The sequence below is a fragment of the Stegodyphus dumicola genome, chromosome 1, assembly GCF_044657685.1.
Source record: "Stegodyphus dumicola isolate Sdum_Otavi_A_Nest chromosome 1, ASM4465768v1".
Classification (NCBI taxonomy): Eukaryota; Metazoa; Arthropoda; class Arachnida; order Araneae; family Eresidae; genus Stegodyphus; species Stegodyphus dumicola.
The window spans coordinates 218,901,368-219,045,546 of NC_140768.1; the positions used below are offsets into that span (position 1 = coordinate 218,901,368).

At 33.1% G+C, this 144,179-nt stretch overlaps 3 protein-coding genes across 4 annotated transcripts; 2 read left to right on the forward strand and 1 right to left on the reverse strand.

The window, feature by feature from the left end:
* Positions 1-2,612: 2,612 nt before the first annotated feature.
* Positions 2,613-5,458, forward strand: LOC146999469 (platelet-activating factor acetylhydrolase IB subunit alpha2-like). The gene is made up of 3 exons (XM_085811671.1): positions 2,613-3,466; positions 5,179-5,241; positions 5,362-5,458. The coding sequence occupies exons 1-3, from the start codon at positions 2,787-2,789 to the stop codon at positions 5,441-5,443; spliced, it is 825 nt and encodes a 274-aa protein (XP_085667797.1). The 5' UTR covers positions 2,613-2,786; the 3' UTR covers positions 5,444-5,458.
* An 18,329-nt stretch (positions 5,459-23,787) lies between these two features.
* On the forward strand, positions 23,788-62,693 carry Prosbeta7 (proteasome subunit beta type-4). Its single transcript, XM_035348683.2, has 8 exons — positions 23,788-24,050; positions 29,336-29,542; positions 32,627-32,710; positions 44,581-44,643; positions 48,888-48,969; positions 54,572-54,688; positions 58,768-58,856; positions 62,595-62,693. Exons 1-8 carry the CDS (start codon positions 23,923-23,925, stop codon positions 62,602-62,604), a joined length of 780 nt encoding a protein of 259 aa, XP_035204574.1. The 5' UTR covers positions 23,788-23,922; the 3' UTR covers positions 62,605-62,693.
* A 5,997-nt stretch (positions 62,694-68,690) lies between these two features.
* Srp19 (signal recognition particle 19) lies at positions 68,691-102,875 on the reverse strand. 2 transcript variants are annotated; one of them, XM_085825752.1, is made up of 6 exons: positions 102,720-102,875; positions 102,452-102,527; positions 97,904-97,975; positions 79,232-79,343; positions 69,714-69,781; positions 68,691-68,894 (listed from the first exon to the last, which is right to left on the reverse strand). In XM_085825752.1, exons 1-6 carry the CDS (start codon positions 102,764-102,766, stop codon positions 68,850-68,852), a joined length of 420 nt encoding a protein of 139 aa, XP_085681878.1. In that variant the 5' UTR covers positions 102,767-102,875; the 3' UTR covers positions 68,691-68,849. The 2 variants fall into 2 exon arrangements, with proteins under 2 accessions (XP_085681878.1, XP_085681873.1); XM_085825747.1 differs by lacking the exon at positions 69,714-69,781 and having other exon boundaries at positions 102,720-102,874.
* Positions 102,876-144,179: the final 41,304 nt, after the last annotated feature.

Consider the following 144,179-nt stretch of genomic DNA (forward strand, 5'->3'; position numbering starts at 1 on the left):
GAAATGAAATAAGTTAAAAGCGATTATATCAACTATTAAATGAATTATTATGTATGCCTGCTTATTTTTTTATGGAAATACTTAGCATTTTCAGGAGACAAAAAAAGAACTTTGAAATAATAGTACAAACACATTAATCAATTAAATTGAAATAAATAATGTGATGTAATTTAAAAGACAGAAATAATTTAATGTAAGAGATTTAGATTTAAACATTTGTACACACAAATGATTTATTATATTTTGTAAGGTTTTATTTCATAAATAACTTTTGAAATATGGCATTTGAACATATAAACCTGTGTGGATACTGAAAAAGTGATGAATATATAAGAATATTATCATCAATAAGTTTTCTTATTGAATAATAAATTCGGACAGTCCTGTGCTATAAGAATAGGGTCTAAGTTTGCATAAAAATTCCTCTGTTAAATATAATTTAAGTAATTTCTGTAGCCTTTTTGTCAATAAACTAAAGATTTTTTTAACTATTTACTCGTCCTCGCTTGCAATTAGACCCATCAATTAAATCCCTATTTTATTTAACCATTTCTTGAACATTATCATGTATATAGATTGACCTCGTCTTTGTAACTGATAATTATTACTTACAAATTATTCTTTTGCTGGTGAACTATTAACAACATTCGCTCTCACTACCGCCTGCCTTACGGAAATCGGCGTAAAATGCTGGTACCTGGGCTGATTGTGCGCATGCGCGAACGTAGGTGTTGTGAATAGCCTGTTAGCTATTCGCACCGTCGGTGCGATTAGCCACTGCGCATTACCAACATATCATTGGTAACTTCAGAAGCATAGAAGGTTAAGGTACGCAAAATCTGTTTTAAATAAATAAATGCATATATATATATATATATAACTGTATTATAAATATATTATCAGATGCAGTGAAAGAAACTGCAGTACATAATTCTTATTTATACCCTTTTTAAATCGATCCTACAAGCGGCCGAGCGGTAAAATCCCTGAACATTGGAAGTTCGGTGCAAGGTTGGAATCCCGCGAACGGGCTGGCTACATGGGCGTTTTCGTGGTTTTCACCATGTGTTACGTGTATACGAGCTAGTTTCCCTTAGAAAGTCCTCCACGAAGGCAACCCTCACTTTAGGCAGATAGCCCTCGAGGCTTTGCCGTAATTACATAAAACGAAAACCATGCACTTTAAGATCTGAATAAAAATACAAAACTGATGTAATATCTAAAAGCAGACCATATTAAAAAATCTGATAATTATAAATCTTGCATTATAATATTTACAAGAATTTAACCGAAAATTATACATGAATTTAACTTGTTTTATACAGGAGATTTTGGAAACTGACATTCATATCAGTACAGTTAAAACTACTTAAATAATTTTTTTAACCCAAAGCAATTTAATGTAAATGTTGAATTTAGGATGTGAATAATTTGAATTATGTACTGCATATTCTTTAATGCACGTGTTAATGTATTAAATTTTTATACCCTACAAATTAAAATAAAATTAGAGGGAAGTACATTATAATTTAAAACATAAAATTTCAAAATTACTCATCCAAACATGAAATTAAGTACATTGATATCTACATTAGTTGAAAAATTAAAATTTAAAATTAAAAGTATGCACTCCTTCTTTAAATTTAAATTTTTTCCTTGAAATAGGAAAACACCAAATATATTATTTTCATTAAAATTTTATTAAAGAATTGCTACTGTAGAATACATAAATAATCTAGAATCGTCAACATCAAATGCGTTATTTCTATAGCGAAATATTCGAGTTTTTCACAAATCTTAAGAAATTAAAATATCCATTAAGTACTCTTCCAGAAACTATCCGCCGTCCTCACTTTAGCTCTAAAGTCTAAAACGACAGTCAGAAAATTAACCGGCAGCTATCCAGCTGACGGAAAAATTTCCGACGCGTCGATCTCTGTAATGGTCGAGACGATGACACCAGACCAGTACCTCCTATAAAGGTACTGACCAGACTCGCTCTCTGTCGAGTAGATCGCAAAAAACGACCCGTTCTTCCATCTCGACGGTGTCCAGACTAGAGCCCTTTGTTCGTAAAATAAGTAATAAGAAGGGGGCAGACGAAACAGCGGTGTAAATAATAAAAATGAGCAGATACATACGAGTAATAAAAGGAATTAAATATAACCAGGCCAGCGACAAACATTGTATGAAAACTGTGAATTGCGACTGTGGGCCGGGGGGGGCATTTAGTTATTATGTGAACTTTTGGGTTAATAGATAATACTCTAACTCTTTTTATTCACTTAAGGAAAATATCATTTCAGAAATTACTTTCTATTCCTAAATTACACATTATTTCATATATTTTTATTTATTTATTATGAAACTATATCCAAAGTGATTAATAAATACGATATGTAATTATTGTTATTTATAAACAAAATCAATAAATAATTTTCTGTTTTTTTATTTGTTGCGTAAATGATTTAATGAGAGATGCTTTTATTTAAAGTTACATGAGAAGTTTCAGGATGACAGAGCAGTTTAGAAAGAATTTTACAGATAACTGAGTCCCTGATACCGGAAGTTTGCCGAAAAATGTGTACTTTTTCCCATGATGCCTTTCGAAATCGCTGATGCAATGTAAGGTTACCAGAATAAATTTTAGAGCCAAGTGCATTGTTCAAAAGTAGCCAAGCTTTTGTTCAATCTGTCGTTGTTCGTAGTAGTATTGTTAATATTAGGTCGTTCGGCGTGTTGTAACGGGCTTGTAATTTTGAAGTTTTTATAACTTGTAATCGACTATGAAGGTTCTGATAACCGGTGATTCCATGATTAAATATATGTACCAATATTTACCGTCTCAGCTGTATGATAATAAACTGCATGCTCTCGCGTTTCCGGGCATAACAATAGAAAGGTTGACCAAAAAAATTTCATCCTTTAATGAATACGATTGTATCCTTTTTCATGTAGGGACCAATAATATGGATTCTACTGTGGATGACAGTGTCTTAAAATATAAAAGTTTAATTCGGGAAGTGAGTAGAGTGAATCCGTATGCGCGGGTAGTCATATCAGGAATTTTGCCCAGAGTGGATTCGAAGTATTTAACTTATAATGAGAGAGACGAATTGCGACCTCGACTGCGCTCTGTCAACAACAAGAGTTCTCAGTTTGATGAAAAAATGATTGATCTCTGTGAAGAGCTGGATAATGTAACCTTCTGCATGTCATCTCGTGACTGGAGTGGATGCATGGCTCTGGATGGGCTGCATTTGAATGCAGCAGGAACACGGCAGTTAGCTACACTGTTTGTTCAAGTTTTGACGCAACTTTTAACTGAGAGTTCCAAAAGTACCAGTAAAATAGAGCTTCGAAGTTCATTGGATTTTCCTCCTCTCTGTGATGGCGGCAGCGATATTTTAACATCTTCAGCCTCTCCTCTGTATTCTGAAGTTGTTGCTGAATCAGCTCTGTCGAGGTATGTATATATATATATATATATATAATTTCTTTCCTTCTTCGAAATTCAAACACAAAGAAATATTTTTACAGCAAGGCATTAAATATTTAAGCAATCTGTTTGTCAGCCAAGCTATGAATTTCTGAATCATACTAAGCAACTGTTGAACTATCAAAATCTTTATTCATTTTTCTTTTTAAAGTAATGAAATTTGACAAGTAAAATTCAGTGCCTAAGAATACAAATTGTATATTGTTTTCTTGAAAAAACTTAATGCTTCCTTGATAAAGCAGCTATTGCATTTAGTTGTGACAGCTGGAGAAGGTAATCGCCCAGGCAATAACATTCAAATTTCTAATGTTCTCAAAGGCTTATGTAGTGGCTTCTTTAATGAGGAATTTTTATCTGTCATGGATCATTTCAGTGCAGAGGCAGATTACAGAACAAGAGGCCCAAGACTGAGTTCCTTATTTTATTATATATGTGCTTATTATTCTTCCCAACACTGTAAAATTCAAATTTTCTTTGTTGATGACACAACTATTCTCATGCAAGTTCAAACACTAGAAAAGAAATCCATATTCAACTGCAAAATTATTTCTGTTTGTAGAAATATGGTTAGAGATACTCAGTGCAAAGTTCTGTTTCATGCAAAAAAAGTTTAACTTGCTATCCATTCCCATGTTATTTCAAGGCTACAATGCAAGAAATCACATTTGCATGTAATCTACTTGATAATAAACACACTTTTAAATTTCACTTTTCCAAACTCTGAAATAAATTCTTTATATCTGTGGCAAGCTTGAGATATTTTCTTGGAAAATAAGTAATTTTTCCATTCACAATAAAAAATTAGGCAAGTAAATTTTATTTGTCTTATATGTTCTGTTGGGATTACACAAGTGATAAACATCAATTTGTTTCAAACTGTAGCTGTTTAAAAGACATTAACCTTGTGACTACAGATCACTTTCATGCACAAAGAATTACAATCAGATAAATATTTGTGTGTGTTTATAATAAATCTTTTTAAAGTGCATCACTTTGAAATCAGTCCTTGTCCTATGATTCTAACATGCTGCAAATGACGCATCTATTAAGATAACGGCAAATTTGAAAGTGAATGATGAAGTACAGAGAATTTTTATATGTACATGTAGGATATTTTGGTACAAAAGAATCAGTCCTTTGCCAGACTTAATTTAATAAATGGCATTTTTGCTAGTGATTAGTATGTATTTCTTCTGGTTTCTGAAAATCTGAACGTCATAAATGGCTGAGTTTATTAACTATATGCATTATTGTTAGTGTTTATGTATATATGTTATAACTTACCAGCTGCTCATTTAATATTTGTTAAGAAAATAATACAGCCTACTAGGCAGTTAATCTTCTGATTGCTGAAAATATTGCCTAAAGTCACTGCAGAGGAGAGCATCTTCTAATGAATCATCACTGCTGAGGGGAGAAAACGCATCCCCCCATGGCCTTAATTTTTGCATAGCTGTCAAACTTACCTCAGAAACTGTGTGGCTGTTCTATTTAATAAATTGCTTATGGAAAAATAGTATTTAAACAGTAACATATATAAGCTACAGAATAAAGGCAAAAAACAGCATACAAGATAGTTTACAGTGCATTTTACAGCTTGACTTTAGCTTTGATGCTCTAAAATTGTTTTTTTACAAAATAATGCAGAAAAGTGTAATCATAATTATTTTATTCCACAGGAAACTGCCATCACAGTTGAATGTGAAAGCTCCTTCAGAAACTGAACAGCAACTTCAAACAAGGTAGCTTTTTTATGCAAATGCATGAAGTACTACAGAATCTATAAATTTTTGTTCATGAACTCTTTGCTCTAAATTGATATTTATTATACTTCATTGCATATAAATTAATTTTTTAAACAGAGAATTTCAACAGTGTTCATCTGCTGCTGTTACTCAAAAGAACCTAAAGGAAAATTCTGAATTGTCTTCTTTCTTGAGGTAAATGATAATTCATTAGTGGTGAATCGTAATCATTTGTACCCTATGCGGCATCTGTTTTTCATAACAGTTATTCCTTTTTAGTAATTTTGAGATTTCATGAATTATTAAAGAATTGGTAAATTTCTTTTTGTGCAACGGTAAACAAGATGTTTACTCCACCTTTCAGGAAATCTGCTTATCCAGATCCTAATGGTTGGATTCATGGCCGAAAACGTTTCACTCAAAATATAGAACAGTGTTGTCAGTTGAGGTGAGATATTGTTTCTAACTTTCCAAGGACAATAAATTAGAGCTTTTATCAAGATTAATTTCTTAGGATGTGGATATGAAATTACTCATAAACATAATGCTTCTATCTCCCATAGGAAGCCTTGCCTGGTTTCACCAAAGAATGTAGCATCTTTGAACTGTAAAACGTATCCAAGGTAAATCATAAATTCTTGTATGCTTAATCAAACATTATTATTTATATTTTTGCAAGTTGTGTACATTTCATTAAATTATTATTCTTCATTTCATATAAATTAATTTTTTGAACAGAGAATTTCAACAGTGTTCATTTGCTGCTGTTACTCAAAAGAACCTAAAGGAAAATTCTGAATTGTCTTCTTTCTTGAGGTAAATGATAATTCATTAGTGGTGAATCGTAATCATTTGTACCCTATGCGGCATCCATTTTTCATAACAGTTATTCCTTTTTAGTAATTTTGAGATTTCATGAATTATTAAAGAATTGGTAAATTTCTTTTTGTGCAACGGTAAACAAGATGTTTACTCCACCTTTCAGGAAATCTGCTTATCCAGATCCTAATGGTTGGATTCATGGCCGAAAACGTTTCACTCAAAATATAGAACAGTGTTGTCAGTTGAGGTGAGATATTGTTTCTAACTTTCCAAGGACAATAAATTAGAGCTTTTATCAAGATTAATTTCTTAGGATGTGGATATGAAATTACTCATAAACATAATGCTTCTATCTCCCATAGGAAGCCTTGCCTGGTTTCACCAAAGAATGTAGCATCTTTGAACTGTAAAACGTATCCAAGGTAAATCATAAATTCTTGTATGCTTAATCAAACATTATTATTTATATTTTTGCAAGTTGTGTACATTTCATTAAATTATTATTCTTCATTTCATATAAATTAATTTTTTGAACAGAGAATTTCAACAGTGTTCATTTGCTGCTGTTACTCAAAAGAACCTAAAGGAAAATTCTGAATTGTCTTCTTTCTTGAGGTAAATGATAATTCATTAGTGGTGAATCGTAATCATTTGTACCCTATGCGGCATCCATTTTTCATAACAGTTATTCCTTTTTAGTAATTTTGAGATTTCATGAATTATTAAAGAATTGGTAAATTTCTTTTTGTGCAACGGTAAACAAGATATGTTTCCTCCACCTTTCAGGAAATCTGCTCATCCAGATCCTAATGGTTGGATTCATGGCCGAAAACGTTTCACACAAAATATAGAACAGTGCTGTCAGTTGAGGTGAGATATTGTTTCTAACTTTCCAAGGACAATAAATTAGAGCTTTTATCAAGATTAATTTCTTAGGATGTGGATATGAAATTACTCATAAGCATAATGCTTCTATCTCCCATAGGAAGCCTTGCCTGGTTTCACCAAAGCATGTAGCATCTTTGAACTATGAAACGGATCCAAGGTAAATCCTAAATTCTTGTATGCTTAATCAAACATTATTATTTATATTTTTGCAAGTCGTGTACATTTCATTAAATTATTATTCTTCATTTCATATATATTAATTTTTTGAACAGAGAATTTCACCAATGTTCATCTGTAGCTGTTACTCAAAAGAACCTAAAGGAAAATTCTGAATTGTCTTCTTTCTTGAGGTAAATGATAATTCATTAGTGGTGAATCGTAATCATTTGTACCCTATGCTGCATCCATTTTTCATAACAGTTATTTCTTTTTAGTAATTTTGAGATTTCATGAATTATTAAAGAATTGGTAAATTTCTTTTTGTGCAATGGTAAACAAGATATGTTTCCTCCACCTTTCAGGAAATCTGCTCCTCCAGATCCTAATGGTTGGATTCACGTAGGGCGAAAACGTTTCACTCAAAATATAGAACAGTGTTGTCAGTTTAGGTGAGATATTGTTTCTAATTTTCCAAGGACAATAAATTAGAGCTTTTATCAAGTAACCAAACACATTTTCAGAAAAAGGGACTGAAAAATGTTGTCCATTTTAATGGATTGATCCCAGCTGAATATTGGGCAGCTCAGTTCAATATTCAGTTTTCTGCTGATGACCCACTTAGGTCAAAGTAAGAAATATATATATCTTAATCTTCTTATAATATCTTAATGTAATGCAATCATTATACAGGGTGTGAATCAAAAGTTTAAAGACTTACCTTGAAATAGAAATTTATTGGACATTTAAATACAGTGGACTAAAATTCTTCAAAATATAATACTTCAGCATCAACACAGCGTGCCTTCCACTGTTCGTAGCCCTTCTGGAAGGCCTCGAGTGTCATGCTGTCAAGGGCTCTCGTCGAAGCCTGTTGGATGGGGTCCAATCGCTTTCCTTTTAGGACTGTCTTGATTCGGGAAAAGAGGAAAAATTCACTTGGAGCCAAGTCGGGACTGTAGGGTGGCTGCGTCAGTGTTATCACATTGAACTTGACTCAAACGTCGGCGGGTGCATTGTCGTGGTTCAGAATCCAGACGCCGGGCGGACTCGATCCCTCAAGCGGCGGAGCACTCCAACATAAAAGTCACCTGTGACAGTCTGTCCACAAGCAACAAACCCTTGTGAATCACTCCTTGACAATTAAAAAAGCAATCAGCATGCACTTCACACGCGACTTGCTCATGCGAGCTTTCTTGGGCTTCGGAGAGGAAGCAGTGTGTTATTTTGAGCTTTGATACTTCGACTCAGGATCGTACTCGTAGACCCAGGTCTCATCACCAGTCACCTTTTTCTCCAGAAGGTTCAGATCAACATTCAACCGTTGGAGCATTTCCTGGCAAACAGTCATGCATAATTTTGCATAACATCTGTATATACGCACAGAATAAATGACTTCTTTTCCAAAAGGAATTTTTCAATGATGTCTGTACATACATATGTATTTATCTCACATAACTAAAAAAGATTAGCCATAGAATGTTTGTTGTATATGGGACTGCTATAGTTGTGCATCTCTCTTTTTATTGTAATTGCCAGAACCAAATATACACACACACACACACCTTTACCTAGCCTTAATTTTCACAATCATTGGCCCTAGTCTATACTCCCAATTATCATTGAAATGCTTTAAATGATGAAAATAGTTGTGTTTTGGCGATGTAAAACTTTTTTTAAAAAATTATTTTTGACAAATAACGAAATCTATTTTAATGCGATCTCCAGCTTCCTTATGTCTGCAAAAATATCTGGGACATTTTTATACTCATTATAAAAAATAAAATTATGAGAAGTTTGACTCCCATGTGACAAAGACTGAGCAGTGTTTTAAATTTCAAAATCTGCAGTTTTTGTATAATTTAATAAGTAATGTGATGTGCACATCAGATTTTGCATATGTATTTTAAAATTTTATACTCTTTAATTTACTTCTAGTAATAATGTATTAGATTGAATTAAATTGTATAATATATGTTTCTGATGTTATTTTTATTTTAATGTTTGAATTTGTGTTGAGTCAGAATACATACATGCGAGCATCTCAGTCAATGGATGAAAATATGACTTTTTAAGTAAATTCAAAATAGTTTCATTCAAATAATTTTGAAACTGATAAAAAGCTTTCAGAGATTTGTAAAATAATAATAATTTGTAATTGTCTCCCGAATCCTTCTCTTGTAAACATTGTATGGTAAAAAATCTGAAAATATTAGTATATATGATGTTTGAATGCATTCAAATCAAATAGATATTTATTGAAATTGTTTTGTTCTAAAGAGTTTATGTTCATAATGTATATTTTAGCATCTATAATCAGAATTACCTAAATCAAGCTTATGTTTGTTTGTCCCTTCATAATAACTGATGGGCAACAAAAATAAGCTTGTTTTAGTACCTGACAGATTGAAGGAAAACCAGCACCTGATATCTAAGTGGGTACTTTGCTGGGCCTTGCTAAGTACTTGCTAAGTATTGCTGGGCCTTGCTAAGTACTAAGCTTCCACCAAAATGGAATTTTGAAGAAGAATGCTCTGAATGTGGTCAGAAAGTCTCCTACCACCAACCTCTCAAGGATTTTGCCTCACCTTCTGCTTTTAGTGCTCCTTGCTAAACAACCATTACACACTTACATTACAACATCCATGCCTTCTTTGGGATTTGAACTCGAACCTTTTGGTATGATAGGCAGCGTCATTAACTACTATCCTGTCTGGGTGCTACAGCATAGTGTTGCCATAATGGAAGATGTCTTGGTTCTGTGAAGACATGAAAACAATCACAAAAGAAATGATGCCTTTCTGCATGTGAAGGAATTCTTTGTGTAGTATGCTCTTTTGTCAATCGAAACAAAATTCAGAAATCACTTGGATGCACAAGCAGATATGCGAATTGCTATTAACAATAAAGTGCCACAATTTGGAAAAAAATATCCAATACAGAGGAACAGAAATAGTTATTAATTATTGTTTTGAAAAATTTATGCAAATATTAAATTTTGTAATATTTTTTTAGTTCCTTTTTTTTTTTTTTTTTTTTTTTTAATTATAAAAATTTGATTACATAACTGTTTTCTTTTTCCTCACCCTCCCTAGAAACTTTGTTAGGGGCTGCAAGAATATAATTTTTTAGAACTGCTAGACATGGAAAAGTTTGGGAACCTCTGTCTTAGAAGATGATATTGTGAAGTTCAGTTTTGAACTAATAAAGAATACTGTATATGTACATATAAAAAAATCTAATATCTATGTGAATATGTTTCAAACCTGTTTCTGAATATATATATATTTATTTATATTTACATAATACACTTAAAAAAGGGAAGATAACTAAAGTTTTCATTTAATAAACTAAATATACATGCAGGAGTAGTGTTTGACCTACTCCACTCTCATGTAGACATTACTCCTGCATGTATATGCAGGAGTAGTGTTTGAGCCCAATACTGGCATATGTATCTATAGGAGTGAAATCATTAAGCAACTAGGAAACAAAATAATTTTGCCCTTTACAACATTAAATTTTTTCCATACATCTAAAGCATTCTTAGTTATATTGCTGTCATAAAATCTGGTCTAAATTTTTGTGAAATGTAAGTTAGTACATTGCTTATACCACTTGTCCATCAGAGTTCTTATGCAATCATTGGTTGTATGCATATATTGGAGTTTAAAAAATGATTTAAAAAAACATGTAACTTCAAGTTGCATAAGTCAGGTTTAACTCTACTTGATATGGGATTAAGACCAGGAAATTAGCTAGATGCTTTTAAACATGGACTGTTTATTGTATGACATTCTAACTCGATGAAAAGGAGATTATCATTTGCTTATATTATACATATCAATAAGTGTGGTGTTAACTTATTCTGAGTCTTTACATGCGGAAAGATCTTGAATAATCATAATAGTGCAACTTTATACCTGTTACTTGTGGTGTTTATGTTGCAGCAGTATAGGTAATTATTTCTTAGATTCGATACATAAAACCCGAAAAGACAGATTCCTGTGGTTTACACCTTTTGTTTCCTTTCTAGCATCCACATCAGAGCACTTTTGGACTGACAGATTTCAAGTGTCCTTAATGTGCTTAAGCATAACAGTAAAAAATAGCTTATTTGAAATTCGAATCTTGGCACAAGTGAGTCGGTTCTGAACCATATTGATCAAGTTGCTGCATAGCAATGAATTATCTAGGATTTATATTTCAGAAAACACAAACAGTTCATTGCTTCTGGCAAAAAAAGGGGATGCAATATCACAAAATAAGCGAAATGTAATCACAGAAAAATGCAATGAAGTTCATTCACTATGACATAAATCAACAGTGCTATGTATTAAATCGATGAAGAATTAGCAATTTAAAAAAGACTGGAAGAAAAATAATAGATCGAATAAGAAGCAGACTATATTACTTAAAATGAATGACTCATAAAATTTCTGGGCTAGCGTAAACATTCAGAAAATGTAGTGTTAGAAGAATTAATGTGCAATTTGAGAATACGGTCAATGCGTGGGAAGGTGCAGAAAGAACATCTATGCATACAGCGTCGAATATATAATTATTGTTTGATCAGTTGACTTATATGAAAACCGGTTCTTTGGAGAAATCAAACGAGAAACAGTGCTTCAAACGAAACATTTTCATTTAAGTATAAAATTATCTCGCTAGCTAGGCGAGACGCAGTTTTCAACGAAACATGTTTCGGTTAGGAACACTTCAGTAGTACACTGTTGGCCATTAAAATAGCAACACTGTGAAGAAAAGCAAATACAAAAAAGATATTTATTGCACGTAAACTGTATGGTATACGACGTGCAGTCTCCTCGCTGCCTCCAGACACATATACGGCCATCAGAATATCGCACGCTGAACAGGGTCATGTCTGAAAAGACAACATTGTGACATTCTTTTATCCAGCTTTGTCGTTTGGTGCACCAGAATCACCGTCTCTCTCTATGCTGCATTTTCAAGGGAAGCCAAAGTAGCGGTCATCGTGTTGATAGTTCACTCCGCTGCAGGGCTTAAATTTTAAAATTATAAGTGCCGGAGCCTTATGGAAGACCGCCAGCAAAGAGCAATAAAAGTAAATAAATTAATTAAATGACTATTAAACTCATTAATAATTTTTAAATTAAACAGTTAATTATAATCAAATTAATTAATAGCTATTTAATTAAAGTTTATAGATTTTATTCAATTAACAATTATTATATAATTGATTATAATTTAATTGATAATTATTATATAATTAATTATTATTTATTGAAATAATTAAAACTAAAATAAATGTAAAGCAACAAATTAAAATGTCATAAGCGATTTTTAATATAATTTTATTGCTAAAAATAAAATTTTTGAGTTAAAATTTCTGCAGAAATTGTTATTCAGTTATATAAAAGAATTGCCGCAGCCTTCTTATTTAGGGCTCCGGTGCACTCCGGCTAGAATTGTAATTTAGCTTAAAAATTGAGAGGTACCAGAGCTGGGCTCCGGTGCAATTTAAGCACTGCTCTGCTGCAAACGTTGAAGCACCGTATGAGCGGATACTCGGCGTACTACAAACATACACATTTCCTAACTAATGGTTCGTTATGTGTTTGTGCGGTTTTTTTCAAGGCTAACCTCACAATATGTCTGTCCTCTCGAGCGTTAGTCAGGAGACGGCGTTGAGATCCTGCATGCCGTTCAGTATGACCCTCAGCAACCCATTGATTATATATTCGCATGACAGTGATTGGATGTCGACCAGTGCGACGGGCGATATCGCGGAACGATAATCCACACTCTCTATGGGAAACAATCCTGCCTCTACCGAATTCCGACTCTTGCTGGTAAGAATTTCGTCTTAATATTTGAGGCATAACACTATATTCTGAGAAAACTCTGGCCGTACAAAGCGCGTTTCGAATGAGAAATCCACTATACAACATTTTTTATGCAATGCGCCAGATGTCTTTTCTCCCTCCTGCATGCGCTTAAATTCTAATCCATTTGCATACCAAATCTCTTCTTCCTTTCACGTGCTTTTATCATTCGTCACATCATTCCTTCCTGGTGTTGCAATTTTAATGGCCAGCATGTAGGTGAAGACAAGCTCATTTCCCGAAAAAAGCAGTGTGCTTATATAAGCCTTCTCTTGTCTTACTTAAAACTGCCTGAGCAAGGTTTATTCAGTTAAGCATATCGACTAACGTGTCAACGTTCTATAACTTTGACTACTTATTTCACAGTTTTGTTTGCATTAGCTAATGAGAATGTATCCGAATACTCAATATAATCCAAATGAATAAATTCGACAGCGACTGCATTACCACATTCATGGGAACGGACTGATCTTACTGATGCATCGTCTGACCTGAGAACCAGAATTCTGACAAGAGTGTAATACAGTTAGAACTATATTGTTACTAAGTATTACAATAAGGCATTCAGAATCACCAAAAGGACAGACGCAGAGCTAGAATGGCAGTTTCTGGGAAGGATTGTGGGATAGCAAGAGTTACTGCAAATTAGTTGAAAGCTTCTACCATTCAGCATCACTTACCTACAAACTCTAGACGTGTAGTTTTAAAAAACAGTGTTGTAAGGAAAGGTGGTTTGAATTTTCGGCGTCTGTTGCAATATCCATAACTCCTAGGCATGGAGAGCAGAATAGAACACTGGAGACGAACTCCTGCCCTGGATTAACTTTCAGAAAAAATCCTCAGATCTGCAGGAGACCATTCAGGCGGACGTAACTCCCGCGGGTTCCTACGGGCTTTATATATATTACATTGCACGAACGATAACGCTCAGTCAATAAAAGTTCCGATTGGGTACCAGTCCGGTAGCAATGATTATATTTGATGTGTTGTTCCATCTACTAAGTGCACCAGAGGACCGAAGAGCCAATGACCCAATGAAAACGCCTCATATCTAACCATGTTGCTACCTACAGTGAATAGGCAGACAAGACAGTGCCATATGGTCCCTGCAGGTGCTGAATGGGGCCATATGGTCCTGAACCATCCTCTGAATGAACGTATGTTCTAGTCCTGTAAAGACTGATTATACGTGGCAGAAACTGCCTATGTATAGATCTTAGACAGTAGCTTCCCGATTTTCCGACGTAGATCCCCGGAGAGGGGGCATTGAGAGCAACGTTTATTCTGGTGTTGCGGCTGATAATTTTCGAATGTATCGGGTTAGAACTGGATCATGTTCTGCGATGAATTATGATTTTCGTTAGCTTGGGATTCATACGTGAAAGAAGATTGGCTTACCTTAATTCAGCATAGAAGTCCGAGTGAGCTGTGTACCCTTTGTCAACGTAAAACAACCATAGCTCTGTATATACTGGCATTATTATCTAGGCAGCCAAATTCTTACTTAATAACCAAATTTTTACTGATCTTTCGCAGCACTTTAAGAGCCCAATGATTTATGGACAAGATCCTGCCAACTTCTGTATTGCCAAAACTATGGCATTCGTCAGCGATCATCCTTGAGCAAGATAATAGCCAGCTGCATGCGGCCAACGCCTCCGAGGAATGTCTGTTTAATATTACAACCTCCCTTTTGCTTGCCAGATCTTCAGTTTTTTTCCCAAAAGTGATATGTATGCATGAGGCGTGTTAGGACGACAGTTACAACCATTTGACAACGCGCATAAACCTGATCAACAATTAAAAACTCTTGTCAGCAAGTTTCGAAATTATGTTTCAATTTTGTTTCTGAAAGTGCTTATGGGATTGAAACCAAAGAATTGAGTTGGCACGGTAACTATTTATGTTCCGAAATATGCTCTTCAGCCAATATGAGATCAATTATGCACGGTGACTATCGTTCTCTTGATCTGGTGGAATAGCATCAATGAAGGAGTGTACGCAGGGCCAATGGTAGGTTCTTTGCCGCACGGTGCAGTCTTTACTGTCTTAACTTCTGCCACCCAGTGCCGCCCTAAATTCTAAAAAATTTGTCTTCCCTAAGTGCTACCGCCCGGTACGGCTGCACAGGCTCCGATCCTGGTCCTGATTGAATGTGATCGGCAGCGATATTGTGGTAAGCTGTAGTGCTAATAGCTGTTTTCAGACTTATCTCTTTGCAGTACAATGAAAACACTGTACTGCAAAGAGATATTTCCGAGAGCATAATTTCATTGCCGTCAGTGAATAGTTGTCTCTTTTACAGTTGTCTATTTTTCAATCGTCAGGAGTTCACTTTTAGGGCTCTTGGGCCATGTTTATCAGTCCCTCTCCGTGGGTCCTTCGTCGACGTAGGGAAGAGGCGGAAATGCATGAGTTGGCTGCTCTACTTATGCGGGTTAATTGGACCCACGCTGCTCACTTATTCTGCGCATACGTTGGGAGTGGAATATGGACAAAATTAGCGGCCTTCACAGGACTAGAAGCACCGTTCTGTTCAGTGCGCGCTCAGGCGCGGTAGGGATTCGTAATGATACTACCAAGGTCTGACTCGGGCTGAGTGATCGCTAAATAGTTTTTAGACACCCTTTGGTGTCACAGCATTCAATACTGTATGGCTTATTGCCGGGTCGGAACTATTTTAATCTTTATGGCATGGTAGGCCGCCAGATTCGGGCAGAACAAATCGCAGATCTGGAGCGACAACTGATGAATGCTTGGCAGAATGTGTCGAAGGATGACATTAGGAACCTCTACCATTCCTTGCCTCGACGAATTCAAACATGCATTGCCGCCAGAGAAGGTTCGACCAACTACTAACTTGAACACTCAATGGGTGATTGTAAGCCATGAACAGGTACTATAACCTTGACCTTTTAATCAGTTTATTACCTGTGTATCAGTTATACATATATTCAATTTCATCAAAAACAACCACTTCCTTCATGGTACTTGGATTTTTTGCAAAAGAGTGTTCCGAAGTATGCTCTTCAATCAATTTGAAACCAATCATGCATGGTGACTAAGAGTAGACTCATAGGCTTCCATCGTATTTTCATTCCTCTTGCATGTTTCATGATGATCATATAATTATTCTAAATGCACATAGCTGATGGTTAAAGTACTCTGCTTTTGGGCGTTAAAATTGCTACACTTCCATATATGGATACGTCCATCATGATGGCTGACGCAGAACCGAGTTTCATCATGATGTTGAAGCAGAACCTCTACAAAGAGGATGTGGTGGTACTCTTGTGTCCAATATCGTCGTTCGTCAATCTACTGGTATGTACGCCTGTCTCTGCTGCGTCACCAATTGAAACCCGCAATAACGGTCGCAGTCCTAACAGTTCGTGGCGCTGCAGACGTCATAGCGCGGTCTGTGCAGACACTTGTAGTCCTGAACATGAGGAGCCAAATTCCTGACTCAGGGCACGTGAAGTGATTGTACAATCCCGCAAAAGCCGAGACGAAAAGATATGGCTGTCCTCTAGGCGCTAGTGAACCGATAAACCCTCCAATCCTGGAGCAGTCGATTTCTGACAGGTGCTGTTAGGAGTTTTTCGTTTATAATATGTAGGCGTAATACTCAAACGACCGATGTTCAGTTCAGTTGCGATTTCTAAATGAAAATCGCGGTGACTTTACAATTATACACAATGCAGATGTTATTCATACCTGCTTTGTGTGCATGCGCTAGAATACTGATCATTAACTATTTGCACATCCCACCATGTAGTACTTTAGGCAAATTTGACATTTGTTGCATGCCACAGTCATGGTATAGTAAGTTGAGCAGCTAGCAGTGTAATACCAGTTTCAAGGAAGAAAGCAAAGTATGGCAGTAGGGACTCAAATAGGTGGGAAATATAGTCCTCAAATATGTACTTTGTAGGTTATGTAATCATCAGATCCTGACTAAGGCAAGGGCATACGGGGCAGTTGCCCCAGGCCTCCACAGCACAGAAGGGCTCTTAATCGGCTAGAAAGTTTATTACTATAAAAATTTAAATATATCTAAAAAGTTCGTGTGTCTATTACTGAAGCAGTAAAGCGTAGGAGGGTCCCAAAAAGTTTTTGGTAAAGTCCCCATTTAGGCTAAGTCGGGCACTGGCAATCATGCTTCTTATATCATTGCTTCTCATTTCAGTTTGACAACAGCTTGGATTTTTTTCTGAAATCATATACGGCACATTACATAAGTATTAGGACCAAGCAAAGGAAACAGTGTGATTTAATTAATGCCAAGGTGATCAAGAGTTACATAGCACTAATAATTTACTATTGAAATTTAGAGGTACCAAAAGGTATAGCATTGATCAAGAAACCAAGCTGCAGTGTTCTCATATGCTAGCATCCTTACACCAAGAATTGTGTTCTTTCCTAATAAATAATGCTGTATGATACATGATATCTCTAAATATTTATTACAAATATTACTGTTATGTGTAAAAAATTTGAATATTTACGAAACACTGCCTTCGAAAAACTTAAATTACATACCAAGGTAATTTAAGTTTTTCGAAGTGTTTCATTTAACTTAAAGTGTGTAAGGGACATCTGCTAATGGAAGGGATGCTTTTGTGGAGGATTTTTGAGATACTGGCTTGTATTCATGTTACAATATTTTAGTTGGTTGTCAGGACGAAAAGGGGAAGTTCACTTTTTACCGAAGACTTCTACATATTTGTTAACATTCCAGGTTTCAATCGATTAGAATCTCCTGAGAAGTTAGAACAACTTCTATGAATTTAGGATAAATAGGAAAAAGTAGGGGGAAAAATAAACTTACTCAAAATTCTGAATTTTGAGTAAATTGAAAATTTCTTTGAAATTTTCATTACAGCAGCCAAGGCAATTTGACTTATTAAGAAAAGTTAGTATCCATTTTTGATAAAAATGTTAAGGTATTTCTCAGACTTTCTTGGCATGCCTTCATGATGTAATGGTCTACACACTGGGCGCGTATTCCAGACGTCCGTGGTTGGATTCCCGGCGAGAGCATTGCTCATTTTTCATCTTTTCTGCTTCCAAAAAATACATAATGTCTCTAAAGTGGCGCTCAAACTAAAAGAGTGGTGGATGATGATTCTCCACACCCAGGATTTGGCGAGTGGGTCCCATAAAACCTCAGTCACCTTTTAAAAGGGGAAGTGTATAAGGTAATTCTCCCAGCTTCCTAGCATGCTTTCGTAGTGTAGTGGTCAGCACGCTGGGCACGTACTCCAGAGGTCCCTGTGAAGGCGTCGCTAATTTTTTACTTCTCCTGCATTTAAAAAAAAAAAAAATATCTCTACAGTGCCGCCTGAACTAAAAATGATGGTTGATGACGATTCTCCACCATCAGAATTTGGCGATTGAATCCCTTAATCCCCAGTGCCCTTTAAAAGGTGGAGTATACAACGTATTTCTCCAAGCTTCTTAGTGTGCCTTCGTGGTGTAGTGGTCTGCATGCTTGGCGGATATTCGAGAGGTCCGTGGTTCGATTCCCGGTGAGGGCATTGCTCATTTTTCATGTCTCCTGTTTTAAAATAACTTAATGCCTCTACAAACTCATCAGGGAAAGAGGAATTTAAATTATCACAAATTTTGAATTATCAAAGTTATGTTTGATTTATGAAGAAAAGTTAGTATATCTAAATTTAAATTATCACAAATTTTGAATTAACAAAGTTCTATTGTCTTTTCAAACTATTAGATATTAGAAATAGTATTAGTAAGTCTGAATACTATTATCAGAAGCTCTATGCTAACAGGAATAATTTCATAACTTCATATCAGTGAAATCTCCCATCTGTTAGGTACAATTTTATCTTTATTTCCAACATTAGCAATGAGATTCATTACATTAAAAACAAGAATTTTTATTTAAAAAAAAGTTAAAAATTTCCATAATTTTTAAATATTATATCTGAGAACTTGCATTGAGATCATGCATTGACAAATTATGTATGAATAAAAAATTCAGGATGTTTATTTCATTAACACATCATGATGCTAAGTTTTTTCCCCCCTTGAGAAAGTAAATAAAAATTCCATATTAAACATTTCTGAAATGTGAAAAAAATTAATAATATATACTATTGGATTAAAATTATAAATTTTTATTAAACATATTTCTGAAAATCTTTTAAGCATCATGCATATAGTTTATGTGAGAGAGCAGAAGCAAATAATGAGTAATGAAATAGCAATAACTAAATATCTACACAGTGAAATCTCTGCAAGAAGGGCATCCATGGCTTTTATCTTTCATGGAATCCATCATCTTATAGAGATATTTAAAGTTTAATATTTAAAAATAAATTCTGTGAAGTTTGATTTATGATAATAGAAACATTACTCATTTTCAGGAAGTGGTTGCCCCAATGATTTCACTGTAACTGTTAAAAATGATCAATAATTATAAATAAGTAAGCAGTAAAATCAAAACTTCTAACCATTTCACAAACCACTGCATTTAATAATTGTTATTGACAACTTATGTTAGCACACAGTGATGAAATAGCACATATACATATATAAATAGTAAACTATTACATAAGTTATATTAAATGTAATGAAATCTCCCTAAGATAACGATATAATGATTCCTGATGATTTTTTAATTTCTGTTTCTTTTAATAGCTTTTAGATTGCTCAAACAAGAAAATAACTACATATTATTAATGCTCAATAATAAAGCTTTTTTATGTTCTCAGAATTACTGTTAACTTTCAGAAGTTTCCAAAATTGTTTTACCAAAGATTTTGTACAATAATAAAATTTCATATGTGTTATATGTTATACTTATTATAAGTAATGTACAGATCATAATTAAATAGCCAGATTAATTTTTCAAACTGCAGATTGGTATTTTTGCTTTCATTGAAAACATCAAAATGGATGTACGTCCAATAGTATGTGGATTTGTGCCTTTATGCAAACAAAAGCAAGCTCTTATGATATAAGTTGCATTTAAGAAATATATAACTTACAATCGTTACACAAAATACAATAAATATCAAACATCTTTAACATGACTCATCCTCGCCATTTTAGGTCAATACCATTTCTTACTGCTGGATAGAAATTTCTATTAAAATTTTATATGCTGGATATGAAGGTTTATATATTCAGGAAAAACATGACTATTGATTTGACCATTTGTCATATTTTATGGAAATTTTTTTCTATGTAATTTCATTCCATAGTCTGTTTTGTTTTTAAAACAGTATTTTATTCCTTTATTATAAATAAAATGACAAAATAATCATATTTATCACAATATGGCTTATTTTAAATCCTTTTCTTTATTATTACTTATTTTTATTTTTCGCCTTTTGGGGGTTTCATTCTTTCCATCAGAATATATAAGTGAATAGTAAAAACTGATGTTGAGAGGATGAAGGATAATTGAATTTCTGTTAAATTATATTTAACAGTACATATCTAAAAAAATATAAATTTAATACAGATCTCCACTTTGCAAAAGGACAGCACTGCTGTAAAATCTTTAATAAGAAAAAATGGTAAAAAGTAATGAAGCAGCTAAGGTGAATTTATATAGAAAAACTAACCTTTATTAAAGGATATTATATAGAATCCTTTTTTTTTAAAAAAAAAAGGACAGCTATTAAATCATCATTGGCATTTATTTCTGTATGGTTAGCTTCTGTGCTTGTGTTTCAGATGCTAATGTCTGAAATGTTGACTCATACCTGATACTCTGAAGAAACTTATGGAAATGATTCACCACAAAAATTTTATCACAAATGAAATATGCTTAGGAATACACAGAGCTAAAATGTCTTACAACTAGTCCGAAGACAGTATGAGAATTATAATAATCTGCCTGGGGAAAATCTTAAAGCTGATAATGTAACCAAAGTCATAGGTAAGGTTTTCAGTGCCCAGCTGAAGTTTTCGCACCCCTTTTTGTTTGCTAAGAACGGAAAATATTTAATTTTAAAATTTAGTAACATCAGTTTGGCTCCCCTTGGGGGGGGGAGCCAAGGGACATATGTCTACCCTCACTCCCCTCTAGCTATGCCCCAGGAGGTAACAATGAAAAGAATGTTACATGCGAACCACCATGCAAGGAGACCAATTGTCCTCCTTTGGTAGACTCTGTCCTTCTTCAAGAAGTGTCCTCCCAACTGTCTTCCTTTTCAATATTTTACAACTAATCTGTTTATCTCTGTATTAGTTAAAGATGCTGCTTCGAAATGTTACATGTCAATGGTCAGGTGATAGTGCAGTTCGAAAAAACATGATTATAAAATGCACAGACAGCACATTCTGGGCATATCAAAACATCACGCAGCCACACTTGTCATGCACCCTCACACTTTTGCGCACTTTACTTTGTTTATTTTAATGTGTCTATAATATTATAGTTCACATTTACATCTGATGCAAATACAAATTTCCTTTCACTGTATAATTATTATACTCTGAGTATAATAATTGTGACAATATACTTGCAGAAGACTTGAAAAATGCAGTATTTATAACAGTTTTATCTGAGGCATCGAATCATAATGAAACAAAATTGTATCCAATACTAGTAAGATATTATAATGTTAACAAGAGCACTCACATAAAAATTTTTAATTTAAAGTCTATTGAGGGCGAAGAAATTTTGGTGAACCATCTATACAGAGTAATAAATGAAAACAATTTGAAATATAAAGTTGTTGCACTAACAGCAGATAATACAAATACAAATTTTGGTGGGAAAAGATGCAAAAGGAGTAAATAATGTCTATGAAAAATTACCAGATTTACTCTAAAAGAAAACACTAGGCATTGGTTGTAATACACATATTTTGTCAAATGCATTAAACATGGCATCATCTGCCATGCCAATTGATGTAGAAGTAATAATAACAACAATTTATTTGTATTTTAGTCGTTTTACAGTTCGTGTGACTGCTTTAAAAAAGTTTTGTGAAGACGCAAATGTCCTGCTTTGTTCGCTTTTTGTCCTCTTTTTCATTGTAAAAAGAAAAGGGTCACCTTCATTAAATCATTTTCTTATAATATAAATGTTGTCCTTTTTTAAAATCATATCAATTTCTTAAGAAATAAAACATAAATAAAAGAAACAATCATATGATGACTACATAGATTATGTAGATAGAAGTACATATATATTCGGTGTAAAAAAATGAGTCCATTGGAAACTGTAAAGGAGATGGCAGTGAAAATGTAAAGTGAGTTGTGAAATATCTGGTTGTGCAAGATATAGGAGACAGGTTGAAGACCACTTATTAATATCTAATTATTTGAATCTATAAAATCACTATGTCTATAATTTAGGTGCCCAAATGGGTCAAAAAGTTAAAAATTTGTTACACCTTGACTAATGTTTAGGATAATATACCTAGCTGTTAAAATTGATATCTGCAGATACTTCCTTAAAATTGTTGGTTTCCTTGTTTTTCCTGTTACATCATAATTGGTCCTACTTTTCTGGAGGCATTATATGAAATAAATGTTGCACCATAATTCTGCTTTCCAACTTTCTTCATAAAAGTGAAAAGATGTAAAAAAGAACAACTTTTTAAACAGAAACAGTAAATTTTACATAAGCTGCAATAATAAGTGTAGTTAAATATAGTAATAAGCAATAAAATCTGTATCTAAAATTATCTAACATTCTCGCATTCAAAATTCCTTAGTTTTTAGTCATCTAAATTTTCTCAGTAATCTGCTGATTACGCCCTAATTTGTAAATAAAGATAAAACAATTGATATCTAAGACACTACTTAACAGTCTTACTTTTATTTTCAAAGAAAATATATCTATACTTTTTGCAAATATGCAGTTTTACGATTGTAAGGACAAATATTGTAGAAATCAACACGGAATCTCTGCATTGATGAACTCTTGACATAATTGTTCATTATATATAAAAACAAATTCTGTTAACATGAAAATATATATGTGGACAAGTTTTTTTACATACACAATTCTTTTGACCTAAATATTTATTTTTGATTGATTTCAAAGGTTGCAATCATAAAAATTCCACATTCATTACATAATATATAAAAACAAGTATTTGAGAAAATGAATAATAATTGTCTTCCTTAAATCTTTTAGGGAAATATGTTTTTAATACAATGCAGGTTTCTTTTCATAATACAGTGGACATATTCAACAAAGAGTTAACAGAGCGTAATGTTCGGAAAAAACTTGCTTAGCAAAACAATCCATTACACAGTTTTTATAATATTTCAAAGATTACTCCACTTGACAATAAAACCGTAATATAATAAAACGTATCTCTCCATTAATTCAGTAATAAATAAGTAATAAGTATCTCTCCATTAAATAGATAATAAAATATAACACAGATTTCAATCTGATTTCATAAATTTCATGCATTTTAAAAACTACTGCACACTCCAAATATTATATACATATATGCCAGAAATATATATTTCTATTTGTGTATGTACGAAGAAATAATGCATGAGTAAAATCATATATCTAATGCATTTTTTGAGTAGACTGATTAGTTTTAATGCAAGCGTATGTATAATGATAATCTTAAGTTCTTGCTACTATACTATAACACTAAAGAGAAGAGTCGAAAATATTTTGTAAAAACTTCCCCAAACTCATTCACATAGCAATTACAACATACGTAAAAGTATGATAACAAAAAATAACCAGTACGGCGATAAATAGCCAATTACAATAACCCTTCATTCGTCAATATCACTCGTGTGTCGAGAGTATTTGCCTTGAGGCCGGTAAATATCCGGGTAAGCCTCCTTCGTCGGGTCTCAGATATCAGACAGATTCGTTTAGAAAAGCTGAGCAATAAGCAGTACGCTACAACTCTTTTCCTTTACAGGCAACCTATTCAGAAGAAAAGACGAAATACTGATCGAGAAGGCAGAAAACATCAACATGGCTTTTTTTGCAACCGGCAGTGCATCATCTTCACTCTTTGTGAAAGATATTGATAATATGATGCCTTTTTCTACGACATCCCCATGGAATTTCGCATCTACTAATGATACCTTTAAAAGAACAACGTATGTAATTTATTTATGTTTTAGAACACGAATCGATATCTTTCTGCTTATATGATAGAATTCAAATTTTTCTATGCATATTTGAATTAAAATTTTCTGTTATATTAAAGTAGGTGAAATGATTTAGGAATCGATTATGAACATTTTTTATAAATATGAATTAAATAATTAAAATTGTGAGGAAAAGATATATGGCAAGTTTTTTTTATTATTATGCTAATATTTTATTGAAACGTGATTTTTAATTTTACACACAAATTTTCTTAAATCATAGAACATTTAATAGAAACTTATTTCATGTGTCTTTATATTTGTGTGATATAAATTTCACCTAGAATAATTAAAAAAAGAGGACTATTTTGTATATTTGATATAATTTTGCTAGAAGATTGGCAGAGTTGTCTGATGGCAGGAGAGGTATAAAAGTTTTGCTTACATTTCAAAAATTTATAAATTTTCTATACGTGAAACCTTGTTACATGGCTATATTAGGATGATAAATAAGTTCATGTGTTATATGGCCCACCAGTGGGCGAGTGGTAAAGTTGCTGAGCACTGGTAGTGATTCCAGGAAAGGGCTGACTACATGAGCATTTTTGTGGCTTTTCCGTTGTGTAATGTAGATAGTCCTTCATAAAAGGATATTTTCCCTTAGGCTGATAGCCCTAGCATGCTTTTTGATAATCAGATAAACCAATCTTGTGTTATACATTTTATGTAATGCACTAGTTATCATTAGTGCACTAAATTAAAAGATGAGAAAAAATATGCTCATTAAATTAACGTTACAACCAATACCCAATTCTGTAATTATTTATGTTAATTCAATACATTTGAACACAGAATTGCACTTTTGCACATATGTTAGTGCTGGAAGTATGCTAATTCAGTGATTGACAGTGTGGTGCTCAATGGTTAGAATTCCGGTCTGGAGTGTTGTTTAAAGTGAATCTGGTTTTTGATAGTGATCAGTATTAATTAGTTATGGATCAAAGGCATCATTTAAGTTAAGATCAAAAGTGGCAGATAATGGTGGAATTGAGGGATGTCAAGTGCAAGGGGAAGTCGCCGAAAAATTTGAATATTCCTCGAAGTGTCATATCTAGAGTTTGGAGACACCTTTTAAGCACTTTATCAGTTGATAAAATGCCTGGTAAAGGGCATTCAAGAGCAACAACTGCATCAGAAGATCATTTTCTCTCATTGTGAGCTCAAAGAAACCTCAAAGTGACTGCAAGAGATTTGGTTTTAGATCTTCAGGTTGTCACAGGAACTTGAATTAGCCATTCTGCTTCTGCATGTAGGCTTAATGAGGTTGGACTATATGTGAGAAAACCAATGGTTTGAGTCTCACTTATTCCAATTTCCAGAAAAGCCTATTTAAACTGGAGCCATCATCATGTTCAATGGAGTCAGGGCAACTAGGCCCAAGTATTGTGTACTGACGATTTCTGATATAGTCTGAACAGTGATTCTAGATGTGTATTGATCTGGAGAGAGGAAGAAACATACAACTTGCCTTCAGTTGTCCATAAAATGTCCCGCTTCCGTGATTATCATTTAATACTTTGGGGAGGAAACATGACAAGTGGCCATACCGAGCTGTATATCTTTCAAAGCGGTTCTGTAACCGTTTGGAGGTATGTGTATGAGGTAGTGGAACCTCAAGTTAGACTGTTTAGGGGTTCTGTTGGCACAGAGTTTTTTCTGATTAATGACAATGCTTGGTCTGATTGAGCATATGTGTTGTCACAATATTTGCAGAAGATATCGCTCAAATGGATTTGGCCACCCCAAGCTTCGTTCAGATGGGGTGTAAAGGGCATAAGTGGTTAAAGCCAAGTTCCGTTTCCAAGGAAACCAGTCTGTGCTACTTCACAAAATCTGGTTTAGGGCTCGTGTCATAGGATTCAAAGTTTTAAATTTTACGGCGAGTTTGGGATAAGCAGATTCCCGTATTTTATGCCCTTTACGCCGCAGTCTGAACACAGCCTTACTCACCTGACTTGAACCTGATTGAGCATTTGTGGGATGCCTTAGGGACAGAGCCTGGCTAAAGCAGGGGCATATGGGGTGTTTGCCCCAAATCGAATAGAAAGTTTATTTTACCTTTCCTTCTTCAATGAACTTTTTTTTAAACAAAATATCAGTACAGTGTAAGATCCGTCAGTTTTATGTTAGCTTCTTCATTAATCTATTGCATGAATACAAAAAAAAAAAATCTATATTTCGTAAAATGACTTTCTAGGGTAGAATTCAGCTAAATTTTCGCAATTACGATGGACAAACTTGGCCAAACTGGATTTGTAATACTATGAAAAACAAGAGGCAGAACCAGATGCGCTTATGTTATGAAGACGATGCGGCATGCATCAAAAGAAGCTTTTTAACCTATTCGTTAAGTTCTTAGGACTTGTCTATGGTATTTTTTGTTAATTAATTCAAATTCCTAAAAAAAAAAAAAAAAAAAAAAGACTTTACATTTTCTAATTATAAATTTAAATAGCATTTTTGTCAAGTTTTGGCTCTTCAGATATGCTATATCCTTTTAATGATGAACATAGAGTTGTCAGAAAATGAATAAAATGGACTGAATGATATTTCGTCTGACGATTAAAGGGAGGGGGACTTTATAGCTATTTTAAGTTCTAGTTAATTTTCTTGTTTTATATATATATAATGAGGTGAAATGTCCCGGTCCCCAATTAGGCTAGGGCACTGAATTTCAATGTGCAAAATTCCTCCATGGACCCTTCAGGAGCTGAAAAGTGCACTTTTACAAGAATGGCATGCAGTTTCAAAAGACTTGATCAATATTTTAGTAAAGTCTATGAAATCAAAGTGTGAGGAATGCATATCTGGCCGAGGCGAAGAAAAATTTCTTTCACAAGAGGCGACTTAATTTTTCCGTCACTTTCCTGTTTCTATAAATTTGGTTTTACTTTCAATATTTTATGAGTAATCAATTCAGACATTGTAATTTAGGTTAGAGTAGACTTTAATATACCCCTTGTATTATGGCGAAGTTGTTGTTTTGATAAATCTTTGGATTATGGTAACTTGGCGACCAACCCTGCTACAGCAACCTGCTAGTTTGTTTTTGGATGCCATTTTGTTTTCACGAAGAAAAGGCATCTTTTTTTTTTTAAATCAACATTTTTTTCCAGCAATCTGCTAGCTGAATTACGCTTATGCTAGAACTTTTATGGAACAAAAGTGCTTAATCATGACGAAGATTAGGTGCGAAATTGGGAGAAAGTGCAGAATCGCCCACTGCTTGCCGCGTTTTTAAGAATTGCACATACACGGTATCATCCATGTACATGTCGACCTATTTTCACTTAAAAAAAATCCTAGAATTGCACAAAAATGACATTGCGCACACTCTTGACTTTATGCATCACTGCTAAAGTCCTAGCTAGTAACCTTTATCGCCTTACCAAAATGTCGCCAAACTACCTGCTACCATATTCCAAAGATTAGACATTGTTTCATTTATGATAGCCTGAGTAGTTGAATGTTATGGAAATCCTATTGTGACGTAATCAAGTGCATGATTCTGGAAAATTTTGAATCGTGGGATGTTTTGTAAGTGCTTTTGTGGTGTGTGTTGGTTTAATTCTTTAGACAGTAGAATGGCTGAATGTAGTAAGATTAATTTGAAGTATCTGTATGATTTGGAACGAAATGGAAAAAGAGCGTTAATTGACTGGTGTGTAAATGAAGGTTTAACTTAGTAGGCATCATAAGTCTCTCGTGTCCTGTATATAGGAAGGATATGCGTCTAGTTGAACTTAAAAACCGTTTAGATGGATTTGAATGGGTTATAGGAAAAAAGATTCAGATGTGGTGATGCTGATATACAGATTCTAGTTCAGATAATTTTAGGAAGTTTTTGGATGTTGTTGAGGAATTTTGTGTGCCACAGACTAAAGATGAAGAAACTTCTAAATAGGGTAAGTGGATATTTGCTTTTTGTAATGCTTAAATGTATTAACATGTTTTTCCTTTTTATGTTATTTTATTGTTTGGTTTAAAATGTAGTTTATTGAGATTATGTATTTTTTGTTTGCCTGTATTGTAGAATTGGGTGCTCCGTTGACTTTATAAGTGAAAATATATCAATGTGTACATGGACAAAGTGAAGGGAGTGTACAATGCAAGTTTGTGCAATTGTTGGATTTTTTTTAAGTGGAAATAGGCCGACGTGTACATGGATACCGAGTTTGTGCAATTCTTTGTCTTGTTATTTTGGTTTTGTGTAGCGGTGATTTTTGTGGCAAAAATCGCCATTATGCAAGCCAAAATATAAGTCAAAGAATTGCACAAACTCAGTATCCATGTGCTGCCAAAAATCGGCAAGTTTCGCCAAGGGGTACCCTAAAATTTACTTTTATCGTAATTTATGGTAACTAATGCTTTTGTACAAATATCTGTTAATAATGTTTTTTATTAAGTATTAGTTACATTTTATTTCTATCATTATGCCTTAATTTTGAAGACCAGTGTAGTTTGTTACTTTCTTAATGAGTTTTGGTCACTGAGGCTTTTTGAATATTTTGCTTCTTGAGGTAAGATTAGAGAGGTAAGACCAGAACTGGATAGATTTTGCAATCTGTATCGGAACTATTATAGATTTTTCAGCTATTAAGAACTGTTACAGATTTCACATTCTATAACAGTTCTTGAAGTAAAATTAGATACATCCATGATATGCCTTTATTAAAAAAGTCGCATGATTACTGTCAGTTATCTTGGCACTACTAAATTACACTTTGATATTTTTGTATTAGCTATTAAACATTGCCTGAAATTATATCCTTTGACTTTTTACCCCCAGTGTGGCTAAAGTCTTATCAGAGTAATAACAGTATAATCAAACAGCCATCAGTATGGGCTTGCTTCAAAGTGTATAGCAAGATTTTTAATTATTATTGGTTGTATGTTATGTGGTAGGTGGTCACTTACTGACAATTTTTTAATCTTAGTGACATGAGAAAAAATTTGATAGCTCTGCTTATACATAGAATTTAACACTTAATTGCTACTCTGACAAACTATATTTTTATCAACTGTGTAATGTTATTTCATTCTTTTTCAATTATTCTTACCCTGTAGTAACTAATTTTACTTAATTACTCATGTTTAAATTATGGTATTATTTTTTAAGCATTTTGATACTTTATATTTAAGTGGTATATTTTCTTTTTTCAGAAACTAAATCCTATTACTTTTTTCTGTTGTATTTAAAAATTTTAATATGGACTATTATTTTTCCTCCCCAGGAGACCACTTGTAACTGGGACTTCTGTGTTAGGCATTGCATTTGATGGTGGTGTAATGATTTGTGCTGATACTTTAGGCTCTTATGGATCGTTAGCACGTTTCACTAATTGCCAGAGGGTTTTAAAAGTTAATGATCAAATAATCCTTGGAGCTGGTGGTGACTTTGCCGATTTCCAGTTTGTAGCTTCAACGATCGAACGACAAGTGTAAGTAAATGTAAAATTGTTAAATAGTATTAGTGATTTACAACATGTTAGTAGATATGAAATAAACTTGGGATAATTCTGTGGAATAAATGATAAGCATTGTATCAGATTTCAATTTATCATTGTTTTCCCTCCTATTCTGCAAGTAATTTCGGTTGATCTTTACTGTACCCCTTGGTTTCTGTGTGAAAAAATTGCCAAGTGGTATTAGCTATTCGTGAAATCTGGAAACCCGCTGCGTGAAATAGGTTTTCCGGTAACCCTAACGTTGATAATGTTGGTGAAACTAGCATTGGGGAAAATTGTATTTTTTTTGTTTTTGTCATTAAAAAGGGGTTATTTCTGTGAATATCTCCAAATGTGTCAGAATAAATTTAGAATTTGGCTGTTTTTTGTAATAGTAATCCTTTCATTTGGACATGGGTTTTGTTTTCAGTTGGTGTGTTTGCTTGGACGTGCGTGTTATGGTCTCGGATTTGAACTTGCTGTTATTTTGCAATGGGTGCCATCATTTGTGTATGTCTGAGGTGGGTAAGAGGATGAATGTTGATTAATAGCGGATGAGCCAAAGCGACCAAAATTTAATTGAATTACTTACGTGGAGGATAGAGGAGATGGTGGTCGGAAGCATGAACGTATGCACGTGAAAAAAAGGTGTGTTAAAAAATTGACGTTTCATTTATGTATTCGTCTCTGTGCGTTAAATTTTGTTAAAAGATTTGTTGTTTAATGATTTCATGGTAGGAAATGTGTATATTTGGTTATTTATTACTCACTGTTTGTGACATTTTTGGTTATTTGTTCGTCTCTGTGTGTTAAGACAGCTGAAAATTTTTTCTGCTTAACGTGATAATTTTAACTTTGTTTTAGTTTCCTGATTTTGTCTAAGTGAAAATAGATCAATGTGTACATGGACAAAGTTAAGGCAGTATGCAATGCCTAGTTTGTGCAATTATCTGGTTATTTTTTAGTTAAATTAGGTAGATGTGTTTATGAACACTGAGTGTGTGTAAGTCTTTGATTTTGGTTTTGTGTAGCGGGTAGAAGGATTGGCATCATCTTGAGATTTGTGCCGATCCTTCCTGGTGCCAATCTTGGTATCAAAAGAGAGACGATTCGCCAAGGGGTACCGTAGAGTAAATTTTAACCATAATTTCTTTTAATATAAATATTCCCATTTTATTAAAATGTAGGTGGGTTTTATCTATTAGTAAAAGTAATTATATTTTTGATATGTGTTGTAGAGAAATCATAAAATAAATGTTGCTTGCATAATATATTGATTGAACTTTGCTAGTTTCAGCATCCAACAAATAATACTAACAGTTTAAAAAATAACGCATCAAACTTTTTTTCATCCAGCCATTAAATTTTAAGTAGTAAGAGCAACTGATTTAGCTTCTCTATTACTTTTTATACTACTTTTCATTGATCTACTTCAATTGTATTTTTAATTTGGCAGGATTAATGATAAATAGTTAATGACCATGGAACTTACTGTTCAGACCCATTCCTCATGCTCGGGTCTTAATGACTAATGAATTCATTTAAGTGTAGTTCCTATATCAAGTGCTTGCTGTAGTTATCATTAAATTGCTTGTGAATTGATTTAAACTCTTATAAATATGGCCCTGATTCCTGCATTCAGTAGTTTTTTCTTGGTGCTTTCTAATTATTTGTATCCCAGGTCTCAATATTTAGTTGAATTGCCATGTTTTGGGTGTATTTTTTTTAAGTATGCATATGCCATAGCCAACACAGGCGCATATCACATGTTTTTGAGTACACATGAATTTGTTGTAGATTCTGCCGATGAATGATAGTTGCTGGTTCTAAAATTGTAAATATGAGGCCTGCAATTCTCATGTAACATCAAAATCTATATAGCTCATAATTTTTGCTGTTCCCTCATTGAATTGAATTTATCATACTTTGAATAGAAATTTCTTCTGCATCAACCTAATATTAGAATATTTTATGAGTTAGAGTAGAGAGAAGGGTATTATCACGAAGTTATTATTTCATTTATGGTAGCCTGAGTAGTTGAAAGTTTTGGAAACCATATTATGACGTAATAGGTTGCATGATTGTGGTAAATTCATAAGGGCTTGTGGTGTGTCTTGGTTAGGAAGTATATTGCTTTTTTTGTGGTTTAGGTGGTAAAATGGTTGAATGTAGTAAGATTAATTTGAAGTTTCTGTACGATTTGAAAGGAAGGAGAAAAGAGCATTATTTAACTGGTGTGTAAATGAAGGTTTTTACTTAGTAGCTATTATTAGGTGTCCTGTTTGTAGGAAGGAAATGTGTACGGTCGAATGATCGGAAATGCGTACAGTTGAACGGCACTACAGAAGATATTTTTTACTCTTATTTTATGAATTTATGTGGCGACGGCAGTATGCAGATCGTTAATAAGGTAAGTGGATATTTCCTTACCTTATTTATATTTGTGTAGTGCAAAGATGAATTTCCTTTATGTTATTTCATTGTTTGATTTAAAATGTAGTTTGTTGAGATTATGTGTTTTTTTGTTGGCTGCTCCTTTGACTTTTTAAGTGAATATAGTTCAATGTGTGCATGGACAAAGTCAAGGGAGTGCTCAATGCCTAGTTTTTGCAATTCTCTGATAATTTTTGAAATGAAGATAGGTCGATGTGTATATGGATAAAGTCAAGGGAGTGTGCAATGCCAAGTTTGTGCAATTCTCTAATTCTTTTTAAGTGAAAATAGGTTTATATGTACATGGATACCAATTTTGTGCAATTTTTTTACTTCTTATTTTGGCTTTGTATAGCGGCTGCTACGCACACCAAAATAAGAATTCAAAGAATTGCATAAACTCGGTGTCAATCTACTGCAAAAATTGCCATAAATATATTTTTACCATTTTTTTTTCTGTTTTATCGTTTATAAGGCATTGCACAGTGTATTATTTCTGAAATTTCACATTTATTTTATGTATTTCAGCCCCCCTTTTTTTGTTTGTAGGTGCTATTTTTGCTTATTTACCCTGTTTATGTTGTCAAGTTATTTATGATGCTAATAGAATAAATATTCAAATAATAATTTTCTGTACACTTACAGAATAGAAGAAGAATGTTTGAATGATGGTTTCAACCTAAAGCCTAAGTCATTGCATTGCTGGTTAACACGAACTTTATATAATAGGTAACATTTTTATGAATGAAATTTTATTTAAATATGTAATTTATTTAGAGTATTGATACTTGTTACCCAAAACCTAGAGCTACGTAAGTTACTAATATTAATTGTTTTAGCTGCTGCTTTTTGATTATGGTAATAGATTGGGTGACTTATTTCTTTACTTTTGGTTGATGCTGCTTAGGTATTACTTGCAGTGTTACTTCAAAGTAGGAAAAGAGAATTTGTTGAAAAAAATAACATTCATCTGATTTAAAATTTTTTATTTGGGGACTAGTAGGATTTTATCGTATATTTGTCGTTACACTTAAAATTGGAGAGATAGTGGTTTCTTTTCTTTTTCTTTTCTTTTTTTTTTTTTTTTTTTGGAGGGGGTATTGGGACCAGAATTGTTGCCAAATGTTTTGCTAAACTCGCCAAGAGATTGATTCATATGAAGTCAAAAAAATTTAGTTTTAAAAAGTAAACTTTTTTTTTTTTTTTTTTTTTTAATGTATGCCTTTTTAAATTTGGCAATGAGAGTACAAGTTCTAAAGATGTAATGGTCACTTCTGTTTTTATTACTGTTCTATTTACCACAGATATAAAAATTTGGGACTTATGTAATGATCAAATATCTGCCATAAAATTTCTTCAGGAACAAGGAATAATTCACTCTGAAAGAAAGCGCATGAAAAACCATATAATGAAGCTATGCTTCAGTTCAAAGGGAGCATCAAAATGGAGATGTGAAGGTATGATGTGTCAAGAAAAAAAAAAAAGATTATGTTCTCAAAATTGGTTACAAGTGTCTATAATCAGTTTTTTAAAGGCAGTTCATTTTATTTATGCATGGTGCTTAGAATTAAATTCCCTTGAATGTTGTTGGTATCAGCGTGATATGAATCAATGCATTGTTGTTTATTGAAACAGTTATGTGAGGAAAGTCTGCGGTTATACATTTACGTCTAGACTGTCAGTTAAAATAGGCAGCTCTAACAATATTGCTTAAATTGATGAAAGCCTGTTTTCGTGTCGAAAATTCAATACTGGTCGTATCCTTCTGCCCTAGTGGGTGTGCGGCGGGATTTGCCAAGAAACAAAAGGATGTTTTTTAGTTGCTATGCCTAATTACTTGGAACTTTGTTAAAAGTTATTGAAGATGTGCCCGAACTTTGCTTAAAAATATTGAAGAAGGTATTATTGATGGTACTACAATATACTCAGATTGTTGGATAGGATGTAACACTGAACAACTGAAGGAGGTCAGATTTGAAAATTTCTGCATTAACCATAGATATAATTTTATCGATCCTAATACTGGTTGTTACACATAAACTATTAGAAGGTTATGGGGCAGTGCAAAATGGCGGAACAAGCATCAACACGGCACTGACCACAACAATTAGGTTCTTATTTAATTGAATTTATGTGGTGGCAAAAGTGTCCTAAAATGCAAATGTTTTCAGGCCTTTTAAGTTATATCTCCAGTTTCATGCCTCCATATTAATCTAAATTTCCTTTTTTTTTTTTTTTTTTTGGCCAAGTTGTTTAATTTACATTAAAAAAATTTGTAATTTGATCTCTTGGATTTTTCTTGAATTTAACAGTATCATAAATATTTTGGTGATTATTTTTATGCTTCTAATTGTTCGCCGAATTGCTAGCTTTTGTCAGTATCTGAATCCAGTCCGATAACTGAACAATACTCTTTTTTTTCCATCTGTTGCACACTGGTTGCAATAGAGAGGCAGAGATTTGTCGGCAGGTCATTGTCATTTTTAGTACAGTCAAAAGTCTTTAATCCAGACTCGTCGGGACTTCGGCGATTCCAGATTATCGGTTTTTCTGGCTTTTAGATCATCAGTTTAAATCTGGTAAAATGGCATGCAGAAATTATAAAATTAAAAATATGAAACTGTAATTTATGAAATAAAGAGCAATTATGAGCTAAAGGGTATCAAAATTTACAAAAAATAAAGCTTAATATTTATTTGTTTATCTTATTAAATATTTCTTTCAATGCGTAAAGCACATGCATAGTCAAAATTAGAAAATTGCAACCAGAAAACTATTTGATGTGTATTTGTGATATTTATAATGACGAGGAATTTGATTTAAATCATATCAAAGACGGAGTACATCGAGATGAAATACTACGTTTAGTAAGGAATTATAAGCCGAATAAAATAAAGGCATCTGCCCTGAAGGTAAGGATAGTGCTAACAGATTAACTTCCAGTTCATTGCGCGCCGCGACGTCCCCCCCCCTGCACAGCAGCGTGAAATTGATAAACAGATTTCGGAATGGTTAGAGAAACAAAGGATATGCCTTTATCCATTTTTTGCAGCAATTCCACTTTTTGTTTGATGGACATCGAAACATGCTTTTGCTTTGTAGATCCTGTGGCAGCTCCAGAATCGGAAATTCTTTTTGACATAATCGAAAGCTTACTTTTATAAAATTGCTCTAACGGTCTGCAAAAAATAATAAGCCAGGTCCAATTAGAAGATGAAGGAACAAAGCAATCTGCAACATTAACTGAAATAGATAATTACAGTCAAAAGTCGTTAATTCGGACACCCATAATCCGGACCTCAAAGCTACAAACTTTCTGCGCATGCGCCATGCGCATAGGCGTTTACGTGTGCGCATAAGACCTTTACGGCTACGAATATGCGTGTGCGCATGCACATAATACATTTACGCATGCACATTTAATGTATAACGGACGGTATAAGCTAAGCTAAAATTATCTATTTCAGTTAATGTTGCAGATTGCGTTGTTCCTTAATCTTTGAATTGGATCTGGCTTATTATTTTTTGCAGACTGTTAGAGCAATTTTATAAAAGTAAGCTTGAACTTTCGATTATGTCAAATAGAATTTCCGATATATATTTACTAATATGTATAGGATCTACAAAGCGAAAGTATGTTTCGAAGTCCATTAAACAAAAAGTGAAATTGCTGCAAAAAATGATAAAGGCTTATCCTTTGTTTCTTAACCATTCCGAAATCTGTTTATCAATTTCACGCTGCTCTGCGGTGGTGGGGGGGGACGCCGCGGCACACAGTGAATTGGAAGTTGATCTGTCAGGACTATCCTTATCTTCAGGGCAGATGTTTTTATTTTATTTGGCTTATAATTCCTTACTAAATGTAGTATTTCGTCTGGATGTACTCTGTTTTTGATATGATTTAAATCAAGTTCCTTGTCATTATAATTCGCTTCAGATAATGAAGAAAGTGACAAAGAGGTTATTGAAAACAAAAAAATTTCGATTGACAAATTAGTTGGTATTCTCGACACAGCAATTATAGGACTTGAACTGCGGAACTTTGTAACTAAACAAGAAATTATGTCTGTTTAATAGAATTAAAGAGAAAGTAGTGTCACATGAAACGAAGCAACTTAAACAACTTTTTGTTTTTTTAACACAACTTTTGGTTTTTGTTTAACTTTTTGAAAGAAATGTTTAATAAAGTAAACAAATAAATATTAAGTTTTTTCTTTTTGTAAGTTTTGATACCATTTAGATCATAATTGTTCTTTATTTCATAAATTACGGTTTCATATTTTTAATTTTGTAATTTCTGCATGCCATCTTAACAGATTTAAACTGATGGTCTATAATCCGGAAAAATCGATAATCCGGAATCGCCAAAGTCCCGACTAGTCCGAATTAACGACTTTTGATTGTAGATAATTTTAGCTTAGCTTATACCATCCGTTATACATTTAACGCGCATGCGTAGACACATTTGATGCAGAAGCAAAGTTTAAAGTTGTAAAAAAAAACATTTAGCAGAAGTAGCAATAGAAGCTCCATAAGGTTATATATTGTGCAGACATTAAAGACAAAGGTTTTAAACTTAACTAATTTATTAACAATATATAAAAATAAAAACACAATGAATAAATTTAATCAATATCAGAAACTTAAGGAGTATAACATAATCATTATAAAAAAAATACACTTAATTGATCATCCATTAAACCCAATGGTTTTTCCTTTAAAGAATGTTACACCATTAAAGACAGTAAATATTTTACCTGATCTGGCATTCAATACTCGAAAAACATATCACTAAACAGAAACTATGCGGTTATAATGAAATTCGTTTCACTATCAATAAGTCCATGCTTTGTGGTCAAAAAGGCACCTGAAAAATTAAATTAAATCCTTGAGAGCTCTTAAACCGGCAAAAAGCTGCTCACTGTAGTTACACACGAGAAATCACAGCTTGGAAAAACACTTGTGTTGAAGATGCCGCCTTCAACAAAACAGGATGCCGTCCACGGTAGTTGCTCACATTGTTGCCGCTTTTCAGGATCCAGAAAAAGTCATCTTTTGGAACAGAATCATGGCACTAGTCGCTGGCTGGCATGCATCGCAATATCGTCTTCCAATGGGGGCTGGAACGGCACACCATGGAGCAGAGAAACAGGAACCAAAAGGAATAAGCCAGAGCGACGCAAGATACTTATACCTGAAGTAGACATGACGTCATCTCACGGCAATCAATCAGCTATCGGCACGACTCAGCTTTCTAGATGATGTAACATCAAGCTTCGCTTTTGCATCTTAATTAGGCTGAAACAGTCTGTTCTTAATACAAACAGTGGCAGTGAAAAATGAAGTAGAAATAACTACTATATCCCCTTAAAATAAGAACTAAGCCTTATGTAAAAGTTAGAATTATTTCAAGGAGGAGAGATGATGCAGAAAAAGGGTTACAATAGGTCATATTTTCCAACAACATTATGCGATTACGCATGCGCAGAAAGTTTGTAGCTTTGTGGTCTGGATTATAGATCATTTCAGATTATGGACGTCCGGATTAAAGACTTTTGAGTGTACCTAATACATATTCTAGCTCCAGATAATCTTATCATTCAGTGAGGGAATTTTAATTAAGAACTAAAACTGTGCCAAAAAGACTCATCACTTCATGATTTTAAAAGTCAGAATATAGAAATACTGTAATATTCAGACTAAATATTTAGCTTACTTTATGTGAATTATTGAGTATTATTGTGTACTTAATTTTTACTATATCTACTAGTATTGTGTTTCAATCTATAAATCGAAGTTTTTGATTTTACTGTATAATTTGCGGAATTTTATATTGTTGGCTGTTTAAGGTGAATGCAAAATGCTTGCGACAAAATGGTAGGTAGTGAAGATGAGGTTTCATTTTCAGAGAAAGTTGGTTACATGTAATAAAACTTTCACTTAAGTTTATTTATTTCTTTATTTTTTTCTAAAGTGAAGCTATTATTTTGTTTGATTTTTAAAAAGATTTTTCATACCCACGTAATACCACTACGTACAGCTGAAATCATAAAAAAATAAAAAGTTGTATTTTTGAATGGATATTTGAGGTTTAAATTCAAACATTTTTTGGCTTTTAAAATTTAAGAAGTGTAAATGCATATTTATTTCAATTTAAGATGCTAAATTGAAACTGCTTTTTTTGCGGCTTTTTTAAGGTCAGGATTAAATTTTTTTGGGGGGGGGGTGTTTAGATTGACTTATAAGTGAGTACATGTTAACTAGAGAGCTAGCCATTGACTAAAGATGTGTTTTTAATAAATGACATTTATATTGTTTATTTAAATTGAATGATCATAGTTATAGACTCATCGTATTAGAATTCAGTATGATTTTTTTAAATTTTAAAATCATAGTATAATGCAGAAAACATACAAGATTCACTCCCCAGTGCCACCGTTTTTTACACAAGCCTGCGTATTTGCTGTCTAAAACCTGTTTACTTTCCAAAATAAAGAATAAAAGAAAAAATGAAAATACAAAATTTAATGTTTAGAGTAAAATATAATAAAAATTATGTTTGTATAATAAAAAAAGATCCCCCCAAAATGGAGTTTCAATCAATTTATTTTTAAACAAGTAAAGTGTAATATCAGGTTTCAATGTTATACCTTCTAAAATCAGTATACCTAAATGGAAAGTGTGGAGGTGGCATAGGCAAGTCTTTCATATCAAGTTGCACCCAACGTCGAGCATCTTTCGGGGAATAGTTGCAATCCTTTTCATCTGACGTAATATCATATTCTGAGGTGTCCGATCCTGAAGACGACGGAAAGTAATCATCTATTTCACTGTCATACATGTTCATAAAGAAAGGCACCTACTACAAACAGTAAACGTAAACGGAAGACACACAGTAAAAAAATACGTTTTACTCAAACAGAAACACAACCAATAACAGAAGCATCCCCCTCTCTAGGTCTGCCCCCTTCTCTGAAATAGTATCCCCCTTTGCATACACTGTCAAGGTCACTGTAGTATTACATTCATAAGCTTTGCAAATAATTTTACTGGTAGCAGCACAAAGCAAATGATAGCATTTCGAAAGGGCATATATATATGTCTGGGACAGTTAACGCATCGGCTGAGCAAGGTGTATATATACGCCTGCGGTAGTTAAGGGCTTAAAGAATCATTTCACCACACAAGTGGACTATAATACAGATTATTTTCGTTTTAGCACTAAAGAGGAGAAAACACATGCCACACCGACATAGCTCTTGTTCACACACTGACTCTAGACTCTAACTAGGTGGCACTGCTGTTATTCAATAACACATTCCACCCCACATTGTACTGGTTACACCATGCAATCACTATATAACTTTTAAATACACGATTAACACTTAATACTGAGAAAAAAATGTTTAAGGCTTCATTCGAAAGTTGATTGCACTGTACAATCACTGCATTCAATGAAATTAAAAAACAAACAAACAAAAAAAAAAAAAAATATTATTCAATAAATCAGTCAGAGTAAATACTTAAACACTAAAATGTAAATCAATTACTTGGCATTGGCAAGACCCAAACTTTAGAAATTGCTCTTAAGTTTGAAATTGAGTTTTCACATTAACAACTCGGATTTTGTTATCCTCACCATAATAAACATCTATAATTCTGCCCATTGTCCATTTGTAAGGCAGTAAATTTTCTTCTATTAAAAGCACCAAATCACCAATTTTTACATTACTTTCTTCAAACATCCATTTGTTATGTTGTTGAACCTGGTTTAAATAACTATTCTGTCAAAATTTCTACATTAGTTGAACAATTCTAGTAATTTTTTGCCATTTTGTAAGATTACTCTCTTAAGTTTGTTAAGTCAGGTTCAACAGTGGCATTCAAAGATCTATTAATCAAGGATTTTGGGGAAATAAATTTCCAGTTGATGCCCTTTGTCGCTAAATATCCAGCTAATTGGTTATCTGGGTTTTTTACCATATCATGAAGTTTTTAAATTTGTCTCTTGGCATTATCTAAAAAAAAAGTTTATCACTTTTACCTCTTCTAGTCATAAACCTATTTAACGTAGCTATAAATGCTTCAGATGTTAAATCGGACAAAATTTTTACATGCATAGCTTTAAATACAAAATATACAAACAAATACTATCTGTAAAGCTCCTTTGCATTATCCTTTGTTTTTTTAATGAAGAAAGGACTGCAAAAATCCACCTTGCATCATTTTTTAGACTGTGGATGAATCTGAAAAGATATTTCATGACATTTAAAATTTTAGTATACTTAATAGTTACATAATGTAACTGTTGAAAAAATGTTTTTAGAGTCACAGTTAATACAGATAAATCACATTATTCTGAGTGTCTGATGTAATCTTGTCCCTTATGACTGATGCAGGAATTTCACGATTGGGATAATCTTTCTCAGTCAGGAAAATAGGTCCTTAGAACCACAGTTTATTGTCCGGCAGTTTCTGAGGATTTACCTCTCTTGAAACCACATCAGTGGGATTGTTCTCAGAAGCTATGTGACGTCATTGATGAACCTTTGTCAAGTCGTGTATAGTTTTAAAGTAGCTCTTTCCGGATCCATGAAAGGACAATCATTGAGTTGCTTCATAAGAAGATGCCAGCTATCTTAAGTTCTAAGGTACTCTCCACTTATCATCCTCCACTTATCTAAGGTAATCTCCACTAGTGGTACTATATAGTTATCATTCTGGCTAAAAGAATGGCTGCACATAACTCCAACCTAGGTATTGTGGCACTCTTCAGTAGTGATACACGTGATTTCACTTCAAAGTACTAAGTTCCACAAACTAAGTTCATTTCAAAGGCTCCATTTTGCGAAATTGATTTGCAATAAATGACACATCCATAAGCTGCTTTGGAAGCATCTGCAAATCCGTGAAGCTCAATATGCACTGGATTTTTAATGAGTATGCATCTCTTTACGCTTATATTGTTTATCGCTGGCAAAGAATCAAAGAAGTTTTTCCACTGTTGTGCCTCTGTTTCAGGAAATGGATCATTCCAATCTACTTTTAAACACCACAGTTTTCCAGGAAGATTTTTGCTTTTGTTACTATAGGACACAAGATTCCAAGAGGGTCGAAAATGCGGGCGATAGTTGAAACCATTATTTTCTTAGTAGGGGTAACCATGATACATCTAAATTTGGAAAGCAAAATGGTCAGTCTTAGGTTTCTACATAACATCTAATGTTTTTGGTTCTTTTGTTTCTTCTTGAAAATTTAGACATAGTCGGAGTCTGCAACTTAGGATTCTTTCTGTGCCTCTTATGTAGCATCATACCTCCAATATCAAGAGCTTTTGATAATTCTGCTTGCAGTTGTTTAGCTCCTCTCAGCATATTCACACCACTCAAAGTATTATCCATATAGAAATGTTTTTCTAAAACTGGAGATTCTAAAGGAAAGCTTTTAGATTTATCTCTCAGAAGTTGAAGGAGAACACTTGTTGCTAAATATGGTGTTAACACTGTCCCAGAGGTTACAGTTTTGAGCATGTTAGTCTTAACTGGATCATTTACTCCCTCCCACCAAAGAATTCTCAAAAGTTTAGTTTAACTTGGGTCAATTACTATCATTCTATACATCTATTTGATATCTGCCACAAATGCATAAATATGTTTATGAAATCGCGTCATTATCTTAAATAAATCATCCTGAATAACCCCACCATTATATTGTAAAGAGAATTCACTAAGGTTATTTGAGAGGAAGCATGAAAAACATGAAGTTTTTTAGTAATTTTATCTGGGTGATAAATTCCCAAATGTGGTGTATAGTATGTCTCTTCTTCTTCCTCACACTCCGAAATTTCTGTCGTATGACCCTGTTTTTCATACTCATGTAAAAAAATCCCTATATAATTCTAAATACTCAGGCTCTTTTACGAAATGCTTCCACAGCAAGTTAAATTTTTTAAGGGCAAAATCTTTCGATTTCCTTGAGCACCTGGGATCGTCTTTTACTAGCATTTTTACTATATATATCTTCCTGTTTCATCTCTTTTTAACATTTTCCTCAAATTATTGTTTTGCTATTTTTTGGTACCTCAATCTGCACATTTTCAATTTCCCAAAATTTCTCTAAAGTTTTGTTTAGACCAGTATTATCCTCAATGAAACTACAGTGTACTCTTCCCTGATTTTCAATGGGAACACTTCCACTAGCTACGTATCCAAAAACTGTATTTTGAAAAATCAAATTACTATTAGATGAATATACCTGACCTAGCCTCAATAATTTATAAAAAAAAAAAATCTGTACGTACACACATATGATCTGGCATATTAGAATTTCCATCTGCAAGTTTTATATAATTTATCTGTAGGACATTAAATCTTTAACACTTTAGAGGACATAAAATCCGTAATTTTAGACACTAATTCTCCTTGCAGATTAGTGTCTTGGGACCCTCAAAATTAGAAATTGTCGCATTAACCAAAAAATTAATTCTTGTGGATGTATTTCTGATACCACAAACTATTAATTTCCTTTTTTAAATTAATGCAGTTTGCACAATCAGCGGTCATGTAATTATTCATCGCACCTTGATCTAATATGCTATAGAAATAAATATAGCATATGCTATATTTATTTCCTCCATCATCTTTTAATAAACAATTCACAGTAGGAAAAAATTTTTTCCTCATTAATTACCCATGATGAAAGAACAGAATTGTTTTATTTATTTGCTGTTAAAGTAGAAACATGAGCTTCAAACACTGACGCCAACAGTGAAAGAGAAGATTCATTTATTCTTGGGGAGGGGAGATGGACTTCTGACCACCAGTATTATTTATTACATTTTCATTTTGAAATGTATTTGAATTCCTGGGATAATGCAAAGAAAAATGATGATGGCTATCTTTTCTATCCCATTTGCATAAAGAGTAAGAAAACTGTGATTTACAATTATTAAGCAGATGTTTTCCCAAACAACTAAAACAATGATTATTTTTCTTAATTACTTCCAACTCTTTCAGAAATAGGCAATGATGTATATTTTTTACATTTATGTAAAGGATAATTTTTGGAACATAAGATACTCTTTAAACTCTTACTATCTGCTAGAAATATTCTAAACGCATTTCTTGTATCAGAGAATTTATGATTATTTACATCCCTTAAGGGTTTTCCCTGTGATAAAAAAAAAAAAAATAAATTGCTTCTTTACCCAAGGATATGCTATCAAACCAGTTACTAGATTGTCTAACATTAATATGAGACAATGTTTCCTTGTCTAATGTTTGAAATAATTCGTCTATTAATTGTTTTAACTTTTCAAAATCTGAGACTTCTCTTAATTTTAGATAATAATCAAGGCTCATTGTCAATCATGATGCAAACTGAACATGGGTTTCATTTCCTTGTCTAATTATTTTTCTGAATTGCTCCAAACATAATTGAGGGGTTGGTTCAAATGGGTTGGTTCAAATTCCCTTAATACTATTTTCTTTTTCATAATCACACAACTCATTATCGTTTATATAAGAAATTACATTTGAAGCTTTTTCATAGTAAATTTAAGAAAATTTCACCTTTATATATATCGGATACAGTTTTTGTTTCAGAGGATCTTTCCAAGGAAGCAAAAAATAGACCCCATTCTTCTGGATGACTCGAAATTCACATTGTTAAAGTTTTTATACTTTTTGTTAGCAATTCTAGAGGATCACCTTTCTCAAGTTTAGTTTTTAATTCTTCATTAGAATTTGAAACTGTTCGCATGCGTGACAGCGCAAATGCCTCTAATTCTTTTCCCCAGTCCTCGATTATACCCTCTATGAGATTAGAAACGAATTCAGGTTCTTCTTTAAATTTATCACTACTCCTCATAATTCTCCTCATTTATGAGATCTGTAACCGTCATTTTATCTGTTATTACCTCTCCTAACTCTGTTGCAGCAAGCTGCAAATAAATTTTTCTAGAATTTTTAAACATTTAAAAAACACCACACAATTAAGACTTACATAAATTAAGACTTAATTAATAAAAAAATAATAACAAATATTATTTTATGGGAGTAAATGATTAGAAAAAACTCAGTGCACCTACTACTTCATTACATTGATTATTAATCTGATACATTGCTTGTCTTCGATGTCACCACATCGAGCAAAAACAAAAATAAAAGTTAATTTGAATACATCACAGATATCCATAGATTTCTTGATCACTGCTTTGGTCACACTGATCATAAAGTTAATTAAGGAATCATTTCACCACACAAGTGGACTGTAATATAATTTATTTTCATTTTACATAGCACTAAGTACTATAGCTTTGCACTAAAGAGACGAAAATACATGTCACACTGACATAGCTTTTGTTCGCACATTTACTCTAACTAGTTGGCGCTGTTGTTACACAATAACAGACACCTTCTAATGGCATTTTATGATGCTTGACTACAAATAAATGCATAGATGTAGAAAACAGTCAGTATCCACATTCATTTAGGATATTATATTATTAATATGTGTGAATTTAGTAAAAATCTTTACAGACTGTTTACATATGCAATATTTAATCATTTTCTACATGAGTATTTGTTTTATTTTTATAGAAGGTCGAAATTTGATCCTCTATGGAATGATTTTGTTGTTGGTGGTATGCAAGATGGAAAACCGTAAGTTTTAACTGTATTTTAAATTGCCATATTTAAAAAAAATTGCAGAAGTTTATGGAGATACTATGCTAATGTACTATTTTGCTTCTGATGTAAATGCTCTTAGTTTTCCCAGTGAAAAACACTAGTGCTTTTTATTTTGTAATAATTTTATAATCTAAATTCTTATACTAGAGATGAGCATTTAAAAAAAAAATTTTAAATATAAGCAGAATGCAGGAAAAATTTCTTTTTGTTGTATTTATATTTCATATTAAAATGTTAAAGAATATTTTATTTGAGGTCTTTTAACAAGTTTTGCTATTATATCCAGATGTAAACATTTTTTCTAATTTTTGTGAATTCAGCAAATGCTCATTGTTTTCATCACAAGTGAATTTCAGTAAGTGAATGTTTAAATGTGAAGTTTTGCCTTGTATATTTAATTTCTCTATCTTCCAAATGATTTCTCAATCGGTTATCAAAGGCAGCTGAGCTCTAAGCATCAGTGTATGTTTACTATATGCAAAAACAGAGGAGGAAATGCATCTAATTTTTGTATTCAGATTCTGTTTTGATATCTGAAATGATTTGAAGTTACACAGTTACAATAGGCCTCCTAATTTAAATACTGTGTCCCAGAAATTTTATATCATGTATAAAATATAAAGCATAAAAATCATGTATTTAAAACAAACTGTACAAAAAAGCTGTGCTAAATATTTTTAAAAATACTCTCCTAGAGATTAATGCCATTGAGGAGACATATTTAATAATGCAGTACAAAGTCCGTAATCCGGACTCGTCGGGACTTTGGCGATTTTGGATTAGGGGTTTTTCCGGATTATAGATCATCAATTTAAATCTGGTAAGATGGCATGCAAAAATTATACAATGAAAAATATGAAATCATAATTTATGAAATAAAGAACAATTATGATCCTAAAGGGTATCAAAATTTACAAAAAAAAAAAAAAAAGCTTCATATTTATTTGTTTACTTTATTAAACATTTCTTTCAAGTTAGTTGCTTAAGTTTTTAAGTTCTTCAATGTAAGTTGCTTCGTTTTTTGTGTTAATACTTTCTCTTTAATTCTATACACAGACATAATTTCTTGTTCAGTTACAAAGTTCCACTGTTTAAGTCCTGTAATTGCTGTGTCAAGAATACCGCCTAACTTGTCAATCGAAATTTTTTTGTTTTTGTTTCGTCTCTGTCACATTCTTCACTATTGGAAGCCCACATGGGTGAAAGCTTTACGCGCATGCGTAGCAGACACGCGCATTAAATACGCATGCGTAACTTTGTGGCTTTGAGGTCCGGATTATAGATCATTCCGCATTACAGACTTTGTACTGTATTTAATTTAAGACACAGCTACACATTTTTCATTGGATCAGATGTATTCGAGGCTGAAGTATATCCTGCAACATTTTCTGGTACTGTTCTGTTATCAGAACAGGACTCAGAAATGACTGTATGTATGCATGTGTGTAAATATGTTTTCATGTATGTATGCATGTGTGTAAATATGTTTTCATGTATGTATGTATGTGTGTGTATACATGCACATATGCACATACATACATTTCTGAATCTGGTCCTTATAACAGAAGAGTACCTAATTCCTATCTCAAAATGCATCCAATTTTAAATAAGATTATATATTATAAGGGTCAACAAATAAAGATGTGCAGACAAATAAATGCCCGAGTTCTAAAGCCCATGGAAACCAATTCTCAAATTTTAAAAATATTTTTAACAAACAAATGTTTTATTTGGCAAAAATCACTCAAATAACTAGACTGTGAAGGCCTACTTATTGGGAAATGTTTAATCAAAAGCAGAAACCTTCTGTTTTTCCTCTGATATATGAAATGTATTTATCAACAATGTTTAGCTACTTCTTGCCTTATTTATTTGACAGACATTTCTTGCTATACAATTCTTTCATCCATACAATGAATAAAATCATCAAGCTAGCAATGAAAGTGATATCTCTCTTGGGTAGCCAACAGCTGATATGGACATAGTTCCTGTTATTTATTTGAAGAATCAGTGCAGAATTTTAAATGAATGAAGAATTTAACTTCCATGAATAGCTTGTGTGGATAATTTGCATTAAGAGTATTTTTCAGAGAAGTTCAGAATGCATTAACTCGGCATGATTTGAAATAAAGTTAGCTGGGATTGTTTTATTTAACAATGATAAAAAAATGTATATTAAAAATAGTATACAACATAGCATGGCATAGTTTAGCAAATTTTGTATGTTTTTTTTTTTTTTTTTAAACATAAAGTACTTATATCTAATTAAGACACAATAACACGCCAAATAAATACTAATTCAGAAGTAGGACAACAAAAATCAGCGTTATATTTTCAAACTTGTCAAATCACGTCTTGTCAAGGCTGGCCTTTCATCTAATAAAGGCATGTTTGGAATGATAGTTCATATTGTGAAATATCTTGTTTATTTGCAGTTTTGCAGCTGAGGATGGTGGTTCGGTAAAACCATCAAAACTAGTCCTGTGAAAAGTTTGAAAATATAACGCTGATTTTTGTTTTTTGACTTCGTAATTAGTACTTATTTCTATTCAAAACTGAATGTTGACCTTAATCTTACATTCATTCTTAAATGTGTAACATGCCCGTAATTGGAGTTTTACAGTTCATGATATTTCATAAATGTTAGAGAATAATAAAGTGAACCAATTATTTCTTAGAATGCTAATAAACACTGATACTGTGCATGGGTTCTTAAAGATCAGCACTTCTACAGACTAGCAAAATTCATGAGACTAAAAGACTATATTAAATCTGCAGAATCATCTGAAGTTTTAATGGTTTACAACAGGAATGGCCAACATTTTTTGGGAAGAACGACCACTATCTGGGGGGGGGGAAGAGTTTTGCGTGCCACTGAACAAATTTTCCAACATACTAAAAAATATAAAACTGTGAAAAAAGTTATTTATAAACTGATTACGGAATTTTTATGCAAATAGCACATTTTTTTTATGTAAGTGTGAATAATGGACATATAAAAAAGATTATAATAAATGAAATAAATGTACAAACTAGGGTTTTATTATTAATAAACATTTTTAAAGGTTCAGTCAGTTATGTATGAAATAAAAATGATTAATTCAAAAAATTTAATTCTAAATAGCTATTAAACAGCCAGTACTTAGTTATTGTGGTTTTTGAATATGTAGTTTTTTTTTTATTAAGTCATTAGGATTATTTCTTGAAGATGCTAACAAAGTTAGGTGTTTTAGCTGCATATCAGTTAATCTTGAACAATATTTTGATTTTATTATGTTCACAAACATCTACGACAATACCTGACAGTCAAATCATGTAAATTTAGAAAATTGTTTGTTGGTACAAATTTCTAAAATTCAATATAATTTGGATCACTTGCAGTTGAAATAAGTTTTCTATATCTGCTTTTCAGTGTTGTATGCTTCTGTAGGACAATAATTTCGATATGGATTTCAGTTGGGTAAACGTCTTGCAGAAAAGTGGAATTATTATATTTATTCAAACGTGTTTATGTGTGGGGAGTTGATACAGGCAATATTATTATTTTTTCAAATCTTTTAATTCACTAAGTCTTCATGTACCACTGTTAAAACTTCTCTGTGCCACACCATGGCATGTGTGCCATGGATTGGCCATCCCTGGTTTACCTGGTAGACTTGCAGGAGACTGAAACTTCAGATCATATTTTGTAGACTAAAAATTTAATATTACTTTCCTTGCAAGTAACTGCACACATGTAAAAAAATTACTACCACCTAAAAATTCTGAGATTTGATAAAATTTTGAAAAATTCAACTAACATATATTAGTAACAAAGAGTTTTAAAAATATTTATCCAAAATGGATTTCGGCTTTGTATTTACAAAAGTATTTGCAAGATAAATTAATACATTTAACATGATAATAAATCATTTCATATTTCGGGTAGCATAGAGTTTTTATACGTATTTTATATATTTTGGAGTATAATTGTTGCCTAACAGTTTTTTGAATATCAACTGTTGTAAATTAAAATCAGGGAATCTTAGGAATCAATAAATTAAGCAAAAACAAACTGAGCTTATTTCTGCATCCATCCATTTAATGATTGGCTAAAAATACTTGTTATCAACGAAAAATAAATTTTCATAAAGTAATGAATATTCAGTGTTACTTATTTAGTGTATCTTAGATTCATGTAGTTGTTATATCTAGGTAATGTTTGTCTGTATTTTTAGTTTCTTAGGATTTGTAGATAAAATTGGAACATCTTTTGAAAGCCCAACAATTGCAACTGGGTATGGAGCTTACCTGGCTCAGGTGAATTTTTTTTCAATTGCTATTATTTTTTATTTTTGGTTTACCTGCTTTTTATACTCTAAAAACTCCTACATCATTTTGAGATAGCAGCAACAAGCACAAAATTAGTATTTTTTATTTTATTTTCTTTCATTATTGTTTAATTTTAGATATAAATATTGGCAGAATTATCATATTTCTTATTACATGATTCATTTACATTCTTGTTGCTGCTTATTTCTGATTCTTTATTAATATCTGTAGGCTCAAAGCTACTACCTTCAAAATTATTATAATCAACAAATAAAAGGATTTATTAAAATATAAACAAGTTAGTCAGCTAACTTTCATGAGAGAAACCATTTAACTGTGATGCCTTTACAGAACATAAATTATGCTAAAAGTTATGCATAATTTATGTTTCCTAAGGCATCCCAGTTAAATGGTTTCTGTCATGAAAGTATGAATGGCTTATTCACGTCGAACCACTCTTATTAAGGTATACAACTGGCTGTTTTTATCATATCATCCATAACATAATAAGTACTTTATCTAATAAAACTCAGCCAACTTCTAGCAAAATGTAATGTGTTTGTTCCTGGAGTATGATGATGACATGCTGCTTGAATACTTGTGATTAATAAATGATCATTTATTGTAAGGAAGAGAAGTTTTGTGACATTACAAAGTTTAAAGTTTTAGATATATAAACTTAAAAATATTTTATAATAATTTGTGAGGCCTCAGTAACATACCCAATTCTATGAATTGTAAATAAAGTTATAGCTGTGTGGTAGATGAATTAGTGACTGTAATTGAACATTTAAATTTTACAACAGAAGTATGCTAATCCAAGAGTAACTTATTGTAATAATGTTCCAAACTTGGGAGAGGAGGAAGCAAAAGTAAATTTTTTCTTTTCTTTTCTCTCTCTCTCTCTCTTTTTTTTTTTTTTTTTAAACAGAGATATTGATTTGCATCTACAGAAGATGACTGAATGGATTTTTCTGAGCTGTTCTAATAAAAATAGCATGCTAATCTTCGTTTGCTTCTACAGGTTAAAACTGTGATATTATTATAATAAGAAATTATTAATATTTAGTAATTTCTTATGGATTAATTCCATAGTACACAGTCAAGAATATATGAAAACTACTTTTACAGTCTTCCAATTTAAGTAGTTAAAAAAAAAATCTTCCCATTGTAAACATTAAGCCAATAGTTAATATTTCTAGTATTACTTTATCAGAAGAACAACAGAGAATTCTAAAATATAATTTTAACTTCTCACAAACTTCTAAACCCTCGATTCCAAAGATTTTGGCTCTTATCGAAAAAGCTTTCAGGTTCAGTAAAGTTTCTGATTCACAGAAAGAAATGATTAGGCATCTTATCGCTCATAATGTGAAATTCAATAATAAGCCTTTAAAACCAAATCTAAATGCGAGAGAAAGAGCTACAATGAGTGAAATTCATTCTAACCCAGATATTATCATTCCAAAATCTGACAAAGGTGGCCAGATAGCAGATAGTCGTCATGGATAAAACCACTTACATCGATGGTGTCACTTAACTCTTAAACGAAGGACCATATAATCCGATCCGTAAAGATCCATCACCTTCGGACCTGTCAAAAATAAAAACTGCAATCAAATCTTCACAAATCCTTTCAAGCAACTTAAAACAGTCGCTTATCCCATCTGTTGCGAATTGTGCCAGATTTTATGCTCTTCCCAAAATTCATAAAAGTGGTATTCCTTTCTTCCCTATTGTATCAAATTTAGGCACTGCCTCGTATACGTTAGCTAAATATTTAGTTTCTAGATTTTCAACACTATTAGATAATAACATTTACACCATAAAAAATTCAATAGAGTTTGTAAAAAAAGTTAAAAGCATTTCTCCTAGAAATTTATTCATGGTTTCTTTTGATGTAAAATCGTTACTCACCAATGTTCCAGTGGAGGGTATATTACGATGTCTAGAAATGAGACTTCGCCAATTTCATTTCTCTTGCATCGAGATTGATGAACTAATTTCCCTCATTCAACTCTATATAAAACAAACGCATTTTGTTTTCCAAAATAAATATTACAAGGAAACTGAGGGATTAGCCATTGGAAGCCCCGTCAGTCCCATCCTGGCTGATATCTACATGCATTATTATGAATCAAAATTGTTTGAAACTTTAAACTTCCCGGCATGGTTCCGCTACGTAGACGGTACTTTTACCCTGTTTGAAGGTAATAAAGATGATTTAAATAAAGTTCTTTCAACAATGAATTCCATTGATCCTGGTATTCGGTTCACCTTTGAACTTGAGACTTTCAATTCTCTTCCATTTCTCGACATTTTGGTCACACGTAACACATCCAACTGTACTACGGTTTACTGTAAACCTTCATCGGTGTGCCTTCCACCACACTTCAAATCATGTCATCCAACTAAACAAAGGTTAGCTTCATTTTATTCCTGTGTTTTCCGTGCTCTTCAAGTTTGCTCTTCCAAACTATCTCTTGATGAAGAACTAAATTATTTAAAAGCAGTAGCTATTGACAGGGGCTTTTCACCCAACATTATTAATCAAGCAGTTGAAAAAATTCTCATCTCAACACACCAAAAGGCACGCTCTTGTTTTAGGATATTATAAAAATTCTATTGTCATTCCCTTCTTTCCATCAGTTAGCTATAAAGTTGCATGTATTTTAATAAAATTTAACTTTCGGGTCATTTATTCTCCCATCAATAAAATTCTGAGTTCCATACTCAAGGACCCCATTCTGGATTTGAATTCCTGGGGTATTTACAGGATTCCTTGCCAGTGTGCTTTAATTTACAGTGGTCAAACTAAGAGAGCCTTATAATTTCACATTAAGGAACATGAGGCATATGTTAGAAAAAAGGAAACACAAAAGTCTTCTGTTGTCCAGCATTGTTGGTCCGAAAATTACACTTTTAATTTTCTGCTGCCAAAATTATTCAAAAAACATCTTCTATTAGTGAATTGGATTTTCTAGAGGCATTTCACATTCAAAAAAATCTTTCTGTTCTAGTTAACAACCCTAATTCCAATCCATCTTTCCCTTTAAAGAAATTATGTTTTAGTTCTACTTTCATCAATAGATGGTGCCAGTAGCTTCAGTCTTGTCCGTTCTTTCTTATTTTTTCTTATCTAATCACTATATCTTATCTCATTCATTTGTGCTTTTGCAACTGAGGATGATGGTTCGGTAAAACCACCGAAACTGTGAAAATTTGAAAATATAACGCTGATTTTTGTTGTTTGACTTCTGAATTATGGTTAATGATTCATAAAAGCAAGAACTTGTATGAAAATGCTTCTAAAGTAATTGAAAAATTTTTATATGCACAATTATTTGAAATGCTGTCAATAATTGGATAGTATGGAAAATAGAAATTATTTGCTTGCTAATACACTCTCTTGCAAAAAAAAAAAAAAAAGTGTGTGTATATCTATATATATATGTAAGATAAAATTATATGAATCAGAATTATAATATAATTATAAACATTAATTCTTCCTCTCTATTCTAAAATAGTAATAACTTCTCTGCATTGCGTCATTTCTAGATCACTGTATGGCCCACACAGCTCTGATGACGTAATAATTGGGAACTGAAACTACCTTTGTAAATCAAAACTTTTCTCTTTGGCATGCTTCCATCTTTCATAACTTCAGCTTTTGCTCTCACTGTGCTAAGGTGTAATTTCGCTGGCTTGCTTTCTATCTCAACAATATCAAAAATGTAAATCTTCTGTGGAAAGGCACGATTAGAGTGCCAAGTTATTGTGGCCACAAATATCAGTTGCAAATAAAAATGGAACTAAAACTGCCTCGACTGCCAAGTTCTTTAGATATTACCAAGTTAGCATCACTAGCATACTACGCAATCAAAATCTTCTTCAATATGGGTCTAATCACTACAGTGTTCCGTCTTTTTCTTGTGCTTTTATTATGACATATATATATATGCACCCAGAAAGAATTGAGCTAGAAATCAGCATTAGTATAGTGTTCGAGTATATGAACAAATGATAAAAAACTACTAGGGTGAAAAAGCGTTTTATTTATGCGTAGCAAAACAAGGAATGTAAAAATCAGTAGGTGGTGAAGCTACCCCTAGTAACTGTACAAACCAATACTTGGTTGGGCCAATGAGTATATTAAGTTGCCATCGTCCCTCTGTGGTGGATTGTGCCACAAATAGAGCAACCAGTCAGTGAGTTGGGATGTATTTGTACATGGCTGAATTTGCCTGCCCAATGTGTTCCAAATATATTCAATAGGTGACAGGCCAGTTGAGGACATAAGCATGTCGAAGACATTGTTGAGAAGGTTGTGCTGTATGTACCGGAGAGTATGTCTTAAAGGCATTTTTTGTTACAATATTGTGTATCCAAGGCATCAGCATGGTTGTAAATGCTCATCACTTCCTTTTGCATTCTACCAGCTGCGCACTTCAGATGCACAATTTATCGCTCCAAAATGCTGCAAGTTGGTGCTTCAAGTTAAAGCATTTACACAACTTGCCAAACCACATTTGCATGCCATGTTTTATGGCTCAATTTTTTCTGGGTGCATTTTTTTTTTTTGGCAACAGAGTGTATATAGCTTAGCAAAATAGGAATAAATTATTTTTAACACTTTTTTTAAATGGAAAAGTCCATATACCTCTTAAATATATCACAGTTCAGTTATCAATGTTAGAAAAATTAAAAAGACAGCTACCTGATGAAATGTTCAGTCATGTTAAAGTATGGTCATTGAACCAGTTTGTCCATTTTCAGAATTTTGTGACCATCTCAAGGTACCAGTTAGCTATAGCTATTGTATGTAGCCAAAAATTATCATTCCTTAAAACAAATGAACCATATATGGTGGCAGTAAATGATCTTGGATGATTATAAAGGACTTCATTTTGACCTTTGAGAATATTCAGATTTACCAACAAGCGCATATAAGCCAACATGTATTTTCAGCGATACCCTCCAAAACCAGGATAGTAATGAATTTCAAGTAAATTTATCTAAGACCACCAGGAGTTATGGAGTGCTTTGTCACTAAATCTAATCTAACTGACCCTTAAAATGTCTGTCACAAAGGTTGCTGGTCTTTGATAATATATATATATATATAATTGATGAGTAAATCAAACTTACAAATAACACACAATGGGTAAAGATAACTTTTAACTCGAAATGAAACAAATGAGGGTATAAGAATAGTTGCCGCTTATGAAATATCTAGTAGAAGAATATTGCTCTGATGTTATTTCTACAGTATCTGTTAACAACTGTTAGAAAACAAGATCCATGTTAGATATGTCTTGTGTTTTTTAAAATAACACATTTTAATTTCAAATGGCAAGACACATTTTTGTATCAAATTTATCACTACTGTACTTACCCAAGATTTTTATGAATTTTTTTTTCTGCTTTAAGATATTAAAGAACTTCCAGTTTTTAATAACTCTACACCCATCTCAAAGATTAAATTATTTAGTTTATTATGTTAAGTTCTATTCATACAAATTTTATCAAATGAAAAATTACATCATGTAAAACAGTAATATTTGATCCTTATTGGTTATTGTATTTTTAGCCTATTCTTAGAGATGCAATTGAAAAGAAACCTGACGTATGTGAAAGTGAAGCCCGGGATCTACTGAAACATTGTGTGCGTATCTTGTATTATAGGGATGCAAGATCCTTCCCTAAGGTAATGTATTTTAATTTGATGGAATTTGCAATTTAAGAATCAGCATATTACATTGTTATATTTCTCCATTTTCAATTCTTTTCTTATTTAAAATTTTGAATGAATAAAAATCAGGAGGAAAATAGGTCTGCTCTCTTCACTGCGTGTGGCTTCGTACTAATGAACTGAATAATTTCATGATTTTAAACATGAACACTTCTTTTACATGTCAGTCAGATATGAAAATGACTACTGCCTGTTTTCTTTTGTAGGTTGTTGTTAACCCCTTCCCTGTTTTGCCCATACGCCGTACAGGCACAGGTTTCGGGCAATCTGATTTCTATTTCGCTTGCACTGTTTCGACCGTATTTTTTTCAATTTTAGTAACAAATTATTCGTATAGATGGGGATAGTTGTCCAGTAAATGATAGTTTGCAGTTTATTGTCTAATTGGTTCAAAAGCACGGGTTTTTTCGCATGTTTTGTATCAGAAGACAAATTGTTATCTATCAGTGTATAGCTTTCTGGCTATATTTTACTAACCGCCTGATAATTGTATTGATGTAAGAGTTGAATAATATATTTTTACTTTTAAATAATGGATAATTTAGAGCGTATGGAGCTAATTTCTTGTGATTCGAACTGTGACTCGGAATCAGAAACTGAATTATCTGTAAATGATAGTAGCGAAATTTTACTAGATGACCTTGATAGTAGTATAGATGAAATCAGTCAAGCAAGACAATTTTTTTAAAATTAGTTGTGATAATCCTTCGGATTCGCCTTCAAGATTTGCTTTCACTGGAATTCCAAAAATTAACTTGGATATCGATGAGACTAAAGGTAAACTTCAGTTCTATGATGCTTTCATAGGCGATTATTTGCTTGACCTGATTGTTTTTGAAACAAATAGATATGCTGAGCAATGCATAAAAAACAGTACACTTCGTAGGCATTCCAGGAGCAAAAAATGGACACCAACATCGAAAGATGAATTACATGTGTTTTTTGCTTTGAATATTCTGCAAGGTATTGTAAAAAAGCCAGTTGTTGAGCAGTATTGGAGCAAGAGGCATTCAACATCCACGCCATTTTTCCCAAAAGTGATGTCATATCGCCCTTTCAGTTAATTTACAGTTTTTTGCATTTTTCAGATGATGTCAATTTTGACATAAATTCTCATAAGTGTCCAAAATTATCAAAAATATGGCCCGTGCTAAAGCATTTAAAAACTCGTTTCGAAAAAATGATCATCCCTGAACGTGACGTTACCATAGACGAGAGTTTTATGTTGTTGCTAAGTTGGAAACAGTATAAGCTAACAGTATAGCTGTAAGGCTAAGTTGGAAACAGTATATTCCTCTAAAGCGATCACGCTTTGGAATAAAATTGTACATGCTTTGTGAGTCGAAGTCTGGATATGTATGGTCTATGATAATATACACCGGAAAAGGAACTGTGTTTGATGAAAATTACAAACATTTGAGCAAATCTTCGCAACACTTATGCAACCACTATTATTACACTTATGCAACCACTTTTACATAAAGGATACTGTCTGACAACTGACAACTTTTATTCATCTCCTGAAATAGCAGATATCCTCATTAGTTACTGTACAGATATGTACGGAACATTAAAACTTCAAAGAAAAGAAGTTCCTAAAGTTTTTGACAAAAAAAACTTCAAAAAGGGCAAATGCTTGCTTACCAGAGGGGAAAAGTGTGCATTATGAAATGGATAGACAAAAAAGCCGTGTCTCTCATATCTACAATACATAATCTGGAAATGGTTCAAGTATCCACTTTGACGAATGAAATTAAACGAAAACCTAAAGTAGTTATGGAGTATAATAAATAACACAATGGGTGGTGTAGATCAAATGGACCAGAACCTAAGTAATTATCCTGTAATAAAGAAACGAGGAAAGAAATACTACAAAAAAAATAATTTTTCATCTTCTAGACATCTGCTTATGGAATGCTTATGTTTTGTATAAAAAGCACGGCGGTAAAGATACGAATTTATAGTTTCGATTGGAAATTATCGACCGACTTATTGAAAGGCATGCTGCAGTAGAAGAAAGAAAAGGCCGTCCTGGATATTTACCAACTCCATTAAGACTAACTAACAGAAGGACATTTTTTAGAGGTTATTCCACCTACAAAGAAAAAACTAAGACCCGCAAGACAGTGTTATGTGTGTTCATTGAAAAAAAAAAATGACAACGACAAAAGAATTAGAAAAGAGACAAGGTATTTTTGCCCAGAGTGTGATGTTGGACCGTGCCTGTCGCCTTGCTTTAAGATATATCACACTAAATCAGATCTTTAAAAAAAGAAGAGTAAGCATGTTTTGTATCAAAACATAATAGTAAATGTAATTGAATTAAAATCGAAAATATCTGTAAGTAATTGTACTATTTTAATTGTAAATGTAACTTCCCCGTTTTGCATTCACGTAGGAAAAAAAAACAACTTGCAGGGAAAATTGATTATTTTCATTAAAGAAATAAAGTTGCAATAAATGCTTAAAAATATTAGAAATGTTAATTTTAATAACATATCTTTACTTAAAAATGTAAAATGAACAAAAAATGCAATAAAAAATTGTGACATTTTTTGACCGAATTCTGGAAAAAAATGAAACTGTCAAAGGGTTAATGAGGTTTCTCTTAACAGTTCAATGCTAACTGTGCCAACTAGTTGTAGAGTTATTAAGTCCAGTAAATGCTAATGGTTAGGATTCTGAGTTCTGTTAACATCAGCATTGCATGAGTATTTTATACTTTCTCGGATGCGGATAGAAGCTTTTATTATTTATTATTTTCCAACTAGGGTGAATTATGAGAGATTTTTTCATCTTTCTCTGTTTCATACTAAAAGGCTGACATATTTAAAATAGTTCTTTATTGCCTTTTCTGAGACTTGGTTTCAGTATATATTTTAAAAAGTATGATACATCAAAGAAGTTAATTTTCTTGCTAACTTTAATCCACATCTTTCATATTTTGAAGGATTCTAGCACATAGCTCAAGGAATTAAATCTTACCATGTTTTGATAATCTCTTGATCACATGATGAATTAAGAATGTGCACTTGCTGGAAGAAATAGAGTGTGTTTAGACATTGTGACTGCTGATGAGACAGATTGATTTTTTAGTTTATTTTCTTTTTAAAACCCATTCATTAAAAATTGCTAATGCCATCCATGTCAAGTCATAACATTTTAATAGATCAGCTTCATTTATTTATTATTAAGCTTGTTATGCATTTGCATAATTTTAAAATGTTCAAAAATAATGACGGGGATTGAATTTAACAATGATTACCTTCAACCCCCCCCAAATAAATCTGCTTTATTTTGGTTTTGAAATAAACGTAATGTTGAGAGGCAGTCTGATCATATCAAATATTTTTTTTGTTTCTTTTTATAAAACAGAGAAGATTTTGGCAGTTCAATAACTGTATCATAATGTTAACATTTACTACTGTTACATAATCTTTTAAGCATTTTTCTTAGTTCTGGTATTATTTTTGTTAATTGCTCTGATGAAACAAACCAATAAACACAGACCATTTTTTAGATAAATATTAAGGTTCCATTTAGATGAGAATTTTTGACATTGCTGTTCCAAAATTTAAAAATAATAATTAGATTTTTTGATATCAGTGTATATTAATTTCATATTAATCAAAAATCATACTGCTTAACTCATTTTATTGGTGTTGGGGCTTTATTAAAGTATTATTATGTTTTCTCATGTTTGTAAATTTCATGGCTAAATTTTTATGGGACTCCATCATTAAAACAAAAGATGTAAATTTAATTGAATTCAGGCCCATTTACAATATAAACTATACATTTCGAGTTTCCAAAATATGAATTTATTATTTTGTTAAATTATTCTGAGGAACAGTTTGTTTTGAAAAAATTGCTTACATAATTTCAGTGTACTTTTTTTTTTTTTTTTTTAGTTTTACTTTTTAATAAATAGCATAAGTTATATTGTTAGGTATAAACAATTCACATTATTTGTTCAGAATTGCCAGTAATTTTTCTGTGTGCAACTGATTCTTCAAAAATTATTTTATTTTTAGTACACTTTGGGCCTAGTGACTAAAGAAGGTGTAAGAATCGATAGTCCACTGGAGATTGATTCTGACTGGACTGTAGGAAAACATATTGTGTAAGTACTTTTTTAAAATTCTTTTGCCTATGAACTACAATCTTCATGATGAACTGATGTTTTAAAGTAGTCAATAATAATTCACCAAAAATTTGTTGTAATGTTAAAATCTTCTTATGGTTTAAATATTAAATTATTGTGAATTAAATTGCTCATTTCAAAAGAATTTGTCAAAGTAATCATTAAAAATCTCCTACCTCCTAATAAATATAAATTGAACAGTATAATTTTTAACTTGGACTTAAGATGATTCAAACAGGATTTTATGCTTTCTCTGTCATTAACCCCTTAAGGACCAGCGGCAGGAGAACGAAATGCAGTCACGTGACCGAACCCGCTGAATCGGATCGCCGCCGCCGGCCCGCGTATTTTCAGCAGTTAAGCCTAATTTTACAAACAAAATCATATAAAAGCATTTTGATATTATGACTTCAATTTTTGAAGTTGCATATTTAATGTATTTGTTTTTAATGTGTATTAATATAAAGAATATCACATTAATAGAAATACTTCTCCTACCTTTATTATTTTTCCGTCAACGTAAATTTTCAGAAACTGTCTTTCAGTTAGACGGAAAGGTATAGTGTTCAGTGATTTTGGACATATTTTTAAGTTTTTAAGTAAGGTCTCTTATCCATGGCTATGAATAAGAGACCTTACTTAAATGAATGTAACTGAATATAACCCCGACACATGTCCCAAAACTTCTTCAAAAGACACCCAGAAATATATCATCCTCAAACCCTGTGTGACATCAGGTTCATATTAGAAAACTTCCTGTTTTTCTAAATCGAAAACAGCATCCATGATGACCGGAAAGTGATCAAGGAAAGACCCCCCACTGGCGGGATATCCGTTACTGATCACATCAATATATACATTATATACCAAAATATAATGCCTGTGTCATTATACATAATGACCATTCAAGGCATTACATATAATGAGCTATTAAATCGAGTAAGAAAAACAAAAACGCAGGCTCTTTCCTGAGAAATGTGAGTATAGACGCATTAGGTGTCGAGAAAGTAGTCTTTCCCCTTCTGTAATAATGTTACTTTTTAATTAACCAAGAAAGCTGTTGCAAATATGACTTATTGTAGCCCCTTTTCTGCATCATCTCTCTTCCTTGAAATAATTCTAACGTTTTCATGAGGTTTAGTGTTTATTTTAAAGGGATATAGCAATTATTTCTACTTCATTTTTCACTGCTACTGTTTGTATTAAGAATGGACTGTTCCAGCCTAATTAAGATGCAAAAATGAAACTCGAAGTTACGTCATCTGGAAAGATGGGTCGTGCGGACAGCTGATTGGCTGCTATCAGATGACATCATATCTACTTCATGTATCTTGCATCGCTCTGGCTTAGTCCTTCTTGTTCTTGTTTTCATTGGTCCTGGTGTGCTGTTCCAGCTCTCATTCGGAGACGTTCTTGTGATGCGTGTCGTCCAGCGTTAAGTGCCTCTTCAGTGCCGTGGTTCCGGGCCATGTTGGTTTTTCCGATGAGCAACAGTGGGCGGCATCCTGTTTCCATGGTTAAGCAGCGATAAATCTCAAGTCGTGGTTCCCGGTGAGCAACTGCCATGGGTGGCATCCTGTTCCAAGGTTAAGTGGCGACGAATCTGAAGTTGTGGTTTCCGGGAGCAACTGCTGAAGGATTGGATTATGGATTATTCAATTATGGCAAAGGACATTATGGCTATCTGCTTAAAGGGAGGGATGCCTTCGTGGAGGACTTTCTAAGGGAAACTGGCTCGTATACATGTTACACATGGAGAAAACCACAAAAACGCCCATGCAGCCAGCCCGTTCGCGGGATCCGAACCTCGTACCGAACTACCAGTGTTCAGCGTCTTTACCGCTCGATCGCTGGTGGGCCAACTGCTGAAGGTGGCATCATTAACACCAGTAGTTTTCAGGTCTAGCGGCGATGTTTTTCCAAGCTGTGATGTGCTGTGAGCAGCCATTCAAGGTTTAATTTTTCAGATGCCTTTTTGGCCAAACGCATAGACTTATTTAGTCGAGTGAAATTCAAATTAATCATGTAGTTTTGTTCTGTGATATGTTTTTCGCGAGTTATTGAATGCCAGCATTCATAGAACAGGTAATATATTTACTGTATCATTAATAGTGTAATATTCTTTAAAGGAAAAAACCTTCGGGTTAATGAATAGTTAACTAAGTGTAATTTTTGACAATGATTATGTTACACTCTTAACTTTAAGTTACTGGTATTGATCAAATTTATTTATTGTATTTTTATTTTTATATCTATATTGTTAAATAAATTGTTTAAGTTTAAAAATTTGTCATCTATGTCTGCACAGCATATAATCTTAGGGTGCTTCTATTGCGATAATTATTTCTGCTAAATGTTTTCTATAACTTTAAACTTTGCTTTTGCATCAAAAGCTTATGTGAAGTTTCAAAATAAATAAATAAAAAAAATCCTAACAAAATAAACAAAAACGCCTGTGCCCCTTTAATTCACAGGCACACTTATAAAGAGCCGTTATTTCCAGTTTGTTTATTTCAATAAATCTCTCAAAACCAGAAGCACGAAACAGAAACTAATGCCAGTACATGAAGGTCAAATGCCGTATGAATCAACCCATGTGGAAACAATTACCACTTAGCTCCATTTACTGGCTTTTAAAAATTCAAATAAATTATTCCTTTTTAATGTCATGTATATGCGGTGCTGGGCTCGTAGGAGCAGAATCGTTGCGTCGTGCATACGGATGCTGGGCTGGTTGGAGTGGAATTGTTGCATCGTGTATATGCAACGCTGGTCCTGAATGGGTTAAGTATAAAATATAAATGTATATTAGTGGTGGATCAGTATAGCAAGGAAATGATATTTCACAAGAGGCAAAATTAAATCATTTGTTGGCATTATGTTGGAAAAGGCCTAGTGTATTTCAGAAAATATTGAGAGTAAAAATTTGAATATTTTAATAATGTATACCAAATGATGAGAATTAGAAGAAACTGCAAATTCAATTTTTTTTTGGGGGGGGAGTGCATTACATTTTATCATTCATATGATAAATCATTGAAAGGCTTCTCTTGGGAAATACTACCACTAACATTACAGCTGAGTGAAAACATATTTTTTGTTGCATAGCTAAAAATATTGAAACTAATAGATTTAAAATGATTATACACTTAGAAATACAACTGACAGGTAATATATGAAACTGTTTGTTTAAATAAGGAAGAAAAGTATTAAAGTATGTGATTTCCTTGTTTCAGAACTGAAATCAAGGAAACTCATATCTTGTTATTCTACATTCTTTGTTAATATTTTTTTTTAGTAGTAAAAATATTCTTTATTTTAATGCTATCCTTAAGCTTAGAATTTCTAAATTGATATATATTAAATAAAAAAGGAACATTCTTAATGAATACAGAATTGTGCTCATCCAAAATAAGTCAATTATTTTAAATAATGTTATATTTTATCCTAAATGATATGATATCTGATGACAAATTTAATATTTATGGTTATTTAATATGAGGGTTCATAAAGTATTTTGTATTGCGATAATTCATACATCATTTAATCTTGTATAAGATACTTACTTAGCATTTTAAATCAAAAAGCAATGAATGATATTATAAATTAGAGATTAATTTGATATTATATGTTTATATTTAAATATACAAAAAGTTATGCTAAACCTATTAGTAAATTCATTTGTGTTAATAAAATTATTCTTCTCTTTTTTTTCAGCTGCAGTTAAATTTCTACCCAGTATCTAATATTTTTGGACTTTTTTTCACCGTGTTCTATTTAATATATATTTACATTTTCAATAAACTTTGAAAAATACTTTGTATCTTATTTTCATTAACAAGCAGATTTAAGAAACTAATATACACAATCAGTCAAAATTGAATTTTCGGCTTCACTTATTTAAAAAGAAATTCTGAAATTTTCTGACTGTATTTTTTAATAGCTAATTAAATTATTCATCTTTGAAAAGCTATGTACCAAATTGATAAATATATGAACTGTAACAGTTATTATACTCTTTTGTGTATTGAAGTATGCACAATATAATTTATGAAAACTGCCATAAATTTTCAACAATTTGATGAATGAAAGCAGCCATGCTTTCATCAAGTGTCCAGTCAAAAAAAAAGTTTAGATTTTTTTTAAATATTATTCAGGTTTATTTTTTATTTATCAAAAATAGACCTATTTTGCAAGGTAGCCAAAAATATTCAAGTTTCTTTTTCATTCAAGTTTTCTTCCATTAATTTAATAACAAACATGCAAATTAAAAAAATATATATATCATAAGTCTTAATCCCTTGCTCTCACACACAAACAAAAATTTCACAAGTACTTGTAAAGTTTTGAAGTAAATATTTGTTGATATTTTTATTTGAAAAATCCTGTTCAGATGTTATGGCAATGACTTAAATACTCAAGGGGTGGGGAATACAGCAAAATCAAAAATAGGTTTATAAAGTATTTCTCCCACTTTCCTAGCGTCCTTCGTAATGTAGTGGTTCCGCATGCTGGGCTGGTATTCCAGAGGTCCATGGTTCGATTCCCGTCAAAGGCAGTTGCTAATTTTTCATTTCTCTGGCTTCCAAAAAACCCTAATGTCTCTACAGGTTAATCATATGTAAAACAACTACTGGCTGGAAAAGTCTGTTCTCATTTCCAAAGAGAGGTTATCACTTGTATCAATATCTAATATAAATACAGAGGAGAGGTGCCAACCTAACTCAAAAACTGCAAGAAAAGAAACTGGGAAAATTATTTCAGCAATCTAAATCATTTTTAAACAAAGCATACAGAAAGAAGCAATTTTTAAGTAATGAGCTAATTCCAAAAAATATCTAATGATTAAGTAAAAGTGCAGTCATTAATTCTTAAATGCAAATTGTATAAAAATATTTGAAAAAGGTGATTAGAAAAAGGGTACCTTTTAACAGAAAATTAACTAATCAGAGTTCATACAGCTGCTTAAAACACTGGTAAGTTAAAAAGGGAGCATCATAATTTTGTCCAAAATGTCATGAAATGTCTCGTGTGTTGATGAGTATGTATGCATTTAAAAGATGTCCTGATATCACAAATACATTGTTTTCTTCAAAAAGTAGTTCAAAGAAAGTTGCATGTATATCGGGTTTAAAGTTCACAAGTAGTTTGCTTTGTATATAAATATAACCAAGACAAAAGTTTGCAAATTCTTGCATCTTTTTGGAAGCTTATGAAATTTGCATTCTGAGTAGGATGCTAAGAAAAGTTTTGATCTTATTTTGTGTTCATTGGCTAATATACGCTTGATGCTGATTGGAAAAGAGGACCATGTTTTCATGCCAATATATCTTGATAAAACATGTCATCTTTGCATATGTAGTCTGCGGAAAGGGCCCCAAGCAGTTTCTGATGGCAAAAATCACACTTTTTGATGCAAATAACAAAATACACTCTCTATATTTATTTAAACAAATTTAAATTTTAACTAACATGTATATATGTAAAAAAGCAAATTTAAAGTTAAAATTAATTAAATTTGTATTTAAATTCAATTTACACACACACACACACACACTCTCTCTCTCTATATATAAAACTGAAAAGTTTCAGATTTTAAATTAAATCCAAATGGGCATATCTTTAATGTTTTTGTGTGTTACCTTTATTTATTAAATATCATGTTCTCTGCACTTAAACCATAAAATTCAGTTCAATAGCAATATAGCAAAATAATTCTAAAATGAACCTATCTTTAGAATTTCTGGTGCGGAGACTCATGCGCTGGAGATAAAAATGTTTTTTCTGTGCAACATTGCCATTGCTTGCTTTGAAATCCTCGAGTTTGTTGATTAAAAATTCGTTAAAGTTTTACAAAATATGAAATCGATACACATGCCCATATTCGCAGTAGGATTACGTCATTCAAAATTCGATGGCTCTAGGTACCGTTTTTTTATCACAATGCGAGAAATATACATTTATGCAGATTTTTCAGTATTTAATTTCATCAAATATAATGCAGGACTCTAACATTTGGTGGCAACAGTTTGAAAAGTGGAACAGACATATATAGTGATTCAACACAAAATCGCAAAACAAAAACAATAGTCCTTCAGGGAAAGAGCCCCTTTGGACTAAAAAAAGCAACGCTCCAAGAAGGAGTTGTCTGATGGAGACAAAAATTGGTGGATAGGAGCATTATGTAAAGAATAGAAAATGCTTAAAATTTCAGAACAGTTGAATGATTTATTTCAGAGTTACATAATTGCAAATTAACAAGCTAAGATTTTCCTTTAGCCTGGATGCATGCTGCCACACGGTATCAGGGTTCATAGCCACATTTTAGTTGAAAAAATAAGCACCTATAAGCACTTTTCAAGCACATTTTAAGAAAAAAAAAAAAAAATAAATAAAATAAGCACCTGTCTAATTACATTATACACAACTGCATAACCTTAAAAATTAGACTTGTAATTTAAAATATGAGAAATGCAGTATTTATTAAGAGAGAATAAGCATTACCTCAACCATGAAAAATAATTACTTTTTTTTTTTTAAATTTTAAATAACAGTTCAATTTACAGAACTAGTTTACGAGAGGAAAAAAAACTATGCAGAACTAAACTATATTACAAGATTTTTTTAATGATGAAATTTCAGTTCAAAATAGAGAAAATAAATAATAATAAGGCATATTTATTGTATTCACTTGGAACCTAATAATAAATACAATTTATTTTTCCACTCATATTGATATTTAAATCTAAATTCTGAACATTTTCTAAATTTTCATTGTATATCAGTTTTCCCTTAACAGATATTGCAAGCAAAGAAATTTAAGTAACAAAGAGGAATATTTCTGAAATCAGAAGACAGAAATTTGCTTCATGCAGTAATCCTTTAACAGTAAAAGCTTAACTAACCCGCATACTTGGAAATTGGCGAATATTCGGACAGTCGAGCGTAACTTGAAAAAGAGGAGAAGGGGGGTAGACTTTAGCCGCTCATTAAATTTTTCCGCTAAATAAATGCTTTTGACATTTCGATATGCAGATCATATAGAAATAAACCAATGGAACTGAAAAATGTTCTGCTTAGCAAGCACAGAAAAACTCTTTTAAGTGTTCATAAACAAATCTCGGACAGAACATCAAAATTAATTATCTCTGCAAAATATTGCAAGCGTTATTGCGCAATACGTGCGCCATAATTCCTCCCTACGTGATATTACGCAATCGGAATCAACAGTTGCCGGTATTGGGAGAATAAAGAACTAAATAACTGGGGTGTTTTTCATTCTAATTTTCAACAGACGGCATAAAATTTCCAGAATAGAATCATTCTTCGCTTGGGTTAGTAGACCGCAGAACTTTTAGTCCTATTCAATCCAGATTGGAAATTGACCAAAAAAAAAAAAGTCTGTTGCTTGTTTTGCAGTGAACTGTAACAGTTTTAATACTCGAGATTTTGCGGAGAAAGGGGAGAACCTCCCAATCTTCGTACTGCATAATGTATTGACAAAAAAAAAAAAAAAAAAAAAAAATTATTTTGACTACTCGATTACTTTCCCTTTTCCCTTTATATAAGCCATTCCGAATATTATTCCTTAGAAAGCTAATCTGTGTTAAAATACAACCATTTTTGAAAGTTTACTATACTTCAGCAGTTACCGCAACTACGTTATTATAAACATTCATACATATGCTCATAATATAAGCATAACGATTGTAATAAACACGAATATGAACTGACCAAGCGGACCGAGAATGCAAATTATTAAGATCTTGATAGAAATTCAAACGTGTGTAGTATTTGGGTGGGAGGAAAAGAATGCCGAATGTACCGAAATTTTCTACTGCTTTCGCATTTCTTTGACCAATAGAACGACGGGCACCTGTCTGTACTCTTCGTGCACACCAAAGGTTATGTTAATGCAGAGAAAGGGGGGAAAGCTATTTCCGGGAGTATGATTCACCATCTGACATTCCATATTAGGAAGAAAAGTTGTTTATTTAGTTTCGGCTTTGGTACCGGGAAAAACAGCGCGTTCATTAAAAAAAAAAAAAAAAAAAGCACTAAAAGCAAAAAAATAAGCACAAAAAATAAAAAAATAAGGGCTTTAAAGAAAAAGTAAGCACCTATAAGGGCCTTTATATTTTATTTTCAAATATAAGGACTTATAAGCACTTTTAAGGACCGCTATGAACCCTGGGTATGGCATAAACTGATAAAGCTCCCGGATGGTCTCCTGCGGTATTTCTTGCCAAATTTGCTTCAGTTGTCGGGCTGTGTCATCATCTGTCTGGTAGATGCAGTTGCCTTCCCATCATATCCCAGACATGCTCAATGGGAGAGAGATCTGGCTGGCCAAGGAAGTGTTTGACAAGCTGTAAGACAGCTCATAGCAACATGTGCCATATGTGGTCTGGTACTATCTTGCTGAAAATAAGGCCAGGGTACTGCAAAACAGTGCCTCTAATGACGACCAAAGGGGTCCGGCTATCGAGGGAAATAGCATCCCTGACCATAACTCCTGGTTGAGCTCTTGTATGGCGTGCAATAGTGAAACTAGGATTGGCACGCTGCTTTGAGCGTCTAGACACATCTTCGTTGATCGTCACGACACAGTTGGATTCGTCGTTAAAGACTATACATCCCCAGTCAACCTCATTCCAAACTGATCGAGCCAAGCACCACTGTAATCTGGCTCAACAGTGTGCAAGCGTGAGTGGCAGCGAGCGTAGATTTCGCTGTCAGCCGTCTGTGAATGGGTCATGGTGCACACTCGGATGCGGGCCGCACATCTGATGGTCAATAGTGATGAATCAGGCGCTGTGACAGCCAATCTGACAATCACTCTATCCTCCCGATCTGTTGTGGCCCTAGGTAAATCGCTACCATCATGATGCTGAAATTTGCCATTGTCCACTCATTCTTGCCAACATCTTCTAATTGGCGCATCGCTTCGACTCATATGACAAGCAATTCTCTGATTTGCCCATCCTGCCTCTTCCTATTCAATGATACGGCCGAGCGGTAACGTCGCTGGACACTGGTAGTTCGAATCCTGTGAATGGGCTCGATGCATGGGCGTTTTCGTGGTTTCCCCCATGTGTAATGTGTATACGAGCCAGTTTCCCTTAGAAAGTCCTCCACGAAGGCATCCCTCCCTTAAGGCAGATAGCTCTCGAGTGCTTTGACGTAATCTAATAAACCAAACCAAACCTATTCAATGATATGACTTCTTTCAAACGCTGACAGTTGCTCGTAATGAGTTCGAATCCTGCAGCGAGGCAGTTTTTCAGTCATTGAAAGGTATCCTAAATCACAATGCAACATAAGTTTTTTAAAAAAAAAACAGCTCCTTATATACATCTGCTGGATGTGCAGTTCCAATGCGCTGGAGATCACACTATTCATTCACTGGACACCAAATTTTAATCATTTGCATATTCGGTCAAAACATTTATGCATACAAAATTTCAAAGTAATCGGATGATTCTTTCTTGGTTCGTCGATTTTTTTGTTATTGAGTGTACTAAGCCATGATCCATAAAAATTAGGAGAAATTTTAAGAATAAGAAAAGTTGGAAGAAATACATTGCAAAGCAAGAGTATGATAAAACTACAAATCTTCTGCTTAAATTAGGAGAGATGGCACTTATGTATATACATCATTAATAAATGAAGATATTAACTCTTAAACTATCAAAAGTATTCATAAATACATTATACATTTTTGTCACAACACATTTTAACTGTTTTCAAAGAGTAAAATGGTATTTTCTCATTTTCAAAAATTGAATTTCATATTAATATATATAGTTAAACTAATGCTTTTAAAATACTTTATTAAAAAAAAAATCAAGACTCAGTTTTCAGACATATACATTTCATATCGCATCTAACGTCTTTTCTTTTTATTGCCTTTCTTTGCATTTTGAACATTTTGTGACTGATCACTTCCACCTTTGTTCTGAGTTCTACTCTTCAATTTTGGAATTGTTTCAGCGACATACAAAAGGATAGCTTTTCCTGTAATAAAAAGAAATGATAATTCTAAAATCTATGCATAAAGTGTTCTACAGAGGATACAAAATCTAAAATTAAATAACTGGAAAATGGAGATTGACTGTAAGAAGAGGTACATTTTAAAAATTTATATTAATTAATCTATTATCTTTTTGTCGCTTCTGCTGCTTATTTTGTCAACACTTACCAAGATATAATTAACTATGTGTATATAAGGACAGAGTTCTTGAAATTTAAAGAGAGAGTTATAGTAATGATGCAGACTATTGTAGTATTTCTTAGCCCAACTCTAAGTTATTTAACCCTTTTGCAACAGCGCACCTTTTTTAAGATGCACATGTGGGACGAAAGTGAATCGAAGACAGTCACAGTACAGGACGGAGAGGTTTTGCATTGCTAAGCCTAATTTTATAAAAAAAAAAAAAAAGTTTTGCTTCTAGCATTTAATTTTTGGTATCATTTTAGATTATTACTTGAGCTGTTATATATGTTAAAATTAGTACTTAATAACTTTTCTTTATTTTACATGAAAATATACTTAAAAAATTGCTTATCTTGTAAAATAATTTTCGGAAGCGCTATTCAAATTATTCCTAAGTTTTAATTGATGAAATCCATTAATAAAGTTTAAAATTATTAAAACAACACAATAAAGACTATTTACAGTAAGAAGTAACAAAATTTAAAATGAAGACTGAGTGTGGTAAATCTCGAAGAACGGAGAAGTATCACTTTCTAACTCTTAGAAAAAGTATCACTTTCTAACTCTTTAGAAAATGAATCATCACTCATTTGCATTAGTAAAGTAAATGGTTCACTAACCATATGAGGGTATTCTTCCTCTGATAAATAGCCCCTTCCCACCATAATAGACTGGAGGTGAGGCTTTCCTAAATGAAAAGAGAAGGAACGGAAATATATCTGAAGGCCAATGCAAAACGTAAAAAAACTCCACACAGTAACCCTTGTAATGTATTTTGCAGTAATTTACAAACAGACAATCTTCTTAGTAAAACATAAATTTTATTCTAGTTCACGGTGATAGACAAATTTTATACAATTCTTAAGTGGCAAAATTTTCATACTACTGCTAGCTGTTAAAATCTTCAGAATTCTAATCTTTTTAAAACAATATCTCACGTTACTGAGTAATGGTTTAATACAAATATGGCGTTGCCACTTCAACAATAATTATATTTATTTATTAAATAACAAGATATTAGAACCTCTCCCCCCTCCTTATAAATTAAAGTTTACAGGTTATTTTTTTTTTTTTTTTTTCAAAACAACAATATCAGCACAATACAGAATTGAAATACAAGATATAACATACACTGAGAAAGAGAGGAAGGAACAAAATATTTTTTTTATCTATTTAGAGAAACAAAATATTTAATCAGGCCAGTGAGTACGACTTAATGCGTCTACATTTTTATGGTTTTTACCATTTCGATGAACGATTGTGTAATTGTAGGGTTGTAGTACTAGTGCCCATCTCATAAGCCGTGGATTTAGACTCACATTATTTGTGAGCCAAACTAAGGGATTATGATCGGTCATGATGAGGAATTTAGTATGCCCGTCTAAATAACATTGAAGTTTCTTTACAGCAAATATTATGGCGGCACATTTCTTTTCTATGGTAGAGTACTTTTTTTCAGTTTCTGTAAACTTCTTACTGAGGTATAATTACTGATGTTCATTGTCTCGTTCATCCTTTTGAGCAAAAATGACATCCATACCAGAGTCTGAAACATCAGTTTGCAAAATAAACTCCTTATTGAAATCAGGTGAGTGTGACAGAGGCTTTTGTGGCAGTTTTCTTCAACAACTTGCTCTTGTCTGTTTAGTTTCTTTAAAAACTTCTCCTTGACTTGCATCTCAACTCCAGAACTTGGCAATTCATCTGGACCTTTAAACTGAGAATCGTTTAATTTTGTCAGTTCTTTCTTGTCAGATAGTTTTTTATCTTTGCGAGATGAACTTTTGTTCTTATCTGCTGCTTGCACTCTCATTGAATGTGGCAACTTTGAGTATCCTTCATCATGTTTGTGCCTCTATGCTAAGTTTTCTGTGCATAAGATTCTGAATGTATTTTTAATTTCTTAGCTTTAGAAGCACCTTCATGAGTTCTTTCATCAGAAGTTTTTTGATCTTTTGTTAACAAACTGTCAAACACATCTTTGCTTTTTGGAGAAGAAGGAACTGGGGAACTTGTAGAGGAATAATCACACACATGATCCATAGAAGATGAATCACCAGGTAAATAAGGTGAGTCAACTTCCATATAAATAACTTCAGTTTTCTCATCAAGAGATGAACACTTAGATTGTTTATCAGATTTCTGTGAAGCATTGACAAAAGCCTGACTTTTAGGAGGGTGAGTATTGACCAAATTACCCTGAGTTTTAGCACTATTATTTGTTTGGTTCTGAATCAAAGTTGTGTAGTTCTGCATTTGATCTCTTATTTTTCAGGAATAACAATTACTTCCCTTTCATTTCCATTTTTATCTAATTTCTTTTTCTCCTTTATTTTGAAACAATTTCCCAAATTTTCACTTTTAGCTTCGCTAAGCATTGAGATTAGATCTCTGCTTAGATGCTGAGATTCAATTAATTCCTTTGAATTAGCATTAATTATTTTCTTAATTTCCTCGTCTTTCTCATCAGCTTGCGGTAAAATATCTTCGCCAGTGTCGATAAACGTCAGTTCTTCTAGTTTCTCTATTTCGATCTTCTTCACGAGATCTTTTTACTTGAGATCGTGTCAAAACTGCATTTATTTTTTCTAAATTTAAGAACTGTTTATCTTTGAACAACTGAGCAGTTTTGTTACCCAATACATATCTGCCAGGATCATTTGTAACAACAGCTGCCTTTGTTTTTATATGACCAAGTTCACAATTAATTTCAACTTTAGCTAATGGTAGACACACTAAATGGTCATTTAAGAGATATTGTACCCAGACATGTTCTCCAATCATTTTTGCTTTATCTACGTATTTTCGAGAAATAACATCCACTGTGGCTCCTGTGTCTTGAAGAATAGGCATTTCATACCCATTAACTAAACCATTAATTGTATACGTCTTTAATAAATCATCATTCAAAAATACACAATTTATCTTTTCATTTGGTTTTAAGCGAAGGCACTGAGGCTTAAAATGTTCGTATGACCCACACTCGAAACAACGTGGTCGATATCTTTTGTCATATAAATTTTCTTGGTTCTTGTTTTGAAATTGATTTTTTTGTCGTTGATCTTTCTGGTATTTTGAATCACCCCATTTATCAGAATGCTTAAAATGAGGCGGATGCTCTATTGTTTTCGCAAAATTATCGGAACGAGGTTTAAATGATCCTTTGTTAAATCTCTCAGTTTGACTGGCAGAAAATTTCGGTTCTATTGTTTTTCTGACATCTTCAAAATTTTCAATTTTCTTAACCATCTCAGTAGGTGAAATTATGGTTGTCCATTGATCCATAAAATGTTCTTTGAAATCAGGAGAAGTACGCTTTTTTATTTGATCAACCAGCATGAGATCTTTTAGCTGTTCAAAAGTTTTAATGTTTAATCCGTTAAGCCTCCAAATCAGGAGAAGTACGCTTTTTTATTTGATCAACCAGCATGAGATCTTTTAGCTGTTCAAAAGTTTTAATGTTTAATCCGTTAAGCCATCCTTCTAAATAATTTTTTAATTCATAGTAGAAATCATACCAAGTACTTTCAGCAGATTTTTGGTGTTTATTAAATAGTTGTCGAAATTTTTCCGCACTCAATTTAAATCGTTGTAACAGTAAAGATTTTACATATTCATACTTTTTCGCGTCCGCTTCTGGTTCTCTAGCAATAAGCTGAACAATGTCAGGAGGCAGCAATGAAATAAGTTGAGTCACTTGATTTTCAGCAGGTATATTCATTATTTTAGCTTGATGCTCAAATAACACCAGGAATAAACTTATTTCATCTTCTTTAGGGTTGAAACGTGGCATGACATCATGAATTCTGATTTTTAAAGGCTGCTCAGGTAACTGCGTAGTTTCTACCGGCTGTGCTGTGGCAGCCATTGCTTCCAGCTGAAGTTTCTGTAGCTCAAAGGCTATAATTCGCTCTTCTCTTTCAAGCTCTTCTTTTCTTTCTTCTCTTTTGCGTTCTTCTCTTCTTTCTCTTTCTTCTCTTTCGCATTCTTTTTCTCTTTCATGTTCTTCTTTTCTTTCCCTTTCTTCTCTAATTGCAGCCAGTAGTTCTCGAGTAAATTCCTCATCATATTCGGGACTTTCAGTAATCAGTTTATGCAATTGAGCAATCTTAAATTCAGGTTTCACGGTTAAACCTAACTCTTCTGCTAGTACTTTTAAATCCTGTTTTTTACTCCTAGCTAAGAATGACATGTTGACACAAGTTACCTTTATTAGGCTTCCTTTTGAAATTGAATCTAAAAGATCGTACTTGTACTAAAAATGTATAATTTCTGGCGAGGCTTAATTTCTCAAATACGAAATTCACACTAACCAATTGGAGAGAATTATTTAAACAACTTTGCCTGGCTGGCACAAAATACTATAATACTACATCAGGTTGACGTTTTAACTCACTATTCACAAGCCTCGTTAGCTATAACTATATAAACACCTTTGCCAGTTAGGCAATACAATGGAATTTTACCCATGTCAGTTTGACGATTTTACTATCCATCTCCCCTCCTGGTTGGCGATAACAAAAACAATTTTTGCCAGTTTGGCAATACAACGTTTAGAATATACAATCTGTAATACGCCGGGTGGACGTTACTATCTACCACACGCCTGGATGGCGAGAACTAAGAAAAAATCTTTGCCAATTCAGCAGTATAATCAAATCACACTACGTCAGTTTGACGTTATTACTTATTTTTCATGTGCCTGCTTGGCAACAAATTCAAAACTCAGCTAGCAGTTTTTTTTTTTTTTTTTTATAAACGCCGGGATGGCTTACACATATCAATTATCAACATAAAATTTCAATACAAATAAAAGTAAAGCATAAATAATAATTTTAAAATACTTCTTTACCACAAATACCAATTATAAATTTAAACTGAATATTTTTAGCGCCAGTTATTTTAAACAAAATCTTACACGATAAACTATAATTCTGAAAAAAAGTATTAAAATTCAATAAAAGCTTTTTTTAAGAAAACCAAAAGTTAATCTTATCTTCAGAGATCAGTAGTATCCTGTTTTGACAGATTTTTTGCTCGGACGCAAGTTATAGAAGCACAGAAGATAACCTTTGAATGATCTCCTTCAAATCTGGCTTTAAAACGACAGACTTCTTACATCCATTTCTCCTTGAAATAAACAAACTTGGCAATTGGTATTAGCAAACTTGTTCTAAAAAATTCAGTAAATTTCTGGGATTAGGAGACCAGCACCATCAAAATTGATAATTGCACTCCTAATTTCCAGTATCTCGGTGGAACCTCCAATTAATTAAGACTGTAATGTATTTTGCAGTAATTTACAAACAGACAATCTTCTTAGTAGAACATAAATTTTATTCTAGTTCACGGTGATAGACAAATTTTATACAATTCTTAAGTGGCAAAATTTTCATACTACTGCTAGCTGTTAAAATCTTCAGAATTCTAATCTTTTTAAAACAGTATCTCACGTTACTGAGTAACGGTTTAATACAAATATGGCGTTGCCACTTCAACAATAATTATATTTATTTATTAAATAACAAGATATTATACCCTAAAAGACCGTACATAGAAGAGGAGAAAAATAGAATAAAAAAAGGAATTGGATATAAATCAGACATGCAGCGATTTAAAGAGCACACCTCCGTTTACGCTTCCCCCCCTCGCAACAGCTGATGAGTAAAATACCAAGGTCAAGCAGAATATATCAAACTCAAGGTCAGGAACCTAAACCTGCGTTCATTTCAAAAGTAATAGACATAAGATGCCATCTAGTGGCCTTCAGAAAAACGTTCCAGCTTAAAATGCATATACGCATCACCCGTTCTCTAAATGCAATCTCATGATGCGTGGATGGGATGCCCGGCTGTAAGAGAAGTTCTTAGGGAATGCGTATATGGGACGCCCGTCCTGAAAGGACTGGTTAGTTTTTACTAGCTGAGTTTGTCCAAACAATTAGATTAGTTTGAGCCAACAACCAATAGGATTTTATTTTGTGAATTTTCGGCATTAAATTACTTTTAAGTTTTTAATTTACATTTCCTTTTAGATAAATCCCACAAGCAGCAGAGATTATTCTGTAAGCACATGTTATGCATTTTTAAAACATTAGTGAAAATGTATTTCTTCTGAATTATAGATAAATGGGACAATAAGTCACCCGACAGTATCACTAGAGATTAAGCTTAGTGAATCCTACATATTTACCCTGGTCATCAAAATGGAAGGACAGTGAGAAAAAATATGCTTCTAAGTTAATGCTGCAACCAGTGCCCAATGCTGCAATTCTTTAATACAACTGAACACAAAATTGCGCTTCTGTGTATACATTAGCTCCAGAAATATGCAAATTCAGTAACTGACAATGTGACACAATTGACACATGTTGGGATGTGACAATTGATACATGTTGGGATTCCGGTTTGTAGTGTTGTTTAAAGTGAATGTGGTTTCTAAGAATGATCAGTATTGAGTAGTTATGTCTCAAAGGCATCCTTTAAGTGTTGAATCGAGAAAAGGCTTTATTTCTGTCATTATGACTTGATTTGATGATTTTTTTAAGATATGCTTTAATTTTGATGACCGTTATTTTGAAATCTATGAAAATTTGATGCAGAAGTTTCAAAGATAGTTAAAAATGTTGCTGACTGGTAGCTCTATATGCTGTCATGACAATATGTTATCCGAGAGATGAGTTTTAAACTGTCTTTTACAAGCTGTTGTTGCAATCACATATGACAACTGATCCAAAATATCCACCTTTTGCATCACAGATGGTACAAATAAAGAATGAAATTTTCAGTCACCTCTGTTTAGGGCGTCTATGGAAATGGACGCAAATGCCTCACAGATCTACTCTTAAAGCATTGAGTGTTGGTAACAATAACTAAGTTGGGTACAGTGTAGTCAAGCCCTTTCTTGTATGAACCATGATATGCTTAGTTGATCCTCTAGTGCTTGTAGTTTTGTGACAAAACATTTCAAACCATAATATACTGCTCAGTAGTGATTGTTTCTCACAAGACAAGAAGGCCAGTGATGCCTTTGCTGGATACTGCAGACCAAATGGTAAAATTCGGGGCACATAGTGGTCATGTTTAAATTCTGGGTTAAAAATGGGTTCCAGTACCCCAAAATTGTGAGATTTGTTGTATCTGTTCACAAAACCATCCGGATAAAAATGGGCTTCATTCATGAACCATACACAGCTAACATTGAATCTATCATTGTGAGCATGATGTATATACACCTTGCACACGAAAAAATGGACAGTTCTATATCTTTTATTCTACTGGGCTGACTGACAAAATTTAACTTGCATTTTTCATGTCTCAAAAGCGCAACTTAGAATATTTAGTAGATTTATATATAGCATTGATCTAACATATGTATTCTGACTCAAAATCCGACTTTTTCTGAAACAGCATACCGATTTTTTTCCATATTTCAATTCTAAGACTAAAATTATGTACATGGGGTGAGGAAGGTGCATAGTTCATTTTTTCAAATAATTTTAACAAAGTGTGTAAAGCACATACAACATTATTGCTTATAACAAATATGCCAAATTTCAAAACACACCAGTATGTAAATTCACATATATCTTTGGAAATTTTGAATAACGAATAATTTTGAAGGTATGCATAGAAATACATCTACCTTTAAGCTGATGGTGAAAACTTCAGCAATTATAATTCAAAAGTTTTATAAATTACTAGAAAATACAAATTTTAAAAAGGAATTAGAAAGTAGCTGCGAATTTTATTTGGATTGAACCTAAATTTCAAACTGTGAAAGAAGGAATAAAGTAAGCTTAATACAAAAAGAGATATTGATAAATATTTACAAAATTCAATTAACATTGAGGAACTAAAATTTTGAGAGCTAATATTTTAAAAATTAATTAAGTGATTTTTATAAAACTTTGCACCTAGGCATAATTTGAACCATAGAATCGAAATATGGGGAAAAAAATTGGACACATAACAGATACAGTACAAAGTCCAATATCCGGAATGATCTAAAATCTGGCCACCAACAAAAATATGTTTAATGCATGCACATTTGACTTTTTTCCCTGTAAGAAATCATATGGAGAACTCAGATTCTTAATTTCACTTAGGCACTAAATAAAATTATTGAAGGAATAGTCATTTTAGCATAAATTTGTACGATCAATAATTTGACTCCAAAGCTGCATATCTGCTTAGCATACATCTGAAACCAAAACATTGTACATAGAAACATCGTTGATTTTACAACTTCTAATATTTCATATCCCTGATGCCAACCTGGCAAATCATTATTTATTATATTTTGCTTTCATTAATGCATGACAACTTGAATAATGACTTATGCAACAATGCCTAAACAATTTTTTATATTAATAATTGAATAACAAAGCTTATGAAAACTTTTTATGTTGTTGCTATGCTTAGCGATCATTAAAGATTTAAGTTAAATGCACTAAATGTTGACAAGGAAACATTTAACAAAAATTTCTTTCCATGTGCTAAAAATAGATTTTGTTAATGATACCCATAGGCCAAAAGTTTACATTTAGTATTGTTTACCCAGAACTGGCGTATTGCCGCACCGGACAGCAAAATTTAGAGAAGTAATGAATAAAAAAAATTAAGGGATGATAAAATTTTTAGAATTCAGTGGAAAGCACTGGAACCCAAAATTAAGGGGCGGCAAAGATTTGGAACTTAGGTGCTTGGTAGCAGAACTTAGGACCTGCAGAGACTGCATCAGATGGCAAAACATGTAGCGCCAGCCCTCAGCTTAAGTATATTTAGGAATTTATTTATTCAGGACTCAGATAAGCCTTAAGCATGTGCAAGAATTAGACGTAAGTATAATAAATAATTAATACAATTCAGGCTTAATTGTTTCAGTGCGCAATAGAAGCAAGACAAAATTTAAAGGAACATTTTGTCTTTCGTCGCCATGTTACATACCAATGATGTATGGCAGACGCTCATAAGCTAGGCTAAAATTATACTTAACTGATTCCAAAAAGTTTCAGTTAATATAGCAGATTGCACTGTTCCTTAAATTTCTGATTTGATCCAGCTTATTATTTTTTGAAGGCTGTTATAATTACAGCAATTTTATGAAAACTAAAGTATGAACTTTCAATTATGTTGAAAAGAGTTTTTAATTCTGGAGCTGCAACAAGATCTACAAAATGAAAGCATGTTCCGATGTCCATTACAAAATGTGGGATTATTGCAAAAAATGGATATAGGTATATCCATCTCAAAATTATGAGAGGATTATGGCATTGGAAAGTAAACTGTATTGACTTCCACAACCTGTGTAAAACATTCAGTAAATGGCTATTTTCTTGAATTGGTGAGATATTGTCAGGCTGGCAGTTGTTTTGGCAACTCATTTTTGTCATCGAAAGTCGCCATAATTGATGATATTTAGATCCAGTCCCTGTATAACTGTAAAATGTATTGCAATTGATGCTATATGTAACTGTAACTGTATCCAGCCCTCAAATGCCTTCCCTAAATTTCTTGGTGGCCATGGGAAAATTCTGTAAGACTTAAGAAAGCATTAGTTTCAGAGTAGTTGTTTAGTTCAGCGCGGTTCCAAGTACTGAGATATCTCCGAGTTGATGTGCTTTGCATTGCGTTAAACATTCTTAGTAGTTTGAAATGTAACTACTGATTGTACTCCACGATACTGTGAAGAGCTGTACAAATAGTTTAATGAAAAGTTCCAGAACTGTGAAGTGTTACTTTTGGTAAAATAAATTTTATCAACCTATCATCAGTCCTGTGTTCATTCCAGCTATTACAAACCCATATACACACAACAATATGTTTTAGAAAGATAGACTGAGGTATTTTCTTGCGATACGTAACATTTTTATGCAATAGGAGAAACAAAAAATGCATGCAGTTTTTATTTATATTTATGTATTTATTTTTGAAAATATATCCAAAAATGATACAACTGATGATTGGCTGATCATTTCTGGGTTATGAAAAATATTTTAGATTTGTTAGAAATTACCTTTTTCAAACAGTTGAGATAAATCAAACTACAGATGTAAGTGAACATTATAATGCAGCATTTAATACTAAAATTAATTATAAAACATCTTTTAAAATATAAAAATATAAGCATATATTACTTGTAGGAAATCTTGGATTAACTAGACTACCATCATCATTTTTTAACTGGACTCTTATGCGGCCTCTAAATATAACACTGTCTTTATTTTGTTCTCTGCAGTATAATTTATTCTATGGATGAAAAAATATGAATGTAAGAATATATAAACATGTACAAATGCATACACTCTAGAATAAAGCACTTTTCATAAATGACAAATTTCTCTGCAGATAAAATCTAACTTCACACGAAATGCTTGAAAATTAAAAGTTAAAAATTTACACACATTTTCTCTGTAATAAGATTGAGCTCAATAAAGTCAACATAATTTAAAATGAAAATTATATTAAGGAAAAAATGTCAAAGTGAACATGTTGCTAATTATTTTTAAGAGAAAAAAAGTTGCAATTAAAAAGAGAAATTTTAGAAAAGGAGATACTTTTCTATTAAGGCCTAATTGCACTTTTTCGGTGCCATACTGCTATATTTTGGCTTATTTTTTACCGCTCCCATGTCTTTAACTGGATCCTACATGAAATGGAACGATTGAGAACAGCTATAAGAAACATTCTATAAACATTCATGATGCAAGAATGCAGCTTACATTATTTTTTTTTCTTTTATGAACAAGTTTCAATCAAGCTCCACAATTTTGTTGCATTCATCAGTTAGACCAAGATGAAATACGAAATTGGCACATACCTCTGTTATGTAATTATTCCAATTAATGACTACATAGCAATTTATTTGAAGCAAGCTCTGATTTGCTAAAATCAACAGACAACACCTGGCACCAAAAGTAAATTAATAACATAGCAGTAGCAAAGAAAATATGTGATCTAGCAAACAGGGCTGTGGAGTCAGTAGGGAAAATGACAGACTCCGACTACTGGAATTTTAAAGACTCCGACTCTGATGCCAACTTGATTTTGATCCCCTCATATATATATATATATATTTAAACATATACACATGGGTTACAGCTTATTTTTTTAATATAAAAGAAGTAATAGATGTTATAGGAAAAAAAAATGATGGCATAGCAAATTATTTATATTAATTAGCATTTATCGTGAAATGGAAAAACGGGCATTACTTATGTCTAAGAAACAGTATAGGTTGAGCAAGATCTTCTTTGTTGGAGAACCATAGATCCAATTTGATAAACTTCAGAGCTGAGAAGAGTCTTTCCACACTAACTTGAGTAGGAGGAAGAGCTGTTTCTGTTAGGGCTACTTCTTTTAACTGTTCAGGATAGATTTTTAAAAGTTCTAAAAAAGGTGTCTTGCAAGCACAATCACATATTTCTCTATTTCTTCAAAGGCCGTGTAGAAATCTTGTTTATATTTTTTCATTTTTACATCGAAAGGCTCTTGGTTCTTTATTTTCATTCGCTTTGCCTTAGCCTTTTCAATATTACCCAAAAATATTTCTCAAAATCTAATTCATCACTAGAAGAGGATGATAGAGACTTAATTGCAATGTCTGCAGTTTGACTGCCTTAATTCAAATTCTCCAATTGTTCTGAGAATAATTTCATTCTTAATGAAAGTTCATAGATGGCTTTCTTTGCTTTTTAATTTGTTTATCATCCAAGAAAATTCGGTGTTTCGGATCTACATACCGTCTTTTTCCGAAAATAAGACACTGTCTTACTTTCTTTTTTTGGTCCAAAATATGCGCTAGGGCTTATTTTCGGGGAAGGGCAAAAATAAAAGTATATTTATATATTTTTATTTAATATTTATTTTACACAGAATACAGAAATTTAAATTTATTCAATTACAGTCATGTCATCTTCTTCTGGAACATCGTCATAAATAAAATTCTGAATTATATTCCGATTTTCTTCCAAATCCATTTCCTGTTGAATCATTGGTCCGAATCTCTCATGTCTTGCAATATAGCTATCGTCGCTGCGTCGTATGTGTCTCGGGGGTTATGGTTCAGCCCAAATTTCACCCCGATGAGAGTCTGCCGAAGCTAATGGATGATGAGGCTTTTCCTGTGAACGTACCTCTCTCGGGGCAAACGGCGAACTGGTTAAGATAAATTCCAAGAATTAATTTGAAACAAAACTGTAGAGGTAAACAATTAATTTCTCGGAATATTTTGTTTCAAACATTTCTCTGAAATACGAGTATTAGGAAAGCTAAACATATTATTACTTAATAAATCAACAGCATTTTTTAACGAATTCTTTTTGTCACATTATTTTAACTAGGGCTTATTTTCGGGGGATGTCTTATTTTACAAAAAGTTCCAAAAATCACGATAGGGCTTATTTTCGAAGCATGTCTTATTTTACAAAAGGTTCCGAAAATCACGATAGGGCTTATTTTGGGAGGATGTCTTATTTTCAGAAAAAGACAGTATATTAAACCCAGCAAGATCTCATTGTCTAGCAAACTAGTTTCTGTTTTCTTCATTGAAGAAATTATTCCTTCTGCGATAAACCCTCCATTTCAGAAAGAACAAACTTCACATTCTTCCATTCTCGCCTCCTTTCAATTCTTCAGATTGCAGCTTTTTTGTGGCTATATACGGTGTAGAAAGAAGAGTTTCCAATTCTGCAAGATCATTCCACATTCTTTCTGTTAGTGAAACATTACGGTTATCTACATCTTCTAAAAAAGTTCTTAATTCTAACAACCTCTTTATCAACAAATATGTAATTCCTTATCACATTGCTTGATCAATAATTGCTTCTCTTCCTGCTCGCTTCCTAAGAATGGCATCAATTTTGGGAGTTATTGCTGCTTACCTAAATTTACCATTGAGATTTGTAACTAAATGACTAAGGGCAAATATCACATCCATCCTCCTCCCTTATATTTATTTATTAATATGTCAAAATAACTATTTATTAATGTGATATAGTCCATAAATAAAAATAACTCAGGTTTTCATTAATTTTTTTTTCAATTCATTTTAATTTCATTTCAAATTCAAACTGTCCAACAAAAACTGGAGTTGGAGTCGACCTGCTTTTAGCGACTCCAGCTCCGACTCCTTTAACCCCAAAATCTGCCCGACTCCACAGCCCTGCTAGCAAATTATATTTGTGATTGGAAACCTTTTTCTTCCTGGCACAAGCAGCAATACACCAAAACAATAACAACAGCAACAACAAAAATTCAAGTACATAGCCAACACCTTCTTAAACACAAGCCTCCCTACTGAAGGCTCGTAGCTTAGTGATGTCACAAACTGTTGGCCTTCTCGATGGGGTGCGAAAAATCACCCCTAAACCAAGGCCATCTAGATGGCATTAGCAAGTTAGGGGAATTTTGTCCTTGGTCGTGAGAAGGCGCATGAACCAAATCTCCTTAATTTGATATTGGTATTTTTTTTTCGATTTCAATCATGCCTTTAAAGTGGTGTGTGCCGTTATGCCGAGAAAATTATTGTGACGGTTCTAAAGTATCAGTATATAGATTTCTTGAGCAACAAGATGTATTACATAGATGGATAAAATCGATACCGCGAGAAAATTTTGCCATTTCGAAGTATTCTTGGGTAAGTTAAGCCTAACTTGAAATTGAAATTTATTAAGGTATTTGCTTCTACATTTAAAAGAATAGATACGTTAATATTTTTATAGAATACATTGTATATAATATTGTGTAATTACGTATCGATTAGTATAATTATGTATCGAATTGTATGCTAAATATTTACTTACTTTTTTAAATGTCTAATTTTTTTACTTTTTGATTAATTTTATAACTTGGAACTTTTAACTTCATACGTATATAGCAGCAAATGAAATTATTTAGCTTAATATTTAATATATTTTGGCATTAAAAGTTTTTCTAAAGAAACTGTGAAGGCAATAAATAATCTTATGGTTTTTTAAATTGTAATATGAAGTGCACAGTTTTGCGTATAACAAGAAATAATTTAAATTCCTAATACATGAAAATTCAAATATTATTAAAACTTATATCACTAAGAATCCTTTTCTTCCCCCCCCCCTCCCGAGTGGGAGACAAACACACATATGCTTGCTATTACCTGTTTTGTTAAAATATAAATTGCATTACTAGAAATCCTACTTTTATTACTTTAAAATTAGTAATTAGATAATTATAGTAATCTGAGTGAGCTTTCATCATGTCTAAAAAGTGTTAAGATACCTGATGATTTAACAGTTGTGATTAAAGAAAATATTATATTTTTTCTACAGATAAGCACAGAATTTGCTCCTTTTATTTCTGCATTAGTCGTTATCCATGATTATCTGCAAGTGGAAGCATATTTTAGAGATATTCCATTAACAAAAATTAGTAACCGTGAATTCCCTTTAAAAATTAATGATGTGCATAATCTCTGTTCATTGCTTAAAGAAGTTGCAAAAATTAAAGGTGATAATAATGAAAACAGCTTTAAAATTTTCTTATTCGTAACTCAAGGCCTTCGTGAATTAGAAAAAAATGTCCCTGAACATAAAAAGAAAGTAGTTCAGTTTATATTTGGGCAGCTGACATTACTCGTTTCGCATAAAAATAATAATAGGTATAGTTCTGATCTGTTAATATTATCAAGTTTGATGTTTTCAGTTTCTCCACATTGCTATAAATTTTTAAGAAACAGTGCATACGTAACTTTGCTACATCCTTCTACATTGAAAAGATTGTGTTCTAAATATAATGTTGATCTAAAGTGGAGCAAACTCCTGACAATTTCCTGAATTATGCTAAGAAAAAAAATCCGCTTTTTAGACGAAAACGATAATATGTCACTTTAATGGTTGACGAAATTCACATTAACCCTTTAACTGCTTAAGACGTGTTTAAACGTTTTTGGAATTTCTTTAAAAATGCTTAAGACGTCTTTACACGAATTTCAAATCGCACGAAAAATGCTTAAGACGTGTATACACGAAGCCCTAATTTCGCGAAGATTGCTTAAGACGTGTTTAGACGACGCGATCTGGTCTTCCTTCCCTTAGCTTTCTGCAGACGGTTGTCAGTTGACACAAAGGTCTTAATAGGGTGTGAAGTCTCTTTGAAAAGAGCACTTTAGGAAAAAGTCCTTAGAGTGAAGTATCTTTGTCAGACAGCAGGTATGTATTATCTGTGTGCCGACTAAAAGTTTGCGAAAGAAGATAAATCATTTTACAACTGTTTGCCTTGTGGTACTTTATACAAATGAAAGTCAAACAGGATCCGACGTTGTTACAGTACATTGCCGAATTTTAGTAGAAACAAGAAAAAATAAGAATTGTAACGGAGGACGCCTTTATGCCTATATGTTATAGAATAAAACATTTTATTTTTGTATTGAAAAATGATTACAATTTCTGATTCGTCAGGAAAAAATATAAAATGTTGCAACCAGCTTTCTTGTTTGCCTTCGTATTTCAAATGCGCGTTATTATAATGGTATATTCTTCTTTTTACATTCTTAAATGTTAAAACTGTGCTTTCAGCATGCCTGAGTTTTGTACTCGTATATGTGGCTCTATGCTCCGTAGAAATGGCGAACTGACATATAAAAATTATATGAATGTTGAAAGGAAGATATTCTTCTCGAAACTTCAACTAAATTGAATAAATGAATACGCCGAAGGAATTTCTAGAAATATTTGTTTTAAAAATTTTATTATTAAGATTTTAAATCCAAAATGTTTTGAAAGCTAAAGAAAAAAATATGTAATCCTTGAAACATTTTTGGAAAGAAATCTATCAATATAAAATCTCTTAAAATTAATGGAGTGTAAGTGAATTAAAACAGTTAGTGTACGGAAGGGTTAGATATACTCCGCACAAAAAATTACGGTCAGAAGATCAATTATTTAAAGATATGAATTAATTACATTAAAAGAATTTAAAATAAATTAACATCTGGCCAAATGTCAATGCTAACAGCAATAGCACGAATGAAAGTTATTCTTTAAATTCTGAACTTAATTCATGCATCGGTACGCAATGATTGTGTCTTTGAGATTGCTTTTCTTATAGATACTACAAAAGGCCGCCAACGAAGTAGCGGCAAAATTGTTGAATACTAAATATTTTGGAGCGGGTTCAAATCCTGACGAATGGATTGCCTGCATAGCAGTTTTAGCGAATTTTTGCTGCCAATGTTTAACGTGAATATGAGCCAATTTTAGTTAGCTTTTCATGATGACGTGCCTTGACTACGAGTCCTCGCTCGGGTTGTGTTTGGTTTGGCTTGTTAGATTATTAAGCATGTGAAGGCGATCTGTCTAAGGGAAGGTATGCTTTCGTGACAGATTTTCTAAGGGAAACAATCTCACACTACAAAAAGTTAAAACCATAAAAACGAACCATGCAATCACCTTGTTCCCGGGGGTTTGAATGCAGGTCAAACTACTAGTATGTTAAGAGAAGCGATTTCAAGAATGTTTAATTATTTTATTTTGTCATAAGCTAAATAAAATAATTAAACATTCTTGAAATCTCTTCACATTACTGAAATGGCAATAACTTCGAATTATACTATGCTACCACTTTTCCTCTAATATGAAATTTTGAACTTTTCCGTTATCGGACAGCATACCAGCGACTGACCGGAGTCTAACGGAACAACTGGTGGTTCTGTCCGGGTTTCGAATCCTGGCAAACGGGCTGGTTGCCAGGATGATATTCTTAGTTTTCCATATGTGTAACATGTATGCAAGCCAATTTCCGTCAGGCAGTCCTCGAACAAAGGCATCCTTCACCTTAGGCAAATAACCAAATTAGTACTTTGCCATAATCAAATAAAACTTTATACATAACATGCTTCAAATATTTTTATGTTCAAAAGTTTATGCGCCAAAGTTGGGCCCCGTTGAATGAAGTATGTTGTTTATTTTTTCTTTGTTTTCTATAACAACAATGTTCTTGTTTTCAGAATCTGAATTATCAATAAAATTCTTTTAATAATATGCGATTCTATTTTGTTTCTTTGTTTAATGAAAAATTAATTTAAGTGACAAATCTCTTACATTTAGAAAAATTTTCGATTTTCGAAACGAGTTGCTGTCAAAAGCGCATCTTCTCGTTGCTGCATATATTTATTTAAAGCAAATTGCTTGGCGCGTGTGCTTTTATATTTGAAAAGATTCAGAGAATTTTCAACAGGGAAATAAAGTTATTAATTTTATTGAATTTTGTGGATTCTTTGTGTTTTGAGGTAAAAGTCAAACCATCAGATATGTGACAACCTTAAAATAAGGGTATATATAATCAGGATTTTGCGGCCAGACATTCCCAGCGAAATACATTACAAAAAATTATCTACGTAGAATTAATGTATATTCCGTTTAGTATTTTAATTTATCAGTGTTATTACACATCAGTCTATTAGTGTAAGTTATATCGAGTTTTAGTTGTGTTCGATATAAGAATTTTATTTGGTTTATATAAATCCGATTCGTTTAGTAATATTATATTTATTAAATACTATTTATTAGGTTTCCAAATCTGTCAAACCCAATCAATGGCCTCCTGGCTAAGATATCTGATTATCGCTATTTCGACTCATATTCGAACCCAAACAAACGAACTGGTTGAATTTTGTGATTTCCCCTATGTGTAACATGAACACGAGTACGTTTTACTTAGAAAGTCGCCATGGAGACATTCATTGCCTTCGGCTGATAGGTCTCGTTTCCTTTGCCATACTCAAAAAATCTAAAAATTTTTCAAAAAAGACTAACAGATGCATATAACAAAATAAAATTAAGTAAATGCATATGAGAAAATAAAATTAAGTAAATGCATATAAAAAAACTGAAGTAAATGTATATAAATGAGGTAAAAACAAATTTTCAATACAGTAGTTTTTAAATTGCTTGTTTTCAAATTTTATTTCCTTTTTTATGTATGTACTAATATACAGTGTATGTGTGCGAAAGTGTGCTTGTTCGGCATATCCATATATATTAATTAAATAAATCTGATTTGAAAATGCATGCACTAACGCACTATTCTCGTAATTTGAAAAAAAAAAAAACTAAAGTATTGTCTAAGAAAAATATTTATAAAGAAAATTAAATTTCGTCTCCTTACTCGGTGCTGTGTAAAAAATTTAAAAAAGCTTATTAATTTTTTTCTTCTTTATTAAAAACAAATTAGTTTCTTTTCATGTATATATGAAAAATAACAAAATCTTGCCGTCAGAATGGAAATTCTTAAAAATATAAAACTCGTTTTTTTCGAACAAAAGTTTCTGAGAAATTTCTCTAGGTCAGCAGGTAGTAACAGGACCATTGACTGCTTTGTTTGAAAAACCCGATGAAGTGGATGATTTTACCCCCAAAAGGTTTTCAAAGCAGATGCGGTCCAAATGGCTTTGCTGAGAAGCGTTCGTATTTGAATAGCTTGAAGCTTGAAAGCTTGAGTTGAGAGACGTTTCTGAAGCAATCAGTCAGACAGCAATAAAATTTGTTATCGATATTTCTCTCTCTGCGAGTTCTTGAAATCTTGGAATGGGTGAAAGTTTATTTTGTTTTACATATATAAGGAAACTGCATGTAAAGCAAAATAATTCAAGACACCCATTGTATGTTAATCATTGTACGTCCCCTCCTACTTAATACCAACCCTCTTCGGTTGGTATTAAGAAAAGAAATTCCTATACTGCTTTTGTATTACTTGTATAGTGAAAGATTTGAAAAAAATAGCTTCATATGAAAAGTTTTTCTCCGATGAACGAATACAGCTGAAACATGTTTCTGCCTTCAAGTATATCCACAAAACATGAAATAGTATTGTACTCTTTTGTATTCTATTGCATTTTTATATTACTTCGTGGTAAATTTTTTGATTCTTAAATTTCTCTCTCTCTTTTCTTATAATACACAAGTACTCTTTCAAATATGGCTGATCTATAAACCTAAATTTTTATATAAAAATTAGCCGTAATCATTATACACAGCTTTGTGTATATTGTATTCTTGAATACATGCCTGCAATTAATACTAAGAATACTATTGATAAAATCGTCATATAATTAATAATGAAAATACTGTTTAAGCTAAAAACCAATTTGAATCTTTTTTTCATTATAGGGTAACATGAGCCAAACAATTTTCATTAGAAATATACAATTATGCTAACTTGACACATCAGATAGAAAATATTTTATCGTCATCATCGGCTATGATAAAAGATTTATACGCTTAAGATTTTGGATTATGATAAAGCACGCAGGACCTATTTGTCTAAGGAAAAGGAAGTCTTCAGGATAGATTTTTTTTTTGTGGGAAACAAACTGTTAATTCACAATCAATTGTACTTATGAAAAACCCCTAAGCCTCCCATGCAGCCGCTAGAATTTACCGGTGCTCAGCTATCTTACCGCTTGGAGACTAGTTGGCTCTCTGAATTTACGCAATATCTATCTGAATTTGAATATTTGCATGAAAAACGAGCAAAATAAAATGACACATTGTAAATAGTACTTTTTACTGAAATCAAATTTTCTTTGAAAAAGGAAAATTAATTGTAAGAAATAAGATGGATGCATTTAATTAAACAGCGGGCAATAACAGCGCTAATCATATGTTTCATATAGGAAATCATTTTCTTCCTGTTATCGTATAACGGAAAATATCCACAGATTATATTTTACAGTTTTTAAGAAGTCATGGGTTATCTGCTTTAAGAGAACACCTTCGTGGGCAATTTTCTAAATAAAATTAACTTGAATTCACGTTACACATCGGGAAAATCATAACCACAAGCAACTAAACTGTTCGGTTCCCAACAACAAACTACCAACATCCAGCAATCTTATTCACTCAACTATAGTGAACTTAAACTAATGTTTGTACAGTCAAAAGTCGTTAATTCGGACACCCATAATCCGGAATGATCTATAATCCGAACCTCAAAGCTAAAATCTTTCTGCGCATGCGCATAGGCGTTTTACTCGTGCGCGTTCAATATATAACGGACGGTATCAGCTAAAATTATCTATTTCAGTTAATGTTGATGATTGCGTTGTTCCTTAATCTTCGAATTGGATAGGGCTTATTATTTTTTGCAGACTGTAAAAGCAATTTTCTAAAAGTAAGCTTGAACTTTCGATTATGTCAAATAGAATTTCCGATGCTGGAGCTCCCAAAGGATCTAGAAAACGAAAGTATGTTTCGATGTCCATCAAACAAAAAACGAATTGCTACAAAAAATGGATAAAGGCATATTCTTTGTTTATCTAACCGTTCCGAAATCTGTTTATATATTTCATGCTGCTCTGAGCGGAGGGGGGGGGGACGTCGCGGTGCGCAATGAACTTGAAGTTGATTTGTCAACACTATCGTTATCTTCAGGGCAGATGTTTTTATTTTATTCGGCTTATAATTCCTTACTAAATGTAGTATTTAATTTCGATGTACTCCGTCTTTGATATGATTTAAATCAAATTCCTCGTCATTATAAATATCACGAATACAAATCAAATAGTTTTCTGGTTGCAATTTTCTAATTTCGGCTATGCGTAAGGTATGCTTTACGCATCCGCGCGTTGAAAGAAATGTTTAATAAAGTAAACAAATAAATATTAGGCTTCTTTTTTGGTAAATTTTGATACCCTTTAGATCATAATTGCTCATTATTTTATAAATTACGGTTTCATATTTTTAATTTTATAATTTCTGCATGCCATCTTACCAGATTTAAACTGATGATCTATAATCCGGAAAAATCGATAATCCGGAATCGCCGAAGTCCCGACGAGTCCGGATTAAAGACTTTTGACTGTATATTATTAGTAGCATTAAAATAACGAAAATATATATTCTAATAAAAATTTTTGTTTGAATATCCTTCCTAGTAAGGTATTTCCTTTAGTTGGAGATTTGTCAACAGTAAATGCTATGTTCAAACAAGACATTTATTTAGAGCATGATGCTCCAAAAATGTATGCTGGGATCCCTTGAAAAAAAATATCGCCGGAAAATATAACTCCGAAAAAATATTTAATTATTCATATTCTTTCTTATTTTTAATTATTAAATAATTAATAACTTTTATAATTATTAAATGAAATGCTTATTTTTACTTTACCAAATGTACAGCAACACTCTTTCTTTAAAAAATACCATATTGAATAAATTATATTGTAAGCTAATAAGTAACAACATTGCTTTGTTTAATTAAGATAGAATAACAAGCCGAACAAACATTAAATTGGAAGTCAAACAACAAAAATCAGCATTATATTTTCAAATTTTCACAATCTAATTTTCATTATATCTTATCTCATTCATTTGCGCTTTTGCAGCTGAAAATGATGGTTCGGTAAAACCATCGAAACTAGTCCTGTGAAAATTTGAAAATATAACGCTGATTTTTGTTCTTTGACTTCCAAATTAATTGCTTTGTTTGTTATTAATATGTCTCATCTTTCCTATTTCAGATAAAATTTACTAGTGTTTCTTGGACAGGAAAGCAAGAATATTTATTTTGAATCAATAAATTTAAGATACACTGAAAACGGTTTCAAGTTATAATTCCCTTTCTGAATATCTTGAATGTATATGAAAAAGTAAAATGCAAATTTAATATTAATATTATCACCCTTAAAAATCACCCAAATGTTTCGCTTATTACTCTCTTAAAACTACGTAATAATTAAGGAAAAAAGAAATTATTTAAAATAATTATTAGTTGCATGCAGTTGAAGAATATAGGAAAATGCTGAAGGTTTTAGAGATATTTAATTAATGACAAAAATACAGAAAATCGGAAATAATACGAAATGTTTCAGCAATATCTCAGAAGGAATGAAAGTTGCACCAGATATTTGTCAGAATATAATTTTAGTGATAGCAGTTTAATCAGTCTGCATTGAAATTCCGGTGATAATCAGCAACATACAGATTTAGGTTACTTAGGTTAAAAATGCGTAATAATTTAAAATATAACCAGGTAAATTTTAAAACCAATTTATTTGAAAAGTAGCAGCTTAGCTGCGAGCCTTTGTCTGGTTTTTAAATGTACCGGAAAAATGGCTGAAGGGAACTCCAAACGTTAAATTTAAAAACTGCGTAGGATTTTACTCTGCAGAACAACTTCATAAAAAAAGTTATTACGTATAACAAAATTACAATGAAATAATATATCCCTTAATACAAATATTAATACAATATCCCTTAATACAAATATTAATTATCCTAATAAATAAATTAACCAACTTCCCTTTGCAAAATCTTAAGGTATAAAGGTATAAGGTAACTCAAATGGTATAAAGGAGGTTAAGAACTTTGTTTCCTAAAAAAAATCAGTCAAAACTTTTCAATATCTTAAAAACAGTGAAATGAGCAATAAATAAAATAAAGGAATGCAAAAAACAAAAAATTCTGAAAAGCAAAGTATAATTAATGATATTTTATCTTATGTTTTCAAGGGAAAAAATTTCAATGAAATAAGCTATATCTCCTTATACAAATATGAATTATCCTAATTAAAAAATTAACCAACTTTCCGTAGAAGAACAAAAATCATGCAAAACTTTTCAATATCTTATAAACAGTGAAATAAGCAAAAAATAACATGAAAGCAACTCAAAAAACATAAAATTCCGCACAGAATTTTACTCCACAAAACAACTTTATCAAAAAAAAAAAAAAAAAAAAAAAAAAAAAAAAATCAATAAAAATATATTATATTTATATAAAAATGACAATGAAATATGCCAATCTCTTAAAAACAGTGACATAAGAAATATGATGAAAAATTGTTGCCAAACCCATATTTCTAAAAGAATGAAACTATTCAAAATGATGCGTTTTCATCAAAAATCTATCAACAACAATAAGACAGGAAAATTGTTGCCAAAATAACATTTTTAAAGATGTGAGATGTGAGAAGTGTACTCGGAAGCTTCATTTAAAAAATCTTTTAAAAATACAAAATATTATCATTTTTCCAAAATTCTTTTTGTAAAAGCATTCGCAAGGATGAAAGTTTAACGTGTCCAAAACAAAGAAAAATAAACTGTACATTTTTAAAAATAAACGTTTTTAGAAAAAATCCCATTGAAAAAGTGTTAAGCTCCCTTTTTTAATCGATTTATTGAAACACGAAATTTATTTTAAGCTCGTAAAATAGCTAAGTGCCTATGTTTCATGATGATGTGAAAGTGGAGTGTGTAGAGTAAAATCTCGCTTTCCTATAACCCATTATGTTTCAAAATGACAAGATTTCATCACAAAACATGAAATAAAAAAAAATTCGAATTCGAATTTTGAAAAAATCGCTTCGAAGTGCACTGGCTCTTGTGTAGATGTACCTATGTACCAAATTTCGTAGCCGTGGGTCTATTACTTACGCGCAGCGCGAACGAAAGGCACACACACAGACAGACTCTTTCTTTTATTATATGTAGAGATAAGATTGCTTAAGGGAATGAAACTTTTAAGTTTCACAGCTGTACACTGACCCTTAAGATGGTCATCACGGAGAGTCTAGCCTTTTGCAATTCTCTTGAGAGCTCACATCTACCGAACAATATCTAGTGTAATCAATCTCACTTAGCGGAATCATTGAAGTAAAATTCTGGGAGGGATGGGAAATAACAAAAGAACTGCTTGACAATTTTCAGAGGTTTAGGGTTATTTTCGCGACATTTTACGGTAAGTTCGGTCCAAAACTAGTGACAGTTTTAAAGGGATTCGCAGAAAATCACTCGACAGGCTAAGGGTTAAGCCATTCTTAGATTTCAAAGGTGAAAATATAATAGGAATGTAGCAAAATATAATTGTGAAAACGCTGCTAATTTTGCTTGTGTTTTTATGCTGCAGAGTATTAGGTCTTCATATAAGGATGTTATAAGTATTGTCCCAGTCAATCATTATCAGCACAATTTTTGCATGGATATATTGTGAAAATAAAAAAAGGTTTAAAAAATTTAGGTTTTTCGTGTAATATGTGTGCTTATAAATGTACCCTGCTAAAATTAAAAAACTTATATAATATCCTTAAAAATATAATTATAAATTACTTATATAATATTATATCCTTAAAAATATTTCCACACATCCTTCTTACATATTTTTTATGCAGTTAAGTGACTTGTATATTATTAGTATGGAGAGAGATTCTAACATTACCTCAAGTCCTTATCAAAAGTCAACCAGTACTTTAAAGCATTGTTTTAACTATAAACATACAATATAAGATCACACAAAAATGAGTAATGTATAATATATTTTGTGCAAAGGAAAATTTATCCAATATTATATCCACGAATGAATTTAAAATATATATTTTCAATATATATCATGTAAAAAAAGAAAAATAATACCCTCCTATTAGTAAAGCTTTAAAAACATATATAGTTTAAAGGCAGGTATTAGGTGACCAACGGCGATAGTCAGCCGCCAGTTTGTGACGTCACGATCTCGTAGTTGGGCTTCTGTTTAAGAAGGTGTTGACATAGCTGCTTAACATCATCCAGGAGGTTCTCTTGCTGGAAACCAGAAGGTTTTGTGCTGCATGGCAGCACTCCAAACTGCTTAAATTTACTTCATAATGCATGTCTCAGGTTATTCAGCTTTTTATATTATGATTCTGATGTAAAATATGTCAATATTTAATTAAATATTCTAAATTTTATGTTCTTTGGCTAATTTCATGTCGTGATTTTCTTACACTTTTATACTAAAAAAAAAAAAAAAAAAAAAAAATCCTGAGCGAGAATGGAAAGTTTTAATTTATCAAAGCACTTTTAAACATGTTGACAATAAAATTAATAACTATCGTACATACTATTGCATGAATAAACTTTTGTAATCCACTATATATTGATATACACTGACTAACAATAAGTATTTGGACACCTATGATAGAAAAGAAAAACTAACTTTATTCAAAATCAATAGTTGGTAGAGCCTTCACGAGAGGTAATTACAGCGTGGACCCTCCAGGGCATACTTTCCACAAGTTTTTGTATGACAGCTAGTGGTATTTTCTTCCCACTCGGCTTGGAGAAGACATAGAAGTTCCTTCACCGATTTTGCACGGGTAGTGCACTCCTGAATTCGGTGATGCAACTCGTCCCAGAGGTTCTCGATAGGGTTCAAGTCTGGACTCTGGTCAGGCCAGTCCATTCGATGAACTCCATTCGCACCATACCAAGCCTTGGTTAACGTCGAAACATGACAACTGGCATTGTCGTCCTGAATGTAACAGGGGTCCAACCCGTAAAACTGCCACAACGTAGGAAGCCCATTATCATCCGAAATAGTGCAGTGGGCATCGGAGTTGAGCTTACCATGAATGGGGACCAAGGGTCCCAGCCCATACCGGGAGAAACACACCCAGACCATAATTCCACCTCCGCTGAACTTGACTGTTGGCACAATGCATTCTGGCAGGAGACGTTCTCCAGGTAGACGCCAGACCCAGACCCTGTCATCTGAATGGTAAAGGGTGAACCTTGATTCATTACTCCAAAGAACCCGTTTCCACTGATCTACAGTCCAATTTTGATGTGCTTTGCACCACATTAATTGAGCAACGCGGTTGGACTTTGTGATCAAAGGCTTATGGGCAGCAGCACGACCATGAAAACCAAGCAGATGTGCTTCCTTACGGATGGTATTCATTGAAACAATACTCCCGGATGCCTGTTGAAACTCCTCACGGATGAGGGCCATCGGTTAGGTGCGGTTTCTTCCGAATTTCTCTGGACAGCACTCGTCGGTCTCTATCTCCCAGTTTTGTTGGTCTGCCGACTCGGGGCACATTCCGACAATCACCGCTCACCTTCCACTTCTTAATCACATGGGTCACTATTGATTTTGACTTCAGATCGCTAGATATGTCCCTTAAGGATCGGCGACATTTGTGATACCGGATAATTATACCTTTCTCGAAATCAGAGAGCTCCGAACTGCAAGGCATCTTGCATGCGACTAAAGCCGATGCTGTTTCCTACACGATATATACCGGCGGAGTCCGTGACATACCTTTGGACCACAGATATCGTCATTTGCATAGGTGTCCAAATACTTATTGGTGGTCAGTGTACTAGCAGCTTCACTGCCAGCCTTCGTCTGGCTTTTAAATGTACCGGGAAAATGGCTGAAGGGAACACCAAACATTAAATTTAAAAACTGCGCAGAATTTTACTCTGCAGAACAACTTCATAAAAAAAGTTATTACATATAACAAAATTACAATGAAATAAGCAATATCCCTTAATACAAATATTAATTATCCTAATAAATAAATTAACCAACTTCCCTTTGCAAAATCTTAAGGTATAAAGGTATAAGGTAACTCAAATGGTATAAAGGAGATTAAGAACTTCGTTTCCTAAAAAAATCACTCAAAACATTTCAATATCTTAAAAACAGTGAGATGAGCAATAAATAACATAAAAGAATACAAAAAACAAAAAAATCTGAAAAGCAAAGTATAATTAATGATATTTTATCTTATATTTTCAAGAGAAAAAAATTACAATGAAATAAGCTATATCCATTAATACAAATATTAATTATCCTAATAAAAATTAATCAACTTTCCGTTGAAGAAAAAAAATCAGGCAAAACTTTTCAATATCTTACAAACAGTGAAATAAGTAAAAAATAACATGAAAGCAACTCAAAAAACGTAAAATTCCGCGCAGAAGTTTACTCTGCAGAACAACTTTATCAAAAAAAAAAAAAAAAAAAAATTATATATATATATATAAAAATGAAAATGAAATATGCCAATCTATTAAAAACAGTGACATAAGAAATACGATGAAAAATTGTTGCCAAACCCATATTTCTAAAAGAATGAAACTATTCAAAATGATGCGTTTTCATCAAAAATCTATCAACAACAATAAGACAGGAAAATTGTTGCCAAAATCACATTTTTAAAGATGTGAGAAGTGTACTCGGAAGCTTCATTTAAGAAATTTTTTAAAAATACAAAATATTATCATTTTTCCAAAATTCTTTTTGTAAAAGGAGTCGCAAGGATGAAACTTTAAGGTGTCCAAAAATTAAAGAAAAATAAACTGTACATTTTTAAAAATAAACTTTTTTAGAAAAAATCCTGTTGAAAAGGTGTTAAGCTTCCTTTGTTAAATAAATTTGTATTTAATCAATTTATTGAAACACGAAATTTATTTTAATTTCATAAAATAGCTAAGCGCCTACGTTTCATGACGATGTGAAAAGGGAGTGTGTAGAGTAAAATCTCGCTTTCCTATAGCCCATTATGTCTCAAAATGACGCGATTTCGTCACAAAACATAAAATAAAAAAAATTCTAATTCGAATTTCGAAAAAATCGCTTCGAGGTGCACTGGCTTTTGTCTAGATGCACCTATGTACCAAATTTCATAGCTGTGGGTCTATTAGCTTACGCGCAGCACGAACGAAAGTCACACACACAGACAGACTTTCTTTTATTATATGTAGAGATAACAAAATTAAACACAAATACTAACTAACCGCAGACATCAGTTGAACCTTCATATAAAGTTAGCAAATGTCTACAGAAGATTAAGGCAATCTTGGCTAATAAAATTTAATAAGAAAAATTATGCTAAGCATCACTAGGCATGGGAGAGTGAAATTGACATAATTTAAGTTTCATTGATTGCATAAATTTCATTTATTGCTGAAAAACATTTTCCTTAGTAAAGGCTAAAAATAAACTGTGGTATTCAGTGATCTTCTGGGAGATATACCAAAAATAAAGAATCTTTCCATAAAAATGGGAGAACTGACAGCTATGAATTTTGTTTTTTCCTTCATAAAGACTAAATATTAAAAAGTGGGAGAGTAGAATAGCTATGCAAATGATACGGCTTTAAAAAAAAGTATCAAAAGGAATATTCCAAGGTTTATTAAATCATTTAAAAAAATGGTACTTTTCTGTTTCGCTGCCGTAATTCTCACCAAGCAGACTTTGTTGGCGACAGTATACACATAAAAAATTTTAGTTCTAGAATTTTTTATTTTGAAGGCATAAACATATTAATATTATTTAAACTTTTGTAAAAAGCCAATAAATTTCTAAAAAGACATTAATTTAAGAAACTACGTTCTCATGGTTCAACATCCTGATTCAACGGTTCGTAGTAAGTGACACAAAGCGATCTTATCTCACGTAAACTAAGCTACAAAAATCTAATTCTCTCAGTAATTATCTACATTAATTTCAAGTTAAATCTTAATTTGGAATACAAGTTTAAATGCCAGAATTATTTCAATTCGTGCGAATAGCTTACTCAGAAATTATGTAAAACCGCAGTGCTTTACTTTGCTAGTGTATTCTCATTAGAATTGATGAATTTAACCCTTAATTTTGTATTTTCTATATTTTTGCCTTTGGGTGAGCGGTGTGATTGCATCCTAATTGACTTAATTACTGTGAATGGTCTTAGGTTATAAAATTTAACTATCTTTTGTAAAAATTCTACGTAATTGTATGCCAGTATTAAAAGAAACAATCAATCTGATAAGAAATGGCTGCGACTTGTTTTGAAAATGAAGTGTAAAGCGTTACCAGCGAAGCTATTCCGTTTGGCATCAGTTGTACCATAATTGGCGACTTTATTGTTTGCACCAGCAAAATGGAAAAGTACCCAAAAAATAAATGGCAACAACTAGTTAATAACAGATTGATAATACTGAGCATATTGTAATTAAAGTTCAAAATAATAAATTGCAATGTATATTAGAAGGAAAAGACGCCATATAAAATTGCTTAAAAATAACTTACTTCAACACCAATTTGTAAAGATGCAGCATCCAAAACATCTCTAATTTCTTGGCAAGTGGGATTTTCTACACACTAGAATGAAATATTTCATTTGTTGTTTTCATATCAATTTTACATACAATTTGAATACAGTACAAAGTCCATAATCCGGACTCGTCAAGACTTTGGCGATTCCGGATTATAGACCATTAATTTAAATCTGATAAGATGGCATGCAGAAATTATACAATTAAAAATATGAAAAAGAGCAATTATGATTTAGAGGGTATCAAAATTAAAAAAAAAAAAAAAAAAAGCTTAATATTTATTTGTTTACTTTATCAAACATTTCTTTCAATGTAAGTTGTTTAAGTTGCTTCGTTTTTTTGTGCTAATACTTTCTCTTTAATTCTATAAACAGACATAATTTCTTGTTCAGTTACAAAGTTCCACTTATCGGAAGCGGTATTTTCTGGATATACAACCATACTACAGATTTTGACCGTCCGTTAATTGATTGATGATTGGGGCATTGTTGTCGCAATGAAACACTTCTGTTATATCATCTTCATTTATTACCGCTTCTCTACATTTCTTTACAAAATCCAATAACTGGAAAATTTCACCTTTAGTTTCCAATGTCCGAAAACTTTCAAGTTCGCGGCTATCATCTTCATCATCATCACAATGAAATATGGCAGCTGGTCATAAATCATGCCAAGCATTTTTTAACATAAATGGAACTGGAGACACATCCTCCCAATGCGCGTGTGCATGCTTAAACGCACATGCGTAAAGCATACCCCCCCCCAAAAAAAGTTTGTGCTTTGAGGTCCAGATTATAGATCATTCCGGATAATGGATATCCGGATTACAGACTTTGTACTGTATGCTCTAACAATTTGAACGCAGCTAACAATCTATATTCAAAAAGAAATCCACCTTCTGAAAATTACTGTTCTAGTTAAAAATTTTTGCATTAAAAATTACCAACTGGTTAAACTGCATATATATCTGAAATAATGCGACTTTTTAAAATACCAGTTTAAAGAATTGAGATTATTTAGACTATGGCAGAAACTTCTATAGGTTCCTCCATTTTGGATGAATGGCCTAGAAATCTGGTTTTTTTCAAGTTGAGGCGCAGTTTAAGATAAATGGAATTGTTTCGGAGGAGACCAAATTTAACTTCTTAGTATCACGGTTAGAATCCAAATATGTTGAGAACATCTGGGATATCATAACAAGTAATTCTGCTATGAAATATTCAGAATCCTAAACAAGGCTTCTGGATTTATTTAAAGAAAATGAAAGTACTTGAATTAAAAAAACTTATAACAGGAATTGATTTAGACAACTTGAAACCAAGTCAATTATTAAAAAAATTTAAATTTGTTGCAACATTGGATGCATCCAAAAATTTAATCCGCTATGGCTGAAGAAATTGCCGGATTCTATGCATAATACTTGTTGGTGACGAAAAATTACCAAAGTTGGCGATCATGGCTGATAAAATTTCAGATATGGCACTTTCTAATGAGATCTGTGGTGTATCAACAGCTGGCAATTGCTCGAATACAGACCTGTTAATGAAAATTCAATTCCTTGCATAGCGAATTACCCAAATGACTGTTCATCATATATCAAAACCATGATTTAGGAACAAGTCTCAATTCAGCAGACAATCTCGCAGTACTTCTACGAGAAGATTTAATCCTAAAGGAAAATATTGTTTTTATCATTTCCATTTTTGTAACAATAACATCAGGATAAATGTACTCAGCCATATAGTTGGTCATCTAATAGGTCATCCAATCAGGGAAAAGACAATGTACAGTAGAGGAGGCGGTAGGCTCTATTATTAATAATGTTCCAGAGTGTCGCCTATTTATAAGAGATAAAAAATCAAAAGTGCATTTCTTAGTGGACAGTGGTGCAGACTTTAACATTTCACCCACATCAACTGAAGACAAACAATCTGCGGATTTCAAGTTGTATGCAGCGAATAGTACTGAAATTCAAACATATGGTATAAAAGTGTTATCACTTGATTATTATTTATTAGTGGCCAAAATTAATAAAGGTATTTTAGGAGCCGATTTCCTAAACAAATTTAAATTAACAATTGATTTGCATGGCAAGAAACTGATTGATGGAGTAACTCAACTAAAGGCAACTGGTGAAGTTACTTCCATCAGTGACAATATTGATATCATTACAGTAAACCATTCGACAACATTTCATAGCCTTCTAAAACAATACCAAGACTTACGCAAACCAAATTTGTTATTAGCAGGTTTAAAACATAATGCCCAACATTATATTATAACACATGGTCAACCTGTGCATTCTAAAGCAAGACGGTTGAATTATCGAAAGCTTGCAGTAGTTAAACAAGAGTTCCAATTCATGTTGGATAATAACATAATAAGACCCTCAAGTTCTCAATGGGAAAGTCTTCTTCATGTGGTGCTAAAAAAAAAGATACTCTTCGCCCATGTGGAGATTATAGATAGCTAAATGATAGAACAGTTCCTAATAGATATCCTATTCCTAGGATTGAAGACTTTCATCAGATTTTAAAAGGTATAAATATTTATTCCAAAACAGATTTATTTAAAACCTACTGTCAAGTGCTCATTTCCAAAGAAGACAGATGTAAAACTGCTATTATTACTCCTTTTGGATTATACAAATTTAATGTAATGAACTTTGGTTTGAGAAAGGCACTAGCAACACTTCAAAGATTTATAAATACAGTTCTCTCTGGTCTACATTTCATTTTTCCTTACTTAGATGAAATTCTGATAGCATCTGCTAGTGAGAAACACCACAGAATCTATTTGAAACTAGTGTTTGAAAGATTAAATAAATATGGACTCGACATTAACGTTTCTATATCCATCTTTGGCACATAAGAAACAGAATTCTTGGGTTATTTAATTACTCCTCAAGGATTCACAGACCTTTACCTGACAAAGTCCAAACTATTTTTAATTACAAACTTCCAACAACCATTCACAAACTCAGAACATTCTCAGGCTTTGTTAATTTTTATTGGCTGTATTAAAAATTTTATCAAAAGAACAATCTCTCCTACATGACTACCTCAAAGTAGCACAAGAAAAAGATAAATAGAAAATTCAGTAGATAGATAAAGATAAGGAATAATTTCAGCGATGCAAAGATGATTTAGTCAATACAACACTCTTATCATTTCCGAATCATGAACTACCTCTGTCATAATATACAGATGCTTCAGACGATGTTTGGAGCGATACTTCAATAATTTGAAGATAAGGGGTAGATCCTATTGCATTTTATTCCAAAAGCACAAAATCATTACAGTACTTACTAGGAATTTACCTCTCCATCAAACACTTAATTTTTACTGAAAGGAAGAAGATTTAAAATATTCACAGACCATAAACTCATGAGCCTTACATTTAATCAAAAGCCAGAAAACGCATCATCTTGTCAACTTATACATCTCTCAAATTTCAACTGATATGCAGTACATAGGAGGTCGAGACAACATCGTTGGAGATACTTTATCTAGAATTGAAGAAATTTCTTTGATTGATTATCATAAAATTGCAGATGAACAAATTATGGATAAAGAATTGCAAAATTTGAAGACTGTAGCAATGTCCCTGAACTTCAAGCAATATCCAATACCTTCTTGGAAATTTTTATGGTGTGAAACTTCAACAAATAATATCAGACCCTATATTTCTGACAATTATTGCAAGAAAATATTTCATCAAATGCATAACGCAGCCCATCCTTGCATTAAATCATCTGTACAGCTCTTATCATCTAAATTTATTTGGCCAAGTATCTATAAAGATGTACAACTTTGGAATTGATCTTGCATGGCTTGACAAAAAAGTAAAATTAATTGGCACACAAAATCAAGTTTTGGTGATTTTTCAACTGCTTTCAGAAAGCTTTTGCGCCATGCATACTGATCTTATTGGACCCTTACTGCCATCAAATGGAAATATTTACTGTCTCACTTGCATTTACCAGTATTCTAACTGCATGGAAGTGATTCCGCTTAACAACATTTCAGCAGCCCTAGTTGCCAAAGCATTTTATTCTAATCACATAGACTAATCACAAGCCATGAACAGCAGTTTAGTTCAAAGTTGTTCAACAACTTCTAAAAAATGTGTGGAATAAAATTGCAACATCCCCAAGCTAATCGGAAGATTGATAGAAGCTGTCCAGAATATTATACTTGGGTACTGGTAGACCATGATGACAGTAATAGTTGAGAATTACTGGAGCTAAGTTTTTCTTTTAAAACGGAAGCTAATAGCCCAATTTTGTAAATTATCTCTTTTATAACTACCCTTAACGAATATTTCGGAGCGCTACTACACTTCCAATGAAGATTACCAATAAAAATGCATAATTTCATGATTTGAAGTCGGTAAAATGTGCACCATATGAAAGAGATCCTAGAACGCAAGTATAAGAACAGCTGAAAAACGCTATACAAAACTATCAAACTGTTATTCAACACAGTAATGTAAAGATATTTGTACGGGAAAAGATACAAACCTTATCTTTTTTTATTCGCCTTCCTTCAGCATATGTTTTCTTGCTATTAATATAAGCAGGATATATGCAGATCCATCTAAAAGAAATTTTTAAAAAAAGTTAAAAACTAAAATTTAACTGTAAATTAAACCCAAAATAAATCCAATTTTCACATACTGAAAAAAGAGAGAAATTTCAAATTGCTGAGTGTCAGCACACACAAAACTATGCAATAATAAGTAAAGTCGAAAAAAAAATCGGCACATTCGTTTAAAAATTATTTATTTACCTTTCTCTGTCAGAATAACTTTTTTCGGGAGACCAACACGACACCATTCTTACGGAATTCGAAGATGACAAGTTCTCTTCACGAGAGAAAATGGGGGAAAAATGGGAGGAGTTACGAGATTTTCTGGCTTGTATGAAGATCTACTAATAATTTTCTCGCCAAGTAATTTGGCGTCATTTTCTGGAACTGTGGTCGAAGAATGGGTTCTTTTTTATCCGTAAGTATGCTATATAATTCAGTATGCTGTAATTCTCCCATAAATTTTTAATACCTTGTTTTCCAAATTTACACATTTTGCTTGATTAATTTGAAGTTGTTTGTTTTAGATGTGCGCAGTGGCAAATTTCAGGTTGTTCGTCAAATAACCAAGTTTTTTATTTCTCTGGTAAGTGTTTGCTTTATATCTTATAACCATAAAGTGGTTAACCATAATAAGCTGTTTCTTCCCGTTTTGGCGTTAAGGCTGTTCTCCGAACCTTATCCCATCATAGTGATGAACACTTTTGACTCCTTAATAATTTTTATACATTTAATTCTAATATTAAAATCGTGTTTAACCGTAATAATTAATTTTGCTTGTATTTTATAGTGATTATTTTTTTAATTTATTTTTAGTTCTGCATAAGATTTTTTTTTACTGTTAATTTAATTTATTAGCCCAAAGGGGCGGTAGCCTAGAAAGGCTGTTAGTTTCGAAGCGGCATTTCGCGCTGTTTTACTATAAATGTTCGTTTCTCCTTGCAAATTGTTGTTACCAAATATTATCGCCCTGTATTATATTTAAAAAAAAAATAAATAATGAAGAATCTGCATGAATACATGTGTGTTTCTCGCATTGAGACAAAAACGACAGTATCTTGAGCCATCAAATTTTGAATAATGTAATCCACCCGACCATGGGCATCTAGACGGCTGAATTTTGAATTTGTTTTAATCTCTTTCATATTTTGTAAAACTTTAACGAATTTTTGATTAACGAACTCAACGAGTTCAGAGCAAGAGCACTGTACGGAAAATAACAGTTTTATCTCTAGTGCGGAAATTCTAAAGATATGCTGTTTTCAAATGTATGTGGTTTACGAGCGAAGAACATGATATTCAGTAAATATAGGTAACACACAAAACGTTAAAAAAAGGTTCCTTTTGGGCGTAATATAAAATCTGAGTGCTTCTAGGTTTTATTTTACCTTTTTTTTCTCCCTTCATTACACTCAGAAAATTTTATGCTCCGAATTTTATAAATTACTAAAATAAATATTCCACTTTAATGTTAATAAGTTAATGATGATATAATCAAATAAATGATTGTTTTGTAATGTTTTTATATTGAATTATTCAATAGTTTTGCAAATCACTGCCTGAAAATGGTCATTAACTTTTTTAAAAAAATTATCAGAGCTTGTTTAATTTTATTTTATTTATTTCAAAGCATCACGTACTATCAATCTTATTTAATTTTACATTATTTGCACGCAAAATTAAGTTCATAAATTTGGTGCCTAGAGTTTTTACCGTTTTACCAAAGTAAAGATGTTTGTACAAGAATTACGCGTGAAAATAATGCGCGAAATGCAGTAAAAAGTGCTTTAATGAGATATATTAAATCCTATTTTGAAAAAACTGTGGCTTTCATAATCTCTTCACTATACAACGTATCACATTTAATAATTAAAAAGAGTTATGTGATCAGTGGCGTAGCTAGGGATGGGCAAGGGGGGACATCTGTCCCCGGGCGGCATATAAGCAAAATGTACACTGCTAAGACAACGGCTTGAATTTGGCCAATGACAGCCCAGATGAGGGTCACCATTAACTCCGCCCACATGAGTGATGTCACATTTCTGACGTTTGTTTACATTCCGCTTTCTTTGAATGTACATTTAGTATTTCGTAACGAAAGTGTTTTTATATATGCGTTTATATATGTCTATAACGATTTAATGTTTGTTTCGGAATATTAAGGATTACTCTACTGTTCCAATAGAAAATTAGATCTAGTCGGATGGAAGTTATTGATGGCTGGAAGATGCATGTAAAGTGTGATTTATAAATTATTCTGCATATTGATAATCAGAAACTTTTAAGTGATAATGACTTAAATCATCTAATGTATAAAATGCGTGAATTAAACCAAGGGAAGTTAATGTTAAGTTAGTGAAAGCAAGTGCTAATTTCTGTCAGTAATTAATGCAGTAAATATTTTGAATCAAATTGCCACCAGTTACCATTGCAATGAATTAACATAGTGTGTGTCAAGACATCCTTAAAATACATTTCATATACATATATCTATCTGAATATTTACAGCATTATTAACTGTGATTTGATTTCTTTACTGGATTCAATATGCTTAGAAATAAACTTTATTTTATTATTAGAACGTAAAGAGTATAAAGATGAAAAAGTGGGTTCACTCTAATGAAGATATTGACGTATAATTTAGCTGTGAAACTACTGAAGTTAAATGAAGAACACGTTTTTTAATAGGAAATGAATATATTTAAGATATGCTACCAGCTCTGATATTTCAAGACTATTGTATATGCTTATCTACGAAGATTAAATCACTATTTACTGACGGGGTTATGGTTCTGGTAAAGCATATATCATATTTGGAATTTTTATTGCTCAGTATGCATTCTTAGAAAGTATACTTTCTAAGAATGCATACAGAATGCATACTTAGAAAGGAAGTTCATTGTTTTGCTGAAATGCAAAGAAAATAATACTGAATAACTGTAAGTGCTTAGTGTAACAGACCTACTGAAATCTAAACTGCAAATGCTAAATGATGCTGAACATAGCAAGAATTGAGGTTGATCTTTACATTATGGTAACTTAACGATTTTTTGGCGAAAATTTGGCACCCAACTCTCCTACAGCAACCCTCTATTTTTTTTCCCCGCCGCCATTTTGTCTTCACGAAGTAAAGACATGTTTCTTTTCTTCTTATCTACTGAACACTTCTTCCAACAATCTACTAGCCGAATTACACTTATGCTAGAAATTTTATCAAACAAAACTGCTTAATCATGACAAATATTCACTGCAAAATTGGGAAAAAGTGCACAATACCATACACCTTACGCGTTTTTCAAAATAACACATACACATAAACCATGTACACGCCGACTTATTTTTACTTAAAAAAACATCCCAGAATTGCACAAAAATGGCATTGCGCACACTCTTCACTATATCCATGTACACTGCTTTTTTCTCATAAATTAGAAAAATTTCACGAAAATACATGACAATTTTCTCAATCTTTAAACCCGGTAAAAAGAACATATATGAAATTACCTGATCGCGAAAAAGTATTTACCCTTTACAAATATGAACATTTCCACATATAAAATAAATAAAATATCCAAAACCTTTTACCTCTAAATCATCTATTACATTATACACGTCACCAACGAATTCATACCGCAAGTATTACAAATACTTAGTATCAAATATTTAAATTATTTCCATGCACGTTTATTTCAACTTAAACGTATACCAAATTCCTACAAACATAAAATTCACAAAATAACTATCATTTCATTAAAATATAATTAAATTCAAAAACACTACTTAAAATATAAATGAGCACATACATTAAATTAATAAAAATTACCTTACAATCCTAATTACTTTAAACTAAATCATTGCTAATAACAATTTTTCCAATAATACCAAATTCCTTTCCACCTTACATTTAGAACAATGCATAAAAATAATATCCTCAAATAATTAAAAATACTAACTTACCTAATCTTCTTCAGAATCTTGATTACGTGGCGGATACACTTTTCTAATTCATTCAATAAAATTATTGAAAGATTTTTTTCTGCGAATTTTTCCTCCATACTTCCTCTGCTAAATAAAAAGCAAACTTCTCTTTATCACAATGCCTAAATACCCATTTCGAATCACTTTAGTTAGGGCCATGGGATCCAAAAATTACACAACACTGTTTCACACAACACAGAATAAAGCTAAATACAAAATTTCCACATTTTTTCCCGATTTCCCCCCCTTTTCCGATTAAAGAACCGTAATTCGTCCATTAATATCACATGACATATCCCATGATCTCTCATTTCCCTCACGCAAAATAATGTGTAATCGGAACTGAGTACTGCTCACATTATTACCAAAGTCCCAGGTAGTAACCTTTATCGCCTCCAAAACGTCGCCAAACTACCAGTTACCATATTGTAAAGATCAACCAGAATTGAATTTAGTAAGATATGTTACCAGTTATGATATTTCAAGACTATCGAAAATGCTTAACAATGAGGTGTAATGCTGAATTGAATCCAATAAGTATACTTTTATTTCCAGGAAAAACACATTCAAGCAATTTAAATTAATCCAATCAAATTCAATAAAATCACTATTAACTGACATATTATAGTTCTGATAAACCATATAGTATCATATCTGGGATTTTCATTGTTCAGTATGCATTCTTAGAAAAAAAGTTCATTGTTTTGCTGAAATGTAAAGAAAATAATACTGAATAACTGTAAGTGCTTAGTGTAATAGATGTACAAAATCTAATTTAGCTATAAAACTGCAAATGCTAAATGATGCTGAACATAATTTAGCAAGAACTGAATTTAGTAAGATATGTTACCAGTTATGATATTTCAAGACTATCGAAAATGCCCAACAATTAGATATCATTACCTGTTCTAAGGTGTAACCCTGAATTGAATCCAATAAGTATACTTTTATTTCCAGGAAACATACCTTAAAGTGAATTGCTTGAATTGTGTGTTTATAGTAAAGAACTATAAGCACACAATTCAAGCAATTCAAATTAATCAAATTGAATTCAATAAAATGACTATTAACAGACATTATAGTTCTGGTAAAGCATATATCATATTTGGAATTTTCATTGTTCAGTATGCATTCTTAAAAAGGAAGTTTGTTGTTAAAAGTAAATATAGAATTTTCTGCTGAATTTTTTGCTAAGAAAAGTTGTTTTAAAAAAAAAAAATTCTTCGCAACCTGTTGTAAAGTGCTTATTAATTTTTTTAAAAAATTTGGTCGTTTGGTAAATGTGCAATCATTTTTATTCTAACCGTCATTCTGTATTGAGAATGTATCTATATATATATCCTGCATATTATTTATTATTTCTATATGTAGTATATTAAGGTTAAACTTCATTGCAAAGACTTTTCACAAAGTATTTATTTGATGACAGTTATAAAGGCAATGATCAGTGAAATGTAGTACCTTATTTCAATGTTGAAAGAAGAAACTTAGTACAATAAATCACTAAAATGAAATTTACGAGTTTTACACCCAACTGAAGGTTAACCACATTTAATTCCATGTATTCTTTAATTGTTTTATGTGTGAAAATTGCAACATTATGCAACTCTGTATGTGATACAAACTATAGTGATTGCCTGCATGAATAAGTGTATCAGTTTATGATATTATATCTTATGTGAGCAGTCACATCATGGGTTTTCATCCGCAGAGAACCCGTTGGCGCTTCGGGAAAGAACCCGTTGGCACCATTGCATTCTTACTCGCCAAGCTCGTGGTTCATCGACGATGAGCCGAGCCGTAAACGTGATTTTTAGTGCATGTAAATTCAAGTTAGCAGATAAAACAATATATTAAGCATATGGTAGTAAAAATTCACATATAATATGCATGTAGATGTAAAACTAAAGGGTTAAACGTGATATATGAAAATAAATTTGTATTAAATTCAAGTTAGCACAGAAAAGAATATATTATTAAGCATAAGACAATATATAAGCATTTATAACGGAAATAAAAATTCATTTAAAAAATATAAATTAGTATTAATATACTGAAATTAACCGGTTAAACGTGATATACGAAAAAAATTTGTCTTAAATTCCAGTTAACACAGAAAACAATATATTCCTTACACCAGCAGTTGTTTGCTAATTTTGATGACCATGGTGATGCATCAAACTATTCTGTCATCTTAAGCCGTTATCACATTAGCTGTTTGTTGCCGGGACAAAACGTTTGTAGCAACAGTTTTGAGAAACGGCCTTTGGCGAAATAGGGTTACCATCTTCACTTGGCAAACAGGCTGAAAGCCAAACAAGAATCAGTTATCGCTTAGATTGGCGAAAGTGACGAAAGTTATATAATCAATATTTTTTTATTTCAATTTAATCATCTATTTATGCCACACCTGCCATCATCTGAAAGGTTATTGTTAGAAAAGCATTAACAGTATATTATCTTGTTAAAATTTTACGCCATAAAAATTAATTTATTCTCAGAATTTTAGATGACAATAAACAATAATAAAAATAAAAGCATTACTTAATTATTTAAAATGCACATGCACATTTTTGCGGTCTACGAAAACAAATTATTTTAGACTTTGGAAACCTCATGGTTCTTAGAGCTGTTAATAATTAAGAACACAACGTGAACAGCCGTGTTACAAATTAGCATTCACCCCTCCTTTCATCTTGAACCGAGAACCGGCATCTATCTACGAAAATATTTCTATCTATTCGTTGTTAAAAAATTCAGAAAAAATAATAATAAATAAGAGAAGAATAATATAAATCTGCAAATGTGAACAACGACAGTCTTAATTCAACAACATAAACGCAAGAGGAATGGTTGCAAACTTCGAACAAGCGAATGGGATAAATCCGAAGGGTTACCAAGTTAGAACTATTATCGCCAAAGTTGGCGATGTTTACATTTACCGGGTTCTCTGCGGAAGTGCTTCCTTCATCATTTCTGTCTGTTGCAATTTCATAATTTGCTTTCATGATATCTTTCAACAAAGTTTAGTGATTTCTTATTGGAAAATTTTCAGTTCACAACCAATGACAAACTGCTTGTTTGGCTTCCTTTTGTGCTACACACAACCATGCACAGGATTCTGCTGAAGCCTGGATGCAGTCTGCATTTCTAATCATTTCCAAATCCAACCTTGCTTAACATCTCTGTTTTATTTCATTTTACAGATTCTTTCATGGTGTTGCAATTTTCAAAATAATATGTATTGCATGTGTATATTCTAAATACTGTTTGACTGTGAATTCATTCCACATAAGACTCCACCTGTATTGCTCATTCTGTATAAAACTATTCATTCTGTAATCTTGAAGTACAGGAGTTAAGGGTGTTAACATCCCATACAGTGCCAAATTCATGTATACTTTTTCAATAGTTTTGGTTAATCATTGGATGGCAATACAAGAATGGCGACATTTGACAAAAAATTGTTTGATAATTAATTACACAAGTGCTAATCAGTCAGATATAATAATTTGTTGCAACACTGATAGATGAAGCTTGTTGTTAATGTCCAAATCTGATTGATATTTGCCAAAGTCTCCTTGTTCCTCCCGACTGAAGATTAACTGTAGCCTTAATCATCGACAGCATAAACTAGAAAATTAACACATATTATTTTATTTATATGCATTTCATTCTTAAGTAAGCTAGAGAGAAGAATTTGGTACTGTCCTGTTATCGGGATTGGATTCAGAAATGTATGAAAGAGCTCTAGTGTATAATTGGGTGCCCCTTCGATTAGCGACAATTTAAAAAAATTTTGGCGATGAAATCTCACGTCTGGTTACCATGATAGTTTTAAATTTGTTTTAGCTACCTGATTTTATTTAAATGAAAATAGATTGATGTGTACATGGACAAATTTAAGGCAGTGCGCAATGCCTAGTTTGTGCAATTCTAGGATGTTTTTTTAAGTGAAAACATATCGGTGTTTACATGAATACAGAGTTTGTGCAATTCTTTGACTTCTTAATTTGGTTTTGTTTAGCGGCCATCTTGAAATTGCGCCTTCCTGTCGCTGAGCTTGAGTTAAAAAAAGAATCGCCAAGAAACAAGGGGCACCCAATTGTAAGCTTTTATCATATGAAAGTATGAATGTGTATTTGTATGTATGTGCATATATGTATGCACACACACATTTGTACTTACATATATACATGCATATATCAACACATACATGCATACTTACATTTCTGAACCCGGTCCTAATAATAGAACAGTAGCAAGAATTTTTTTTCTGGGAGAGAAAATCATGACAAAGAAAATACATCTGTTATACTGCATTATGTGTATTCATATTGTAAATTTATGTTATCTACCTGAATCTATATGATATTTTTTTCATTTTGAATTGTTGGTCTGTTGTGTTTTACTGCATTTCTTAAGATTTACATGGTAAAAACTAGGCTAGAACTATGTAAGACCATACTAAAGTAATGTCTGAGTTTACTGAACTGGCAAATCATTCAGATGGAGAAGACAAATGTCATGTGGAATATTTTAATAGGTACTTAAATTCTTCAGCTTATTCCAGGAGAGGGGGCTGCAAAATTATTTTGGTAGGATAATATGTACTAAATTTTATGTTTTTGCTTATATATGTTTATATTGTATTTTCTATTAGCGGTACCATGACATTAAGTCCCTATGTGTTTGTGCATTAACATGTGAAATTTTTACTTTTTTATAATACATTTGTATACACTTAAAGTATTAAATGATATATTAGTATACACATATATTTTATGCTCTAGTGACATATTTTTGAAGATTTTTATGTTTGTAAATTGTGTAATTTGTCTTGTAGTTTCCTTTGTAAAATTGCAGTAAATAATCTCAGTACATTTATTAAAAATAATCAACATATAAATGAAACTTCGTTATTGAAACCTGTGTAATTTTATTAAGGCATATATATGTAATAACACTCCTTCATTATTGTGACAAAACTGCATTATTGAAATAAAATGACTTAGTGAGAGTTGCAACGGATTGGCATCGGAGGGGACTGCATCACAACTTGAAGACTTTGCTGCGTAGTTAGAACGATGGATGCATAAACCAAAATATTACTTGCAATCATGGCCTAAATTCCACAAATAATTTATTTCTTGGATAATGCACATTATCACTGTGGGTGTGCTATGCATCCCCCCCCCCCAATTTTGTTCAGCTCACATTTTAAACAGTCGACAAATTTAGAAAAGTAAACTTTGTGTGGCTAGCGACACAGCGGAAAGTAGCAGATGAGAAGAAGAGGGAGTTGCGATGTAATTAAGCTTTTAAATATGAATTCCATTTCAGATCACATGACAGTTTAATGTACAGGTGTTGGGTTCAGACTTCCTCAATAAATCTGCAGTACATATTAAATTATGGATCTTTTTCATTTAGTTAGAAAATTCTTGCTCTCTTATTTTATAATGAAGCAGGAGTTAAAGGGCTATTAATTTGTTATTAGTCCAAAGGGGTTTTGTTCCTGAGGGACTATTGTTTCTGTTTTGCGTCTGATCACTCTGAATGTCCGTTTCACTTTTCAAACTGTTGCCACCAAATATTATCTTCCTGTATTACATTTGAAGAAATTAAATAATGAAGAATCTGCATAAATGTATGTATTTTTCTCGCATTGTGATAAAAGAACGGTACCTAGAGCCATCAAATTTTGAATGATGTAATCCTACTGTGAGTATGGGCATCTGGAAGCCCAAATTTGGAATTTGTTTTATTATTGATTTCGTAAAACTTTAATAAATCTTTGATTAACAAACTCAAGGATTTCAAAGTGAGCAATGGCAACGTTGTACAGAAAAAAGATTTTTATCTCCAGTGCGTGAGACTGTGTATCGGAAATTCTAAAGATATGCTCAATTTAAAATTATTCTGCGATATTGCTCTTGAGCTGAATTTTATGGTTTAAGTGCAAAGAACATGATATTTAATAAATAAAGGTAACACACAAAATGTTAAAAAGGCGCCCCTTTGGAAGTAATTTAAAATCTGAAACCTTTCAGATTTTTTTTTTTTTTAAATTTAAAAGCTAGATTTTTATATTTTACATATCCTCCCCTTCAAGAAGAATAAGGCTGGGTGAGAGAGAAAGTGGTGCCAAAAATGTAATGATAGCACAATCTTGGAAGCACTGATGTAAGAACACTGAGACTTAGAAACTCAGAAATACTGATGGTGTAGATATTTGATGCTTAGAGCATTGACCCATATTGAAGAGGAATGAGTCAAGCCATATTAAATTTCTTTTTTTATAAATTTAAATTCACATTTGTGGGCAAAATTCACTTGGCACTCCAATCATGCCTACTTCCAGAACAATTTTGATACTATGGCAGTAGAAAACACAGATGATTGCAGCAGCGTCTTAACAGGATGAAAGGTAAGTGAAAAGAGAGAGAGAGAGTGTCGCAGCAGCAATGCAGAGGAAGAAGGGAGGGAGTAAAAAAATTTTGTTTTATAATTACTTTGATCGGGCAAGAGATATCTGCATTAAACATTATATAAGATTGCATGATTAATTTGAATGACGCAGTTTAAACTTCACTGGCACTATTTCTATGACAGAGAGAGGAAGTCCCCAAATTAAGTAAAAAATAAAAGAGGTTATAGCCAATTAAAATTAGAAGTTTGCTTTCATATTTTTTATCTTGCATGTATGTACACATATACGAGGATTAGAACCTTAATAGTGGCAACACATCTGAAAAAACGCTACGCAACAAAACCAAAGAATATCGCGTATACCACACGTAAACTTCATACCTACCTTACCTCTCAGCAAAAAGACTCGTCCTGCCTACGTCACGCGCATGCGGAGTGACGCGAAGAACGGATCCTTGTATTAGCTCGCGGTCTAAAGTAAGTGTTGTCAGGATGTTTTCAAAACAAGAACAACGATGTTGGATAAAAATTGAATGTGCCAGAGGTCGTACAGCATGACAGTGTCATCAAGGACTTCAAGAGGCTTGCAGGGAATCTGCATTGCTTTACAGAACCGTAGCAAGATGGATGAAAGCATTCAATGAAGGACGCCAAAATGTGGCAGACATGCTGCGGCCAGGTCGTCAGAGTGTCAGCGATGCAGACGTGCAAGCTGTTGCCGCACTAATTGACAGTGATCGCCGCCAAACGATTCATCAGCTGGCCGGACAAACAGGATTAGCGCATACGACTGTGCTGCACATTCTGAAGGAACGCCTGTTCATGAGAAAAATTGCTTCACGATGGGTTCCACATCAGTTGACGGAAATGCAGAAATGGCTACGATATGATGCTGCCCGAACCCACCTGGAGCGCGAAGGAGATGCTTTTTTACGCCGTATCATTACGCTGGATGAGACTTGGGCCTGATCGTACCAGCCAGAACTGAAACGCCAATCAAACGAATAGCGTCATCACGGGTCACCACGACGTTCGAAATTTCGTCAGAACCTTAGCAATGTGAAAGTTATGGTAATTCTCGTGTACGACTGTGATGGTGTCATCCTAACGCATACCGTTCCCCCACGGCAGACCCTTACTGCGTAGTATTACTGCTCATTTTTGGAGCACAATCTCCGACCAGTTTTGAGAAAAAAACGCCAACACTTTCTGCAGACCGCTCCTCTCATTTTGCATGACAATGCTCGGCTGCATGCAGCGCAAGCTGTGACTGATTTGTTCAAGCGATGGGGCTGTGAAGTGCTTTACCATCCACCATACTCCCCAGATCTAAGCCTTTGTGACTATGACTTAATTCCTAAGATGAAGGAACCACTTTGTGGCACTCGCTTCCAAACTGTTCTTGAGATTCTTGCGGCAGTAGACCAGTCCATTCAAACTATCAACAAAAGAGGCGCTGCTATAGGTATTCTGCGACTTCCACATCGTTGGAAATGGGTTGTACACAATGCTGGCGACTATATTGAAAGACTGTAAAACATGGTGACATGAATCACTTTTGTATTCCTTGTAAATAAATAGTTGCCACTATTAAAGTTTCAACCCTCGTATATCAAAAAATGTGTCTCTATTGCTCCGCCTTTTTATTAATAATAAAAAGATTAAAAAAAGTTTTGCAAGCCATCTTGCTAAAAATAAGTTTTGCAAGGTATCTTAAAATTAAACAGTGATATGATGAACTGAGAAAAGACTGAAAAAAATAGAAAATGTATGACAAGACTTAACAGTTCATTGGGTATTCGAAATATATGTTGCTACACTCTTTTTAAAATATTTGTAATTTTACTGTCGAATTGTAATTGGTAATGTATAAGGGTAAATATGGTGCCATTTTAGACTCTTGTAGAATTTTTCCAATGTCAAGGAACTGAAGAAATTCGCAATGCTATCATTGGGATTCGAATTCTGGACTTTTCGAATATGTGTCAAGCGTGCTTCCAGTTACATTACCAAGTCATGTGGAAAGGAGGAAGAAAATACCTTATACATTCTATTAGCAATGGATAATAAATGCAAAGAAAATGACGGTTAATAAAAAAGCTGTCATTTTCTTTGCAAAGACAAAAAGAAATGGGTTAGCAGGAGTTAGTGCAATAGCAGACTAGTAGACTGCGAGCTCAGCGTTAAGCGTAAAAAATTTAATAAATCTTTTTGGGCAATCGTTAAAATCTGAACCCTTGCAAATTGTTTTAATTTATTTTTTAAATAATTTTCTTGTTAATATTTAAATTTGAATCCTGTTTCATTTCTTTAGCTTTGAATAATAAAAACTTTATCATTAGCATGGCTGTGTTTAATTTAGAAGTCAAACAACAAAAGTCAGCGTTATATTTTCAAATTTTCACAGGACTAGTTTCGCTGAGTTGTATCTTGTGAAAATTTGAAAATATTGTTACATTTTTCTTGTCTGACACCAGTTGTTACGTTATTTTCTTCCTTCACGTTTGTAGATTTGGAGTGAATAACGATGACACTTGATGAAGTATCGAAACACACTTTATTTATCCAATATTAATCAGGACAGCTCCAAAATCACTTTTTACAGTCGTCGAAGATCTACTATAAACACGCTGGAACAATCTGCAACACAGCCTTCACACTGTCAGGCAATAACGGTGGAGACAGCTTTACTGCAAAGCACCAGAGTACAGCTCCTGACTCTGCTCGGTCGTTCTCGGAATTCCACGTATTCTCTAGAGTTTCCACACTAAAACTCGCGATGCACTCGACGACACACAGAGCACAGCTCCCGAATCTTCATTTAAGTCTTTCCCAGAGCTCAACATGCTCTCTCGACGATGCACTGACTGGTATACACTAAGAGATTCTTCTGTTGCACTCGACGACCGACTTGGCACTCACTGCCCGGCTGTCAACTCGATCGACTCCGCAGGGATTGGCTCGCTAGATGAGATACAAACTCGATACGAACTAACTCTTCGCGTCCCAGCAGGGTTTATATAGCTTTTGGCTGGTGTTTGAGAACATTCTGCGCTAAACCGGTACAAATTCGTTTCAGAAGGTTCTCCATCTGTTCATGGGATATAACCAGTTTTGTCACCAAATGGGCGATTTCTCGCCAAATGTGGCAACCCTAAAACTGCTTTGCGGGGAAGCTACCTTACTGCGCCTGGACGTTTCGTAACAATATAACGCTGATTTTTGTTGTTTGACTTCTAAATTAATATTTGTTCGGCATGTTATTGTATCTTAATGACTGTGCTTATTTAGTTTAAACAGTAGTTAATAACTTTAGAAATAATGATGCTTTGTTTTTATAATTTTTTATAATTATATACAAGATTTTAAAGATGGAATCATCGTGCTTGGTAAATGAATGGTGTTTATAATCATTAAACAGCAGAGAAATGTATTTACAGCATTGCATTTTGCCTTATGTGGCTTTTGAGTTCAAAGGAAAGAAACTCTTTTTTATAAAAACTTTATCATTAGCATGGCTGTGTTTAATTTAGAAGTCAAACAACAAAAGTCAGCGTTATATTTTCAAATTTTCACAGGACTAGTTTCGCTGAGTTGTGTCTTGTGAAAATTTGAAAATATTGTTACATTTTTCTTGTCTGACACCAGTTGTTACGTTATTTTCTTCCTTCACGTTTGTAGATTTGGAGTGAATAACGATGACACTTGATGAAGTATCGAAACACACTTTATTTATCCAATATTAATCAGGACAGCTCCAAAATCACTTTTTACAGTCGTCGAAGATCTACTATAAACACGCTGGAACAATCTGCAACACAGCCTTCACACTGTCAGGCAATAACGGTGGAGACAGCTTTACTGCAAAGCACCAGAGTACAGCTCCTGACTCTGCTCGGTCGTTCTCGGAATTCCACGTATTCTCTAGAGTTTCCACACTAAAACTCGCGATGCACTCGACGACACACAGAGCACAGCTCCCGAATCTTCATTTAAGTCTTTCCCAGAGACATGACTGTCTCTGGGACAGTCATGTCTCTGGACATGACTGCAACATTAACCTAACATTTAAATGCAACATTAACCTAACATTTAAAACATGACTGTTTATATTCCTACATATGCTTTTATATACAGTTATTATTTTATATACAGTAATATTTCTGTATGTGCAGGTAATTGCGAGTGTTATATATAAAACAGGATATTATAATGCATTCTATACTATATTAATAAAATAACATAAAATGTGAGCTAGAATATACTTTCATATATATGAAAATGAAGAACTGTGACATTTTAATTGAATTCTGAAAAGACAAGTAAGAAATGAAGAGTTACAGAACTTTTATACTGTACAAAATAACATTCTATTATGTTTTAATTGTGTATTAAAGAATGAATTCCAAAAATCGATCACTAAACCTATTTAAAGTAGCTGTTTGCTTCCTTTTTGCTGTGTTAGAAAATTTGTGGTAATGGTTTTAATAATAAATTCAAATCAGTGATGTAGTGATTTTGGAGAAAAATATTGTATTTGTGCAGTTTCTTCCTGTTCAAGCAAATCCCATAAGCCAATATTTTGAAATTTAGTTTAAAACAAAAATATCATGATATATCTGTAAAACTTATTGGAATATGATAAAAAGAAAATCTCCGAAAATGGTAATTTTGTTAAAAAATGTATGGTTGTGTACATTGTTGCCATATTTTGGTACATTCTGAAAACATGGCAAATTATGCAAGTACCATAGCATGTTAATTGTTTCCAAATACTTGTGGTATAACTATTCTTATGTTTAAGGGCTTTTATTGTGGTAAATAGTAAGAACTGAAAAAATAAGATTTGTGATAACATATACAGTCAAAAGTCGTTAATTCGGACACCCATAATCTGGACCTCAAAGCTAAAAAGGGTTTCGCATGCGGAAAGCGGTGTGCGGAAAAAATGGAAACGGAAAGAATGTCCCCGGAAAATAAGGAACGGAAAAAATGTCACTCGGAAAAAAAGGAACTCTAAAATCTCGCCGAATATTGTCGCCGATTGGAGATGGGGAAACCTGCCAAACGGGCAGGGTTATAGCGGTCTCTCTTGAGGGAGGTTTTAAGGGTAAGACGTTGAGCTGGCTGCAGCTGAGCAAGGTCATTTCGATAGCAGGTTTTTCTAACTTACCTGCGGGAAAATCGTATGTTCTCCCCCGTGATTTGCTTCACCCGTTTCCTTAAAGAAACCGACCCACCTCACCCGGGAGGAAAGAATTCACGGGGAGCAAATGTTTCTCCAGGGTTCGTAGCGGTCCTTATAAGTGCTTATAAGTCCTTATATTTGAAAATAAAATATAAAGGCCCTTATAGGTGCTTACTTTTTCTTTAAAGCCCTTATCTTTTTGTTTTTATTGCTTATTTTTTGCTTTTAGTACTTTTTTTTTTTAAATGAACGCGCCAAAACCCCCCCGTACCCCGAATTTTTCCCCGTACCAAAGCCGAAACTAAATAAACAACTTTTCTTCCTAATATGGAATGTCAGATGGTGAATCATACTCCCGGAAATAGCTTCCCCCCCTTTCTCTGCATTAACATAACCTTTGGTGTGCACGAAGAGTACAGACAGGTGCCCGTCGTTCTATTGGTCAAAGAAATGCGAAAGCAGTAGAAAATTCCGCTGCATTCGGCATTCTTTTCCTCCCACCCAAATACTACACACGTTTGAATTTCTATCAAGATCTTAAAAATTTGCATTCTCATTCTGCTTGGTCAGTTCGTATTTGTGTTTATTATGATCGTTATGCTTATATTATGAGCATATGTATGAATGTTTATAATAACGTAGTTGCAGTAACTGCTGAAGTATAGTAAACTTCCAAAAATGGTTGTGTTTTAACACAGATTAGCTTTCTAAGGAATAATATTCGGAATGGCTTAAATAAAGGGAAAGTAATCGAATAGTCAAAATAATTTAATTTTTTTGGCCAATATATTATACAGTAAGAAGGTAGGGAGGTCTCCCCTTTCTCCGCAAAATCTTGAATATTGAAAACTGTTACAGTTCGCTGCAAAACAAGCAACTGACTCTTTTTTTTTATTTCGGTTACTTTCCGATCTGGATTGAATAGGACTAAAAGTTCTGCGGTCTACCAACCCAAGCGAAGAATGATTCTATTCCGGAAATTTAACGCCGTCTGTTGAAAATTAGAATGAAAAACACAGTTATTTAGTTCTTTATTCTCCCAATACCGGCAGTTGTTGATTCCGATTGCGTAATATCACGTAGGGAAGAATTACGGCGCACGTATTGCGCCATAACGTTTGCGATGTTTTGCAGAGATAATTAATTTTGATGTTCAGTCCGAGATTTGTTTATGAACACTTACTTACTAACTGAAAGAGTTTTACTGTGCTTACTAAGCAGAATATTTTTTAGTTCCGTTGGTTTATTTTTATATGATGCACATATTGAAATGTCAAAAGCATTTATTAGCGGAAAATCTAAAGAGCGGCTACAGTCTACCCCCCTCCCGCTCCTTCAAGTTACGCTCGACTGTCCGAATATTCGCCAATTCCAAGTATGCGGGTTAGTTAAGCTTTTACTGTTAAAGATGGCTGCATGAAGCAAATTTCTGTCTTCTTATTTCAGAAATAGTCCCTTTTTTTACTTAAATTACTTTGCTTGCAATTTCTGTTAAGAGGAAACTGATATACAATGAAAATTTAGAAAATGTTCAGAATTTAGATTTAAATTATTTAAATATCAATATGAATGGAAAAACAAATGGTATTTATTATTAGGTTCCAAGCGAATACAATAAATATGCTTTATTATTATTTATTTTCTCTATTTTGAACTGAAATTTCATCATTAAATCTTGTAATATAGTTTAGTTCTTCATAGTTTTTTTTTTTCCCTCTCATTGTAAACTAGTTCTGTAAATTGAACTATTATTTAAAATTAAAAAAAAAAAAAAAAGTAAGTATTTTCCATGGTTGAGGTAATGCTTATTCTCTCTTAATAAGTACTTCATTTCTCATAGTATTTTAAATTACAAGTCTAATTTTTAAGGTTATGCAGTTGTGTATGATGTAATTAGACAGGTGCTTATTTTTTTTTCTTAAAATGTGCTTGAAAAGTGCTTATAGGTGCTTATTTTTTTAACTAAAATGTGGCTATGAACCCTGTTCTCTTCTGTTAAATAATGATTGCCAGTCTTTAAACTAAATTTCACCCATCCCTAACTGGAAGCTAACAGCTTGTTCACATTAAAGTGTTGATAAATGACGAATTGTCAGTAAAGACGGCTCACGAAAGCTGCTAAACAGAACTATTGGCGTAGTATAGTCTGTTATTTTTTATTACGGTTTAACGAAACTATCAATAATATTATATTATGCATTCCGTTATTATTTAATCTATCCGTAATATGAAATATAATTTTTTAAACACTAACGGTTTATCATCAGTTAATTTATAAAACGACAGATATTTTATAGTGTCATAGATCCTGGAGGACTATTCTTTTCGTTTTGCGATTTTGCGTTGAATCACTATAAACGGCGAATCACTTTTCAAACTGATGCCACCAAATGTTAAAGTTCTGCATTATATTCGAAGAAATTAAATAATGAAAAATCTGCATAAATATATGCATATTTCTCGCATTGTGATAAAACAACTGTACATAGAGCCATCGAATTTTGAATGACGTAATTCTCCTGCGAATATGGGCATGTGGAAGACCAAATTTGAAATTTGTTTTATTATCTATTTCATACTTTGTAAAACTTTAACGAATTTTTGATTAACAAACTCAACGATTTAAAAGCGAGGAATGGCAACACTATACGAAAAAAAAAAATTATCTCCAGCGCGCGGAACTGTGCATCGGAAATTCTTCTAAAGATATGCTTTTTTAAAATTCTTTTGCGATATTGCTATTTAAATGAATTTTATGGTTTAAGTGCAAAGAACATGATATTTAATAAATAAAGGTAGCACACAAAACGTTAAAAAAAAAAAAAAAAAAAACGCCCTCTTTGGACGTAGTTTAAAACCTGAAACCTTTGTTTGTTATTAGGTTTTTTTTTTTTTTTTTTTTTTTTTTTAAATACGAATGATGGTCCCTCAGCCGACTTCGACTTGACCAGAAGCAGTTGTCACTTTATTATGCAGTCACCTAATAGATGGGCCCCCTTTGCCTCCTACGAAGGGACGGACAATTAGAACTATGCATTCCCCTGGATTCGAACCCAAGCCGTTAGGTATCGCAGTTGGCTCCCCTAACTACTACACCGTCTGGGCGGCATTTATCATTAGTTAGTTTATAGAATATTATATTCTATATTAATTAATATAGTTATTTTAAAATAATTAGCTAAACCGGCTTGGCTAGTTTTCCCCCCGCCAAATACTTACTTATTCGAGGAAATAACTTAATTATACGCTTTAACGGTAACATATATTTTACACTATATTTATTTTATATTAAAATTTTTCCTATATATAAATAGATACGGCTATACACGCAATCGAATCGGCTTAATGTACTTTCATTTATAGAATAATGCACTTCCGAATGTGAACAGTGAACTTTCTTCTGATGATTATCTTCCTATGATGATCAGTATTTCTGAGAACTTGGACATCGATGCTGAGAGCTATTTCTCTAATTCGCAAAAGCCCAAAATCTTATGAACCTGTGGTCACCTTAGAAAGGGTTTACTGTACTTTCTGTCTCTAACTCTGGCAATTTATTGATATGAAAATATTTCTTGTAGTAGAATATAATCCATTCATGCAAGCCCTGTTATAAGAATAATTTAATAAAGAAGCAAAATTATCATTTTATTCAAAATTGCATTTCTCGAGCGAGGTAGTAAAGAGTTCTGACTTTCTTATCGGTTAAATATTTCTATTTCTGACTTTTAACTTGCTAATTTAACATTTATTTATTTTTTTTAACCCAAAGGGGCGTTAGACCCAAAGGGCTATTAGTCTCAAAACGACATTTTGCGTGGTTTCACTTTCTGCGTTGATTCACTTTTCAAACTGTTGCTAAAAAATATTATTGCCATGCATTATATTTAAAGAAACTAAATAATGAAGATTCTGCATGAATGCATAAATGTTTCTCGCATTTTCCAAAAACAACGGTACCTAGAGCCATCCAATTTTGAATAACGTAGTACTCCAACCAAACATGAGCACTTGAAATTCCGAATTTGGAATTTGTTTTATTAGCTATTCCCAATTTTGCAAAACTTTAACGAATTTTTTAATTAACAAACTCGTGCAATGGGAACACTGTACGAAAAAAGAAATGTATCTCCAGCGCCCGAAACTGTGTATTGGAAATTCTTAAATTTTGCGCTTTTTAAATATTTTGTGATATTGCTGTGGAATTGAATTTTATGGTAAAGTGCGAAGAACATTATATTTAATAAATAAAGGTGCCACACAAAACGTTAAAAAAAATCCTTTTGGGCGCAATATGAAATATGAAAGCTTTCAGATTTTCCTTTAAATAATAAAAAATCTGCATAAATGTATGTATATTTCTCGCATTGTGATAAAACAACGGTACATAGAGCCATCGAATTTGGAATGACGTAATCCTCCTACGAATATGGGCATGTGGAAGACCAAATTTGAAATTTGGAATTTGATTTATTATCGATTTTATATTTTGCAAAACTTTAACGAATTTTTGAGTAACAAACTCAAAACTTTAAAAGGGAGCAATGGGCCATGACAATTCAGATAATGAGTATCATCTGAATTATCGTTTCCTAGTCATTCCTAGTATCATCAGGGTCGGTGCCAGAGCATATGCAATCGGTGCGGCCGCACCGGGCGGCAGAATTGAGAGAACGCAAAATTTTTAGAACTTTGGAAAGAGCTGGGCGGCAGAATTTTGAAGTTGTAAAGCAGGCATCGTGCGGCACAACATCTAGCGCCGGCCTTGAGCATCATTCCAAGTCTTAGTAAATCAGCTTAGAATAATTAGAACTGATTTATAGGAATTTAGCAAAACTGCGCTACAGTAACATATCATTGATAAAAGTATATCTCAGGAGAAAATAGTCTTATTATTATACTATAATGTTCCCTTAAAAAGAATGTAATATTTAGCAATCATATTTAGTATTACCGATTTTTCAAGAAACACAAAATTCACAAGGTTTTGCAAGCGAGTACACCATTCAATACTTTACAAATGAGTGGCACTTGATCAAACAAACCATAGGCTTATACACAACCGTCCAGGAGTAATTTAGTCAGGTATTTTTTTAAATGTTAATATGCAAAATATAGAATTAATACTAAATATGCATAAATTTTAGACTTGAGCCTTCTTGACTTGCTTTCGTGGTGTAGTGGTCTGCACGCTGGGTGCGTATTCCAGAGATCCGCGGTTCGATTCCCGGAGAGGGGGTTACTCATTTTTCAAGTCTCCTGCTTCCATAAAATATCGAATGTCTCTGCAATCTAATTGAAGAAATATTCGACATAACAGACATTTAACTTTTTCTTATAATATAAATTTTGCGTGGGAACAGTTTTACATTGAGCTGAAAATAAGTTTATGTATTCAGCAGAAAAATTTACATTCATTCAATTAATTATTTATGTGTACTGAAAATTGTTTTTTCATTTTATGTAAAATTTATCTGGCGAAATTGAATTTAGAAATTTTCTGCATTGGCTATAATTTTCTTCCTTCTGCAAAGATTGGTATATACGTAAACGAGACATATTTTGTCGAATGCCGTAACAGCATTGCCGTATCCTTTTGTGTTAATATATTCAAAAATTTTAAATGCTATTACGTAAATTACAGCATTATATGTTACATGAAGGGGATTAAATTGAATCCAAATTCAAAATATTTACATGTCTTTTCACTCATATTTCTAACAATTTTATTTTCATAGGGAAAGTTACCAAACACTGATGATATAATAAAATTGACAGTAATTTGTGTTCTATATTCTTAAGCAGAATACATAATGCAGCTCATCAGCGCTCCAGCGGTCGCCAGGGCCGTAGCTAGAAGGGGGCAAGGAGGGGCATCAGTCCCCGGGCGCAGAATCCAAGGCGCGCCAAACTGATATTCCGACATTGTAGAATTAAATGTTTTCCATCCTTGGCAAGCAGTAAGGGCCTTCAGTTGTCCCTGGGCGCTGAAAACCCTAGCTAAGACTCTGGCGGTCGCTTAACACTGATAGTTCGACAGGGGCTCAAATCCCAGCAAACAAGCTGGTTGCAAGATAATTTAGTTATTTCTTCATGTGTAAGGTAAATACAATCAAGTTTCCCTTTCTCATACTTCGTTAAATCCTCCACGAAGGCATCCCTTCTCTTAAACATACAGTTCCCGTGCTTTGCCATGATTCAAATAACCACCAAAGAAGAAATGAGGAGAAAATGCAGTAGATACTAGCTATTCAAGGGATAGAACAATTATTAATAGATGTAGAAGAGCATTTTTGAAATCATTTCTTGAGTACCAATTCCGGGGAGTTCTAAATCACTGAGTCTGAAAATTGGATTGATGGAGTTGAACTTTTTGAATTTTAAAATTTGCAATTTGCTAGAAAAGACGAATTTTCTGCTCAAGTGCTTGCAACAATATTGAAAATTCAAAATTTGCGAACCTATGGGCGACGTGCGTCATTAATTACAACAAATGCTTCTAATAATTCTTCTAATAACTATTTTAGAGTTTAACATAAAAACTCTAAAATTGCAAGTACTGTAAATAATCTAAAGATATTTAGAAATACAAGATTTGACAGTTGAGGAAAATTGAAAAATACACTATTTATCATAAAAGATGAACTGAAAATAATTATAATGTAAGAAAGAAAAATGTTCTCCTTTCTTTTTGTTTATTTTCACAATTTGAAAAAAAAAAAAAAATATATATATATATATATAAATCTAAAATTTGGTTACCTAGGGAAATTGCTATAAATTGAGCATAAAACAAATCAGTGCGAGAATGGTTTTGCATACGAACTGCGACTGCAACACATTTCAACCAGTTTTAACCAGCTTCAGATGTTAAAAAGTTCCAGAATTAAGATCTTATTGTAAATGCACAAAGTTTAAATCTTGGCATAAATAACTTGGGCATTTAAAGCCCGAATATTGGAAAATATCATAATTAAGAATTTTTAAATTTTTGCTATAGCATACGTACAAAATAATGATCAACAATTAATTGATTCAAGGCTTTCATACGAATACAATAATCCGAATGGAATGTAAAAGATTATTACTATTCTAATTTATATTGAAAGTTGTTACACGACCTTGAAAATCAATATTATAATTTATAAGGCAGACATGTAACTGAAATTATTAAATGCCACAAAAATGCAAATATAATGAGACTTTTCTAATGCGACCACTAACGGCCGCTTCAAGCGATTTTTAAGCCACTTATATAGATGGTTGCATTAGAGAGGCAAATGTATAAAAGCCTGTTTATTTATGTTGTAGGAAACACTTTTAGAGTTCGCCGTCATGAGATTCTCTATACTTATATGTAAAACAGTTACAAATAATACGTCTTACTAAAACGATCTGACATATTTAGGATTCTAAAATGATGTCAAAAATTTCAAAAAGGAAATCTAACAGAAAAAAATCCCTATTTGGTTAATTTAAAGCAGTTAACACAGTTTATGATAAATAAAACATTAATTAAAGCATTTTAGGCTTCAGTATGAGAAAAAATTAGCATGATCATCAAATCAGATTATTTAGGTTATGGCAAAGTACTATAAAATTATCTGCCGAAGTGAATATGGATGCCTTCATTTATTTTTTAGGACTGTTTATAGCGGATAGTTGACAAAAATTATTTCATACGTCTGATAGAAACTGACTCGTATTTATGTTACACATGGAGAAAAACACGAAAATTTCCTGGTAAGCAGCACATCCGCCATGGTTTGAACGCCAGTCGAACTACCAATATTCAACGATTCTTACCTCTCGGCTGCTAGTGATCAAAGGCCATTTAAGTTATTCTCTAAATTTCAAAGTTATCGGTTTATGCTTTATTACACAATTATTCATGCTCAGATTTTTGGAAACAAGAGATAAATTAAAAACTGGAATTCTAGATAACCAAGTTAAATAATTAAAATTATTTAATTTTCCATTTTGATACGTTTTACGTTATGAATACGAAAAGCTCCCACGTATGACTTATTTGGAGCTCAATTTGGAGAGTGGAATGAATAAGCTTCTTTAATTTGGTTTGATTTACTTGACTATAACAAAGCGCGCGAAAGGTATCTGCCTAAGAGAATGGTTGCCTTCGTGGAGGGTTTCTAAAGGAAAACTAGCTCGTAACCACGTTATATAGGGAAAAAACCACGAAAAGCTGCTTTGCTAGGAATCGAACCCAGATCTAACAACCAGGGTATTCAGCAACTTAACCGCTCGGCCGCTTTTGAGTTTCCATAAGCTTTACACGTAATTGTAATTAATATAACTACTATAAGTAAAAATCTTTTCTAAGATATCCATCAGATTTCAGCCTATCAGCGGCCGAACACTGGTAGTTTAGTCCGAGATTCCAATACCGCGAATGGGCTGGCTGCATGGGCACTTTCGTGGTTTTCCCCATGTGTAATATGTATACGAGCCAGTTTCCCTTAGAAACTTCTCCACGAAGGCATCCCTCCCTTTAGGTAGATAGCCCTCGTGCACTTTTGCCATAATTGAATAATCCTAATCCATCCATGTTTCTAGTTGATTTTTGGTATTCTGTGAAGATCACCACCCTAGAAAGATGATATTCAGTGCAAGCGTTTGTTTATACCCATAGAAATGCCTGTCACTTTTGGAAGTGATCTTCTTAAGGAGATGGTCGCCAATCGTTTATGGGCTACTAGATGGTCCGGCTCTGAGTAGGTTACGCATTGGTGCATTGTAAAATGCATTAAATCCTCTCTAATATGATCATCCACGTTTCTAATTATTTTGGTCTTTGGTGGAAGTGGTCGTCTTAAAGAGATAATGCTCGGTACAAGTGTTAATTTCTACTCTGAGAAATTATTTAGGAAGAGGTCGCCATGAGAGGGTTCATTGCATATTAAATGTTTAAATCCAGATCGCGTGGTTATAGGATCCATTTTAATTAGATTTTAAAATTTTAGTAAAATAAAAAATCTGAAAGGTTTCAGTTTTTAAATTACGTTCAAAGGGGCCTTTTTTTAACATTTTGTGTGTTACCTTTATTTATTAAATATCATATTCTTAGTACTTAAACCATAAAATTCAGTTCAAGAACAGTATCGCAAAATAATTTTAAATTGATCACATTTTTAGAATTTCCGATTCACAGTCTCACGCGCTGGAGATCAAAATGTTTTTTCTGTACAACATTGCCATGGCTCGCTTTGAAATTCTTGAGTTTGTTAATCAAAAATTCGTTACAAAATATAAAATCAATAATAAAACAAATTCCAAATTTGGGCTTCCAGTTGCCCATATTCGAAGTAGGATTACGTCATTCGAAACTCGATGGCTCTAGGTAACGTTGTTTAATCACAATATTTGGTGGCAACAGTTTGAAAAGTGAAACGGACATTCAGAGTGATTTGACGCAAAATCGTAAAATGAAAACATTAGTCCCTCAGGGACTAATAATTTTGAAATAAACCTCTTAATTTTAATAACTGTGGTATTCTTGTTTTCAAACTTAAGTGCAAAATTAAACAATTGTTTCCTGTGCAGATGCGTTACTTTTAATTAAAATCAAATGAGAAGAAAAATTATGCAAAAATTAATTAGGTAAAAAATTTAGTCCTATTCTTATCGCAAACCGTAACTTGAAATTGCATCTACAACTGTTTCTTATACCAAACTCGGGATGAATTAGTTTTCTGTTGTGAGTCAATTAATGTTTCACTAAACCGCAGCTTAAGGCTATAACTACATGCGGTGCCAGGAGAGTAATTACTAAAGACCTGACAATAACCGACGCTGGACAACCCGCCTTCCCCCCTGGCTTCCATCGCAAAAGCTTCCCCCTCTAAACAACCCTCTATTTTTAACCTTAACGAAGAAACCATGGAGGTAGGCTCCATGGAAGAAACAAGCAGCCAACACATCTTCTTGCTTCTACTCGCACATGTTTCCGGTCATCCGAAGTTACGGTTGTTGAGATAAAACTTTTATCACCTAGCTTGGCGATCTTTCTAAACATGCCTTATATTTCCCAATTCAAACGAAGGGTGACATTTTTTCCGTTCCTTATTTTCCGGGGATATTCTTTCCGTTTCCCTTTTTTCCGGGTGACATTTTTTCCTACGACCGCGGAAAGCAGGTGAACTCGTGTACGTTTCTGAACGCTCTGATTATCGTGTGAGCTATGGATATAGATTATTTAACTGAGTTTCTAGCTTCGCATAAGTGGATTACATTGTTATTTATGTGATATTGTATTTGTGTTAGGCTGCCGCGCGGTTAGCCCTAACACGTGCTGAAATGGCCGATGCGAAGTTTCCGCCGTTACCAGCTAAGGATACGAAAAGTGTGTTATGTGAATTAATACCTGGAATTACGGAGGGTATATGTGTGTTTGCGGACAATATTCTTGATTCGAACTGGAGTGAACTCCTGCGAAAAGAGACTTATACGCTTCAGGAGTACCTTAATGCGTTACGACAGATCCATACTTTGGAGATCGCTGTTAAAACAAGCGAGCTTAATGCCATGCGAAGTATTGCGCGTGCAACTTCCGAAGAGGAAAAATCAGTGCATAGGAATGATATCAAGACTCTTAAAGGCATTACTGAAGGATTGATGCAGTTATATAAAGGTAAGTGTGCCTCTTTTGGTGCCAATAATCCTACTTGTATAAACTCTGCTATTGCAAAACTTAGTAATTGTGTATCGTTAAATAATGGTGTTAGTAATTCTGATTGTCAGGTTATGTCTGATAATTGTGAAAGTAATAATCATGTAAATAATGAAAATGTTTCTGATAATGCATGTTATTCTGCTGATAGTTCTGATGTTATTAAACCTAGTAAAGTTAAGATTGTAAATACTAGTGCTAGCGTACCACGGCCTAAGCGGCCCTCTAAGAAATCTAAACGTACTTCAGAAGAGCTACAGGACGCCGATGGCTTCATTCAGCCGCGTAATGCGGCCAGGCCATCAAAAATTGTTAAATGTAATAGCAAGGTGCCTGTTAATAACAAATTTGATAAATTAAGGGAGAATAATAGTAATGTTAATAATGTGAACGTCAATACAGATGGTAATAATATGGAAGTAGCTGATGAGGATGAAATCGTAGAAACAGTGCAGCCGAAAGTTAAACCGATAATGGTTAAGCCGGCTATTAAATTCTCTGACTTCCTTAAGAAGCTCAGAGATGATACTAAGTTAGAATTTGCAGGGAAAGTCAACCAGGAATTTTTAAAAGTATTTCCCAAGTCAGAGACGGATCATAGATCCATAGCTAGATATTTAGAGGATAATACTGTTTGTTATATATGTAACTGTAACTGTATCTATTATCTTTAATCATAATGTGTACATCTTGTGATTAAGTTGGTAGAATAAACATGTTGAGGAGGGCGCTGTGATCACGTACGATGGAGGCATGATCTTGGAAGAGCTCCTGAATTTTCAAAGGTGTTTTCCGGAAAATCTTCATTTATTTAAGAAAATTTTCGCGAATATCCTCTGCATTGTCTCGTTCTCAAGGCCGGGAGTTCTCCTGTACCTGGGGGTCTCGTCTTCCTTGCAATCTTTTGCAGCACTAAGACGGAGCGTTCAGATAAGTAGAACTTCTTTTCTCTAAGCTAAATCAAATATTTATCACTAAAGTACCTTTAAATTCATTTATTTATTATGATCATTATTATATGCTCATTTTATTATGTTCTGGCATTAAATACTTAGTAATTGCTTTAAATCATGTGGTTCTTTTATGGTTACCATCTCGTAGGGATGCTATCCTCATCAGTAGCCCTTATCAGTAGTGTTAGCACTACCCATTGGGGCCCCTTTGAGGAATTTCTCGAGAGGGAAAAACACGATCTCGCGCCTCAATGAATATATAGAGTTGTAGTTTTTGCTCCTTTAATCTATACTTCCTATCTATTTAAATTAAAAGCATATATTATTACAGTGTGCCTCAAATTGATAAAATAGTACACATATAATAAATTATGACCATTAACTTAATAAATAAATAAAATGCTTATTTTTTTTAAAAAATTAATTAATATTAAAATAAAAAAGGAAACTCCGTAATTTATTTACTTATTTATTTTTGCTGATATGTTCTCGCCTTGTTTTGGATTTATGATTTTATCTGATGGTGTTTTCTGAGTATATAAATATGTTGGAAACCGCAATAGACGATGTTACTTAGTTAATGTATAACTTTGCATGATATTATATGTATCTTGATCTTATGTGTCTTCTGTTACTGTGTCTCAAGGTAGAGGCTAATATTGGTTTCCATGTTAAAAAATAAAAGTTTAAATTTAAAAATTTTAGTTTCCCTGTTATAGCAAAAGTTAGCTTCTAAACTTGACTTATACTGTTATGTGACTGGACCCCCAATATTTACTATTTTATTATTAATTTTCCCTCATCTTTACATCTATTCAGCTTAACAAAACACACTCATTACACACACCTGGAAGACTCTATTTAATGTAAATGATAACAACTTTGACTACACGCATGAACACAATCGTGTTTTTTTTTTTTTTTTTTTTTTTTAACAAAATTCTCTTACTTCCTTTCCTTTTCTTTCTATAGGCCCTCTTTTTTTTTAATTATAAATAAATTTTTTTTTCCTCTCCATTACTTTTGGGCCATTTATTTTTTACTTTATTTTGTCCCATCTTTTCTTCCTGGCCTTTCGAACTCGTATAAAATATACGAAGTTCCTTTTTACTCTCTTCCGAAATAGAAAATTGCCCCCCTTTCTATATACCTTTCCTTCGCACCTATGCTTGATTTTTCGCCCATCGGTGCAGAAAGCCTTAGCGGGTGCAACAAAAGACATCTGTCTACTTTGTCTGTCTGTCTGACTGCCTGTGTACATCTTGTAATCATCACTGAGCACGTACCCAACACATATAAAGTACAACACATGGCGCAGCCCGTCGTTGATTAAAAAAGAAAATCTTTTTTGAAGAACCATGCAGCGTCGGTAAAGATATTCTAAACAAAAACATGATGGGAAGTTGTTTACTGTGAAATCGAAACTTATATCGCTGGTAAGTGAGTTGTTTATTTTGATTGGAAGTGGCTAAAAATACGCATATATAAACTATTTAAAGTCCTAAATTAAATATGGATGGATTAAAGCCACCAAGTAATCTAAGTTTCGAAGGAAATTTAAGCGAAAATTGGAAGAAATGGAAACAAAAATTCCAAATTTATATGTTAGCGTCTGGTGGTATTACTAAATCACCTGAAATTAAAGTAGCTATTTTATTGCATATTATTGGTGAAGAAGCACTTGAAAAATTTAATACTTTTAATTTAAGTGAAGAAGATAAGAAGGATGTTGACAAAGTAATTGAAGCTTTCGAAAATTTTTGCATACCGAAAGCAAACGAAAGTGTTGATAGACATATATTTTTCTGTCGAACACAACATGTAGGTGAATCGTTTGATGATTTCTTAACCGATTTAAAGAAATTAAGTAGCAACTGTGGATTTGCAGAATTAAAAGATAGTTTAATAAGGGATAGAATAGTAAGTGGAATTCTAAATAAAAATCTCAAAGATATATTATTAAGGGAAGATCAGTTAACATTGGAGAAATGTATTAAAATGTGTAAAGCTTCTGAATTAGCAGAACTTCAGCTGAAAACTTTAACTGAAGAAAATAAAATAGAAGCTATCAAACGTAATAAATTTCGACCTTCAGAGGAAAAAAGTCAGCCTTGTAAGAAAGACTATCATGTAAAACAAAAGCAACAAAGTACTAAATCTTCTTCAAACTATCAAGGAAATAAGTACAATAATCCAAAACCATGTAGAAAATGTGGAACTTTTCATAAGTTATACAACTGTCCTGCTTATAATAAGATTTGCTTGTACTGTCAAAAGAAAAATCACTTTTCTAAAGTGTGCACTTATAAAAATGTTAATGTTGTACAGAATAATTTAGAGCATGAGTTACATAATAATGGTAATGAATATATTTTAGGGTCAGTAGAAGATATAAATCCATTTTCTAAAAATAAAACCGAATGGTTTGAAAAACTAAAAGTAAATATATCTAAATATTTATTTGTTAAGTTGGATACTGGAGCTCAGTGTAATGTGCTACCATGTAATGTGCTAAATTTAAACAATTAAATTTAAGAGATAAATGTTTGACTAAATCAAAAGTCACTTTAAGTAATTACAATGGTACTACAATTGATGTAGTCGGAAAATGTAAATTATTATGTGAAACATCGAAAGGGACAAGGATGAAATAGAATTTCAAGTCGTAGCATGTTATAAAACTGTTTCAGCTATTTTAGGTTTACCTACATTGCAAAAATTAAACCTAATACAAAGGATTTGTACAGTAAATCCTGATTCCAATGAAAAGTTACCAGAATCTTTAAAAGGATATCAAGATTTGTTTAAAGGAACTGGGAATTTAACTGGATATACATATAATATTAAATTAAAACCAGGAGCTGTCGGTAAAATAGAACCCTGTAGGAAAATTCCACTTAGCTTATTAAATCCATTAAAAGAGGAATTAGCAAGAATGGGAAAAGATGGTATTATAAAGAAAGTTAACCAACCAACAGAATTCGTGAATTCATTAGTGGTAGTAAGGAAAAAGGATGGAAATTTAAGAGTGTGTTTAGATCCTCAGCACCTTAACCAAAATATACTGAGAGAACGTTATCACATACCAACTTTTGAAGAAATTTCATCTCAAATGACATATGCAAAGGTCTTTAGTATTTTAGATGCAAACAAAGCATTTGTGGTGATCCACGGTTTGAAAATGGTTTCTGAATCAGAAGAGATTCGTGCACTAACCTATTGCTTCGCATTAGAGAGTAAAGAACATCTATGATATAAAAATATACTTTTATTTACACAGCGAAAACGCGCAGCAACATTATTAACGAAAGCTCATTCTCCTAATAATATACTTCTTTTTACACTCCGCTTGCGCATGCGCATTGACAATTACCAAAGGAGCTTGGCAGATACTGCCATCTGTTGGATAAACTATTCGCTACATATTCCTCCCACCTGAATTTACTGGGAGGTAAATTCACATATCTGTTAAGTATAATATATGCATAATAGAACAGTATACAATATTGAAGTATAAAATTATGCCTACCAAGATGTTCTAATTAAATTGAAATACAAATTTACCTGGAGATGCAGCATTCCATAATTTTCTAGACATATTAACAGATAATACTAAACCTAGAAAAATAAAAATAAATCAAATTATTACAAAGTATTCAAACAAGTACAAACATTTCACAGACGTATCACTGGTTTCACAGTTCTACCACTGCTGGTAGTCATAGGAATATTTTCAGTCATATCCTTTTGGACTGGGTTATCCAGCTCAAGTCTGTACAGTCTTTGCACTGGTCTCAGAAACTCAGAAGTCTCTGTTTTTATGAGAGCAAGTCTTATTTGTCCATCACGACCAGGTAACAGCTTTATGACACGCGCCAGGTTCTAAAAAGCACGTTTTTTGTTGTTATCATCAAGTAGAACAATTTCACCCACCTGGAGAGGTTTAGCTATAGAGTTTTTAATGGACTGCTGACGTAACTGTCCTAGATATTCCACACGGAATCTTGCTCTAAGTTGTTCTCTCACCTTTTGTAGATACTTAGCTCGTTTACTCAGTTTTTCCTTATCCACTGTATCGATATTAGGTACTCCTGATTTGGAAATCTCCCGCAGGAACATTTCTGGAGTTAATGGGGATGAATCTTCAACGTCTTCCGACACGTAGGTAAGTGGCCTAGTATTGATTACTCTCTCACAGTCGCATAGTACTGTAAGCAACTCCTCATAATACAGGGCAGCACGACCTAGAACTTTTCTCAGAATCTGTTTCACCATTTGAACTAAACGTTCCCACCAACCGCCCCACCAAGGTGCGGAAGGAGGAATAAATTTCCACTGAATTCTTTGCTCAGCGGCCTTTGATCGCAGACTCTCCCAATCAATTGTATGCAGAAGGCTCTCCGCTCCTTTAAAATTACTGCCATTGTCTGAGTATATTATAGATGGTCTTCCGCGACGAGAAATGAAACGTCTCAATGACTGGAAAAAAGCTTCAGTTGTCAAGGATGTTACTGACTCCAGATGAATGGCCCTATAGACCGCACATGTGTAAAGAACAATATAAGCTTTTCGACCATCTTTAAGGTAGAGGGGTCCTGCCAGATAGACACCCACTATCTCAAAAACATTTGCATCACGTACTCTATCTTTCGGCAAAATTCCTGGAGTTACATCACAACTTTTGGATTTAAATCTTTGACATTTAACACATTTTCTAATGCAGTTTCGTACTGTCTTACGAGTTTTGAGGATCCAATACTTTTCCCGCAAATGAGACATCACAATAGAAGTACCAGCATGCAGCAGCTCATTATGTGCATTCATTATTAGTAATTTTACTACTGCATGATCAGATGGCAAAATGACAGGAAACTTAAAGTCATCAGTATCGTCGCGATAAGAAATATTGGTTTTAGCTCTGATCAAACCATCACGATCAACTATAGGTCTGAGGTCTTTAATTTTATCATCGTTCACACTCTTAAATGATTCTCTTTGAACCAATAACATAAGAGTTATCTCAGCTCTTTCCATTTCCGAAACTGACAAAGTTTTGGAGGTTTCGTTTGTAATTCTTCGTAATTTAAAGTAAAACCTAAGAATCCAACCTAACATGCGTACAGTTTTCTTTATGGATGAAAAGTACCTGTAATACCAATTGTCAGGTTTAGAATCTTTGTTAAGAGTTGTCAATACTGATTTACGCCTTTCTGAATTTATGATCTCTTCGTCCGGCAAATCGGTGCCTCTTGACCATGACGATTCTGGTTCTAACAGCCATGATGGGCCCTCCTACCATTTCGACAGCAAAAACTGTTTAACTGAACAGCCTCTAGAAGGGAGATCGGCGGCATTCAGCTTCGAAGGGATGTAATGCCAATCTTCTATTTTTGTAAGTGTTCTGATTTCTTGGACACGATTCCAAACGAAAGTTCCCCACCGTACGTCTCGCTGGATCCAGCACAAAGCGGTTGTTGAGTCAGTCCAGAAGAATGTTCTTAAATTTGGCATGTTCAAATCTGAAAAGACCATACGTCCCAAGCGTGCTCCGATTAAGCAGGATAATAATTCCAAACGAGGAATGGATATACTCTTTAAAGGCGCAACTCTAGTGCGTGCTTGCACAAAATTTAAATAAACCTTATTTTCGGTCTTCACTCTTAAGAAAATACAGGTAGCATAGGCATGCTTGCTGGCATCGCTGAAAACATGAAGACTTAAATCTCCGTTAACCGATCTGTCAATATTAAGCCATTTAGGAATTTTGACATCAGACAGCAGTTTCATTTCCTTTACCCATTGTATGGACTTCTTTTCTAAATGTTCTGGCAATTTTTGATCCCAATTTAATCGTAATTTCCAACACTCTCGCAATATCACCTTTGGGAACAGGGTAACGGGAGAAAGGAAGCCTACTGGGTCAAATAACTTATGCGCGCAAGAAAGGAGTGTTCGTTTACTCGCTACAATCTCCTCTTTCTTTAGTGACTCAATTTTACAGGAAAGAGTATCATCCTTCAAATCCCAGTTTAACCCTAAAACGCAAACGAATGTATCTAATTTAGAGTTGGGAATTATTTCGGTTTCACAATTCGACTGCCATCCTCTAAGATTAAACTTTCCCAGTTACAATAACATTCTCGATTCTAGTACAAATCTATTCAATTCTTCAACATTCTTAAAACTAGTCAGGCAATTATCAACATAGAAGGACTCCTTCAAAATGTTGGCTGTAACTGCAAACTGATCTGGGGCACGATTTAAATGATAGTTCAACGTAGCGGCTAACAAAAATGGACTACAGTTAAGCCCAAAATCCACGCGGCAATGTCTGTAAATTTTAGTATTCTCTTCTTCTGCACCTTTCCAAAAGAAACGCAAATAATCTCTATCCTTCTCTCTTATACCAATCTGCAAGAAGGCTTTCTCAATGTCTGAAATTACTGCAAAAGGATATTTCCGAAAACGATTCAACAATGTTGGAATTATTTCTATTAGGTAGGGACCTTTCTCAAGACAATCATTTAAGGAAAGTTCTCCTTTGGCATGTGCCGAAGCATCAAAAACTGGCCTTACTCGCGTAGTTTGGCTAGATTCTTTAAAAACCGGCCTATGAGGTAAATAGTGCTCTCTATCTACTTCGCCTTCATTTACCTCTTCAATAATTCGTTCCTTCAACCAAGTATCAAATACTTCCTGATAAACTTTAATTTGATTAGAATCTAATAATTTCCTTCGCGTATTAGTCAGGCGTTTTTCTGCCAACGTTTTATTATTAGACAAGCGAGAGGGGTCAGTACCCAAGGTAATGCAGTTTCATATCTCCCGTCTGAATCCAAATTCAAATTTTCCTCAAAATATTGCATGGTCTCCTCATGAATTTCAGCTTTCTTTTTAGACTCAACTGGGTCATTTATACCAATAACGTCTAACTTCCACAAGTTTTCTGCTGATCTTTCATTTAGCAATAAAGAAACACATGCAAGAGAATCATTTATACCCGAAGATTCCTTCGCTGGAATTTTACCCATTAAAATCCATCCCAAACGTGTTTCCATCGCGACCGGACCACTTTGCAAACATTTAATATTTCCGGTGAATAATTTTCCAGCAATATCAGAACCTATCAACAATTTGATTCACTTTCGTTTTCGGGAGCATTACCCTCTACATCTGACACTTGAATATTTAATTTACGAAGTTCTTTCAACCAAGGACCTTTAGGTATTTTCTTAACATCAGAACAGATAACAGATTCACTTAAACAATGCACACTACATACATATTTATTATCAAGGCTACTCAAATTAACTATATATTTAGAATGCAATTTTTCTTTTGTTTCTACACCTCCGAATAATTTATGAACTAATTTCACTTCACCAACACTGTTACATTTCAAAGAATCTGTAATATCTTTCGTTAAATAACTTCTCTCGCAACCCGTATCTATAATCCCTCTGACTATCCTTTCCCTGTTGCCATTTTTTACCCTTACGATTAATGTTTGTAGTAACACATCGGAGCTCGCGGATCTGCTAGCCAAAACATTGACCTCATTTTTCGCCACAGGCTCTACTTGTTTAGTCTCTTTCAATTGAGAAGGAACTTGTTGACACATTACTGCCAAATGCCTTTTCTGGCAAATTAAACACTTAACGTTGGACTTACTATTGCGAAAGGTGGTTCTAATTCTAAATGAAGTGAAATACTTCAAAAATCTACAAAAATAATCATTTTATTTACAAAGCAACTTGGATTGCATCGAAGGCTCACTGCTAACTAACTACGTCGCAAACTAAAAACTAACATTCTTTTTCAGAAGCGGAGCGCCTTCTAACGGTGATACATAAATCATTTGGGGGATTTTTCCACGCTCCCCACCTGATAATTTTTGCAAAAACTATCACTATTTTGTAAGGATCTTAAGTTTTACTAACGTTTATTTTATTTTAAATCTTTACTATCACTTCTTATTTTCTACTTCCGGCCAGAATTATAAGCGTGAAGGAGTTTATGCAAAGTTGTCTGGCGAACGCCAAGTATTTAAGTGTGGCCTTTTTGCCAAGCAGAAGAGAGGAAGCCGTGAGTTCGAAGCAGGCCGCTTACCTTAGAAGTTACGCAGTTGCTACTTTGCCTTCCAGGCCAGAGGTTTTAATCCTCTTGATAAATTAAACGTATTGTAGTGTTCACAGTCTCTGTGCTACATACGCTTCCTGTTATTATAAGGCCAATCTTATTCTAAAGTTAAATTAGAGTTTAGTTTTATTTTGATATCTTTTAAGTTAGACCCCGAGTGGAGGGTCATTGTATTCCGAAATACGGAAGTCATTGTATATAAAGAAAAAAAATAAAGGGTTTTGTATACCCTTCGTCTGTATCCTGTCTACTTACTACAATTAGTGAACATAGCTTTAGTAAGCTCTCTGTTCTAGTCAGGTCATTGTATGTTTCCGAAGAAGGTTAGAAGAAACATTGAACCTGATAGTGGCGCCCGACGAAGAATAACCATGGCCGAGTTTCAAGAAGAACCTGTGCTGCCTGCAGAAACGGCTCAGAATCCAGAAATGCCAGCTGCCGCCCTGGAAGGATTTGGGTATATTGTCCAGACCATGCGCGCTTCGATGAAACCAGAAGCAACGTTTAATGGAAACTCACAGGTAACCAGTTTTTTGGAAAAATTGGATGACCACTTCATGCTCTACCCCGTGCACGAGTTTCAAAAAGTTACCTTAGCTACCAGCGCTTTGAGGGGCCAAGCGCTTAACTGGTTCAAATGTATCGGCAGAAGTCTCTTGGGTCAAGCAGGAAGTCCCACCTATACCTACGAAAATTTCAAGACTGCCCTACTAAAAGCCTTCCCTGTTGTAAGGGATCGTGCGAAATTAGAAACAGAACTTTTCAGTATATATCAACAAAGAATGGAAAACCTCTCCAGTTTTATTTTAAGAAAAATTCACGTTTTCAAGCTCTTGTATGGAAACCGTCCGGATCCTGAAATAATTCAAGTGATTTTGCCGAGGTTACTACCCCAAGTGCAAGACTTTATTGAATTGAGAAATCCGACTACACTGGAAAAATTATTTGAGCTAGCAATCCAGTTTGAAAGTAGAAGAACGGCGGACGTCGAAAGAAGACGCCAATATCAACAGCGAAGCCAATTTGGTACGCCAAGACTACAGCAAACTCAAGCACATGGCTACGGAGAAAAAGCGAATCAGTGGGCAAGGAAACCCGAGCATTCAAAAACAGCCGGCGAACGTCGACAGTTCAATAGCAACCCAGGAAAAAAGTCTCAAGGCCAGTGGAGAAAGAAGGAAAGCACCGAAAGAAAAAATAATTTAAACTAAAACGGATTTCTGCTGACGAGAGGGTGCGGAAATCCGAAGGCCACGAAAACCCCTCTTCCTACAAGTTAAATACAGTAATGGTGAAAAATTTAACTCTTCCGAAGATTGAAGTCTTGGTAAATAATATCCCGGCCACCGCACTCCTGGATACCGGCGCGCAGTGTTCCTGTGTGGCAGAAGTCTTTTTTAGAAAGTATTTTCGCAAATACCGCATATATAATGCGGATAATACAACAGTATTAGCGGCGCAAGGAGAACAATGTAAGTGCGTAGGTAAAGTACCTTTGTACATCCGTATCAAGGACGAACAAGTAAAGGTGATGTTTTTTATAGTAAAGAATTTGCAAGCACACTTAATACTAGGAATAGACTTTCTTTCAGACGCACAAGCTACACTGGATTTTAATGAAGCGTCTCTTAAGCTGACGATGAAACCAGTGCGTGTAGAAAAGGTTGAACCGCCGAGTTTAAATCTTGACCACCTGCCTAATGACGAGCAAGATAGAATCCGACAAGTGGTAAGTGAATTTGCTTCCTTATTTAGTGATATTCCAGGATTTACCCAGGTTACTAACCATAGTATTGACACCGGAGATGCATTGCCGGTTCGTCAAAAACCATACCGGTATGATAAGAATAAGGAAAAAATTATAGAATGGCATATTACCGATATGCTACGTAAAAAGATCGTAACGCCTATCTCAAGTAGTTATGCTAGTCCGGTGGTTTTATGTAAGAAAAATAATGATTATCCTTTGGAGCATCCAAAAAGGTGGAGATTCGCTATTGATTACCGTAAATTAAATTCCATAACGAAATATCCGGTATATCCGTTACCGATTATAAAAGAAATTTTAAGGAACATAAAATCAACCAAATTTATGACAACTTTAGACTTAACGAATGGTTATTTTCAAATAGGGATCAGGCCTGAGGACGTGCCTAAGACTGCTTTTATAACCAAGTCTGGCACTTATGCATTTTTGCGAATGCCGTTTGGCCTTTCAGGCGCCCCAGCAACATTTCAGCGATGCATGGACATTGTGTTAAGACCTGTTCTCGGAAAGTCCACATTTATCTATTTAGACGATATCATTATTACTAGTGATAATCTCGACCAACATGTACAGGATTTAAGACAGGTGTTTTCTTTATTAAATGAGGCCGGTCTAAAAGTTAATGTCGAAAAATGCAAATTTGCAGCCCCTGAATTAAAATATTTAGGTTACAAAATATCGCAAAAAGGGATCGAGACAGATGAATCAAAAATAATCGCTGTACAAAAGTATCCGACTCCAAACACGGCAAAGAAGCTCTCTTCTTTTCTAGGACTTTGTTCATATTATAGGTCCTTTATAAAAGATTTTGCGGCTATCGCTGAGCCATTGTTAAAATTAAAAAGGAAAAAGGCAAGATTCTCGTGGACGGCCGAAGCCAATAGTGCTTTCGAAAAATTAAAACAAGCATTAACGCAAGCCCCTGTGTTGAAATTTCCTGAAAAGGATGAAAATTTAGAAATTTCAGCGGATGCTTCGGATTATGCGGTAGGAGCGGTACTTTCGCAAAATCAGCAGCCAGTGGCATTTTTTAGCCGAACTTTAAATCAAACACAAAGAAACTATTCCGCGACCGAGAGAGAGGCACTTGCAGTTCTGTTAGCAGTGCAAAAGTTCCGAGTCTATTTTGGAAAGGCGCCGATAACAGTATATTCTGATCATGCGGCGGTAACTAGATTGTACTCTGGAAAAAATTTATCCCCAAGGTTAATAAGATGGGCACTCAAGCTGCAAGAATATAATCTGGTAATCAAGCATACCCCCGGAAAGGAAAATATCGTAGCAGATGCCCTGTCACGAATTAAATTAGACGAACAGGGTAATACCGTAAAAGTTGCAATGCTGACAGCGTGTACAATAAATTCCCGAGAAACTGTAATAACCGAACTGGGTAAGGATCCTGAGTTTGGAAGTATTTATGAGTATTTGAAGGATCCTGAAAATTTTAGCCACCAAGATATTGTGGCGATAAGAAATAGGGCGGCCCATTACGAACTAATAGATGGTCTATTATTTTATACAAAAACTACGAATTCCAACAACGAATTTCGACCTGTTATCCCAGCTAGTCTTAGATTAAATATCCTGCAAGAGCTCCATGACAGCCCTTTAGCTTCTCATGCTGGTATTCGAAAAACTACTCAACGCGTACGCGAGGCAGTCTACTTTCCTGAACTGCAAAAGTTAACAAGGGCGTATGTCCAGTTCTGCCCAACATGTCAAGCCGTTAATTATATTAATTTCCGCCCGGCCGGGTTTCTAAATAGTATTAAATCCGAATTTCCAAATGAAATAATCGGCATCGATTTATTGGGCCCTTTCCCAAAAAGTCAGTTAAACAAAAGTCGCTATCTCCTTGTTATAGTTGATCATTTTAGTAAATGGACCGAAATTGTTCCCTTAAAACGAGCCTCCGCGAAATTAGTTACCGATTCTATTTTAAATAAATATATTTTAAAATACGGGGCGCCCCTAAAAGTTATATCGGATAATGGTCCTCAATTTGTAAGTAATATATTTGAAGACATGTGCCAAAAACTGGGCATACGTCATTTAAAAATGGTCCCGTATCGGCCGCAATCAAATATAGCGGAACGGGTCAACAGAAATATAGTGAAAATTATCCGTAGTTATGTTAAAAATTTTCATAAAAGCTGGGATAACTATGTCAATGAATTTGCTTTCGCCCTTAGGACCGCAAAACATGATACAACGGGCAAAACTCCTGCTGAGTTATTTCTAGGCAGAAAGGTTATAACACCGTTAGATAAACTATTTTATGTGCAACAAAGAGCCCCAGAATTTAAAATGGGTGATATAGAAAAACTAATAAAAGAAGCAAAAAAGAATACGGAAGTAGCACAAAGAAAACAAAAATTGTATTATGACTTGAAACGACGGGGAGTAACTTATAAAGTAGGGGATGAAGTACTAAAAATTAAGCATTCACTTTCTTCAGCACCAGAAGATAAAACTGCCAAATTTTTTCCACGCTTTGAAGGACCATATGTTATAGAAAAAATAACTCACGCTGTTGTAGTGTTAAAGGCAAGAAATGGTGAAACCTGTTCCGCAAATATGGATCAAATCAAGCCCTACTTCGATCGTAATAAAATGCAAATCTTTTCAGATCTTTTGCAGGATCCGGTACGGCAGACACCGCAGGTACAAGTTCCAGAGGTGGGAAAACGACAAGTACAAGGGCAAGCCAATGAGAGACAGAAGCAAGTGAAAAGAAAATTGCCCCGCGGAAAAATTGAAGGTACAAAGAAAAAGAAGCCGTTCCACCGTCCAAAACACAGAGTTCACGAACACCCCCAGAATGAATAAGGGAGAAGGACGACGTATGTGGAAAAGACCGGGAGAAAGGACGGCAACTATAACCCGGCTGTGAAACGGAAGATTGACTCATCCGACAGAACTCTCCGCAGCAAAAGTCGCCGAACTGCGGAAGGGCCATCAGCGGCGGAGGAAAAAGTACAAGAAAAATTTGAACGGCCAACAACGAGGTCCAAGCAGGATCACGACAGAAGTTTCCCGGTTCCACCAAGACCAGCTGCCTTCAAACGGCCAAGACCACAAGCAGAGGACAGAAGGAAGATGTTCAAGGGTGGCCGTAATGGTGAAAAACGGAAGCTTCCAGAGGAAAGCACTGAAGGGCGAGCCCGTACAAGAAGGAGGATCAACCAAGCTACGGTCTGCAGCACCTTTAAAGATTGGGCCCAGAAAAGGATGTCTGAATATTACAAAGATAAGTAAAATTTTATGTTACTTTACAAACTTAAGTTAATCTTTCATTCTTACTGCAAGTGGCAGATTTCAAGAAGTTTTACCTCATGCGAGGTCTACCTTTATCGCCAAAAGGGCGAGAAATGAGTTGTGACCGATTTTCTTATTATGTTTTTCAATTACTCGCGCGTAAAACTAAAGTTGATGTATAATAGCGTTGTATAAAGACTTAAATATTGTAAAAAGTTATTGTATAAATTTTATTTAAAACATTCTAACAAGAAAGAAGTTTTAGTCTGAAAGACTTTTTGAAATGTAGTATTATTTCAATGTAGAAAGAATTGGCACTTGCTTTGAAAAGAATAGAAGTTAACAATGTACTACTAATGTATGTTTTCAAATGTGTAAAATTAACGGCATCTTGATATGTTCTTGTATACATGTGAACTGTTATTTTGAATGTTTAGAAATACCGTGATATGGTAAAAGTGAAAGTAATGTTAAAAAATTTGTTATTCGTGTGACTGTAAAGATTAAATCATGCTGAATATGTGTTAAAGGTTGAATGATGTAGTTAGGCTCTCTGACGCTACACTTTAGAGTTAGCCACTTTCAGAATAGTACCTCAGGGTCTAGAGTTGAAATTAGGGTGTGTTAAGAGGTCTCGTATGTTGAATTTTAACACGTTAGTGTTTTGATTGTAGGAGGAAGTGTTGAACACATAGACAGAAACACATTCGTGTTTGGTGTTTTTACAACACATGTCAGAGAGCACGGGGAGAGATAATTAAAATAGTCATGAATGAAATAAGAATGTTAAGAAAAGTATATTCTATATGTTATTTGCAATGTCATTCTGTAACATTTCATTAAACTAGTTTTCCTTCCAGATCTCTGGAAGGAACCAGAATTGAATAAAAGCTCCTGTTTTGATGCAGTACAGATGAAAAAGAAAAAAGATTGTTGTATATTCCGGGAGCTGCTATTGTAACAAATTTCTTTCTTTTAAAATTTTCTAGTTTCTAGCTAAGTTATGATTGTAAAAGGTTGGCCTCGCGTTAGTTTCTAGAGCTAAAAGTTTTCAACAAGGTCGTTTTGGACCTCAGTTTCAAACTAATTAACTCTGGCGGGAAGTATGTAAGGATCTTAAGTTTTACTAACGTTTATTTTATTTTAAATCTTTACTATCACTTCTTATTTTCTACTTCCGGCCAGAATTATAAGCGTGAAGGAGTTTATGCAAAGTTGTCTGGCGAACGCCAAGTATTTAAGTGTGGCCTTTTTGCCA

Excerpts from the sequence above, each read along its gene's own strand:
- LOC146999469 (XM_085811671.1), top strand. The coding sequence starts at position 2,787 with ATGAAGGTTCTGATAACCGGTGATTCCATGATTAAATATATGTACCAA. Across the intron at positions 3,467-5,178 it reads GCTGAATCAGCTCTGTCGAG|GAAACTGCCATCACAGTTGA; the intron begins GTATGTATATAT and ends TTTATTCCACAG. Across the intron at positions 5,242-5,361 it reads GAACAGCAACTTCAAACAAG|AGAATTTCAACAGTGTTCAT; the intron begins GTAGCTTTTTTA and ends TTTTTTAAACAG.
- Prosbeta7 (XM_035348683.2), top strand. The coding sequence starts at position 23,923 with ATGGCTTTTTTTGCAACCGGCAGTGCATCATCTTCACTCTTTGTGAAA. Across the intron at positions 29,543-32,626 it reads TCAACGATCGAACGACAAGT|AATAGAAGAAGAATGTTTGA; the intron begins GTAAGTAAATGT and ends GTACACTTACAG. Across the intron at positions 48,970-54,571 it reads ATGGAGCTTACCTGGCTCAG|CCTATTCTTAGAGATGCAAT; the intron begins GTGAATTTTTTT and ends TTGTATTTTTAG.
- Srp19 (XM_085825747.1), bottom strand. The coding sequence starts at position 102,766 with ATGGTGTCGTGTTGGTCTCCCGAAAAAAGTTATTCTGACAGAGAAAG. Across the intron at positions 79,344-97,903 it reads CTTTACAAATTGGTGTTGAA|AATAAATTATACTGCAGAGA; the intron begins GTAAGTTATTTT and ends TTTCATCCATAG. Across the intron at positions 68,895-79,231 it reads TAATCCAAGATTTCCTACAA|GAAAAGCTATCCTTTTGTAT; the intron begins GTAATATATGCT and ends TTTTTATTACAG.